Raw genomic sequence first — 114,187 nt, 5'->3', positions numbered from 1 at the left:
GCAATTGCGTGTACAAATGAAGGAGTTATAGTTTTTTTAAGAAAAAATTGTATGGCGCTGACATTAAAAATGAGGATATCTCTGGAATCATAAGGTTGGCCGTTCTATCCTTACACACAGATAATACTACTATTTATTTGTATTTTTTTGACATACTTCATATTGTGGCGCAAGGTGCGATTTTTTTTTTTTAAATCCTCAAAGTTGAAAAAACCCTTTTTAATGTTAATGATTCATTTTAATGCTTAAATGCTTTTAGGATTGCAGTGTAAATAAAATATTGTAAACTAGACAAAGCATACTCATATGTAAAGCATTTAAGCATTAAAATGAATCTTTAACATAATTTTATTTTTTTTTAACTTTTGGATTTTTCAAAAAAAAATCACAAGTTTCGCCACAATACGAAGTATGTCAAAAAAATACAAATAAATAGTAGTATATTTGTGTGTAAGGATATAATGGTCAACCTTATGATTACAGAGATAGCCTCATTTTTAATGTCAGTTCCATACAAATTTTTCTTAAAAAAATTATGACTCCTTCATTTGTACACGCAATTGCTTCATACAAAATTTTATAGCATATTAATGATCAGCAGAATCCATTTCTAGCCAAATAAAATACATTTGAAAATTCAAGTCTCTATGTATGAAAGGCAATTTTCAGCCCACTGTGCACAGCGTTTTGGCTTGCAGTGTAAATAAAATATTGTAAACTAGACAAAGCATACTCATATGTAAAGCATTTAAGCATTAAAATGAATCATCAACAAAAAAAAGATTTTTTTTCCACTTTAGGATTTTTAAAAAAAAGATCGCACCTTGCGCCACAATATGAAGTATGTCAAAAAAATACAAATAAATAGTAGTATTATCTGTGTGTAAGGATAGAACGGCCAACCTTATGATTCCAGAGATATCCTCATTTTTAATGTCAGCGCCATACAAATTTTTCTTAAAAAAATTATAACTCCTTCATTTGTACACGCAATTGCTTCGTACGACATTTTATAGCATAGTAATGATCAGCAGAATCCATTTCTAGCCAAAAAAAATACCCTTGAAAATTCAAGTCTCTATGTCTATGAAAGGCGATTTTCAGCCCACTGTGCGCCGGCCTTATACAGGTGCAATTGGAGCAGTCCATTCCGGGTGCCGAATTATCAAAGCGCAAAGGCGATGATAAAACCTAACACCTAACAGTCCTAACACATCGCGTTTGATATTATTTTTTAAAAAAACGGCGCTACACAAAAAACAAATCACCCGAATCTTATTAATTACAGTGATCACCTACCTAGGCATGTACTGGTTTTGATAAGGAGTGTTCATTTTATTCGCGCCAGGTGCCATTTGGCTCATGGCCGGCCCTGCCTAAAAGGGGTATTTTTATTGTGCTAACTTACAGCCGTAAAAAACTGTTTTCCTATTTCTTGGACGCTTTTTTTAACTGTCTTTATTAACGTTGTATTGGTTTATGCCCCTAATCCACTTTGGCCCTAATGCTCTTGGCCAATTCACGACTGTAAAGATGTCGTTTAGGCGGCAAATCGAAAATGGCATATTTATATCGTTATATAATCTAAAATATTTATCCTTCAAATCATGAAATATGTTTTTTGTTATTAAAACTAAAAAATGATATAGGACGGGTTGTTTCACAGAATTTGAACAATTCATCAAATTTAAAAGTTGATTTTCACGTTCTTTGTAGATTCTATCCATGTTCCGTAATTATTTAAGTTTTGAAAGCAACTGGCCAATAATGTTACAAAAATAGAACCTTCACAGAACTCGAAAATCAACTTTGAAATTTGATGAATTGTTCAAATTCTGTGAAACAACCCGTCCATAGAAAAAATGAAAATAGAATAAGCAAAAGGAGTCTTCTTATTCCTTCACATGTTCGGTGGTCTGCACCGCACCACATTCACACATCGCCGACTCTTTAAGGCCCCATCTGTGCATCATGTGGGCACAGCGGCTATGGGAGCACCTTAACCTATTGATGGCGGACCAAGTTTGAGAATCCAGGTTGTCTCTCGGTGGGGTCCTGTGTGAGATATTGCCACACAAGTTTCCACCTATCTTCTGGGGTGAGAGGTAATCGGAGGAGCCTCTCTCCTCCCTCCAAGAAGGGCTAGCAAAAGGAGTAATAATGTATTTTACATCCCTCCAAATCCATACTAAGTTAATGTTTTTACACATAGCAGTTTTTTTGATCCACATATATTTAATCTTCTACCAAAATAAATACAAATAAAATATCATACTATGTAAAAGGACTAAAATTATGGCTGAATGATTTAGATGTTAAAACTCTGTTCATATAAATTCGTTGTATTTTAGTATTTTATTTTGTTGAAAAAGTGTGTTTTTATTCTTATTTTATTAATAATTATTTATATTTTATAACCACACACAGATAGTGCCTTTGTGGGTTCCCTTAACTTACCTTTTAAAAATATTTTTATTCTGAAAATGTACACATGTAACTTAAGTGTAAAAAATATTAGGAAAAAATAAAGGACATTAAAAATAAAAAAATAAAACGTTGGCGCCATAGAACTAAGAACCTAAGGAATGACAATCTGTATGGTAAGTATGCAAAGCAGCTTTCAGGGCATACTTTGGGTCAAGGTCAGATCAATTTCCAATAAATGGTTCCCGGGGCGGCGGTACCCATAGCCGTCTCCTAATATGAATTTGTAATTCGTAAACGGTTTCGGATTCAACAGATTATAATATAAATACAATGTTTTAACGTGTTTTACAATATTTACATTCAAAGGGGCTATTTTATGAACAACATTATTTATATTTAGTTTCAATAGCAACTATTTATATGATTAGTCATCGAACTACGGTAGTGGATAGTCGTGCTCTGTGTTTGACGAATTGCCTACCTGCTGTCGCGGACTTCGTACAGATAAGAAATTATTGTTACATTTTTGTTTTCTATTATTTGTTTGTTATATTTAGGTTTTGATAAATTAGTGTGTACAGTCAATCAAATAGACTGTATTATTTTTTTTTTTTTGTTAATTAATTAATTATAAATATGGAGGAAGATGAAAATCGCCCTCCTGACCCCGAGTCCATATTTAATATTGGAGATGAGTATGAATCGGATGTTTCTATAATACTCCCTTCCAGAAAACGAAGACCATCGCTCTGTCTTAATGTACCACCCAAAATTAAACCTTCGCAATCCGATGAAACCTCAAACCCTAAGGAAAGTCGTAAGGATACCATATTATCAGAATCTAAAAATACTGATCTAAGTTATTCCCCATCTTCCTCGGCTCCATTCATTGTCAATGTCCAAAGTACTGAACAAGGAAAAATCATTCATCCTCTGGATTTCGGGAAATTCATTTTTAGTTCAAAAAACAGTAACCTTGGCATAGTTAACGGATCTATTAAGCCGGAAGGCCGCTATAAGTTATCCCTAGAATTTAAATCCGCAAACTTTGCAAATGAATTTGTCCAAAAAATAGATACGCTTTCACACCACAAATTTAAATCTTATATTCCAACTTACAACCTTACTAGAATGGGCCGAGTGAGAGGTATACCAACCGATCTCTCAGAATCTGAAATTGTTGATGCACTTAATGATTCTCAAGTGACCCCCAAGGTTTTAAAAGCACGTAGATTAAATTACAAAGATACATCTAATGGAACCACTACATGGAAACCCTCACAATCGGTTGTTATTACTTTTGAAGGCCAAACTTTGCCATCTCGGGTATTTATTTATTACAACGCACTCCCTGTGGAAGTATATAAATTCCCGACGATCCAGTGTTTTAACTGCTGCCGTTTCGGACACTCAAAACCCATATGTCGTTCCCCTCCACGTTGTTTTCATTGCGGAGAAGACCACCCCTTTGATCTTTGCCAAAAATCATCGAATGATCCACGTTGCATTAACTGCAAGGGAAATCATACAGCGGTTAGTGTGGCCTGTCCAGAATTGACCAGACAAAGGAATATTAAACAATCAATGGCTTCAGATAACATTTCATATTTCCAGGCATCAAAATTATTCCCACCTGCAATAAAATCGTTTGCAGAGGTAACATCTACCTCAATTCCTAGCAATCTATCTTACTCTAAATCTCCTCCATCATCTTCTCACAGGGAAACAATTTTTATACCACAAAAACCAAAACCAAAATTTATTGCTTCTATTGATAAAAATCAACATAATGATATTTTGTTTAACCCAAATGGGAATTATAAATCTCAGACACTCAATGGGAGTGCTTTAAATAGTTCCCAATCTTCCACTAATTTAGGGAAAGTGGTGAATGAAAATTCTGCTTTCATTCAGACTTTAATTACCCTCTTAATTTCTATTCTTTCAAACAACAATAATATACCGTCCAACGCTGCCGATTGCATTAAATCATTATTATCCTGTCTTCCTAATGTCTCAGAAACTGAACAGAATTCTTCAGTGGAATATCAGAAGTCTAATCTGTAATAAATTTGAACTTGTAAAATTACTCGATGAACATGAAATTTCAGTTGCCGCTATTTCTGAAACGTGGTTTAAACCCTCGTATCTATTTAAGATTTCTGGATATAATTGTCTTAGACATGATAGACTGGATGGTAAAGGTGGCGCTGCCTTAATCATCCATGACTCTATCCCTTTCAAACCAATCATGTTTCATACTCTCTCCAACAATTTTCAGATAGTAGCAGCTGTTGTATGTGATATTACAATACTATCAATATATGTCCCTCCCTCCACTATTTTTGATGAAAACGAATAGTCATCATTTATGTCTCAGATCCGTCCCCCGTATATGTTACTGGGCGACTTTAACGCTCATTCTACCTCTTGGGGTAGTGAATTAACGAATCGTTCTGGCCGTAATCTTTTAGATTTTATTGATTCCCATAATTTATGTATTTTAAACGACGGATCTCCAACCCGATTCACCCCCCCTCAACAAAGGAAAAGTGTTGTTGATTTATCTCTCTGTTCATCTTCGGTGATACGTAAATGTTCTTGGAACATACTTAAAGACCCCCTTTCCAGTGATCATTTCCCTATTATAATCCTCTTTCACTATCTAACCACCTCGCATTCCTTTACAATTAACAATAATTTTAAATTTAAAACGAAAGATGCGAACTGGAGATTTTTTTCTTCTGTATTAGACTCTCTTGTTCACTCTGTAAAATCTTCTCTTGGGAACATCAGAACACAATGTGAATTATTTCCTAGTATAGTTATAAAAGCAGCAGAAAAATCCATTCCAAAGCGTAAAGTTAACATTAAAACTAAACATTCGACTCCGTGGTGGGACGAAGAATGCACTCGTGCTGTTAACTCTAGAAAAGAAGCACTTTCCATTTACCGCAAATGCATGTCTTTTGAAAATTTCTTATCAGTGAAACGCGTCCAATCAGAAACTAAACGTATTTTGAAAAATAAAAAGCGGTCTGGATGGCGAAAATTTTGTGAAAACTTGTCTCCTGAAACTCCCCAGTCATCTGTTTGGACTAATTTAAAAAAATTCGGTTCGTCATATGCTCCGGAGCGTACCAAACATATTCCGGAGGAAATTATTATGGGTTTTGCTGATAAGATTGCCCCTCCTTCAGTTGCCAGATGTGAAGAAATGCCCTCTTTTATTTCATATCCATCTCACTCTAACTGGCTAGACTCTCCTTTCTTAGTTAGTGAACTAAAACGAGTAATCAAATCTCTTTCTGACTCTTCTCCGGGTCCTGATGGAATATTATATAGCTTCTTTAAAGTATTCTCCGACATGTCGGTTGAATATTTCTTATCCTTAATTAATAACATGTTTGAAACAGGATTTATTCCGGATGTCTGGAAAGTTCAAAAAATCCTCCCGGTTTTAAAACCAGGGAAAAATCCGTCCGAAGTTTCATCCTATCGTCCTATTGCTCTTTCGTCGTGTTTAATTAAAGTAGTGGAACATTTGATAAAGAACAGATTAGAATGGTTTGTTGAAAATCACAGTATTATCCCTCCTAATCAATACGGCTTTCGTAAAAAGAAATCTACTATGGATAATTTAAGTTTGTTAACAACAGATATCCGTATTTCTCAATCCCTTAACTCTTGTACATTGGCCACATTTCTAGATCTTTCTTCAGCTTACGACGATGTATTAATTGATGTTTTGAAGGAAAAATTAATTAAAATAAAAATCCCCATAAAATTAGTTCAATTTATTATCAACTTGCTAACAGACAGAACCATTATTATCCACTCTTCCTCAAACATATTGAAGCGCAAACTTTGGAAAGGGCTACCCCAGGGGTCTGTAATCAGTCCATTATTATTTAATATTTATATGAGTGATTTAGACATTGTAATCCCTTCGTCTATTAAGCGACTTTATTTTGCGGACGATTTTCTCATATATTTATTTCACAAAAATTTATCGCATGCTGCGAAGGAATTAAATTTGGCTTTACATAATATTAAAGTTTGGATGTTGACAAATGGAATGAATTTAGCTACCTCTAAAACCAAGGTAGTGGCTTTTACTCGCAAAAGAAAACTGCCTAACTTTACAGTCTCTTTTGATAATTTCCCCCTTCAAATCGTTAAGCAAATAAAATTTCTTGGCCTGCTTTTGGACCATAAGCTTTCCTGGCTCCCGCATATTCAGAACGTTTCTGCTAAGTGTGAAAAGGGGCTTAATATGATGCGAGCTGTTTCCAGAGTATGGTGGGGATCCCATCCTACTACTCTTAAACTAATGTATAATTCCCTCGTTCGAAGTCACTTGGATTATGGCACATTTCTTTTCGACCCACTTCCTAAATATCTGGATAAAAAACTTGAAAGAATCCAATCAAAAGGGCTTAGAATGATTATTGGGGCAATGAAATCTTCTCCAATTAATGCTCTTCAGATAGAATGTGTAGATCCTCCCTTGTTTTTGAGAAGACAATACCTCGCGGATAGATATATCTTCAAAGCGTTATCTTTATCGCGTCACCCATTGGAACAGAGTCTCGATCGTTTGTTAAGTAATTTAAATAGCAGAAGGAGGGTAATAGATAGAGATCGATTCCCTCTCTTATTAAAAAGTTTTCTATCATTTAAATATCTGTCTTCTTACCTTCAAAATCTACAAGATGATCCAATCCTTCCTATTTACAGTACCCCGTTTAATGCTATTAATTTTATCCCAAACGTAATAATTTCTGACTTCCGGACGAACATTTTATCATCAGCTAATAACTTTCAAAATGTTGAAGAACATTTTAAAAACTTTATATTTTCAAAGTTTCCTGGATTTTCCCTCATATACACAGATGGTTCCAAATCCGACCACAAAGAATGTGGCGCATCGGTATATATTCCTGAATTCAATGTTAATCTGTCTTATAAATTGCCTAAAGAAATTTCCATATTTACTGCAGAATGCTTCGCAATTGAACAAGCTTTAATTCAAATCCAACTCCTCAATATTCGTCGAGCCTTAGTGTGTACTGACTCTCTAAGTGCAGTATTAAAAATTTCCTCTAATATCGTTCGATGTCCAGAAGACTATGTTATTTGTAATATTAAAAAAATCCTCGATTCTTTAAACGAATCTATGTTTGAGACAATACTGGTTTGGGTGCCTGGCCATCTAGGAATTGAGGGTAACGAGAAAGCTGATTCTCTCGCTAAACTTGGAACTGTATCTGGTTCTATTCCTTTAGATTTTAAAATTCCTGTCTCTGACGTCTTCTCTATTCTTAAATCCAACATGTCTCGTTCCTGGGAAGAAAATTGGACAATCACGAAAACTCAAACTGGATCTTTCTATGCTGGAATACAAAATCATATTCCAAGTAAACCCTGGTTCCACGGCAAAAAAAAGTCCAAAAGATTTATTTCCTGTATCTCGAGAATGAGAATTGGCCACTGCTCTATTGCAACTCATTTGTTTAAAATTCGGGTGCTCGAAAGTTCATTATGCCAGTGTGGTGTGGAGGATGAGACTCTTGACCATGTCTTCTTCAATTGTAAAAACCATTCTTCTTTCAAAGGCATGTATCGATTGCTTATTAAAATCACCCACCAGTCTCCCCTTAGTATTCCATATTTGCTGTCTCTCAACAACTCTCGCGTATATTCTATTCTTTATAAGTTTATAGATTTGAATGACTTTAATATATGATATGTCCAGTCCCCTTATAGATAATTCACATCAGTTTAACCATATATCTTAACACAATCGGCACAAAGCACTCTCTTTAGGGTGAATTGCCTAATACAAAAAAAAAAAAAAAAACTATTTATATAGTACCTATACAGCGTTTTATTCACGTCTATAAATGGCGCTATTTTATAGGAAAAGATCGTTTAGGTGTATCCTCCAAAACTCAGTCAAAACCGACTGAGAACTTTTCTACTGCTCTATGGGATCAAATTGTTGTATGTACAATGTACATTGCATACTCCATACTGTAATGATAAAAATATTGAATAAGTAAAACACATATTAATTATTTATAAAAATATTTTATTCTTAATGGCAAGCATGTAATCGATTCACATTCAAAAGTTCGTTCGCAGCTTTGAGACAACAAATCAACAGTATTATATTTTGGATTTTGTTTTACATGACTTACGAACGATCTTATTTTATATTATAGAACATAGCATATTATTTGTATGACTCATCCATACTTATCAGATTCAAAACACTGTTAATATAACTTCGTTCAGCTTTACTTAATTAAAAAGCAATATATAGAAACCACAACTAAATTAAATATTCGTTTCTGAACACTGTTCAATATGCATTACGTACGGATATTAGACTCGTAGATAACCGTCATAATTTTATATTCAAATAAACTACATAACAAATTTAATTTATACAAAAACATCTCAATGCCACCAACTTAAACGTTAAACAACGAAACCTAAAACAATGAATTTTAAATTTCGCGTCTAATTTTAAAAAAAAGTTTATAAAAAGTGCTACATAATACTGCAAAATCTTGGTTCAAGCTGTCTTTTTAAATTTATTAATTTTAATTAACTACATTTTAAAGTAACAAAACTATACAATTAGTTTACTATGCAAGTTTTATTTTAAAAGTTTCATAATAATTCTTTCTACTCTAATGTTTTATCAATATTAAGAATGCTATAAATATTATTAGTATTTGCTAATTTGCATCGATTCATTAGTCTTGTTTAATGAGGTATCTTAATGTATATGTTGCACCTACTAAACAGTGGCGTGCAGTATTTTTTTCTGTCATCACGATTTTTCAGATTTTTTTGGGTTTATCATTTTTAAGGCGATGCCATACGTAGTAATGCAAAATCATGTGCTTTTGGTTTGAAAATTTGGCCGCCTAGAAATGTTTCAGATGCTTTAATTAAATACTGCGAGTAGAATACATCTTGACCTTTGAAATGATCGAGTGTTTTTTATTTAAGTCTTTTTATAAGCCCAGAAAAAAATAATGTATATTCCTATGAAAACTGCTTTAAAGATCAAAATCTCCTACTTACAAACCCATTTTCGGTTATAATTTTATTGTATAATGTGGCAAATTAAGTTATTTATAAAATGATCGAAAAAAAATCAAATATTTATACCTGAACATCCACAAAATAAAATAAAAGGCACTCTTTGGCCATCATTTTTTCTTGCATAAATCAAAACAGACGGATGGTGTTAAGCGGGAATTTAAACCTTATTTGGTTGTTATTGATAGCGGCTCAATTTAAAATATTACACGACGTAGTGCATCGCCTTAAATACAATCAAGTTGAGTTTTAGCACTGAAAAGCACTTGGCACTAAATATAATTTGCAGATTTAAGTTGTCGTCTAAAAAATTCTATTCTGGGATAAAAGTAATAAACACCCTGCACGATAGTATAAAAAATGGTTGAGCTTCAATTTAAAATAAATAAATAGATATACATTTGTTCATATAACTCCACAAAACCAGATTTGTTTCTGGATAAAATATTGCTCAGTTTTGCACCCAATCGATTGCGTTCGACCCCCCACAAACAGTAAACTATAACCCAGGGAAAGCATTCCAAATGTTTAGTTATGTCTAAATGTTCTAATTGCTTTTAGATCCTACTTTGGCAAGGCCTTGACTTTATTTAAGATTTATATGATTTTCCAGGTAGAAGATGGTATTTTTTAAGGCTAATAATTTAACTTTTGTTTCGAAAAAAAACGGACTATAATAGTTTATGCCCAAAAAGCTTTTTTAGTTAAAACCTACCAATTTATTTCAAAGAATAGCTAATATTGAAAAAAATATCAAAGCATCTCAGCAGTGTACATCAAGAGGGCCTGCGATTAGCAAAAAGAATAATTGCAATCGCTTATAGCTCTGTTATACCGATATCCATAGAATACATTGCATTCATTATTATATTCATATTTGTCATAAACGTTGATAGTAACGTAAAGATAGGTTACAATAATTTGAGCTCTCAGTGGAGGGATTAGATATAAATAGTATAATTACTGTGACGTGCAAAAATATTGACAGTACATATTTTTCAAATTAGTGAGCATTGTATGTTTTAAATTTAACATTAAGGGCCTAACTAGATGACTGGTCAACGGTCAGTGGTAGTCTATAGAGGGCGCTTCGATGGGCGGCACGTGGTGTCCGCACGTGGGGAAGTTGTGGGGCACGGGAGGGAGGTCCGCCTCCGTGCCCACGTGCAATATTAAGTTCATCCCTATCACTATATGGTACAGGAAATGGCAGTGGAATAACCAGAAACCTGAAAAACAAATTACTAAAATATTAGAACATATACATAGGAAATTATTAAGAAAATATAATAGTAACGGTGGTTTAATTTGTCTTTGAGTTGGGTGTTTTTCTTTTTCATATTTGTAATACCATTAAAGTTCATGTTGATTGCAGTATCTGCTGATCAGGGTTTCACATTTTGAAAGTCTTTAAGATAATTACAACAAGAAAAACAATTTCAATACAATTAAATATCGATTTTTTAGAGGGTAAATAGTTGATTCTTTTAAATTTAATTAAAATTAATATTAAAAAAAAAACAATTTTTAAATTAAAAATACGAAAGCAATTTGAACAAATTAATCACTTAAAATTTCGATATTTAACAAGAGTTGATTCAGTCTCTATGAAAGTAGGCAACAGCATATTTAGATTGAGATCAACTCACAAAACAGCTATAGCAATTTCAAGTATCGCTTTCGATTCGAAATGCTGCTATCCCACCAATTTGATAACGACTTTTTCACCTTTGAAACAAGGCGCAAGTATGTGAGTAAGTAGGTAAGCACGCGAGAGACAAATAAAAATTTAATGATTCGCAAAAGCGTTCGTTTTTCTTTTTCTTCCTTTGTCGTATGAATTATAAACGAATAAGCTATCTCTATTCTCACCTGGATTATCAGCTCTGAATCTGAAGACGACGTATCCATTGTTCGGCACGGCGATCGTGTCTTTGTGGGGCGGGAAGTTGAACTGCCGGTGCAGGAGACCGCGCCTGTCGAGATCGAGAGCGTGCTTCAGGTTGATCTTCTTGACGGTCTTGTCGGGCGATCTTCCCATGCCGATCACGGTGAAGGCTTGCCCGTGCAGGTGGAAGGGATGCGACAGGTTGACCTGTTGAACTGAAAAATAAATACGCAGTTAGTCGAAGAGCTATGCATATAACAATACAATTTTTATCAGCGGTTAAGGTAGAACCAAGAGAGACTGTCGAGGTACGACCTAATTGTTGCCTACAAGGTCTAATTGTTTGAAGAGCTGTCAATAACATGAATCGTAATATTGTGACAACTTCGAAATAGAGCTAATAACTAGGTAGGAAATAGAGCAACAATGGAAGATTGCCAACTAACAAAGAATTATAATAAGCTTCATAATAAGCCTGCTGGAGAAGCAGTAGCCTTAAAATTAGTTTGAAATCAAATTATAAATTAAAATTAAAAATAGTGGACAGGATAGACCTCTCTGGGAATTCTCGCATAGATTTTGCTCTGCAGGTGAAGTGATAATTAAATACAGTCATTATGCTTTTAAGCAGCTGGATTCATCCGAATTATATTGTTTGACAAAAGTGGGCACCACTATTCCTGTTTGGTCGATTTAAGACTAAAAGATTAAAAAAAAAATTTTGTCACAATAAAGTGACAGTACTTAAGAATTACAATGTGTTTAATTCAATATTATTCAAAATTCTACTCTCTTGAGAGCTTGTCATGACAGATAATTTCATGGTGCGAATGCAAGTGTTATTGTGCTGATTGCCGTCCGCTGCCGAATTTGGAGATTAAGGAATCGTTGCTATCTCAATGCAAGTGATATATTCGGTGAGTTCTCTGTTTTTTTTTTTTTTTTGGTGGCTGGAAGATAATTTGTCACGTTTCCTGCATTGAATTTTGTAATCAACCCATTTTTTCATAGGGAATTAATTATTCCCTGATGGTCTGTGTGGCTTACAAGCCAGATCATCACCACCTGCATGCGTGTTAACAATAATAAACTTAGATGGCTATACGGTGTGAAGCCGAACACAACATTTTAAGGTACAAATAATTAGAGGGAGACAGCAGGGACTTGCGTGTTCGTAAATACAATTTCGAAAGTTTTAGAAATATGTTTTGGCTATTCGCGGTGAGATCAGTTGCACAATGTTGGTCCAATAGTTTAGATCACGGTTGTAACAACAACCCTCACTATTAGCCTCATGGGTCGTGAAGCTTACGCTTCATATGAACTGTTCATGTAAACAATTCCGAGATCTCGTGAAGCGTTGGGTGAAAGCTTCATGAGTTGAATAATTTAATTTCGCTAAATGTATACCGACCTTCATCAACGAGTACAACTTCTACAATCGCATTGAGAGGGATGTCAATGGAATGCGTGCACATGCAGTTGGCCTCGCAGTCCGCCGGCCTGTTGTCTCCGTTGCAGAACTGATTGGGCGGAATGTCGTGCAGCTGCGATAGTGGTGGCGAGGGAGGAGCAGCGTACGATATCTCGTCGATCAGGCTGATTACGTGGTCGCCTCCGGGAGCCACTGGAAATGAAGAATATACGATAAGAATAAAAATTATACTGTTAGCAAAGTGAAATATGCAGTCCAAAGGGGTTTTTCGTACGTGATAATGATGTAAAATGAAGGGAATTGACAAATCATTTCTTATGCTCATCCCAGAATGAAAACGAAATGGGGTGGTTTTCGGGCATCCTAACATCCTTTTCTATTCCTTGAATAGTCTCAAGACATCACCTAGCAACGGTTTACAGGCTACGAATGTTGCAACAATAGACTTCTATACAATATTCCATTTCAGCTTCTGGCTTCCAAAAAACTGGGCGTCTTGCATAGGGCTGGCAGATTCTTCAATAGTAACCAGCTGATAGCCCTATAAAAATCTCAAGTACGCCCAGCAATTGAATTTGGGAGCCACCTCTGGGCTGGAGCCCCACAATACTTGATAAACCTACTTGATTCTGTGCAAAGGAAGGCGGTCCGCCTGATTGACAATTTATTGTTGACAGACCGATTACTATCTCTAATGAACAGACGCATTGTGGGCATGCTGAGTTTGTTCTACGGGTATTTTAATGGAGCCTGCTCTAATAAGTTAGCAATTGATCCCTGGTGCACCGGTGGACGTGCGTGAAACTTACACAAACGGAAAACCCGTTCACAGTTGATGTTGGCTTCATGAAAACGGGCTGCTTCTTCGACTCCTTTTGTGTAAGACGGCTCGTATGTGGAACGAGCTACCTACATCTGTTTTTCCCCCCTCATGTAATCCGGGCCTCTTCAAGACCCGCATTAATGAAGCCCTTCCTACAGCCCCCACCTTAACTCGCCTCACAACGCTGCCCGACAGGGTGGCGTTATAGCTCCCCTACCTTTAAACTGTGCATACAGGTCGTTCTTCACATTAAAAAAAAAACTTACGTGATTTGTTATTTTGAAAGGAATTTTGAATTAATGGAAATGGATCGGTTTCAACGACTTTGCCTGATTCGTGCTGTATGGCAGTCATAACACGTCATTCAATATCGGCAGGAGACACAGTCGTCACAACGCATGTCCTAAAGTTAATTTTCACTCAATTTGAATTAACTCGCCTGAACTAATACAAGATCTGCAATGGACCGCAGTGATCAAAGCAAGTTAGCGTCTTCAGGAGGCACTTCTTCAAAGCAATTGAAAAAGGCGATTATGACGACAGTTAAAAATTTCAAAAAAGGTTCACCCACCTAAGAATTTTTTGTAAGTGTTGGGCTCGAACAGTTCGGCGGGTTTGTAGAACAGGAAACGGAAGGGCAAGAATATCTTGACGTCCGGTCTCTCCTGAAGGATGCCAGCGTCGATATGTTTGGAATTTTTCAAATTGCTGACGCAGATCGCATCCACTCGTTTAGTGTTGCAAATGGCGTCCAACGGATTTAAAACCTACGGAAATATTATGAATTACTTCTAAGGCAAAGAGTTTTAAAAAAAATAAAAAATATTTTTTTTACATTCTTTGTCAAATTGTTTACAAAAGCTTTTATTTATAATTTATATATATTACTATGTATAGGTTTGTGTCGTGACTACTGGTTTTCATACGTGCAATCTTATTTAAAAATTGTACAAAATATTTATAAACAATACTTACTTTTATAGATACATTGTTGCCATTCCCACTCTACACATTCTCATCTAATATTTTTATACTTACATATTTTATTTCTACATATTTGCAAGATATACAAACGTTTGTGCATATATTATTTTGTTTTCATGGTGCGTGAGAATTTAAGTATACTTTTCATAGGTTACAGTAATTGTCAACTACTTTTTTTCTAATTAATTTGACAATTAACATGTTTATTTCACACGAACACATACAGGTTTACTAAATACATATTTTCAGTTACGCGTTAAGTTACAATTATTGCGATACAAAATATTATAGGGAAAAAAAAACCTGGATATAGAACTACGTTAATATTTTCTTACTATATGTACAATATTCTACTTTTATCTTGAGGTCTAGAAAATGTATGTAGCTTTTGAAAATAATTTTAAATAATGTGGTTTTAATCTGGGCCATCTGTTAAGGGTTGTGTTTTTGTGTTATAGTTCTACTAAGTAGATCAAGGAAAACATATTATATTGGGTAGCATAAGGAAATATTACAAGTTTATCATTTGATTATTTATTTATAAAAGTTTTTTTTATAATTGTTATCTTCATAAACAATATTATTCAAGAAAACTATTGTGAAGTTTATTTCGATGTGTCGGATGACTAGGCTTAATCCTCGGACAACACGAACAATGAAAATACTGTTTTACATTTCATAAACAAACTATTAGTAGACATTTGGCTGCAATTAAATTTCACGGAAAAATCTAATTATTACCGCGTGTTTGGTTTTATTACTAATTATGAAATGCAGGGTGCTTTTACGTATTCATAAAGGCATCTACAAATATGGCGAATGATATTATGCACTAATGTATACAGATGGATGAATTAGATGCCACGTACAAACACATTAATCTGGTATATACAAAGTATGGATTACGGATAAATTGTTATGAATTACTAGGTATTTAAACTTTCCTGAAAATTAAAAAAAGTTTAAAATATTCTGGACATAGTAGGGTATTCATTACAGAAGATAGGAATGAAAGTTAATCGAAAAGAAATCTAATTAATTATTATTTACATTATTACTCACCCAGAACTGGGTAGGTTGGTTCCGGGGAGAGTATTTCGTATGCACGCACAACACATAATATTTACAACTGACTTATGCATAAAACAATACATTTAAAGGTGTTCACATAAATAAAAAGGTGATTACAATGATTAGCATTAAATGGTAGGAGCACCTGAAATGTATCAATAAACCTTGCCTCCACGACATGCTCCAGGCAATTCCTCCAACTTCTGCCAACACTTCGCTCACCTGGAGTATATCACCTGGTAGGCAGCACAAAATTAAAAGAAAAATGGCAGTAAGGCGCTGGTCAATGTATCATTCCCGTAAACAAAACAAAATAAATAAGGACTTCGATAAATACAGGTGACATAAATAATTGAGTATTTTTTTACATATTTAAATCTATGTTAGGAATATTTTGCTCAAGTGGGTATTAAAAATTCAAAAAAAAATTATTGAAAAATATTTGTCTTATTAAAGTCTCGGAACAACGCAGAAATAAAATTAAAATTTTCGAAGTAAGGGCTTGTTGACCGTACCAAAATACTATGCATAATATAGGTATTATACTATTAAATATTAGAATAATATAAATAGTATGATTATCAAAATTCGCTTGAATTTAGAATATCTACGTTTGATTGATGGACTGATCAATACGAAAGAGATGGAAAGGGAGGATTTCATTAACTAAGAAAATACTTTAATTTGTTTTATATTGATTTTGTTCATGTTCCCTTGGAGCGAGTCTAAGAAAACTCTAATAATTAAAATTCATTTACAGATCTTTAAAAAAAGATCAGAAATGATATCTATGGTCTATAAATTATATCAACGGCTTAATAATTTTAATTTCAACCGAGACAATTAAAATTCACTGGGATAATTGGAATGCTGAATCTGTAGAACTGAATAGTTGCCCCTGCTACCGGAGTAAAATATGGCTGGACGGTAATCTCCCTTTAATCACCTTAAGCTGAAATACAATATTTAAAATTACCTAAAAACAAACCGACCCACAATGAATCTCATGGAACACTTAGTCTTTTCCTAAACACTGCAAGCAAACTTAGTTGATCGGAATGGGTGGCAGGTGATCTCCACAGGTCGGGAAGCCTGGAGGAGTAGGAGGGAGGTCAGCGTTCGTACCGACTTGAAGGATGAGGTTCATGCCGATGACAATGTGGAAGAGGAAGTGGCAGTGGAAGAGCCAGAAGCCGGGGTTGTCGGCCCTGAAACGCAGGATGACGTAGCCGTTGTTGGGCACGGCGATGGTGTCCTTGGCGGGAGGGTGGTCTCCCTGCTTCAGGTGACGGTGCAGCAGACCGCGCCTGTCGAGGTCCAGCGCGTGCTTCAAGTTGATCTTCTTCACGTTCTTGTCGGGAGAGCGGCCGATACCGATCACGTTGAACGCGTAGCCGTGGAGATGGAAGGGGTGAGACAGATTGGCGATTTGTACTAGAAAAGACAAGAAAACAGATTGGCTATTTGTACTGGAATCATAAAAGAAAACAGATTGGCTATTTATACTGGAATCGAACAAGAAAATAAATTGGCTATTTGTACTGGAATCATAAAAGAAAACAGATTGGCTATTTATACTGGAATCGAACAAGAAAATAAATTGGCTATTTGTACTGGAATCAAAAAAGAAAACAGATTGGCGATTTGAGCTGGAATAAAACGAGAAAACAGATTGACGATATGTACTGGAATCAAACAAGAAACAAACTTAGAATTTGAGTATTATGATTCAAAATTAGAATGACTGGTCTAATAAACGAATTGCTAATATGATGACTATAATTAAGATGTGGAAATAATTTCTTCTGGGGATTTTCGCTTGCCTAATGATCAATGACACAACACTTTAACTTTAAGCAGGTGCATAAAACATCGCGACGTTGAACTAATTAATTATGCTATTTGCTTAGACGAAATTCCGTAATATATTTTTACGTTAGCAGTTCTGAGAACAGTTGATCTAGCGTCAAAAAGGTGCTTCTAATTTACTCTTATTTAATTTAATTTAAGCAAATTATTTAATTGAAACGAAAATTTCCCCTAAAATCTTAAGATTTTGTCCGTAGGTATTTAAATACCTACCAACTTAATAATAAACCATATATTTTATGTAAAATTATTTTATTTCAAATAAGGAATTACAAAATTTGTCCAAATAAATATCACTATCTCAATGACAATTCTTTTTCAAACTATCTTCAGGCAGGCAAGTGCCATAATATTGGAAAAAAGGCTAATAATAATTTTTTGGGTTACATTTGAAAAAATAATCTTTACGGAACCATTAAAACGGTCACCATCTTTAAACGGTAACGGAACGTACAAACAATTTTAACGACGAATTGCAAAACGGACCAGTTAAACCAGGCCTTCGCTACGCCCAGTCAATCACAAAATCATCTAAAATTCATTTTATCTAAATTAGCAAGTTGCGACTTTGAACATATATCATAAAGCTAGGTATAAATAGCGAGGAAACCCATTTTAAATAATATTAGGACATTGGGTGGAAGAGAGAGGGGTGTGAAACGGCGCATGCGCGGGCAAATAATTTATGTGATTGGGCTTTGTTTTCATAAGGATGATTTGATAAATTTTCTGTTTACCTTCATCTACGAGCACGATCTCCACGATGGCATTGAGCGGGATGTCTACTTTGTGCGTGCACATGCAGTTGGGTCCGCAGTCGGCGGGCCTGTTGTCTCCGTTGCAGAACTGCTCGGGATTGATGTCGTCGTACTGGGTGAGTAATGGCGCGGGCGCGGGAAGGTATGAAATCTCGTCCACCAAACTGATCACGTGGTCTCCTTGAGGTGCAACTGGAATTCAAATCGAGAATGTTAGAACAAAATAAAATTAAACAACTAATTTTCTTTGTGGGTCGGCACGTACTTGCGTGAACTTTAACGTGATTTCTCGCGGGTAGTAACTAGTATTTATCATAAAATGATATTACGGTTGGAAAGAAATAACAGGTTATCATTTATAGTTATGTGCTTTTTTTGTTATTTTTAGAAAACTGTTCTTTAAAATCATATGAATTGAGTATCAAAAACTGGTAAAATAATCAATAATTAATATTTACAAACATCAGTTGATTAGTCTGCCATAAAGCAATTCGAATTTCCGCAGATAAAAATATGAATAATAAAACACCACAGATTGTAAAAGTATGGCAGGTCTAAAAGTTGACGCCCGGAGAACTGATGGACCACAAAGTTCAAATACTGGATGCAACCCATTTTGTCTCAATATTACTTCTATTTTTCTAATTCCCATGATTTGATTATTAATTTTTTTTAATGATTACATTTCGTATAATTCATATTTATTAGCATTATTTGCCAACACGGTTTGTCCCATTTGTCACTATAAATATTTTATGCGAGTGCTTACACAATAAATTATTTTTAAATATGTTTGTATTTGCAATCAAATAAATATTTGCAAGTAAATAAGAGATTGGATTTGATTCATATTAAAAGATTTTTCATTTCTTAATCAATTAATATAGCTGTAATTTAAAGTATTGGTGTAACAAATACACCCGGTTCGAGAACCAATTGATTGGTTCTGAATACTAACAGATTCCCTTTGAATATAAATCAAAAAGCTTCTTCCAAAATAGTTTAATGCAAACTTTAAGCATTAACGACAACATTTTGCAACCGACTGCTTACTGCTCTAAATAAAAATTAACATTTCTTCACGAAAAATTACGTGAAATTATTTTATTATGTAAAAATTACAACGTTGTTATAACAATAAACGTTTTGTTAAAAGGTCTCATTTGTTGATTTATTTGTCAAATGCTTACGAATATAAAATGGTCTTTTGGCAGTTATATAAATAAACCCCATTTTGTCTAAATAAGTAGCACAGTTTTATTGTGTCTGAATGAGAAATAACATAAAGTCGTGGGAAAAAGTATTTGAAGCATTTATATCTTGTGCACGCATTAGAGGAAATGAAAATCGTTGCGCTTTAAAAAAAAATATTTTAAATAAATCTTCAACTCGTGCGTAGAGAATTACATTTTGCACCACAAAGCATAAATTACATTATTTTATTGAATCTGCGTAAAATAGGAATTTGGAATTAACTTGAGATTTAGTGTTACAAGAATGTTTTATTAAATTTAATTTTATCTACAAATTCACCGAAGCGTATGCGAAAAAATCAGGAAAAAGATTGAACATAATAATATTTTAATTTCTGAAACGAGGTAGCTAGGTACCATAAATCATGATATAAATGTTTTTGCTACATATTTTTCTTAGCGTCAACATTTCATTGTTTTCAATTAAAGATATTGATAAAATATAGCACGATTGTATCACCACGGCCAGGAGCTCCTGTCCCAGTGCTACCGTACACCAGAGTGCACAGCATTTTAAGGAGATGGAACACTTGCTCTGAGGATGGGAAAGAGGATTGAAGTAAACGACTGTATAAATATTCCACTGACCTAAGAATCTGTTGTACGTGTTAGGCTGGAAGAGCATCTCCGGTCTGTAAACGAAGAACCTGAATGGCAAGAAGATCTTGACGTCGGGCCTCTCCTGCAGCACGGCGGGGTCGATGGTCCTGGCGTTCTTCAGTTGGCTTACGCAGATGGCATCGTCCCTTTCTACGTTACACCTGGCGTCCAATGGATTCATCACCTAGTTCATCACACAATTCTCTACTAAAATATACACACTACAATATACAATAATATACAAGCCGAAGAAACTCGGGTACAATGTCTGCTCTCTGTACTCTGCAGTCTGCACTCTGCGCATTGCGACTTACCATAAGTCAAGAAGTCACCGCGAGATGTGAACCAGTCATTAGTATTAACAGTCGTGTCAGTTGTGTGGTTAAACTATAAGTATTTATACAAAGTACATTTAAACAGGTACTAATATCTTACAGTTTGGTCATTTCATCATTAAAACATAATAATACAAGCTACAATAATAATAATTAAGTTAATCTGTAAAAATGATCAGTGAAATGGTACAAGAATAAGCATTGTTTGCTTTACATTGTCATTGTTCAGATAAAGATTGTAATTTACAATCGGTAACACAGTAAATTTTGTAATAAAGTCAAATAATTATATACACGGTGTGCGATATCTGATCTGATAATCGAGTGCAAAGCATTTCTAGTTAAGATGTGGTACAATGTCTAATTAAATTATAAATCTCTACTTGCGAATTTGTACAAGAAGTATTGTGAAATCAATATCATAATCGGCATAGTTTCATTTAGTCAGCAGGTGTATATGGCACAGTATTTGACAAATTTTATAACAGTAGCATGCGACGACTAAGTAACAACAGCAGTTAAATCTTATAGATATGCATCTAGTTATGATTCACGAATAAAATGTCTTCACGCGAGGCGAGCGTCTTTATATGGGCACACACTGTTTTATTATTGCGATAAAGATATTATGTGAAATAATTGTCGTTAAGACAGGTTTACTCGTTCAAAAGTAAGTGGGTAAGGACATTGCATTTCCTTTATGGTGGAATAAACAACATACCAATTATTTCATCATACGTGATCTCGCGAATTAAATGCGGTGACACAAAAAGCCAACAATTATTATTTAACGATCCATTTTATTTTGATCCAATCACAAGTGGTCGACTAGAAGCCAAAATATTCTAGATCGATATGTTTTTGTGTGATTTATTTTGTTGATTTTTTTTTACTCGAATCATAATTAGAAACACTATCGAGCAGAAACTTACCACTCCTTGTGGAAGACCGCTGTCGTAGGTTGGTGCGGGGGAAGAGGGCTGGTAAGGTCCTCTGGCGTATCTCAGGATAGCGAGCTGCTGTACCCTCTTGATACCACACTCTCCCAATCCTCTAAGCTGGATCCAGTAGGCTCCGGGTTGCTGGTTGGCCTCAATAACAAAGTCGTAACGTTCTCCTGCGATGGGAAAATTGATGGATTAATAAAAAGATATGATTATATCGTGGAAAATAGTTAATTAAACGCTGTATTTAAGGTAATTCAATATAATCAGACAAGAAATTGACCAGAAATTGACCGATTAGCTTCTCAAATCATTACAGGCGTGCCACATGCCGCAGCGTGCCGATCTAAAACAAGTGCCCACTTCTAATGTACCCACCCTTACCGACTTGCAAAACGCCATGGGAAATCAAAAGATTTTCCATTGTTTTGTAATGCCGTTCATCACGACTGTGTGGAGGCGAGTTTACATTACATTATCGAGTTAATCGATAATTGAATTATATAACTTAAATCATTATCCTTTGATGCTAATTCGAGTGGGCAGCAAAGTGATCGAAGGAAAGTGAATGTTCAATTATGGCTATCGTATTATTTAAATGTCATGAGTTGTTCGGACTAGGAGATATAGAGGGCGGTTATACATGGTGTCACGATTTGGCAGGAGTAACAGTTTCTTACTCCTACGCCACCTAATGACCGCGGCTTAAATAAGGACTAACGACTATATGGACCACTTTCTCAACAAATGGAAAAAAATATGCCAGTAATATTAAATTTTTCTCTTTCACACATAAACTGTGTTATCGGAACGTAACATAACATTTTCTCAGCAATAAATTTGAACCCACGACTGCATGTATTTTCCAGCTCTAAAGGATGGGAAGAATAAACTATAAATAATTATTATCTATTTACTTAGATAAACATATTTCCATCCCAATAAGCTATGTATGTAGAATGTTATATAAAATTTTCTCATCATTAAATGTGTACCCACGGTCCACATTATGTATTTTCCAACTGTAAAGAATTGAATGAATAAAATGTTTACTGTTGTTACTGAATACTTGATAGAACTGCAAAATGCACTCCGATCGTTGCCAGAATTGATGTGTTATTTGTGTTGGAAAAATGTATATAAATGTAGTGCACGACACAATAGCTGCAAACTGCATACAAAGCGTGCACTCGATGTTTGGGCAGGCCGGAGTGCATTGACAATGTATTTATTTAGAATTGCTAATAATTACCCGGTGACATAAGGGAACGGCATTGTCTGATATTGCAGTGGTTACAGGACATTACGTCTAGTCGTGTACCGTGTACCGTGTACGGCGAGTACCCGTACCAGTCATGTAGCTGCGTGGTTTTGCTGTTGACAACAGGCGCGTTCGCACGACTTATCCGCAAGGGCATAATTACCTTTTACTTGATGGATTTCAATGCAATAGATTTCGGATTCGCCGGCACCATAAAAAAGCTTTATCGTTATTTTATTCAAAGGTCAAATCAATGTTTTAATAAATATCTTTGACAGGCGTATGCTGCTTTTCACGAGCGCAAAGCAATCTATTACGTATCAAATTTCGAGTACACAGATACTCGTTGCTTGTGAGAGTACATACTACATACATGGAGAAAAATGAACACTGCTGATATATTAAAAATCTCTTCAAATCATTAGTAATCTGAAACGGCATTGCAGGCCGTTTCCTGATAAACTTTTAGTAAATTTCCCATATATCGGAACACGTGTTCATGCATAATACATTCCTCTTTTACTAATTATATTATGTATCACTGTAACTCTCGTATCTCTTGTCTCTCCTAGTATTATTTGCCACTTTACTATTTTTATAATTTTATTATAATTTTATATTATTATTTGTTTGGTTTTTAAATTGTACGTAACCTGTATTTAATTACATTTTTAACTGTATGTGTGTAATTTATAGATTTTTGTCTGTAACTTAACTGAGTTTTTGTAACTGGCTAGTTCTCACGTAAGTGAGAACATCTGTAAAACACAGTATAAATAAATAAATAAACTAAAAGTTTAACAGGAAACTTATCGATTCATTCGTTAAGGGCTTGAAATCCCGTTTAAGAAACATTTGTGTATATTATATTTGTCTCCGTGTTTTATTCTCATATTTCAATTATTAAAATTGTTAAAAATTTTTATTATTTGATTTATATGAATCATGTTGTCGGGATGTGATTTGAAGTTGGATCTAATATGACCATAAAAAATGCACCAAACTACAACATGCATCTATCTAATAAAATTATTCAGATTGACTGTTTTATTTGCATCTATGAGAGGCTGTTTCTTCCGCACTCGACAAGTGTTCACAAACATCAAAGGCTTCGTTAAAATGTATTTGCATATGGCATCGTCACCTCACGAAGCAAGTGCACGCCTATGATAGGTACACCCAATATCCTATCTAAGTGGCTGTGAAATAATTTAAAAAAAATTATTTCCTTCAATTAAATTTTTAGTTGTATTGTCAATATTTTTTCTACGGGAGAAAGAACGTCGTTCAATGATTGAGACTAATTGACTTATTTGGATAATGACTTTTTTATGGACGCGGAAACGTTGATTTCTTATTGTAAACTATGAGGGGCATTAAATAATTACTAACATTTAACAAACTTGCGAGAGATTTATTAAAAAAAGAAAGTTACACTATCAATTAAGTCGATCACTGCAATTCGAATTGCCGATAAAAACTGTAGTAAATTTTAAAGTTGTAATAACTGCTTAAAATTCGAAAATATGCACAAAAAATTGAAGGGTAAAATTGGATCGAACGGAAGCACGGTATCTAATATCGAAAACGTGATATCGGTATACACTCAGTATATTATATCATGTTAATGAAACGTATTTAAATGGAGGTATGTTGTTCTTGTTTAAGTCCAGCCGCTGCGGCACTCGGAATAATGGCCGTGAAAGTTAAGAACTCGTAACAATTAGTTGTCGGACATTCTTCACTGAAGTTGAATAAAAACACCTTCCTTTTAGAAACTAGCTTCTTAAAAGTGTTTTATCGGAGTTGTCAGTGGCTTGAGAAAACACATAGGTGGATTTTTCATGATGCAATATTTTCCATGAGCAATGGACTAAGTATTGACGGTTTAGAAAGCAGGATTAACGACTGGTCTCGCAAGTACAACAATTTATCTGTAGACAAATGATGATACGTATTAAATATTTTTCAACGTATCTACCTTGAAAGTCTATCATATGCCCACATGCGAGTGCCCATTATTTCATCTGATGGAGTAACTAGCTTCGTAATGTGTTAAGTATGTACTTATGATTGCAAGTCCACAGGTGTAATTTTGCATAATTTGCAGAACGTAGACATTAATCGAAAGATTTATAATAATAGGAAAGAAGGTTTTATATGACCCATTTATTATTGAAATCAAATGTAATGCATTTCACAACATCCTAATCTTTCCAATTTAGGATTACTACACACTTCATGGCTGTCCGAAAGGGTATCGCAGCGAACTGGACAGACAATAAGCAACAATAAAAACTACAATTCATAGATGATATTATTCGTTTTTAGGAAGTAATAAATAATAAATATTGCTGATTAGACAGGCGCTCATAAATCGACCGGGGAAAATTTCATTTGCGTCATGAGAAGGAATTATCTGTATGACAGGCTAAGACCGCAGAACGAGCATGAACGGTAAAAATATGTTTAAAGTGACCGTATTTATGTATGTGAGAAAAGTGGTTCATTGAGTAATAAATAACAATCTTACCTGAGAATGAAATAATGGTGTTGACTTGGACAGGCCTGACCGGTTCTCCATCGGTGGCAATAACTGTCACGCCGTGTCCTTCGAATGTGATTTGCGCGGGGCAGACGGTACAGAAGGAGTTGATCAATCTGAACCTGTATCTCCTGCCGGGGGTGATGGTGAAAATCTCTAGAGGGGTGTTGGTCATGAAGCCAGTGTTCGGGTCCCTGAACTGTCCCTTTCCGTTGAAGAGAACATTCTCGGGGTCCTGACCGGTGTTGACGGCGAGTCTGCCGGGGTATCTTTCAGCGGCGTCTTCGTGCATCCAATCGCTGAGGAGCATCACGTGGGTGGTCAGATCGAAGTCGTACAGATGGCTGTTGGGGTCCCTGGACGGAGGTTGACGAACAACAACGCTACCGAAGAGACCGTCCAGTTTCTGTAGACCAGTATGGGCGTGCCAGAAGTGAGTACCTGCGTTACCAGTCCATTGATATCTGCAAGAAAAAACGCATTTGGAATATTAATATCTAACTCTTTATCATTTAACATATTTCAATAATTACAATGGACAGCTAACATTATGCGAATAGCAAAGGATAGGTACTGAACAAGATATCGAAGATAGATGGAAGAATTGAAGAAAATCTCTTGTAAACATACCTGAAAGTGTTTCCTTGCTGAATTGGGCACTGTGTGACGTAGGGCACTCCGTCGTAGAACTGAGATCCCCTCTGCCAGATTCCGTGCCAATGGATGGTGACTTCCATACCCTCCATGTGGTTCTCGACATCTACGACGACCTTATCGTTCTCGCAGACCTGGATGCTGGGACCGGGCAGCATTCTGTTGGCGGTGAGGATTCCTCTCTCTACCCCATCGGCTAACACGCATTGGCAGTGACTCCACACGACGTTAGTAGCGTTAGGTGTGCATACTTGGCAAGCGCTGGAATTTTAAAAAATACCATAAATTTATTGCTATAAAATGAACGAAATTTGTTCCGTGACTAACAATATTTTAAATAAAATGGTCTCACCATAGAGTAATCTATTCAACCTGTAGGTATGTCTGTCAGCAACATACGTGGTTTATAAGAAAAAGAGAGTTTACAATGAATCAGCGGTAAATCTTTCTACAGTTTTGGATTAAGCAATCGAATACCTACCGGGTATTATGAATAATAACAATAAAATAAAATCTTTAAACTATTCCGATCAGATTGATGGGAATTCCCCATGTTGGTATTTCCAGGGTGCTGAAGATAAATCTTTCAACATCAATCAATTAATTTGCCCAGGTTGGGATAAAAGAGCTGTCAGGTTGACGCAATACGGGCAAAGATATGATATAATGATTGACATAGTATCCGTGGTATTTCCCATATATTGTCACTAGTTTAGGATAATTTTTTTTAATATTTACATACTGATATGGTGATTAGTGCCACTATAATAATTATACGTTCATTCTAAAAATGAGGAAAAATAATTCAATCCGCTGCAAACTCGAAGAAAATGAGAAACCTTCGATTTTGTAAATGTTGCTTATTTTATGAAAATGATTTCACTCGTGCAATATATACAACACAGAAGAGGGAAGCAAATCGATGTGAATCTTCTACTACGTATACAAACGCGAACCGAACTGCCGAGATGAACCTCAACTTATGGAAAAGGGATGAAGCAACCGCGAAGATGCTTAGTTCCTTTCCCGTTATTTGTGGCTCGGTTTGCGTTTCGGTTCGCAGATGTATACTACCATTAGAGTTTAGATGATAGCTGATATTTGGAAGTCGTTTGTGCATTTTCCTGTAAAGAAAATGTAGCTATTTATATATCAGGGAACAAGTCGCACTCCCCAAATTTCTCATTTATTCAGATACGAGAAAATGAAATGTGCCTTCCTTTTAAGTGCCTAGTTAAAAAAAATTGAATAATTATTTGATAGAATCAATTCAAAATTCTAGAAATTAACACAATCCTGGAGAGTTGAATCTGGAAGTAAATCGATGAGTTATTTTCATTTCCTGAAATAAGAAAACAAAATTTCTTTGTCATCTCCATTTTTGCTTTTCACTGTGGAAGTATTATTTATAAGGTAATGAACAATGTGTAATACTCACGCTCCCAAAACGGTGTAGTATTCAAGAGTAAAGTGATAATAGCACACTCTCGGTGGCTCGTTCTCCCTGCAAGCCCTAGCGCACTCATCGGGGGCCGACAGTAGCGGGTTCCTCCTGAGCTCAGCGGTGGCACTGCTCGTATAGTCCAAGTGCCTGAAAGGGGACTTGGAGTTGGTGTTGGGCGCGATGGGCGGCAGCGGGTTGTCTCGCACGCCGGCGCTCAGGCGTCCCGAGCCGCCGCCCCCGAAGCTGAAGGTGCCGGACGGGGCGGTGGACAGGGGAGCCTTGGCCCCCGGGTGGGTCTGCACCAGCCCGTGGGTTGCGGAGAAGAAGTCTGGGTCGGAGGGGCCAGCTGTTGCGCCGTTCCACCACGAGGCGGAAGTGGACTGGTCCGTTGGCAGTACTTCTGCGAAACGAGAAAACCTTGTTTAGTCATAATATTGACAACGTCATTGTGTCATCTTGCTTTGCATGTTACCATAATGGTTAGTGATTTACGATAACATATTGATAAGATTATTCATGAACATAAATTACACCCGCGATGTACCCTATTTGGTAAAATAACAAAAGACACACCGGTTTTAAATCTCGAAAATGAAAAGAGGTACCTACTGAGTTTTTTGATTGTTGATTATCAACCCAAATTTTTTTAAACTAATTTCGTACTTCTATGAAAGCAGAACTATAGAAAGTATGAACTATATTTATGGTTGTTACCACGTTAGGGGTGTTAGCGTTAGTTCTCCTCGTTATCATATCTAATGTAACGTTTGCAGAAAAAATGGAAAAATGATTCTAATCTTAAAAAGTATCTGCATCACTCTCTCACACACTAAATATACATTAATAATTGTTTTTAATGAGGTTTATCGTAAATCCATATAGCTTCATTCCAATATTATTTATTTACAATCTTATTTATGATGCCAACACAAACATACTTTCACGCCATGTGCCTTATAGGCAGGCAATGGAAATGGTCACACGTTTCGTATTCAGATAACTGGTTCATTCATTCGCTTTCCGTACCAAGTTTTTCCAACTCTTTCAACTCAGAAGTATTTACCTCATTTCTCGTGCCCACGTCACCATGCCATTGTCTTACAAAAAGATGCGTACATTCAAATACACACATATAAATGGATGTAATTTAAGTTGCCTCATTTAAAATAATTCAAATTATTATTATTAAAGTATTTTTTTCTTTATTTTAAACTAACCCCACACAGAAGGCCCTGAGGAAAATAATTTCCCTCAGGGCCAAAGTCATCTTTGGGGATGCTATGTGAGGGGGTCTTTTGAGTAAAATAAGAAGTGAACATGTGTCTTGAATAGATCCATGTTTCAGGAGGGAGGAAACACAGAGGCTGGCAAATCATTCCTGAACCAAGCTGTTGAACTCAAGGACGAGCCGTAGAAGCGACCCGTTCTCATGAGACAAATTCCTTTTAAATATTTAATTTTGTTTTATTTCGCATTTGTTTTTATTAAAACTATGTAAAAATCGATATTATATTTAATTTTTTTTTGTTTCTCTGAGTAACTAATCTCCAATGTATTGTTTACTATTATATAACTTTACAATTAAAAAAAGTCCTCCACAACACAGGTGAACTCCTAGCGTGGAGGACAATATACTATACTTTTGTGATACTAATTTATTTAAGAATAAAAAAATAAAATAAAATGCCAACCGTGTACATATGATGGGCGCGCGTTTGTCGTGTTTCCGACTGCTCACCAGTCCCGAAGGGATCGATGATGCTAGTTACTCGGAGCATCTTCCTTTGTAATACCGGAGGAACAAGGACAACATTCCTACCTGACGCCTGTGCTCTAAAGATTGCAATAAAGTATGAATCATAAGACTAGGAAATCACATTTGATTAACTATTAAGACTTCGTTCGTCTGATTTGGAAACACTGCATGGTCAAGCCTACTGGACCAAGTTCGGATTTGCAACGGTCATTTCGACTAATGACCTTAGAGGTGTTTGGTATATAAATACGAGTGTAGCCAATACCTTCCAAGGTAAATAAGTTTTTTTCTGAATACCTAATAATGTAGGTACGCATATTTATTTAGAAACTCTAACTCGACGTCCTTAACAGTTCATAATATATTTATCGCTAGCAATTAAAATAGGTAGATCGGTAAGTAGGCAGTTACTAAATTGGTTACGAAGGCCAACCACTGAAATCGAAATTCCTAATAATTAACTCCCATATTGACTAACTTCCCAAAAACCACAATAATTAACTCCCAAATTGACTAACTTCCCGAAAACCACAATAATTGACTCCCATATTGACTAACTTCCCGAAAACCACAATAATTATGAAAAGTATAAATTTAATCCTACAACGTCTGCAAATGTGTTAAATGAATCACACATTAGTTAGGTTACGTTATTTCATGGTTTTGTTTTTGCAGTCAAGTCTTAGGAAGTTTTATTATCAGAATTGGTTAGGTTAGGTAAGCCATTACCAGTAGGTCATTATTTATTATTTTTATATTCGGGATTTCAGCTTTCGGGAACTGGTTTTACGGAAAGTTGGCTTGGCAATCATTACTTAACCCGTTTTACATTGTTATTTTTTAAATGAGACAAGCATTGTTTAAACCCACTTTATGGTAATAATTAACATTAGTACATTACTTACTAGACGTTACTAGACGTCGCTTACTTGATGTAGCCTAGACATAGGCGACTCCATTTGTCACTGTGTATTGTTATCGATTCATTTATATTTTCAATAAATTAAGTTATTGTTATTTTAGAGAATGTCTCATTCGTCATGCATTAGGTTTTTTCTACAACAACACAAGTATTCAGAATTTGGAGAATGGTATTAACATCAACACCCAAACAAATAGTTACACATCCCACATATTCTATCATAGTTCAGATATTATAACCAAAATAATAACATGTTTGAACATTTTCGTTGTTTTAACACAGTTGAAGCGGCCATGTAACTTTCTCACGTTGTATCTGTCAATGGACACACTTATAAATTAGAAAAAGTCATGTTAACAACCACTTACAAGACTTTGTAGGTTTATTTTCTGTCAACTGTCAAAGTTTTAACACCATTTGCTTGAATTATGAGGACGCAGCTAGACAGGTATGTTTCGTAATGTAGCTTTTGTTGAAATTAATTGCGCTGCATTTTGAAGTAGGAAGAAGAACGAGTCCACCAACCAACAGTTTAGTTTAAACACATAATTATTAGCAAATTAAAAAAAACCTACGCAATAGTTTAAAGTGTGAGTTTAAATGTGTGCATTGAATTGAGACATGATATAACAGAACATTAAGGACGGGTTGTTTCGAAGAATTTGAACAATTCATCAAATTTCAACGTTCATTTTCAGGTTCTGTGAAAGTTCTATTCTAAATATATCTCCATAAAATTATCAATGGCTTTATTGATTGTTCTCCCCTTCTGTCTGAAATTAATTTTAGAGTCCCGAGCGTTAGAACTAGAGAAAAATCACTTTTTCATCTCCATAATGTTCTACTAATATCAGACAAAATGCGTTTATATTCAGAGCCTGTAGTATATTTAATAAGAATTTTAATGATATGGACATATTCACATGTAATTTAAGAACCTTTAAAATATATGTAATAACTAACATTAAATAATTTTAAATATTCTACTGGAAGTTATCATGTTGTTGCTTTGAATCCTTTCCAGTTACTTACCTTCCAATTTATACTCATGTGTTCAATTTAGTTGTATATTTTAGTTATATATTATACATTTATTATATTCTAATTATTGCTATTGTGTAGTGCTTTTATTGATTGCTGCTGTGTTGAAATTTTACAATACATTATGTTTTGAATTTTAGCTGGTTATTAGTATTACAGTTAACTTTAAATTTTTATTTATTTGTGTTCTTACATCTTCTATTATTTTTTATTTGTTATTTACAATATTGTATTTTTTGTAAATCTCTCAGGCCACGGGTACAGAACCCTTAGTTTTTTTTTTAAATATTTTTTATTATTATTATAATTTTAAGTGAAAATCTGTTATTGGATTTTATCTTTATTATTTAGTTTATTCTTATAAATGTAAATAATCTGTTGATTTTCGCAAATAAAAAAAATTCTATCAATAAGCAATGTCTTCAAGTCGCATGAGCATTATTTATGTGTGTTTTTTTTCTTTTCTTTAGCAAACAATATAATATATATGGGGACCTTGGGGTAGTAGTGAATGTTAAATTTAACTTTATCCAACATACTAATGAAGTTATCAACAAAGCCAACAAATTTCCGCAACATAAAGATTATATTCCCTTTGCACTGTATCCACACGTATCCGTCCCAACTTAGAACACTGCACACCGATCATCTCCTATCCTGTAATCCGCTTCCTCTCCCCTTCACCTAGATTTGTTTAAAGGCGAAGCTTAGTGCCAAATCACTATTTTGATTAATCTTTATACCGAATTGGTGTACATTATAAAAACCAAAAAATATGCTTTAGTTAAATTGATGGTTTTCCTATCGCTTCGCTTGAGTAGAATACACATAAATAAATAAATTACTCAGTAAAAAATATAAATGCAAAATACTACAAATAATATTTTTTCAATAGAAATGTATGAACGCATAAAGGAAAAAAACTTAAAAAAAACAGTTTTATTGCTAAGATTATTTGTGACAGTTTCACTTTATTAACTTTTTTGCTTTCTTATAAAATTATTTACAAAATAAGTAAAAACCAGTTTTTTGCTTGAAATCAAACGATTCTAGACTCCGTTTGTCAAGCGATTTTAATGCCAATTACTTATGATATAAGGTATACCAAGAGTATATATACATTTTTGGCTTTTAGCTTCCTCTTAAGACACACAAAACTCCATCTTTAAGCACCTCTGGCATAAGAAACTTTTTTGGCTTGACTTCAATTAACCTTACGTGTATATTTATCTTTGTATTCTATATATAAGCTGTGTGTTTTTTTTAAATAAAATATGAATAAACGAATAGATAAAAAAATATTCAGGTTACAAGAATAAACTGTTGATTAAATGGCTGGTAACTAAGACAAGCATTTATAACGCTGTTTTTGATATAAATGCAAAGCACTTTCTATTTCATCCACGGAATAGAAATTTATTGACAAGATTGCATGCAACCTCCGTTTCGATCGATGAGACGCAAAATTAAAAATATGAATGTTCACATTCAGCGTTATATAAAAAGAAACACGGAAGATAATCTAATTAGGCAGAATGTCGTGATGTAACAACAACAGCTAATACTTGAAAAATCACATTTTGTAAAGTATCTTCTTCATTAAAACTTAATTAAAACGGTAAATCATTATACGTCCAAGTCAGTTGATGTTTTGCTTTGTGAGTATTGCAAATGCGAGTATGGCTTGAAAGTGAACCAGATCTAGTAAAATCTGTTAACAAGGCAATACTTAAAAAGATTTCTTTTAAAGTGTGAGAAAAGAGAGTTGTTGGCAGAAAAATGCGAGATGAATAAGGATACAACATCTTTCTCCGTAATCACGGGGTAGGATACCTAGAAAGCCACCGAAAGTGGTTTAGTTGGATTATAATACATTACCATAATACCTATTGATCCAAGCATTAATTTTTTTTTTTTTTTATTTTTTTTTTTATTGAATATACAAACACATTAAAATAATTTATAAATGTAGATATTTCGATGCTGATTGCGAAAAAATTAGAATTTTTTAACGAAAACTGCCCAACTCAATTGAGAAATTATTTCTCGTGTTTGAGTTGGGGAGTGTAGAGAGTCATTATGGTTTATAGGTTGTAAAAATTCACTAGTTGATGAAGCTAAAAATTAACAAATAGTTATAAAACTAGATGATAAATTTGATAACACAATATAATTAAGAAAATAAGAAATTTAATTACAAACTAAAAAATATAACTTAAATAATATAATAGTTATTAAACTTAGAAAAGATAAGATATAAAAATATAAATGTACTTATTAGGTACGAAATAATAGAAGGTAGGTACAGTACTAGTTGTAAATTTTTCAAAGACCGAGCTGGCAATCTTGTATGAAATGGGTACTTAATAAAATGCAACAACAATAAACGCATATTAGGAAGCGCATAATATAACTTTAGAGGATATGTAAAAAAAATATATGTAGTTTTTTTTTTTTTTTTAAATATTATATCTTGTTTATATATATATTTTTTTTTTATTAATCATTTATCAATTTTCCTAAATTCACAACGTGAATTTAGGAAAATTTAATCAATAAAAATTACAAAAGAGTTCATATAAACAATTATTTGAAAAATGTATCCAATGAAATTAAAACTTGTGATTACCGTTGGGTTTATCTAAAAGTTTTTTGATTTGTGATTTGAAAGTTTTGTAATTTTTTTCAGTTTTAATTTTATCCGGAAGGGCATTAAACAATTTTATACCTTGATAAGTATAATGGTACTAGTATTACATTTAGGAATTTCTAAGTTACCACGTGATCTAGATCGGTTACTTATTTTTGTAGAAATTGTTGAATTGAAATGGTCTTTATGAATTTGTAACAGTGCATTCTTTTAAAAAATTTTGTTTAAGCTAAAAACCCTAAACGAGTCAAACAGCTGCGTGGTTGGAAATATCGATGGTTTTCTTAGGATGACTTTCAAAATTAACCTCTGAACCTTTTCTACAGGTGAAAGGTTAGTTTTGAAAGTCCCTCCCCAACCGATTATACCATATTGTAATATGGATTGAGCAAGAGAAAAATATATAATTTTAATCATACTGGATGATAGGATTGTTTTTAATCTAATAAATATATATATTAGATTTCTTACTCTAGTTATAGTATTTTTAATTTGCTCGCTCCATTTTAATTGACTGTCAACTATAACACCCAGATACTTAATGCTATTTTTTCCCGTTATGGGTGAACATTTCACATGATTATATTCTTTTTTATTTTCACACTCGGCAGAGTGGATTTTAATTCGAACATTATTTTCGACGTTTTTTTCTTTCAATGAGAATGGGATAAAATATGTTTTCTCAGTGTTTAGTGACAGGTAATTTTGGTCAAACCATATTTTTAGAGTGTTTATGTTGGAATTTGCTATTCTCGTTGTTTCCTCCCATGTTTTTCCCTTTGTTATCAGTACAGTGTCGTCTGCATACGATATGATATCTCCAACTATTGGGAGTGTGAAAATATTATTTACATAAATAGTAAAAAGGATTGGACCGATGACAGTTCCTTGCGGAATGCCAAAAGAGGTGGTTTCAGGTTCACTTAAGGTATTATTTATTTTAACATATTGGAGTCTCTCAATTAAATAACTTTGGAACCATGATAGCGCTATTCCATCTATTCCAATTTGCTTTGGTTTTTCTATTAGTTTGGAATGTGATATGCTATCGAATGCCTTGCGGAGGTCAATGAAGATACCGAGGCACTTTTCTCCATTATCTAACTTTTGCATGATTGTCGATGTTAGTTTAGCAATTGCATCTTGTGTGCTGAGATTGTCCCTAAAGCCAAATTGATCAGGACTCATTATCTTTTTGTCTTTTATGTAGTCGTTAAGTTGTTTCTTAACAATTTTTTCATAAATTTTTGCTATGTTTGATGTAAGAGCTATTGGACGATAGTTAGAAATATTTTCTTCATCACCCGATTTAAAAATTGGGGTAACGATAGTTTTCTTATAATTATTTGGGAATACACCTTTTTTTAAACTGGTATTAATTATATGAGCAATTGGTTTACTGATTTCCTTATGGACGGCTTTCAATGTTGTAACCGTTATATTGTCGTATCCAGGACTTGCTGATGATCTTAAACTTATTATAATATTTTCAACATCTTTGTCAGTTACTGAAACAAAGGTTTGGAAACCTTCCCCATAAAATGTGTTTTGTTCTGGTTGGTTAGTTTGTGTTTTGTCAAGGATAATATTACGAGCAAGGTTTGTTCCAACATTTGCAAAATAATTATTAAAAACATTACCACATAGTTTTGGGTTTTTTTTCGGTGTCAATGGTGATTCCCTGATGTGAGATTTCCTTAGGTACTTTTCGATTTGTGTTTTTGTTGGTTATTGTGCTGATGATCTTTCAGATTTTTTTGCTGTCTTGACCAGCGTCTTTTATTTTGTCACGAAAGTACTTTTCTTTTGTTAGTCTAATTAGGAGCGTAAGTTTATTTCGGTATTTCTTGTAAAAATTAACTTTTTTTTGGTCGTTTGGAAATTTTTTTGAGTCCTGATAATATTTTTCTTTTTTTCTGATTGATATGACTAATCATTTTTTAGTTCCTTTTTTAATTAAGTCATTCCATTACGCTTACGCCGCGCTAAAAGAAAAGCATAAGCACATTGCATATTTAGGTAGATAGGTGGTACCAGTTTAAGATTAATTAATAAATAGTATAAAACAAAGTCGCTGTTTGTGCGCTTAGTTCTTCTAAACTATGCAACAGATTTTGATAGGATCTTCATTATCATTTATGATGAATGTGAAACCGCACAAGAGTTCCAACTGCTCCCAACGGTCTGGAGCCAGTGAGACCATGGCATCCCCAATTGGTGTATGTTGTGAAGCTGAAGGTAGTGGGGAGAGGAAGGAGATGGGAGAGAAGAAGGCGGGGAGGTACCTGTCAATTCAGATCTAGTCACCCAACACGGTGGCTAAAGACATTTAAAGCAAAGTTTCAATTCTGAAGGATGGTCTTTCGCCAGTGCGATACTGAAGTATCTACCACTCAAGTAACTAAATAAACTTAATTGTTTCCGGGTGGATGTAAAAGGTATTGTTATATTTGACTTCATATTATTCTCTCAGTGGCAATAAGTAAATATATTACTATATTATACTCAATCAACCATAAATAGCCTTTGTTTTTAAATATCATCATCATATAAATTATTTGCTACGAGTGGCGTTCCGCAAGGGTCACATTTAGGACTGATCTTGTTTTTGTTATTTGTTAGTGATGTTTTATATATTTTCGATGATGTTCATGTCCTAATGTTTGCAGATGATCTAAAATTATTCAAGGCAATAAGATATTTTAATGATTGCCATATATTGTTAAATAACTTGTCCTAAAATTTTATATGATGTCAAGAAAATAACTTGCATCTCAACATAAATAAATGTCAAATTATGAGGTTTTATCGAAAAAGGAATACTATAATTTTTGATTATTCCATTAGTGATATATCGTTAGTCTGTCTCGAAAATCAATGACTCGGGTATATGGTTTGATATGATATGAAACTCAATTTTATAAAGCATATAGAAATCATATCCAAGCTTTGAAAATTTTGGGCTTTATTTTAAGATAATCTAATGATTTTCACAATATCTACCCTATCAAAACATTGTATACACTAATGAGGAGTCATATCGAGTATAATTCCACAGTTTGGTCCCCAAATTATGAAGTTCATTTACACCATTGAAAGAAACCAAAATAAATTCTTAAGATATGTAAATTTTAGAAAAGGTATTCCTAGATAATGTGAAGATTACGGGTATTCATTAAATTTAATAAAATGATCCGAACGAAGAATTGTTTGCGATTTAATGTGATTGATTAAAATTATTAATTCGTTATTGAATACCCTTGAGTAGCTACATTTAATTTCGTTCGATGTTCCTGGCGGGACAGTTATAAGACATTAACTACCATACTATTGTAGCAATTCTTCTACAACTTCGCAGTATTACGCGCCTATGAGACGAATCCAAAATTTAGGAAACATATACTCTGATGTTGTAGATATATTTAGCTCAACAATATTCCAATATAAGTTCGCTTTAATACATTTTATGACTTCAAATAGAACTGTTTCATTTGGTGAAACGTAAACCATTATAAACCAAACAGAGTTAAGACTCTAAATGTGCAAAATGTAGTCGATCGATATATTGTATCTAATGATCAAATGAATGTACTTAGCTATTAAATTTCTGCGTTATTTTAACTATATATGTGTGTGAAAGCCCTACGGGCGTTTAATAAATAATGTATAAATTAATCAGGTGAACTGATTAATTAACGACGAAAAAAGCTAACATGTTCACTTTAATTGCAAACTCGATCACGGCCCACCCGCAAAGCGGTCAAGTTAAGTGTTGGTAATCTCTCGGGAATTGTTAAAGTCAAGCTGTATTTACTGCAGTAGGCCGACGACTTACGTAACGGAAAGTTGGCGCTATGCGATCAGCAATAAAGCTTTCGACGGTTCACGCGAGTGACTTGCTCCGTTAGTCATATCGGCGATCTCACGTTCGGGCAACAAAAGAGCGGGCATGTGAGCACTCAGCAGAGAGGAATTTGCTATCTACGCGTGGCAGTCGTATCACGTCTAGTCTGGAGCCAGGAACACTCATTGCTAAATTGTAACGAGATCAATTATTACGATAAGTCTGACATTTTTATAATCACGCCTTTATTAAGAACAATCCAAGGCAGTTAAACATCTGTTTCGTTGGTCTGCGCATTACGTTTTGAGTTGGGTCTCTTTATTTGTAAGAAATTGGTTTTTTTGTTTTTATATATTGTTGCTGCCATTTAGGTTATTATAATATTTTTTGGTCGATTTGCTTTGCACATATGTTTTGACAGAGATTAACAAATAACAACTCAACAATAAGTTATTTGGTTGTATCACATATTATAGCCAACGAGGCCCATAATACCAATGAAATACTTTTCAACGTTGGTTCGTAGATAAAACTAGCAAATACATACAATTCATACATGTCAATAATCCAATTGGTATGATTCTCAGTTGGGAATCAATGGATATAGATAGATACATAAGAATATGCAAAGTCTAGGCAATCTTAAGATTCGTAGGGTTTACAAGTTCTGTTAAGTTAATGTTTATAACATACATGACAATGTATCGTACAATCAGACAGGAAACTCATGCCCATAAGGCTTTAGTTTTGACGGACCTGCGCGTTAAAGTGAAGGTATGAATATTTCCACGGTTTTCATACGACCACATACCGTCCTGACATATTATCAATGCCTTTGGCCGCTTCCTGCGGATGAAGAATTGTGAATTGCACATTTATGGCACTATACACATGTGCATGTTCCCAAAGCAACAGCCACGTTAGCGCAGCCGCAGACATCCGTTCCAAATTGATGCAATAACAGCGTTTCTCTGGTTTATACCTCGGGAAGAAGAAACTATTAAACATTACCCATAATCTTCGTGCAATGATGAACTGCAAAAAATAAAAGTATACATTCATCAATCTTATGCAGTGTAGTTTGTTTTGGTTCGGTCCACGACACCGGGTCTGTTCCATGCACGTAGAGTTTTTTTTTTTTTGGATTTTTAACTTATTTTCTTGAACGCACGAAAAGTTTTAAAAAGTAATTGGTGATTTTTTTCGTGTTCGATCTAAATAGAAAAGATTGAATAAGTAAAATTGTTTTCACACACATAGAGGTTTTCTATTTATATTTACGAGTATATAGTCTACATTTTACATAAATTACTGAAAATCGAAAGAATCGATTAAACAATATGGAGACTTTTATAATATATCGACATGGTTAAACGTATATTTCATATATCATGTTGGAAATGACGCTGCGAACTGAAAATAGATATGTTGATCTAGGTATTCAAGACGGAAATTGTGTGCTAATTTCACGATGCCAGCGCATACCGTTTGAGAATATTATTTATCACCCCACAACACATATTTTTAAAATCAATTCCAATTTGTCGAATCATCATTTTCATAATACAGCAAAATCGAATTGGTGCTAAATAGTAAGAATGTGACAATCAATTTTTATTAGTATGTACGAACTAGTAAAATAATTTTCAATGTTTTTGGTGCTAAAGTCGTAAAGCGATTAAAAACTAATGAACTACGTGGTATTCAATTACTGTAGTACTATTTATAGGCACAAAATTATGTGATGAAATCTGGATTGAATCACAATAAAGTGCGATTTCAAGTGATGTGAGACAGAAGACGAGATGTCTGAAACAAATTGAACCGCAAAGTGATTGAGAGTGCCGTAATTATTAATAATAGCCGTATTGTTTTACAAAACTCTCGTCCATCACTCAGCTGTCTGGGAAACGTACATGTTCATGGGTATTGATATTGTGTCTTAATTTCTGACTAATTTGCGTCAGATCAGGATTGCTGCTCTTTTATTGTTTCACGATTAATTGATCCAAACGTAAATCCAATTAGTACGCATTACAGGTCTTTGATTGTTTCGATCTTACTAATTGTGTTGTTAAAAGCTGTTTTCACAAAAAAATACTTACCTATAATTCCTACAACATAGGTACGTACCTCAACTCTGTAATTAATTCTACCTGAACTCCAGAGATTGCCTTTGTGTAATAATGAAAACCAGTATCCGGCGGCGACTTGAACATTCGACTGTGCTGGAGAGCTAACAAAGAAAACTACTGTAACATTGCACTGAAATGTTTGAAATGGAATAATGTTTGTATGACGTTTTTCAGAATTTTTCAGAAACTTTCTGAACCTCCGTGAAAAATGTTATCTTTGAAAAAATCTTGTTCTAATCCATTACCGTAGAGTATAAAGTAATAATTATTACTCAATTTAAATTTTAAAAAATACTCAGCCATTTATCTAACGCCTTCTTTGCCAATTCTATAAAAAAGATAATTTAATTGTTTTAAAATTATTTTATTTCTAAAATTGGATTTAAGTGAATATAATCAATGAAGGTGTCAATTTCCTTGGATGTAATAATAATAATGTGATTATTTATATAAAGCCGTTCTTACGAAAAATCACCTCAACGGCACTGTAAAGTGACATACTTATACAAGTATCTTTCCTCCATTCTATTCCTGAGATTTCTCTACACGAGGGAGTATGGCTACTACCCGTGGCTTTATCGTAGCGACTTTCTTTTGGGTATTCTCGGAATGAACCATCTACTGATTCTTGGATGGTTTGAAACTCGGTTATCACGGAAAGCATTCATTTCCATGTTCCCGATCGTTATCTCCGTTACAGACAGCAAAGACTGTTTCATCTTCCGGCATGCAGGACTAACTTGCCAATGGTCATGCCGGTGGGGAGAGCAATCTTGCGCTTGAACAGAAATAATTCGGAAATCGACATTTTTAGCATCAACGGAGCTTGCCTTTAAAAGGTAAGCTCCGTTATTACAATTATAATAAGTATTATGTAAGAAGTTTCCTTAAAAAGGAACGAAATTGTAATGTTTTAAAAATTAATAAATAATTGAATTTAATTATGCAAATATTTAATAGCGGGATTATCCCTCATTTAAAAAATCAACGTATCGCCAATCTCATTTGTAGTCAGTCAGATAAATCTTTTCCACACCTGAGCCGACCGAAGTCGACATATTGAGAACAAAAACAAGAATTACGCATAGACATTGTACAACACATTTCTTATTGTATCTTTCCGTATGATAGGTAAAGTATCTACTTATATAAAAATATATCAATATAATAAAGATAAACAAGCCAAGAAAAATGTAATGCAGGTGAGCAACATGACGTATTGCCGTAATTTTATTAGTATTTATTAGCCTCTCCCTGTATAAGGAAGTACACACGCTACACTGAGTTCTTGAATAAAATATTATCTTGAAATAAGTCGGTACCTACTTGAGTTGTACGAGACTAGGTTACTTTAAAAATACAAACAGTGCTTGTAATTACACAACGTAGTTTAATAATATTTTAACTCACTAATATATGATATTCAGATCACCTTTGGTTTGTTATAGAAGTTGTTATAAAGGCTTTATTTCTCTCTACCTCTTTCCTATTTTGTCTTTCTTACGTTACGTTCCCATCACTTCATTACAATCTTTAAAGGTTAGGATTCAATGATTCCACCGGCTCCAGGTAGTATGGACTCATAAAAATTATCATAAACCCTCAATTTCATTGGATAGACTAAGTTGAACAAATTTTATTTTGAAGTTCCCCGGCGAGATTGATGAGGTCCACAGGGTGACACCTGAGGCCCAAAGACTGGCTCGTAGACCAAGATGTCCCCCTCTGACTTCTCTATCATACGAAAGAAGAATTTGATAAGTGAGCAGAAATTATTTCTTAAACAGGTGTAAATTGGTACAAGCTGTTGATTTAGAATTTGATGTCTGACTCCTATCGAATATACCATGCTTATTCATCATCATATAAAATGTGCAGAATATGATGCGGTTGTGTATCCAGAAAAGAAGCAAAATATATAAAATATTTTCTCTTGTGTTTAAAATGTTTTAGTTGCTGAAATAAAAGGATATGTGAATCAGTTAGCAGCGTGCTACAAGTGAGATAAAGAAGATCTTAGGAAAGTGGGAGAGAGTTTCACAGTTCGTGGAAAAGAAACACCCAGAAAAAGTTGCAACAGGTCGTGCATCTGATCTTTTTAATGACACTTGCCCAACTCATTTCCGGAACATTCTGAGGGGGAGGAAGAAACAAACCTCCTTGGACATGTTTTTTTCTAAACGGCCTACAGGTGAAAGCGAGAAAAATGTAGCGAAAAAGGCAAAGACCAGTAAGGATATCTAATTTATTTATTTACATTCCCTTTTTTGTTTTTGTACAATAAATATTTGTCATTTATAAATACGTTTTTATTATTCAAAACCACGTAACAAAAATAACTGGGGTGACATTTTGGGGGTTGGAACGGATTTAATTTAATTTGGTAGTACCATTGTTTTGTATGGAGAAATCTGCATCGATATACGAGTAATTCAAGATACGAGCAAGGTTGCGGAACGAATTAAACTCATATGTCGAGGTACCACTGTATAATAAAATGGCAGAAATCGTCGTACCAGATTGATAAGGTGTACGTTGCGATTACGAGAATTAAAACCGAAAGCGATACCAGATTAATTTAGAAAGTATGTGAAATTATGTTTACGATTGTCGTTAACTCTCAATCATTTAAATCAGCCAAGAGTAAGTTATTATTATGATCGCTTTCTTCCGCACCATAAATTATGATTTAAACAAAGTTATTTTATCTCACAATAACAAGTACAATAAATCGGTTTTCTCTAAAATAAAGACTAATATTATCATTAAATATTATACCGTTGTCTCGTAATCATTGTAATCGTGTTTCAATTATTATACTAAGCCTGTTTAAAATACGACTCTAACACTTAGCATTATCATTCTGTCCGAGATGGTGGTCATTTTTTTATCTCAATTATTATTTGGAAGCAATTGATAGATACTAAAATAGTGTTGGCACTTCTGTTAAACCGTGGCGTAAATTTTATTACGAATATTTTCGCGGAGTTGCGCCATCTTGAAATCAGGACAAACAAATCATATCGCATTGTTTGGTTCCTTATGCCAGTCTGACGGAGCAGAACAATATACTATATTATTAATTTATTGTTGGAATTTGATGAAGTTTCTCAATTGCTACAAATTTATTGTTGGCTGTAGTTAAACTAATGACTGCGATGAGTTATTTATTATAAACTTGTTATTCTAGAAAAATTCTTTTCTTGCTCCAAAAATTACAGTTGCACCGTTCTTTATTATGAGTCCAATCAAAATCTTTAACTATCACATAACTATAAAACAGTTAAACAAGTGTTGATCTACATAATATTCTAATTGGAACAGAATCACTCCTTTCTAAATTACGAATTTACTGCCGTAAAATTCGTAGGTTTACATAAATAATATAAATGTATGACTTAATCTTTTATTGATACGAAACACGTGCTAATACATTGTAAAAATAAATTTTATGATATTAAATTAAACAGATGTCTTAACATTAATTTATAATTTATCGTCCGTGTTTGCTTATCTCAAAGAAAGTTTAAATTTAGTTAATTTATGATACCCCATTAGAGTTGATTGAGAATCTAATTGCATATTTAGATTATTTAAAAGTAATATATACATTTTGGGCACGGCCCCCAGGGCGAAAGTGAATTTAAAAGCCCCTGGGGCAGTCGGTCTAGTTCGAGCCTGCTTAAATTCTTAGCGTGAGCAACATTGACAGTCCGTTTTTTACACCGCCAAAGAAAGCGAAATCAAAAGCTTGTTACGGAAATTACAACGCACGATTTAATGCCAACATCACAATCTACAGCACACATTAGAACAACCATCTAAAACTCATCATTTATGTTCTTAAAGTGAATTAACCGGTCACTAGCCGGTGAATAGGTACCTGCCATAAATGATTCTGTCAAAATGAGCTTATTTTGGAATTATTTATCTGTTTACCACGTATCCAATCGCGGATGCTTGATACGTAATATGGAGATTAAGTTTTTAGGTATTTAAAAAAAATTCAAATAAATGTATGTGGTTTTAGTTTCATGGAGACAAATAAGGTACAATGTACCTACTTATTATGGAATAATATTTATTTTCAAATGTCCATTAAAAAAATATGATGCCAGGGATTCGAACTCTGACTGCTGATGTCGAGATAAATAGTTAGTAGGTAAGTCTATATAGTATAAATAAATAATTACATATCACGAGGAAGTTGCTTTCTTGTAATTTTGGTCTGTAAACAATGGTTTAGTCGTGTGGATACGATGCAGTCGAACAGACACCAGTTCTATTACCACGGCCGGTACCGATGTAGTTTTTTTGTGTGTGAATTAATCCACTCCTATTGGAAATATAATATATTACGATATTAGCTATGAGTTTCTAGGCTTCAATTAAATTATTTTTCAGTGGGATTACTACTTAGTATTTATACAACTGTGTAATGTTTACAACGTTATAATTTAAACACTTTCTAAGTAAGCCCATAATTAGATAAGAAGTGTTTAATTTTATTATGGATTTAATCAAAGATTTTTGCATTGGTTTATCAAACGGCAAATGAATCAAAGTAAATTTTTCTCAAGAAAGAATGTTTAACAAAAGCTCAACTAGAAAATTCGTTGTCACTGACTCGCAGATTGAACTAAATAAATCCAGTAAAAGTGATTTTACTTCATTAGTGTTATTCAAGTAGGTATTTGATCAGTAGGTGTTAACATTTTAAATATGTATTCTTTTTCATTATTGACTGTGCTTTAGCAATGAGTCCAGTTCAATTGAACGGTTACTCTTTTTTATCAGGAGATATTTTATGAAAATAGCGACATTAAAATTACAGTATTAATTGTTATTACGTAATCAGAGAGGTGAACGGCATCTGCCAGTCTGACATCTGGACTTAGACATATGTACCCACACCTACTAACTACCTAGCATCTTATTTTTCTCGTGGTACGAGGCGGCATTTCGATGCCAAGAGGCGTACGATCATTCATACGCTGGGAGCCGTAGCGGGGGAGCCGTAATGGAGAAGCAGTAGTGGGGGAGCCGTAGCGGGGGAGCTGTAGCGGTGGAGCAGTCTCGGGGGAGTCATATTGTGCGAGCACAGTATTCTCATTGCTCATAAGCTCTGTCACGGCTCCCGTTCAATTGAGCCGTCGTTCAATTGAGCCGTCGTTCAATTGAGTCGACTCTTTGAGCCATATGAAAATATTGAGCTGGTACCGTGGTTCCCGCTCTTGATAAAATGAGTCATGACCCATCGTTACTGTGCTTATGATTCTAGTTCTGCACAGTCGCAATACACTTAGCGTGCTGACGTGCAACTCCTCATATTTTCACTTTTATTATTAGCTGAGCGTGACGACTACCAATGACTGATACATTTTTTTTATTCAAATATTTAGGTTATGATAAAAATAAGAATAAAACATATGCCTGGAATTGAGGTGTTTTGCCGGAGGCTTTTTACAGCATAATTTAGCAAGATTTTGTTGAATGAATGATAAAAAGGTTACGAAACTAAAACTTCCAGCGTTTTTATTTTACTTGTCGGCTGTTTTTTTCGTGTTTCAGTGAATTACGTTTAAGTAATTCTAGTAAAAAGATTGTTTTGTCTGAGCTATAATTGAATTATTGATAGTGAAGCAAAAAATGTTTACTCTCAACTAATACAAAATCAATAACATCATTTTCGCGACAAAAAATATATAATCGATCTCAATGGGTTTGATTGAAAAGTTTCAACGGTGCTCGTACAATATAAGTATATTTTTATTGATTTACCAAGAGTATTTTGAATGGTTTACTAATTCAAGAAAATACCTCGTTACTGTTGCTTGCACAGTAGATAATAACACCAAGTTATGTAGAACGCTTAATTAAAACAGTAAATATTACGGTCGGTTGAGAGTCCGCTGGAAGTTAGCCAAGAACTGCAGTGGACATTTCCTGATTGCGACCGAAGCCAGTTATAGGATTGATTTTAATGTATGGAGTGCGTAGAGCTTGCAGTCAATTAATATATTATCTGATTATGTCAAATTGAAGCTGGTGTTATGGAAATAACGAATTAATTGATTCAATCGACACATTTCGAGTATCATCGAGTTAGCAAATTTTTTTTACCGTAATAATATTGGGTTTTCAAATAAAAGTTTCTGAAAATGTTTTGTATAACTCTCCCAAAGTTGAAAATCACAAACCAAACCTTAAAAGACCTTTAAATTAAGTAGTTTACCAGATTTAATCTTACCAAAAACGAAATAGTTTGGAAATTTAGCAAATAAGAGGATGAATGTGGAGATTTAAATTTAATTTGATTACCTTCTGTTTTACACTCTAATATTGGCTTCAGGTTGCAAGGTAGGTATATGAAAGTGGTATCGAGCAGGTTCAGTGATTTAAGGTCCCAAAATACCTTGTCGGTTACACCGGGACTCGAGTATCTTACATTGGCTGAGGTAGTACAAACGTATCGCTATAAAAATGATGTAACATCATTCTACTTCAAAATTTGAACTTTAAATTACGTAATATTCAACACATAAGCTTACATTTTATTTGAATAAAATGTAAACTTATTTAGCTCATTGATTTTCATATCTTGTCAAACGCGTGCCCAGTTTTACGAAATAACAAGTATTTCCATTGATTTGTGTTCGTATTTAAATGTGATCTTGGCCAGTACTGAAAAGCTTATTGCGACATGTAAATATAACTAACTTTGTATCATTGCTCACGTACGCGTATCTAATTACTGCACACCAATAAAAGTAGGTTCTGTAGAAATAAAACATCGGCACCTACTCAACTATTTCAGATCTAGATCAAGTAATGACATAGTAACTCTTACGGTCTGAAATGTGTTGTGATATACTACCATAAAATGTTCTAAATCACCACAAACGAGTTCAGAAGTTTTTTTTCTTCCATCTTTAATAATCAATTTCTAAAATAACCCCAAAAAGAGTCACCGTATCTTTTTCAGTAAAATATTATTTTTGGTCGGAAAATAAATGTTACAATTTTAATAATGGTAATAAAGTTGAATGTTTCATACACACCTAGATCAATCGCTCCCATTAATATTAAGTTAATTATTCTCAACTGGTCTATTAAATTTTACTGCGGATTATTGATTAAATATTGAACAGCAGGCTTACACAAAGTAAATTTATTAGAAAACGATTATTCTACGTTGAAATATATCACAGTTGTAATATTAATTAATTGATAATTGATCATTTTCACTATGCGATAAGGGATTGATATGGAAGCCCTGCTACTGTTTATATTAAAATCCCTGATGAGGCTTGGTTAGGTTAACAAGTTACCAGGAGAATGATTTATAATTTATTGTTTTCAATTTATTTCAGAGATCTGGACCATGTATATTCTTTCAAGACTTTAAAGAAACAAATGTGCAAAGCTGTGCTTTTAAAATTAAAATTAAAATTAAAGAACAAACAAATAAATAAATTTTGCCATGTATCACATTTAGCCATTCACATGTAATTTTGTAATTGTTAACATACCTACTAGTTTATCTCTCTTTTATTGCAATGAATTAACTCTACCACTTATCTATTTACCTACCTACCTTTCATATTGTGTTTAATTTAATTTTAATTTTTATAGTCTATCTTTTTCCATTTAAAAATGTTTCTGTATGTTATGTTATGTAAAAGCTTGTTATGTAAAAAACTTGTTATGTAAAAGCCCACCAGGGCGTTGAAATTAATAAATAAATAAAATTAAACGAAATGGAGAAAGATAGGGACACCTTGAGAATCATTGTCCAAACAATGGTAATGGGTGAAAACATGATGGTGAAGATGATAAAACTAGATATTTTTATTTACAGTAGAACATAAAATATGAAAAATGTTCGTTCCGTAAATCTGTATACAAGTAAGGTTGATCATGTTTAAATTGGGTGTACAATAATTCAACTCGACATAGCATTGTTTAAGTGACACGAATAAAGGTGACATTATTAATGGGAATGACATCGAGAGTTAAATGAGAGACGTCAATCATTTTAAAGGTTTACGTTACGTGGTTTTGCAATGTGCTTTATTTGGTTTGCCCCAAGGTCCTATACATGTTAAATTTGGAATTCCTTTTATATAATATTAATCCGCACTATAAATCAAGTTATTACAAAATAATTTTAACGAATAATTACGCACGCAATTAGGACGAAAATTAAACACTCCACCACGGCATTAAATTTATCGAGATCGGTTAAAGCTCGGCCTCAGTTTACATGTCACACATATTGCTGTCGTTCTTCCGGTTTTACGGTGCAAGTTTGTATATATATTTAAAATGATTCAGCTATTTGCTAGAAATAGAAGAAAGTTTGAAAAAAAGAAATATCCCGCTATTAATGATTTGTGAGCTTTCAGATACGAAAGTGGATTCGAAATTGAGTTCAACTTATTGGAATAAAATTGCAAGTTTAAGGTGCAAAAAAAACATTAACACATACAAGTTATCATTCTTATGTTTTTTCTGATTTTTTTATAATAAATTATATTTTACTGCTTGCATTCACCATCATGTTGATTAGCAAAAACTGTCGCACTAGATTACATCAAAGAATTAAGTAAATTGTAAGGAAATGAACTCTGATATGGATAAATATAAAAAAATCAGACATAGATAAAATTTGCAGCCTTAATTATATTATCTATTCATAGGTATAACTTTTATTTCCTACTTGTGATTTTGGAATTCACGATAATGATAATATTTATTGTAAAAAAATAGTTTCAAGGACCTGTGCAGAGACAAATTCTTAATTGTGGGTATTAATTACATCTACACAAGGCAAATTAGTTTGATACTAATTTTAATTAAAATAGTAATAAAAAATAAGTAGGAAGTTGGAATTTCATAAATAGAATGTGTTAAAGTAAGTACAATTCTTTTACCATGCTATCAGTTAACGTTATTAGAACTAATTAGATACATAAAACCACTACAAATAGTACAAAATCATATTATCAAGGTATATAACCGAATAAAATAGTAATAATAAAAAGAGGAAATTTTCGACTGATCAATTGTACAAGGAATCTCAACTATTCAATCTCCGTAAACTATTTTTACTTCAAAGCCTGAAATATGTCTTGATAAACCAAAACAAATTTCAAAAATATGAACCCAAAATCAGAAGAAATCATGTATTTTATACCCCACAAACCAATACCAAACTAATGCAAACTCACAGTAGCTTTATTGGACCTTGCACTTTTAATCTACTATAAAAAAAATTCAAGTAACAACTAAACTAGCGCAATACCAAATAGAATTAAAGTTGTGGCTGTACAATGCAAATGTTGAAGCATTATTCATTTAATTTTTACTTTTTCTCTTTTTCTCTCTTTATATTTATTATTATTTTATTTTGTGTTCTTTTATTTCATATATATTATCTTACAATCTTTATTTTTACTTTGATTTATTTTTAATATGCACCTCTTGCACAATCTTTTAGACTAACTTTTACATGCTTACTGTTATTTTTAGGTACAAACATATAATGTATACACTTATATTACCCACGCACAGGCTGCGCCTTAGTGGGTTCCCTTTCTTATTATTATAAAACTGTAATGTCAAATGTATAAATTGGGAAAAAATAAAGGAACTAAAAAAAACTAATACATATAATAATAACATAAAAACATAATGAAGAGCTTAAAAACATTGTGTTTTAATTACAATGTTTTTGTGAACCCATTAAAGTAATATTCAAATAAATTGTATGACAGTTTTGAAGACATTATTAATTTAATTGTCATCATGAATTATCATTCATTGTCAGTAAGCATTATGAATCAATTTCAATTATTCGTATTCTTTATTAATGAATATTTTTGACATCTGTGATAGATCAGATCTATCACTGTCATATTTCAATATCCGGAATTAAATTTCACATTCTATTCATAGATTAAAACCTCAATCCTTCTTACCGACTTATGTAATAGGCGATCTAAAAAGAATTCAATGTTTGATTGGCGTTGGATAAATACAAACAGGTAGTAAGAGTAATCAGACAAAGTTAACAGACATGCCATTGGAATTATACACGATTTTTGTAATTAAGTAAATTAATATTATGGATTGACAGAATGCGAAGTACGTCATTCTCAGTAGTTCTTTATTTAGAATATGTCTCAAGCAGCTAAAAATTAAGGTTAATTTTCGTACTCTGTTTTTGAGAATGGTTATATGTGGTATCCATTTTAGGCATATCACACATTGTAAATTTGTTTATTGAATAAATTGAATTTGTTTTAAAAAAATAAAAAAATATATCTGTTTGGTTACAGCAAACAAGGGTGTCAGTTATGATACCAAGAACACGTAGGTCCTGTTTGTTACATGATGAAGTTACGTGGGTTTGAATATTTAAATTAGTTTTTGCGGTTATTCTGCACAGTAGGCTATGATATTAACATGACCTAAGAAAAACATCAGAACCTAAGGAATATCAGAGGTTTATTTGTGGTGTAAATTTTAAATTGAACCTGTTGTTAGACAGATAAAACAAAAAAGCTTGTATATCATTTCAGAGAAGAGGAAAAGTAATATATAGGAGCTGAAGTCGACAAATCTCTAACTAGACTTACTTCCAAACGTTAAAAAACTTTATTTAGTAGATTAGAGGAGAGGAAAAGTAAGATATACTCGTAGGAGCTGAAATCGACAAATCTCCTAATAGACTTGGGGCCGTTCAAGTATTACGTAAGCAGATTTATTACAATTATTTACCCCCTCTTCCCCCTTGTCACCAAAAGTAAGCAAAGCTCTTACCCCCCCCCTCCCATGCTTACGTAAAAATTGGTACCTATATGCATTTTTCTGTTAATGCATTCTGTTTTTTAAGCGAGTACCTAAACGTATTAATTATTTGTGGGAATCCCCGAATATGTATTCGGTTTTCAAACATAGACAATGTGTGGGTTGCCAATGTGTAAAAAAAAATAACTACTGCTGAGCAGTGCTGACGTAATCACTATCTCGACCCCCCCACTCCCCATGTCATCAAAAATAAGCAAAGAAAAGACCCCCCTGCCCCCCTATAGTGCTTACATAATACTTGAACGGCTCCTTACTTCCAAATCCAAACGTTAAAAAACTTTATTTAATAGATTTGAGGAGAGGAAAAGTAAGATATAGGAGCTGAAATCGACAAATCTCTAAAAAGACTTACTTACAAACGTTAAAAACCTTTATTTAGTAGATTAGAGGAGAGGAAAAGTAAGATATACTCGTAGGAGCTGAAATCGACAAATCTCCTAATAGAATTACTTCCAAAAGTTAAAAAACTTTATTTAATAGATTAGAGGAGAGGAATAGTAAGATGTAGGAACTGAACTCGACAAATCTCTAAAACGACTTACTTACAAACGTTAAAAAACTTTTTTTAATAGATTAGAGGAGAGGAAAAGTAAGATATAGGAGCTGATATCGACAAATCTCCAAATAGACTCACTTACTTAATTTAAAAAAAACTTTATTTAATAGATTTCTCAAAGATTTCTTCTCAAAGCTTCATTAAAAACAAGTTGTGATAATAATGCATTTTAAGAAAAAAGTTGTTTTTTGCATTATTTTCTAATGAAATGAGTGTCTGATCAAAATATTCTGTTTTGTTAGGTTTCTATTTTGTTGTGTGTGATATTTTTGGGCGACATTTTTTTGTTAAAACTCAAAGTAAGTCTTCAAACTATATTTTACATAAACTAGTTGTGAAACTACGTTCTAACTTAAATGAGAGATATAATTATAGTTAATTTGATTCAAAATAACTTAAATGTGACACATGACTAAACTTGTCTTTTATAATGCTGCATTTCTCACATTCTTCTAATAATTCGCTTTAAATGCTAATTTTAATGGTTTTTCTTCCAATAGAATAATACGCAATTATTTACCTATTACTGTTAGTTACTGGGCTCCTGTGTATATAAACCAAATAACCATGTTACGTAGGCACCTAAATAATTGTTAATGCTTATTTAGACAACATATCATTTTAAATACAGCATTGGGAAACAGCCACGCCCGATTTTTTTACTATATTGCAATGCAATATTATCCGCACAACAATTACGATTTAAGGTTGAACTTTTTGAATTAAATGTGATATACATATTTTTTTAAATATTATATACGGCAGCCTGGGGAGTTGTTGGATAAGAGTTTAATCATTGCTGATATATCCGCATTCGAAAGTACTCGGACCATTTCTGCAATACATTTTTCACCGAGTTTTTTTTGGCACACCTGATTTAATTGATTGCCCAAGGTAATGTCCACTTTAAGTTTTTTTTTATGCCATACTGAAAAACATAAATTGCCTACCATGTGAGGTAAGAGTGGTTTACATTTGTCAAGGCAAATGGCAATAACGTATAATATGATTTTTTATTGTTGTTACGAATAGTTGTTAGAATGGCTAATTTGTCAATCGCTAGGAAGAATTTAAAAGTGTCCAGTTTTTTTTCAATGATTGGTAAAGTGTTTGTGGTTTAGTAATGTTTTTGCATAAATCATTGCCAAATATTTTGCCAGAAAAAATGACATTTAACTCGTAAATAAGGTCGGACATCGAATTCGAACACTTTACATGATAACCACACAGTGACACAGTAAGCACAGAGTAAGTACAGTAGGTAATTTGTCGCAGTGCGCACAAAGTGGGTTCATTTTTACGACAACGAAATAAAACAAAGAGGGAACAGTAGTCCTATTACAGAAATGCTTCTATGTTGAACCGCTTAAAATTAAACTTACATTTAATTGAAAACAAATACAGAGGCTGTCCGAAATAGAGACGCTTTGGATAGCAGGTACTACCAAGAGCGAATTTTTATTTTTTATTTTTAAATTTAAACACCCGTTAAACTGCCAAAGCAGTTTGTCAGCAGTCTAGTTTCTGAACCGATGTAAGCATCTCAAGCAGTTTTTCTTTTCTGAATGTTTTTCACAAGGGCGATACTGGGAGTATTTCTCACTCTGAAATGCAATTATAATGTCTAATACCTTCCATATTACGGCTTTGCCACACGTCATAATTGGGGATTAAAGAAAAATTGTTTGTTCTACGAAAAGTAATTAAAATTAAATTGATAAATTTTGTAAAATTTTTTTCACTGTGCTTTGTATTTCTGACTACCCCCTAAATATTTAATTTTAGACTACGGAATTATTTAATATCTATGTACAAATGGCTTCTATCTGGGTTAGTAATTTAGGAGTGAAACGACGCGTCGCCATTGATTATCATCATTACAAAATCGGCTGGTGATTTTAGATCACAAAAAAACAATACATAATTGTGGGATATTTGAGTCAGCATCATGGAAACCAGGCTACGTCATGCTTCTGTCAGTAACAGATCAAATAAACCAAATTGAATATCATTTGAACCTGGCATTGGGAATTAATCAAAAAGAATTCACACTAACATAAATCTATTACACAATTTGAATTCCGTGCTTAACAAAACACTTTCTGTAAGTGATTAAATATTGAAATGTGAAAATTTCAAATTGCATTAAATAAAGAGTCACTATTTATTGAAATCTTAAATGGTCCTGTTGTAAGATAATTCATCTTGAAGTACGTTTATGAACAAATTATTACAAAACTTTGTCTTTGAAAACAAGGTTAGATTGAAGAAACAAACAAATTATTGTTCATCAATCACTCCCCATCATAATGTCTATTCTGTGTCTTAAATGGCAAAAAATATGTAGCGATTCATATGAACATTTTAGTGTTTCCTTATTCTGTTTCGAAACGGAGTTATTCAATTTTGTAATTTTTAACAAGGTTTTAAGACATTTGTCATATGAAAGCTAAATTTATGTACATTTTCAAAACTTTTATAACTCCTTTAATTATCGTGTTAGCGATTATAAATTACAAATCATTTAACCGCAATGAAATTAAAGCATGGTTACATCCAGCTTTGTAAAAACAGATATGAAACCTATATGTTGTCTCAATGTTTTTGCAAAAGGTGAAGGAACTTTTTTATTATCCCCAGGAATGCAATATAATAGAATATCACCTTAAATTAATCTAAACCATAACTATGACCATGAACGAGTAAAAAATCATGTTTTATCAATAATTAGTTGCTACTAGTGGAGGTCATTTTAATAATTCAATCTTGTGAATGATATAAAAAAAGGTATTGCATTTATTTTAATGTCTCTCAATTGCGGAAATCGATGAGGATTGCAGTGGCAAAGTAACACTCCTTGAATTGACTGACACAATCAAGTAATGCACTGATTTGCATTTATCTCTGCTTGTGTTTCAGGCAGATATCAGTTCACCAATGGAGAGGGACAAATGTTGCGTGGGAAAAAGAATCAAAGGTTTTTATAAGACGAGGCCGTATGTATACTCGAGATTAGAAAAATAAAACCTCTCACACGATTTCGTAAGCTAATTGTGGAAACTCTTATTGTGTTCTTAATAATAAATCACAATATTGCAGGAAAATGTGCCACCGACTGCTGAACAATGTGGAATATATATAGGAGAAGGAACCATTATCATCTGCGCAAGGTTAATTGCAAAACTTCATCGCTTAGTATGGAGAGCAGACACTAATTTGTTGATGAGATAAGTACCATTAGGTATTTTAGGAATAAGTTGATTTGGAATGTTGTCTTAAAACTTTCTTGATATTATTGGAACTAGGCATGAAAACAACTTAACTTTTTCCCTGAGAAACATTTTCACATTTTAATGCATGTATTAGGTAGGTATGTTTAAAAACATTACCCAATAGTAAGTAAATAACATTTAAAAAAAATTCTTTATGGGTCTCATCATGCTGCAGAAATCTTTAGACTGATATTTTATGCTGTTTCAGTATGAGTAGCCAAATTTATAAAAAATGTGTTCAGATTGTATCGATAAATTATTATTATTAATTCCAAGAACTATATCGATTTCCTATTATTTGATATGAATGCAAATGGGTGGGTAGCTACACATTCTAAACAAATAATCCCAACCTACTTGTAATTAAATGTATATAATGAAACCTTGCAATTTGTTGATTCACTTAAATACGCCAGAACGGTACACCGTAGTACCACCAACGTGTACCTTTTGCATCGCTACCATTATGTCGGAATAACAGTTTTCTCGCGATTTTATCAGCGTAAAAACTATCATGATTCTGAACAGCTATCATTATATAAATCAATGAGCTATAAACCGCATACACCGACAGTGAATCAGACAATTGTTCTAAGTGGGTCGAAAGGGTTTAGGTACCTTTGAGTACCTTAAGAACCACATTACATGAATATTGTGAGTTATTTTCTGCTCTGAGTAGGCACAGTATAGTTCTTAATGCCCCTGTACACACGTGCATGAGTGGCAACGGATTAAAAACTAATAACTAGTCGAATTGCTTCGATTAACTGTAATTATTACGTTTAACTCAATCTAATTCTTTCATCAGATTGTGTCACGTATTGTTAAGAATAAATGGAGATAAATTAGATAAGTGCTTGGTACAATTACATTTATAATTCCATTCGCCTAACTGTTCAAACGCATGAGTTACTGCGAAATTTTTATTTAAAATGGTAAATTTGACATCAATGTACATACGTGTGCGCGTTCATTTCTTTCAAGCAGATCAAAATATTATTCCCCAATGTTCTACGATTGATGTAACATACCTGAAACAAAAAGAGAAAAACACAATTAAAATAAATTCATTAAAAGCCGATCATTTTCATTATAAATTTGTGATTCAACTTCATTAGTAATTAATTATTACATCTTTTTAAGCTGAAAATTACTTTCTCTTCTGATTTGTATTACACGTTATATGCTGGATTAAAATTATTATATTAGATTTCGAAATGTGAAGATATTGCGTCGATGCATATAAGATGCATAATATTACAAAATGCAGAAAAGTAAATTTAGAAACTAACGAAACAAAATCTCTAATGTTTTGTTAATAATTAAAGTAAGTACCCTATTTCTACACTAGTTTTACGGTAAGTAGTTAGTAGTTAACCGTCTGGTGTTTAAGCATTTGAAAATATTTTTGAAGTTTCAATTTAAAAAAAAATCATAATTTTTCTTAACCTTTATCATGCAAATTTTAATTTACGATTTGAGACCAAAATACTCAATTCTTTAAAATCAAAAGTATAGTAAATGTCCATTACGGATGTGAGCTATTTTATTTCTTTTTATTTAAAATTATAAAGTACAGACTGTCAAAGAATGTGTTGCTGTTTATGAACCTGTAATAAACATTTATAAGTAAACCATAGACAAAATGAAAGAAATAATTAAATAAAAATTCTGCCTCAATACAGGTTCGCCTAGTGGGGCAGGTTATGCACAACTTAAAATATAGTATATTATACCATTTCTATATAGCACTATTATATACATACTTACTTTTTCTTCTATTAGAAACTGCTCTATAAGTGTATCATAATTCTTTCAACAATGTTATTGTTACTAACTCACATATAGTTATATAACTTACTAATGATATATTATAGATTCTGTTTTTAGAGGCAAATTAAACCATTGTTTTAAAAATCGGCAACATGAAATAAAAAATAAAAAAATTGAATTTTTCTTTGATAGGCTTAAATTTAAATTAGAAAAGAAAAATTTACGTTGGAACACAAATTTGTCGTATATAAATTAAAATTCAAAATCAAGAAAACGCTTTTTTGGGAAATTATTTTTTTTATTTCATATTTCATATATTGTCACTGTAGGTCGGCAAGATTTTTTTAAATAGTTTCTATTAACCCATCAAAAAAAAATTGCAAGTTGCCTCAAAAAAAATTTAAATCAAGGCTTTCCTTTATTAATTTTTTATTTTAAAATTTAAATAAATAAAATTACTCATATTCGTACTAGATATTTCTACAAATTTTTATTAAAAAAAGAATTATTCAGTTCGGTTGCGTATTTTGGTCTCAAGTCATGAAAAAGGTTTTGTGTGAGAAACGTCTCTTAAGTAGGTACTTATTCACTATGGCAAAAGGGTGTTTTAAAACAAATTAACATTATTTATTCTATCATGAAAATTCAGGTATTTGTTAATTCTTTCACAGCCCTGTCCAGCGTTGCCTGCACAGCATAGTGGATATCTTGTTTGGATAAAAAGCGTGGATAAATCGTGCTAATCTTCGAGCTGACTTCGCAAAAGATCATCACAAGAAAAAAAACTCGCAGTTTATTTCACATCGTGCCAATTTCTTGATAAGAAATGGATCAGTAAAAGATAAAGCCGTCAAAAGTAGGTTAGGAGTTGACGTTGATATATAAATTCAATACAGGCGAGGATTTTTTTATGCAAAGCTTGGACTTATCGTTTTCTCTCAAAAGAGAAACAAATATTGTTTTCTAAAGTATCGGCTACTTAACCTGAGCCATTTAATATCCGCTTGGTTTTTAAATAAATCAGTTCGGGTATTTAAAAAATATCACGAACGATTCATTTTGAATCTTTTTTCAATCAGTTGATTATTAAAATATGACCCATTTTCAAGACGATGCCATACGTAGTAATGCAAAATCATGTGTTTTTGGTTTGAAAATTTGGTCGCCTAGAAATGTTTCAGATGCGTTTATTAAATACTGCGAGTAGAATACATTTTGGCCTTTGAAATGTACGAGTATTTTTTAGATAAGTCTTTTAATAAGCCCAGAAAAAAATAATGCATAAGGCCTATGAAAACTGCTTTAAAGTTCAAAATCTCCTACCTATGAACCCATTTTCGGTTATGATTTTATTGTATAGTATGGAAATTTAAGTTATTTATAAAATGATCGAAAAAAATAAAATATTTATGCCTGAACATCCACAAAATAAAATAAAAGGCACTTTTTTGCCATGTTTTTTTTTTGCATAAATCAAAACAGGCGGATGGTGTTAAGCGGGAATTTAAACCTTATCGCCATCTACGTAAGGGTTATTATTGATAGCGGCTCAATTTAAAATATTACACGACGTAGTGCATCGCCTTAAGTGCTGTTGTGATTATAATATAATAAGCAGATAGCATTAAATTTATTTGCCTAACGCAAAGGGTTAAAGTGCTTGTGTGATTAGAGAATAAACTAGGAAAATCGCAATATGGAGGAATTTAAATCTCGAAAGTGATGCATAGGGAATTCATTTTTAATTCTTTTTGTTAAAAAGTATCTACACAGAAATATTTTTTTTTTATATTGAACCCGTGACCTCTTGGTTCAGAACCGCTCTGTCATGGAGGTCACCACCATATTTACCAGATTGAATGCTTTAACGCATATAAATTATTTAGCAAATGACCATTCCACGTATGGTTTACCGTATGCGATGTCATGACCTTGATCTTCATCCGCTGACAGTGAAACCGAGAGATCAACCCGCGGATAGATCGCGACCGGTTCTACGATTAAATTATTACGTTTTTTGCAATCTATAAACATAAACATCTTTCTTTATATGGCTCCCTATAAGAAAAATATAGTTTACTAAGAATATTGATCATCAGTACTTTATGTCTCTGATTTTAATCAGGAATATCATGTTTACACTTTATATCTATAATGCAATAGCAGGTATCTATTTTTTGCCTGGTTAAGAAGTTTTAGATGAAGGAATTTTAATGAGATTTAATCCAGTTTGCACATTATTTTATTAAGTACAGGAAGAACACAATTTAAGGTTTTTTTAGTAATGTAATATATATGTACACATCTTCACGAAAACATCAAATGTGCATTTTGGAAATAAGAACAAACTGTGTAGTAGGCGACTGCAGAGACTTAAGTAGTAAATTAAGAAATAAAAATTCCAACGATATCTCGAAGCCGGTAAAATTTGTGGAGAGTCAGAATACTACCTATCACCAACCCCACCACGATACTTATCTACCTTATGCAAGAATTAGGTAAGTGAAATATAATGAATACACTTTGACCAGTTTTCTCTCTTCTCTATCCGGAGCTTATTATTTAATCTCTCACAGATTACAGTATGCAAATCGATTTTAACTTATTAGGTAAAGTGAAGAAAGTAATAATTAAGTAACTAACCCTAGTTCCCACCGTCACATGCCGCCTATGTAACTTTAGGAACGTGTTACAACAAGATATTCATTTGAAGTAAAGATAAATACGTACATCACACGCCGTTATTCAGCAAACCCTTTGAGCATTTACTTAGAAATACGAAACGTATGCTTCTACCTAATAAAAATCTCACACATAAAATTGCACGACAGCATCAGGTAAAATTTCACTTTCATTCTTATGCATTCACTAGTTTTAACTCGATTATACGCTCATGTTAGCTACTGGTTATATGGTTAATTACTAGTTAAGAAAAATCTGCCACATTAAGGGCCGAAGAGATTTACGATATCTCGATCACTGTATGGTGCATTGAGATGCAGTGTTTCAGATTCAGATTTACTCTGTACCTAATCTTATAACCATTCTTGTAGAGTAGAAATCGTTTTTGTATCAGAAATCACTAATTAAGTAATTTTTACTGAGATTTTTTGCGGTGTCAATTCGATTTATTAGGCATTTTTTAAATGAAACACGTTTTTTGACTACCTCGGCTTTTTTTTTCCTTTTGCCATTAATTTATTTCAGATCATAAACCAAACTCAAACCAGTTTGAAAATGCCACTTGCATAGGTATATGAAGCACGAAACAGACTTTTTATGCACCACGTTGATTTATGGAAGTTTTTTTTTTACTTTTCTAATCACAAAAGCGATGAGTGAAATTTAAGTGCACCTCCTTTTTATTAAAATCTCAAACAGCCAACGTTTATAGCCGTAATAAAATATAACAATGATGTGTTTCTTTTTTTTCATTTTGTTGACTCATCATTAATTACTTATCTTATTAACTACTTTCAAAGTCGATTGGTTGGTGTTAACCAATATATATATATATATTTTTTGGTTAACACCAACCAATCGACTTTGAAAGTAGTTAATAAGATAAGTAATTAATGATGAGTCAACAAAATGAAAAAAAAGAAACACATCATTGTTATATTTTATTACGGCTATAAACGTTGGCTGTTTGAGATTTTAATAAAAAGGAGGCCGTATGTTATTCGTTTATTTCTTCAAGAAATAAAGGTAAAAAGAAAGCAGAAAAGACGTGATTACAGAATGAAAAGGTTTTTGATTGAATACATTTCCTGAGCAATCCGTTAGGCCAGGTTTTGTACCGGGACAGCAGCTGTTGTTTAAAAATCCGTTATATTAACTTTCTTAATAATTCGCCGGTTTATCTCGGACCTTATAATAATGAACACCTCAACACGTATCTCGGTCATAAAGTCGATTTTGCGGTAAATGTGAGAAATTTAACATAAAATTAGTGGTTTTTCGGAGCCGAATACAACTCTTTTCTGTTAATTAATTGGCTATACACAGGATACAATCAAAATTAAGTGAGATTGCCTAAAAACATGATATTTGCGTTGATTATACATTAAATTTATCTTAATTGGTAAGTTGATACTTATAACGTGATTTTAACTGATGCTAAAATCCATGTTAATCAACTTGGCAAATCGAAAGAAAATGTGAAAGGAAACCCTTTATTTTAATATTAAACAGAAATAGGCGCATATAAATAAAATAAATAAATTATCATGTCATTGAACACCTTAATTTTAGTGGATAAAACTACGTTAGTAGGTGAATGGTAATTTTTGTGATGAATTTACAGAATTGTTATCATAATAGGCTAATCTAATTTTGGCATTTGATCTGATGTAATTAGAGACTAATGGAAAGATAAATGTGTATAATGCAGGTCACCTTGTTGTAGTTATCTGTGCAATAAACGTGTCAGTTTATATTTTGATCTTGTAGATATAATATTAGTGAATATACGAGAATACCTAAATCTGGCTCTTTAGTCAGCATTAGTTATACATTAAAGACTCATTCAAATTTACACGGTGTTTTGATTTAATTTAATTGAATAACGAGAGATACGTATCTCATTTCGACTTGTTTTTTATTGATGCTGAAGGCCATAAATAACGTTTCTGTTAATGTTATTTCCTATGTAAAACATATACATAAGCAATGTATTTATGTAAATTGAATGATACAACATTATTATAAAACACACATTTTTTTGCGAAAAATTGTATTTAGTTTTGGGGTCGCCTTTGCAAAATAATATGATTTTTCCTTTTGCACAAAATTGTGGGTTGCCATTCGGTTTTTAGGCAAAATCGTTTAATACAGTATTGTAATTCATTCCAATTTATGAACGTCTCTGTTTCTGGTAGATTTGTTTTTAATTATTGTCATTTTATTCTGTCAATAAGGAAGAAAATAAAAAAGGATTTTATAATTTTCATTTAATTTATTATAAATCATAAGGCTGATGAAATTTTACAGCGGTAAAACCAGTTTTGTTAGACTGGCATGGCTTCTTGACATGAATTTAAAATGATTAAAAAAAACAAATTTAAAACTCTGTGGAATGGCCGTGTTTTTTCCCCTTTAAATCTAGGTTTGAAAGAAAAAAACGTTGCAGGTGTATTACAGTAAATTACGTTCATAATTATTGTGTATGTGTGAAATGGGTTTCAATATGACATAATAGACACGAATTGAGAAACTTTAAAGGTAGCAAGTGGGTCGGTATAAGGTGAAATGCTCGGGTTGTTGCCTTTGACATACTTTGAGCACACGCTGATTTTTTGCCGTAGTCTGTGGTCATTATGCCTATGTTTAGATATTACCTGCCCGAATAAGCTTATATAATTATTCAACTGTTTTACGGTAGACAACCATAACAACTGTTTTTAGGTTAGGTAACTAATATTTAAAGATTTTTTGCAAATTACACTATTCTCTAATAGGAATGTAGGTTCATATCAATGATATGCAAATGGTCAGGTAATTAATTCTGACATGTACCAAGACATATCGCAAGGATATTAATCGTACCTAGTTTTGATTAATTTTACATCGACCAGTTACACAACATAAATAACCGTATTTTAGTGGTTTGTTTTCATCGACAAAAATTAACATACATTCTTAGAGCGGAAAATAATATTAACGATTTATTGTTACACATATACCGCAGGCACAAGTAAAACTTACATAATTGGTTTTGTAATGCTTTGTTACTACTCTTAACATGCGGCGATTTCTAGGAAACGTTTTATAAAATATTTTTATAAAGCGGAGCAAGCTAATAAAATCTTTGACACATAAAATAAAGCAGGTAATGTACTATTCAATGGTGACTACGCTTTAATCACTATTCATGCATTCATAACTCATTTCAATAGTTTACTTTCCATGTGTTCTAAAATTGTCAGGTTGTTTGTGTATTTAACTGCTAGAAATTATGATGCAGGCCATAAAAGTTGTACAAGACACTGTTAATCATTCACGCAGAGATTTTTAATTAAGAATACCAAAATAAACATAAAAAAGTAAACATATAAAAAATGCTGGAATTTGATTGTACAAAATATGACAGCATTTTCTATTCATATTTTATACGAAAAATGACACATTTTCGCTACTAAACGAGACACAGATTATTTCTCTTATTTGTAGAAATTGCATGTTGTAAGCAAAATGTCGTTTTTCAGTGTCTAGCAGTTGTAATTTTCCTAAAATGACCTAGATTTAGTTATACCAATGGCAAAACAGTCATCACATTGCATCAAATGATCGGAATTTAAGCTTTAAAGTAATATTTCTAAAACATTTTGAAAGACCCGTATCATTTATGAGTAAAGCAGATTTGAAAAGGAATGTTCAACGTTTTCCACTAGGCTGCTCTATGGATATAATTATGTAAAATTATTGTTCACGAAGTTATGGAAGAAGACATTTGAAGTATGAAATACATAACTTGTAAAAAAAATACTATTGTATATTACAATTACTGTACGATCTATTGTAGTTAATTTAATTGCAAATAATTCGCTTTGAAACCTGGAAAATGTTTAAATGTTTTACGGCTGTGAATTGGATGGATGGATTTAAAAACTGCTTGTTTGAAGTGTTATTGCAAAAAATACGTGATTTGGAACATATTATTATGAAAATAACAAATTGTCTAAACAGCTAATTAAAAATTATAAACCATAAATTAATAGTGCATAAAAAAACAGTTTTTGTAATAAGTGTTGAATGTTGAATTTAAATATATTTCTTAGGTAGTAAGTAGCCAGGTAGGAACTAGTCTAAATTTTGAATAATGATGCAAATATTTTGTGCAATAAATCATGAACGAAATGTTGTTATTACTTTTCACAGGAAAGAAAGCGAGAGAAAGAAGTTTTGAGAAAGCTTAGCTTGGTGCCCGTCTGTCGGTCAATGTTGAACCGAGTTAAAAGCAATACATTTTTTACTTTGCCGGTCTTACGGATCATGAGAAATAAAACGAAATTGTAATAATCGGCATGGCAACAAGATCACGGAACAAAACGAATGTGATATGAATAATATTCATAATGTATCTCTGAGATTTTGAACAAATAAAATGTAATATATTTATTAGGTTATATTCATAAGCCCTGGTATCAACAAAACTTTCATCATAAGATGCGTCAGTGGTATTTCTTCAAGAAGCGTAAAGCGTCAAAAGGCGGGTTTGGGTACCGCCGCCCCAGTAACTGTTTATTGGATAACCCACACCCATGTCATTGGTGTGGTTCGCTACGGTTGGTGACTTAGCAGGGGTGCCCGGGTTCATCGGGTGAGGTGTGCTTAAGATGCGCCCGCCCACCAGTTTTAAACGATGTTCCACTTAATTTATTTTTTTAAGGCTACCGCTTTGAATGTTCTCGCTTTTTATATCCATCTTTTGACTGACACAATTATTGATTAAACCATGGTTTATATTCACAACATTTAGGGGGTGGGGTGTGGTTCCAAGGGGATGGTATAAAATAATTAATATAATTATTAAGATTATTCGTATTTTCCGATCTTCGTTGCTATATGATGTTTCACAGCTGAATTTCCAATTATTTGTCTATTAACAGGAATGGTAAGGCAGGCATATTTTCCTATGATTTATAGATTAATTTACTATTTTTTAGGGAATACCTTACTTGAATGGTTTTCATCCAATTACAGTTGTCAGACAGGCGTCTATAAATATGCAATATAATCATTGTATACCATCCCTGTGAATCCCCACCCCGTCCCACAAATGTTGTGTACATAAATTAAGGTTTTTCGAATAATTGCACCGGTCTGAAGAAGTCACAAATAAGCTGAAACTAGAAACAGTAATTAGTGGAAATGAGTTTAAAATTGTTTCAATATATTATGATAATGGAATTCCACAAAGAATTTTAAGTGTCAAAATACACTAGTTTGATTTTTTTGTAGACATTCCCCGGATAAAAATTTTCATATTCGTTTATTAGTAAAATTGAGAGGAAGGAAAACTAATAAGGTATTATAGAAGAGTTATGATTATGACTTATTGGTAATAATTATGATATATCTAATAAATAACGATGACTTCAGACGCACAATGTGTTAGGTAGAAAATGAGAGAGTTATACTCAGGAAGAAGCGCAACTCATAATAATTACCTAGATATTATATTGTGTTACATTACATTATTGTGCATTTCTTTAGCCTGTAAATAAGAAAAATTATAGAATGTAATATTATATACTCGAATATATTGTTTCCTTTTTATAATGAAACAGTATGTCTGGTATACAGTTAGTGCTAATCGTGAAATCAAATGCAAGTGTAATGTAATGAAAACGACTTTTGACTCAAAGTAATTAGACTGAAAAAATGAATTATTTATGCAGTGAACAAAAAAATATAAATTAAGATCACTTTGTCTAAAAAACTTGCTCAAATTAATTTTAGATTCATGAATTTTCACAAATTCTACTTTTCCCGGGTTTCGCGGATTTAACTGTTCTGGGCGTTTTCCTCTTTTGAGGTTAGGAAATTAGGACACCGGCACCTCCGTGTGGTGTCAGAGAAAACACGTGTATACTTGCCCATGCGAAGAATACACGAAAATTTCACAAACATATTAAAGTTAATAAAGAGGCAACATTGTTCGCGTATTACTTTCTTTCGGTGGTAAAGTGAGAGAAAAACAACGAAAAATAGTCTTGAAGACAATACTTATCGTCTGTATTATTGACACAATTGCTCTGATTTCCTGTGCATGGGAAAAATAGTTTTTAATAATTTTCTTCTCATTCAATACTTAATTTTTACGATAAAAATAAGAAAGTGTACTTTTGATATAGCAAATGAGGGGCTGATAGTTTTTATGATATCCCACCAGAAATGAAGAATTGTGGAGATGATTCGGATCCTCGATTTTACCCATGTCACTAAATATATCCACTATTCGAAAAGAACATATGAAGTTAACTATGATAACGCTAATTTTACAGGATAATTAATGGGCAAGGAAGTTGTGGGTTCGATTTCAATCTAATATAAAAATGGTTCCATGATAACTCAACACAGTGACAATTCAACACACTTTTAAAAAGTGATACACAGTCATTAGAGACGATGAAATTTTTTTTTTTAACCTAAACGAAACCTAACCTAACCTACTTAATCCAGTTAATAAAGTTTTTGTTTCATCACTTTCCATGACTTTATATAACTTTTTAAAGATGTGATGAATTATCATTGTGATGATTCATCCGGTCACCAATAAAAATATATATCTTCAAGTAGGTTCTCAATCTGGGTATAGTTACTATTACCTTCTTAGACCAATGAAAAATAATATCAAAAATCTATCAAAAATATTGAAAATATATCAATAAAGTGACTTAAAACCAAGTATTTTCGTTACATTTACTTAAAAATAAGTTGTTGGATTTATACGATGAACTACTAATACTGATAATTCGTACAAAATGCTTGAAATTTTTTGTTGGGAAAATATTTAGATAAACATCAACACAAAATAAGAATTCTAACAAACGATTGGGGAATTCATAATTAATTACACACATTTGAAAATAAATACCGGATTTGAGCAATGTATGATAAAAGTGAGGGCAAAACGTAATACTGTTAGTTACTGTTAAAATAATTGACCGTAAAAGTAATATTATTGCTTTGATAGAGCAAGCACTAGATTTTATTTATTGTCAAAATATTATTTGAAAGGATACATTAGACACAAACGATCCTTGACATCGTAACGGGTAAGTATAATATTGACATAAAAGCCCTAAACCATTCACTTTATTCTCTTCAAATTAATACATAATCAGTGTTCTTTTTATCAATAAACCTAGATATTTTAATACAAATTTTATTTAAAAAAAAACTCAAGTTGGAAATGATGTACTACTAAATTATTCCGGAAATTAATTCATATTTTAACGCTTTTAAGGTTCAGTTCTAACTTGCTCTTTTTAACCTTACTCTAGTGTAACTTAATCTATGGGGTGTACAGCTATCCATGGCAATGTAATTATGAAATAACAAAGTAAATATATTATTTGTTTTATGAATTTGACAAGTTTTTTACTACCTATATCATTAGACACCCAGAGGCAATACAGTTAACGGGTAAAGTGCTCGTAACTCAGCGTTTATTGTTTTTACCTTTACGTTCAGATAAGAAAATATGTTACATTTTTGTCAATTTGTATTCATACTTCAACAGATTGGGAGTAACTAACTGATGTTTGAGTGTTCATTACCCGCATTCATGGGACAATATTTACTGAAAATGCACGTATGCCCTTGCTAGAGCCCCCGTATACCCGATTTCTATCGATTTATAACAAGTTTCTCGTTAACTCTTTAAGTTTTTAAGTTCCAAAAAACATATATGTTATTTTTGAAGATAATATCTATTCATTTGTTATGCCCAATTAATTATATAAAAAATAGATTTTATTCTGTTATTTAATATGTTATAGTTATGAAAAAATTCACAGTGTATCTTATATATATTATATCTTATATATCTTGAATGCAACTAAAGCATTTGTCAAGAGATTTTTGCTCTATTTCAAACTAGTCGTGTTTTATTCGTTTAATTATTATCATTCTTTATTATATGAGCGCCGTCCCTTTTGACATTCGTATTAACATATTTCTCTTTCAAACCACATTTGAACGCTTACTACAGGGCTTTAAATAATCTAGAGAGATTTCGACTGTTGGTAATGGTGTGCTTTATTATCTGGGTGTTGATTGTATCGGAGGTTGGCCCGTTTTTAAAAGCACAAAGGATAATATGGCTGAGAACTCGCATGCTGCTGTATTGGTGCAACAGTAAATTAAAATGTCGATATACCGGCCATAACTAGAAAGTTACAATTATTCCGAAAAGGCCGTATAAAATCAGCAAGTGCGGTAACTAGTTATGAAATGATTGAGTACAATTTTATTTTCGGTGTCTGATTATTTTGCGGTAAGCTTATTCAAATTGGTCATGCCAAATTTGCTTCGGGAGTGTATGATGAGCGAGCGCGTAATGTTACCACGTCAAATTGTATAACAAATGTGTAATATATATATTAGACATGTCCACGATGCGGCGCACGTTTGGGAAAATTAATAAACGTGTAAAAATAAGTTTTGTTTCATAATATGTAATTGGTACATTGTAATTTGATATCGTATTTCCAAAATGAAACCTTTTGACGTACTTTCAATTCGGATTGCATGGCACAAAGACTTGTCAGAGATCTTAACGAAAAAATCGAAATATCTAAAACTAGCTTGTTTTGCAAGAATTGACCATTTCCATTTACAACATTGTAAAAGATATTCGGCCTGGTGTGGGATGTAACCGTTACATATAAATAATGCAGGGAAATTATGAAATCGTAAGTGCTCCACCCCGTCGTGAAATCATTGGAAATTACTTCATACTGTGTATTTTTAAATATATTATAAGCCTATCAAAAAGACACGAAAAATACTGTGAACACGCACCAAAAATAATCTTATATAACTTTCAAAGATACAAGAGTGACTGGCTAATCGAGGCTAATCTCCCATGGGCTGCAAATGCGTGAAATATCTGCTGGTTTTTCAGTTCTAAAAGGGGCCTATTTCAACTTCTACGTAGATGGATACACATCAGTGATAAATAAATATTAATTCATCACCAATCGCAAAATTTCACCATTAATCACATTAAATTACACACAATATTGCGAATAGTTCTAAGAAAACAGTTGAAAACACATCGCAATAAACTTCCAGAAACTTTTAACTCTTCATTAAAACATTTAGTACTAACATCATTCTTAACGTCCGTGTTTGAATGCTGATACATTAATTAACTCTACGCCAAATGAAGAGAAGAGAACGATTTTCACAGATTCTAAATTTTTTATTGAGGGTAATTAATTTCAGTTGTCATTAATCAAACTATAACGAGAAAGTACGTCGTAAACATATAACTCTGTAAGACTCTATACAAGAGAGTTCGGTATGATAACGAATGACTGACTCGGTTAGCGGTAACTGCTGGTGCGGGACGTTTTCGTTTTCGATTTCATTATTGGAATGTTAAACGTTACGGAGAAAACGTTTACGGTGGAAAATTAAAATAATTACCGAACGAAAGTGAAGCTTACAGAAAATGCACGCCTGTATAATATTATTCATCGTGTGAAAGATTATAAAAAATGTGAAAAACGACAGAATTTTTATTGAATATGTAAAATGTAGATCGACAAGGGCATGGTACATGATAAGTACTTTGAATTTGGGGATTACTAATAAACGTGTTTTAAATTTTACTTAACTGATAAAAAATCATCAATGTAGGGTAATTGGTTGTGTATCATTTGTGTAAATTTTAAAACACGTTAGTATTGGGCTCATGTAAGCATACAAACATTTAAACAGGTAAATCGTAGACTGATTTTTGAGGGCATCGTCTCCAAAATCATAGTTTTAAAGAAACCATTTATGTAAATATATTTGTGGAAAGAGGTTTTCACATCAACATCTATCACGAAACTAACTGATTTAGGTAAGAGTAATTCTTGGCTAGGTATGAAATCATCACTAACTCGTTATTTAAATGTAATATTACGCAGTGATTACACTGCCCAAAGCCGTTGGAACTATTCACGTTACTCTAATTATGGAATTTGATGAAGTGCCAGGAGGTATGAGAAGGGAAGGTAGAACGAGGAAGGTGAAGACGTACGGTATGTAGATTTGGTCAGAAAAAGTCACAACAAACGATGGGAAACCAGAACGATTTAAAGTGTGTTAATATTTATTTTGCATTTCAACCGGAACCTCTTTGTTCAGAGTCAACGATCTTACCACTCTGTTACGGAGGCCATCGGATATAACCCTAATGTATTATGTTTTTTTAATGATTACTTTTGACTCTAGTAATCTCAACTTAAGCACAGGAAGTACTATAGGCCTACCTCTTTCATAGCAATTACTAAAGGTTTGCTTATTCCCATTTCTAATGGAGGCGTACCTTTCTTGCAGCAGCATCAATCAATCCATCTGCAGAGTACCTTAACCACGGCGATACAATCAAACTGAGTCAACAACGTTGCCAGGTGGTAAGGAAAATCACTGCTACATTTTTTTCAATCACTGAACCCTGAAGGCCGCCTCACATCCGCGTGGACTGTACCGAGCGTACCCCAAGAAGGCCAAATCACTAGTCGATGTACAAATAATAATACTCATGGACAAGGATTAAGAAATATGTACCATTAATTGTTTAATTCAAACAGAAGTAAGCTTAAGATGGGATACAAGGCTCCTCAATTATTACATCATGATCATTAAGAGCATAAAAACTAATCGGATTTTCTGTTGTGTTGTATGATATGTATTTCCTACTTTTGAATGATTTGAAATATGTAACTACATGCAATATAATTGCTTTGATTGAAAAAAACAAGATTTCATGAAAAAATAAGATTCCGTACTATATTGGAAATACTATATAATGCAATGATCTTTCTTTGTTTTCTGATAGCAATTTACAGTTACTGTAGTATTTGTAATTTAATAGAACTAAGCAATCATTTATTTTTGAAGCAGTTTTTACACCTACCAAATAGAAACCGCTTATTAAATATAATATTTTTACACAAACACAAGTGTCTCAATACGTAGTAATGCAAGGGTTGTAATATCTGATACAACAGAAGAAAACATTTTTTTTTAATTAAAAAAAAAAGATACACGAATTACATTACACAATATAATACAGTTATTAAGTATTTGATGTACCCCCATAAATAATCAGGGCTTGTGTGCATGGGGGGTGTTGTTATATTGGTTTAAATTTGATATGATTCAGTTCAAGTGTTTGGAATACTTTTTAAGGTGGCTTTTGAATTCTTTTATATTTGAATTCATGTTTCTAATTTTTTCTAGTAATGAGTTAAAAAATTTAACTCCGAGATATTCATGGTTGAACTGTCCTATTGTTTACATAGTTAGCGTACTTTTATTATTGATTAGGTAGCAACAGAGCTGTCCGTTGATTAATCGGAATTAATTTGTTATTTCACGATATGCGATATAAACAGTACGTGATACACAGACAATGTTATCCTTTCGATTAATAGAAATAACTACTACATTAACATAAATAGCGAGCCTATTATGGCTAATATTTTAATATGGCAAGTTCGTGTTTGGCTACTAAAAATCTAGGCGTCAGTCGACTAAAGCGTTGTTGTTTATTCTGAAAACAGAACGGCACGACTAAACCGTGGCACACAAGTTGAGATCTCTGAACCACCGCCCGTTGGAATGCCACCGACTTCAAGGACACCCATTTACTTTGCATTGGTCAAACGCTGATCTTAATTTCTATAAAATGCAGATTGCCTTGGTCCCTTATCCTACTCAAATAAACACAAGTGAGCACTGTTAAAACATGATGGAATCTCAACATTAATGTATTTTATCTAATTTAGTACGTTTACGATCTTTCCACCCGCGTCATGATTGCTAATTAAACTTTTACAATGCTTGAAATACTTTCGCTACAATACAACTGGTTATTATCAGTTGGAAATGCATTATAATCTGGACAAAATGATTAGTTCGATAGATTTGACAAGATAAAAAAGTTACTGCTAATTCTATCTGTAAAACAACAAAAAAATGTTCAGCTGCATCAGTAAGTACGACAATCTAATTTTTCCATCAATTAAATATGATTTTTTATCGGTTTTGAACTAAAGCAATTACGTGAAGGCGTTGAAATATCATAATATGATTATGAAATGATCTCGGCTACGATTCAATTATGAACAGTTCGAGATCATTCAAGCGGCTAGTTTTCTTTGCGAAATGGATACTTTTTATTACGTAACCGTGGAACGAGCTCAGCGGACGCTAGATTTAAAATTTTATTTTTAAAATATGTACACTTGACATTGCAGGCTAAAATGCATACTCGTTAGCCTGGATAAAGTGAGAGGCCCTTGATAAACCGATTAACGATTTGCTTTTTGTATGGCATACAATTTACGATAAATGTTTGTGATTTACAGAAAGATCCATTTAGCAACACTGGCAATTTGAATTCAATTTATTGATTGATTCACCTAATGAATGGTCTTTAGTTTAGTTTTAAAAGTTATATAAACATTAAATAAAAAGGACATGCAGTGTTTTAATCCGATATCCATATTTGTCGCAACGGGTTTTCACAATTACCTAAAACATTTAGCAGGAATAACTGATATTGATTTGATTATTTTTTATTAGAAGAGATGTGAATTTTTTTTCTTCAATACTGTGAGAATTGATCACTAGTAGACCATATCACGGAGGCCATTTGCTCATATTATTTGTAAAAATGATGCCAACAATTTATACACGTATGCTACGGTTGTGTTAATAGACGCATTCATGCGGTGAATGGCCACAATTTTTAATTTATTAAATAAATCCATCCTTGCCCTAAAAACTGCTGATATCTAAAAAAATATGGCAAATATTACAGCAGCGGAACTTTATCGAGGGTTAAGATTCCATTGACTATATATGGATGCGTTTTCGTACCGTAGTTGGAACCATTTACCCCGAGGAACTGAGCTAAAATGGAAAAAGTCAATTCTATAACATGCTGCAATTTTATGTTCATTATTATTTTTTGATTATATTGATATATACATTCTTTAGATGAAGAGATATTTATTATAAGACGAAGATTATAATTAAATTAATTATGAATAACTTTAGAATAATTTTACAATCTCCTACTAACACCACAGTATGAGAAAAGGTTGCTTGTGTCGTGATGGAGGACTTAGTCAGTCGAGGAATTGAACTCATGACGCCTGGGTGGGTCTCGGACGCGATGCCAACTCAGCCTATGACCGGTCTTTCTTTGATACAAATACTTTATTATTATGTAGACGCCACGCAGCTCGTGGGCACGCGCATCCTGAACACACCTCACCCGATGAACCCCCCCTGCCAAATCACTAAACGTAGCGAAGCACTTGAGGTGACCTATGGTAGAGGTGTTTGTTATCCAATAAATGATTATCGGGGCAGCAGTACCCAAACCCGCCTCCCAAATTGAAATTCAATTCAATAAGACATAAGGAATAAAAAAAAAAATAATAAATAATATATTGTTTAACTAAGTAAGTAAACATCCCACCGTTTCCCAGAAGGGGTGGGCAGAGAGGATATGCTACCACACAACTCTGTCTCAATACACACTCCTTGCACATTCATATTCATATATCTTCACATACATTCTCTTCAGTTGTTATTTGATTATTGACATAACAAAAGTATTTATTAAAATAATTTTTTTTAAATTGGCAGATTTAATTTCAAATAAATAAACTGGTAACCGGTGTCATATTTACTAACTTTACTCCAATATGACTTGTTGTTATCTCGTTCTTCGACATAATACTTGTTAATAATTTAATGAAGTGTAAAATACTGCGCGGAGACCAGAAACTGAAAGTTGTGTCTTGTGGTAAGATGAAAGTGCTTTATATACGGAACGGAGATAAATCAATTGTTTTACTGTAATAAAAGGGTTATATTTGCTCACTTCTCCTAAGGTCATATCGTGAATTATCACGGGAGCGCGATGGAATTTCTCAATAATTGTTGGGCATTGTCCGTACGGTGAACAATGATTTATATCTACCACCCAAGTTAGAGATGTGTTAATAGTTGGCCATTTGAAGGGAGCATGACTCGATTTATTTATTTATACATACTTTATACTACAGCACGGAGACTGGCTTGAGAAATAATATTGAATGGTAAGTTTTTACAACTGCGATTACAAACTTTGTACAAAGCAGTTCCTGGTATCCTTGTACGCTGTTCGAAGTGTCAAATGCAACACCATATATTATTTAATGACAATCAGATATGAATTAATAACACATACTACATACATTTTTTCATCTACTCGTAGGTACCTACGCAGATTTTTTTTTCTTGCGGATATTATTGTAAGTCTTAAGCCAAGTACTAATTATTTTACAATTAATAGATTAGCAGTAGAGTTACAGTACCGTAAGATAGTGTAAACCAAGGCTGCCCAACCCCAGGCCCGCGGGCCACAATGTGGCCCGCGAACGAATTATAAGTGGCCCGCGTGAACCATTTTCAAAAAACCCGCCAATCCGCCACTTTGAAAAAGTGTCGCGGGCCCGCGGTAAAACAAACAATGCAGTTTGCGCGCGGTCACCAGTGTTGCCAACGAAGGCGATCTATCGCTATTTAGGCTACTCAGAACGAGAATCAGCGACGAAAAAATCTAACCTGTTGAACTTACTTTTTAAACAAAAATACACCGGTTTTTGATATAATATTTTTTGCGTCCGAAATGGAATCTTGTAGCCACCCCCCCCTCCCCCTTAATTCGAAAAATTGTTGTGGGGAATCACATAAGATGTTTGGGTGCGCGGAATTTTTTCTCAGCGAAGTTCCGTAACAACCTCCCCCCCATGGATTTCAAATATTTTGTGGGGAGCACTCATTTAGAATTTTTTTGTGGGGAATTATGTTTTATAGAAATTCTCTAACAACCCCCCCCCCCATGGAAATAGGAACCGTCAGGTATTCAGTGGCCCGCCAGTGATTCAAAATCGTCAATTTGGCCCAACTGTTAAAAAGGTTGGGCAGCCTTGGTGTAAACTGTGCAGAGACAACTTACGAGTAGCTTTCTGGCGAGAATTTATCCTAAAAGATATACAACGCATTGAGCACCGACATAAAGTCAAATAATATTATATCCTTTTTTACTATCCGTGTTTGACATTGAATTTTTGAAAGGGCCGAGCATGAGAGAAGAAAACATAAAAAAAATTCTTATTACTAAATAACAATGTGATCATTGATCATAAACATGTAGTATTCTAGACGACTAACATGCGTTAAAATTGTTGTCTTACATAAAATAATTGGTATAATTCTACAAGATCTATTTTAATCTTATTATTTTGTAATATTTTAATTTTGATTTCTATTTTATTTAAAATATAATTTTGATTTCTATTTTATTTAAAATATCATTTTGATTTCTATTTTATTTAAAATATCATTTTGATCATTCAGTTTAATACTTATTTTTATTTCAGTTTTGGTTATTATTATTTGTTTTTACAGAATATCATTTCCTAGTTCCTACATTATAATTAAAATCATGAACGATTATCATAATGCGGGCATTTGGTTTTAAGAAAATCACAATTTTTTTTATTCATAAAAAATTAAATTAAATTGAGAATGTCGTCAAATAAGTGGAAAAATAGAAGGTTGGAATGAATCAAGTGATTCGGACCTGATCACAGAAAAGAGCCAAGGTAATTTTTGCAATGAATGAAAAATCGAATGACTAGTTGCTGTGTTGCTTGCTGAGGAAGCCATTAATGTTTTATTGTGATCCATTCCTTCATACCGTTGAATAAGTAGTAATAAACGAGACGACTTTATTCGGTCTGAAATAATATTAGTAGTTTATTCATAAATGAGTTTACGATCGTAAGACGTTTCCTCACTTTCTCGCACAAAACCATTAAAAATTGTTTTCATTTACTCTCGTAATGCGTTCGACTGCTTTCATTTACCGGCACGTTAGCGGGAAGAGAAAAAGACAATTGGCCGAACGAATAATATATGTCCGAAAATTGAATAACAGGTTATACTGAACTACTTATGAAAGTAAAAGTATCTATGCGAGATATTACTAAGTCAAAGAGTGCGGTCAATTCCAGGTGTTCTTAACCATTGTGCCCACCTGCCATTTAGTCCAATTTTACAGTGGAATGCGGACTTAATTCGTATGTAATTACGGACAAAATACTTACCGCTTTTAAGCAAAATTGTTTTTTTTATTAACTGAAATGAACACTTTGTCGTTAGGACGAAAAGCAGGCAACCTTTTACATTGATAAAGAAAGATATTTTCCAAAACTGAAACGGTTCAACTAAACAACATGAAAATGAGGTCCCTGAACATGAAGATGAGGAAATCAAAAAAAATAGTCAATAAACACGATGATGAGGAAATCATGATGTATAAACACAATTATACACATTCCACCTCGGAACAGGAATCACTAGTAAGGAGGACTGTGAAAAATATATTCCTATACCATTTATTTTAATAGTCGTTGATGAAAAAATAGCCGTGACTAGTTGCTTGGCAGATGTAAAACATCGAAATTGATTTTTATTGAAGGAAGTGAAAATGAAAAAAAAGACTAACAGCTGGCCGAATGAAGAGTTGGTTGGTGTAAGAAAGTCTTGCCACATTTGCCACGCATGAGACGGTTTTAACCTCCCAGGCTCTCCTATTCGGAGCAGAAAAGCATTAAATACCTTGGAGTAACCCTCGACAATAAGTTGACCTGGAAAAACACACGAGTGTCAGCCTTCTACCTCATGCTATGTAAGAAAAATAAAAAAAATATCAATCAAATGCAAACTCTTAATTTACAAATCGACAAAAAGGCCAAAACTAACATAAGCAAGTCCCATATGGGCCAGGCTTTAGAATTGCATTTAAAAAGACTTCAATCTTTTAAAAATGAAGCCATACAAATTGCCTTAGGAGCACACAAATGGATTAGGGTTTCGCAACTCCATGAACTCCAGGACTCTGACGTCCCACTCCTTAAATAACACATCTTAAGTATACCCACCCTTGAAAACGAGTACAAGTACGACGAAAATATAAAAAACCAATATAAAAAAACCGAAACAAATCCCACGTAAATACTAATTCTCCCTCTCTTGCAGCCATGTTCCTTTGCATATAAAATATTTTTTTTACAAAACCTATATTACATCTATTTTTCAACAACCTTTTAATTAAAATCATAATGAAAGAAAAAGGGGCCTTTTTGGCCCGGAACTCTGTATGCCTTTATTTAAAAAAGTAAAAAAGTACCCCCCTAGGCGCACCAAAAGATGTTTCGTGTAATCTATTTACAGAGAGCAACAACTGATTTTTACGATTTATTTGTAACTGTTAAAGTACATTATATGATCTGAATAAACAAAACCAAAGGAACACAGTTAAAATTTATAAATTCCTCTCACGATAACATACCTATTCAAAAGAGGGTTCGCTTCAATGTGCATAGGTCTTGTAAGCACAATACCCTGGTCATATTTATAAATATATCAACCCACGTAACAGATCCTGATTCCATAGGCTGCTGAGCCGGAACTTAGAGGTTGGTACTCAACAGAAGCCGAAACAATAAATCTATATTGAAGTCTCCCCAAGAAGAACGTGTTGCTAAGGTAGGCAATTAATAATGTTTCTTTATGCACTGATAACCCGTGAGACTATTAACCAACTCAATGCATATTATATCACAGAGGAAGATATTATTGTAGCATCGAGGTAATTCTAATAAGATATGAGCTTCGTGCGTACAGAAAATTCAATTTAGCTTCCGTGTTCATCATAACACCAGGAATATTATGTGACTCGCAAACATGTTAATTTTGCACATCTCTAGGAAATTGTACATACTTGAAGACATCTATTAAACATTGATGTTGATATTTGTTGTTGTGTCCACCTGTTAACTCTGAACCATTCGTCTGTTTATCATGAAACACGAATCTTGAAATGAACTGACATGCAAAGCAATTGAGCGGTTAGTTGTTGTTATAAAGCATTTATATTTTATAAAGCTCTACAGTGTGGGACGAACAACCGAACGTGGGATTCCATGACAAGCCTTGCATAATGTAGACTAAATGGCTAATATCCCAACTGCCGAAGGGCGTACTTGGCGTATTGGGCGTATTAATTTAATTGATTCTACACTAGTTTTTATGTTATAAAGTAATTTTCCGAACCCTTTTTTTAAAAATAATTTGGAAAGTGAAATTATCTACTTCCGGATATTTAAATCAACCTCGTTTTCACCTCGTTTAAGTTAATGAAGTAGCTATTTTTAATGTTTTAAGAACAAGTTATTTTTATGGTTTTGCTGCTCGTGTAAGGTCGTTCACCACTAAATACCAAATGAAATCCTTACAATGTACCTATCGCTAATAAACTACCAAGCTACTACTGCTACTACTCAGGTTCAACCAAGTTTTAAATTATTTCAATATTTAGTTGGGTCTACATGATGTCGAAATTTCACGAAGCCAGAGCTCACCGTTCACCCAATTTTAGTAGAACATACAAAACGATTGTCTGCCTAGTTGTATATATTTGGTAGAACATTAAAACATTTAACATTTAACAGTAAAAAATGCCTTTCAAACTAATTGGAAGGAAAAACAATGCTTTTTAACAAAAAAACAATGTTTCTATGATTTTAACTGTTAATTACAGTTTATTTTGTTTTTGTTTTTACTACTTTCCAATCCTTTGTTTTAACAACAAAGGCAGTATTATCCTTGAATAGGGCCATCGGCCAACAAAATCATATATTTGGTTGACCGGCTCGCGAAACGTGCCAAAATATTTTTCACGCTTCAGTGTCCATACCGCACCATGTGGGCATTTCAGGCCAATATGGGGACAGCTCCACATATAAAAAGATACCTGTAAATTTGCTTTATAGAGGATGTGAGCTATAACGGTACAATTCCGCCAAACTACATGCCTACTTCCGTAAACAAATTGTATTTCTTATGACCAGTGATTTTGATTACACTAGGCGAGAGCTTGGGTAGGAAGCAAATAAAAGCATATTAATCACAGACATATGAATATATAGACTAGAAATTAAAGGTGAGGGGTAAAATCAACTGTTGAAGAACGAAGGGGGTAAAGCTGACTGTGATTCGTCAATAAATCAATCTGACAGTAAATAGGCATCTCGCATTATAATATCACCATTTAGTTCTTAAAAGTAAAATCTGCTTTTGAATGAATAGACATTTTTACATGGGAGCGCAAATTACTCGCCACGTTATGAACAAATTTGCGAAGTCCAAATTCGGCAAAAAAAAATTCTTCTATTTTCAGAGTCGAATATTTTGTTTACGTATTTAGTTAAGACACTTTTATAAGTGTTCATAATTTACTTCCCAGTAACAACGATGCGCACACTTGAGAATCGCTACATTCGACCAGATGTATCTCGATGTGATAGTATATGTTTCTACAACTGATTCATATTATACGATGTGAATAAGCTTAAAATAATGCTTACATATGGAATGTAATACGACAATTGGGTTTATTCTCTTTTTCACATCTATTTTTACAAGTTTTCATAGCACAAGCCACTATTTTGCCGTGTTATTTCATAAAATGCCTCGACCATAGCTCGACGCTAGTTCGAACAAGAATGATGACGTCACATTCTCAAGATTCACGGGAAGCCATACGCGAGCCCAGCCGGCTCCAATGGAACCGGTATGGGGAGTGGGGAATAATACGCTTTTAATCACTTAGGGCAGGTCTACTAATATTCATATGTCAATGATATTAATTGTCAATATAAGTAGATTATTAGAATAGACAATTGCGCACTGCACTGAACCGATGATATCGATCATCAGTAGTCAATTGAAAGTGATCCTCATTTATGGTAATTTGAATTCACAACCTAACGCAACCCACAATTAAAAACTCTAATAGATTGATAGTATTTTGTTTTAGGCTTGGCTAAATTATGTTTGGTATTCGAAGCCTTTAGAAAAGGCCAATGTGTAAATATATTCATTTATAAAAACAAATGTATTTTAAAACCATAAAAAATAAGTAATCTTTATTGAACGCTTGGAAGTTTTTATTACAATGTCATTGTACCTGCATGGAAAATATACCTATTACTCTTTTTAAGAGGTGGTGGACTTCTGTACGTGACGCGTGGAAACACGATACGAATCATAATAACTTGGCCAATCTGGCGTATTTTATTTAAAGCTTATCACGGGTAAAACCAACATATATTTTAATACCAATAAAAACAATACGACTTTTAAGGCGCAATAAATTAATATACCATGAACGCAGGAATATATTAAGACAGTATTCAGTCGGTTTGAAAACTTGTAGTTCCTTTATTCACGCTTGTAATTTTGATTTAACTCGTTATTGGTTTATAATGTATTCGCTATGCAAAAGTTTGACAAAGTTATGGCAAATAAATATTGCGTATCAATTTTTAACCGATAAAAGGTAGACTTTTCAGAAATAAAATGCAAAATAAGTGCATTTGCGTAACTATTCAAGGTTGATGATAAAACAATTAGCAGAAACTAAAAGAAATGCACAAATTTGAGAACATTTTGAAACATTAAATGTTACTAGCAGTTAAAAACCCGCTCCGCGGGTTTTTTTCTGCTAGGCCCTTCGGGCGGCACTTGGTTGGGCTTCGCCCAGTTTAAGTGATACTAACAACAATTACATTTAATAGGTAGATATTAGGTCATTCACAGAGAGAGGGTGAGTATATATTGTTAAAACACGGAACAGGAAGGAGTTTAGGCATATAAGAATGACAGTTGTTCGGCTAAAACTTTACCTTTCCCGAATAATTGCCTAAATGGCTAAATGTAAATTAATATAGGTAATTATTCGGAATCGCTGGACACGGAAAAATACGAAATATTTTTAAATAATACCTTCTGATTTACCTTAATTACTATAAAAGGAATCGAACAGCATTTGGGAAATTTTTAATTTTAGCTTTTTAATTTTTAATTACGTAAAATGAAAATTCGCTTTCGCTGTATGGGATGACAGCCTGAATAATTTATGTTGATAACATTTTCTTTTGTCGGTATTCCTGAAATGAACGGCTAGAGACAATTGAAAAACGTAAATTAAAAAGTTATAATGTAATACAATATTCCGGCAAAATAGTGCCTACTTAAAAAACACAAATGATTTATTTCGCTATTATTATCATTATTATTTTATTTAACCTCACCTATAATAACCTAACCTAACCTACAATAATCCAGCCTAACCTATAAAAATCCAACCTAACCTATAATAACCCAACCTAACCTAACCCGTAATAACCTAACTAACGTTACCTAACCTAACATAACCTGACTAATCCTAACCTATAATAATCCAACTTAATCTAACCTAACCTATAAACTAACTTGAACTATACTAATCCAACCTAACCTAACCTAACCTAGCATAACCTAACCTAACCTATCCTAACCTATAATAACCTTTTTTTAAATATTTCCTTACTTGTAAAAGAAACCAAAATACCTTTATTTTATTTTTCGAGCTTGGCTAAAATAGTACCACCTACCTAGTATTTGCATAGAGTAAATTGTAAAAATTCTAGCCACTCATATCAGGAATACCAAAAAAAGAAAATATCATCAATAGAAATTATTCCGGCTGTCATCCAATACAACGAAAGCGAATTTTAATTTTACGTAATTAAAAATTAAAATGCTAAAATTAAAAAATTCCCAAATGCATTCAGATTCCTTTTATATTAATTAAGGTAAATCCGAAGAATTATGTCCAGCGATTCCGAATAATACCTTAATATAATATATATTATATACCTGGCAAAATGATTGTTTTATTAAACATATAAGTACATGTCAGATTAGAGATTTGTTGGCTAATTTTACAATCAACGAAGCGTTTCTATCTTCCGATTGTCTTTCATGTTATTTTATTGGGTTGGCAGTGCCTATACTTCCGCGTATTGTTAACTTCATGTCGGTGTTCTGTCAAATAGTGCGAAATTATTATTTACGTAAATAATATTAAATATCAATATTTTTCAAAATCGTACATGCAAAGACTTGTTGTTTATTGTCATTAAGTTGAATCAAATGTTTGTTTTATTTGTAAATGCGTATTAAAACTGTAGTTTCACGTAAATAATTACCGTTGTTTGAATAAATGAAATTGTACGTATTTATATATCGCTCTTATGCGCTCTGTCGGCCAATAGCAAAACTACTCCAGCGGCCGGTAAAGGAGGGATTGACATTTTTAAGGAACCCTGGAATGTCTGATTCTTGACAGACGTCAAATATATAAAACGTAATTGTGGATAATTTTTACTGTAATGTAATTAATCCAATGCATTGTGAACTTTCTAAAACATATTTTCTTCGATATTATCTAAAAATTATTTGAGCAGAAAAGATGCTTTTGAAGAAATCTGCGGATCCTATTTTAGTATTAAATCGGGTCATAATTTTGAAGTTAGCGGAATTTAACCGAAACAAACAATTTAAATTTGACCAATCAGAGGGCCTACATCGTCCAGACGCTAGGACAATAATACTATCAGATTCGCTTGCGAAGTTCAACCATCATTGATTCGGTAATATGAGCATGAGATGAGTACAGGTAAAATCAAACTAACACATCCTATTTATTTGTTTTATTTCTTTTAGGTGAACTATACTTAAACTAAATTTTTTTTTATTTTTTTATTTTTTATTATTTTAATATACATCATATGGGTTACATTAATACATACATATTTTGCAAAATATAATATTAAGGTTCATATATGGTCATGTATACCTTATCAGAAAAGAGGAGCTCTTGTGCCTGATAAGGGATTAAATTAATGATTAAATAAATGATTAAATTAATTTCAGAAGTAAACCCTATGTTGTAATTGAGATAATTTGCAATGTTATAATACCTAATAATAGTTTAACGGTGTAATAGAAGTGTACAATATTTTTTTATTTGCATATATTTACAAAAATTCTCAAGCAAAATTGCTCGTTTGTGCGTGAAATATTTACTTGTGAAATAATAAGTACCTAATCACTAATGAGACAATTTAAAACAATTGTCACGAAGATAAAAAATTACATTAAAAGCATTTTGCGATTTGTTTCAAATTTTAGAGAATTCTCTTTTATTCTGCTCTCTTTTGATAAAACAATCAGCTAAATATTCTATTAAGATTTGGTCGTTTAAAAAATTCAATTTAACTTTATAGAGAATTCGCCATAGTTACATGTTGAGGCAATGTAAAATAAAATAACGACCTGGGACCATGTCTTTAGTCCGTGTAAAGAGAGTCAAATCAAATCGTCATGTCGTGTTTAAATCATTCCTGAATCATAATAAATAGAAATCATTATCTGACCGACAGTGTACAGTCATTTCCAAGTTTCTACACCCTTTTTTCATACTTACTGCAAATTCAATTCAGACATTCGTAATTTAAATTCCAACGCACGCTATTTAAACTGTACGTAGGAAAATTGGATATCGTTGTTTAATTTTGCGGTCATGCAGAGAAAAAATATTTCCCAAGCGACAAAGCTCCAGATACTGAATCTACTCGGAATGATTTATTTCGCAATCTGACAATAGATACAGCAACTAACAACCAGCTGCCGAACGAGAATGCGTAAATGCGGCTTTTCTCATTCGGACACACGTGGAGATATTTAGGTTATTTATATTCTTTTATTGAACTATATCCAACAGGTTGTAGTTTTTTTTGTAATACTTGCTGTAAAGAATGACATGTTACGCACGATATCAAATCATTTATGTAATACCTGACACATGAATGTACGAAAGTACCCAAACGTACGCAAGATATACCTCGAGGTTTATTTATTGATACGTCTTACGACAGACGTAAAACCAGACATTCAAACCAGAACAGGAAAATCCATATTTGCGCTTTTACTTGTTTTTAAATCTACAGAATGCCATTTTAAAGTCAGTGGCCTAGACCTGGACTAGACCAATAAGTGACAGAGGCCGTTTGCAAGACTACCACTCTACATTAGTAAAAGTTTCGATCCTACTATTTAGGTAGTTTGATCTCTACGATGATTAACTTTAACCTTCTTATTTTAAGTCATCTGTAACTCTACAAGTTTAGTCAAGACCACCCACATCAAGATTAAAATGATTTATTAGCCTGGCATGTTTTTATACGTAAGTCCGTTGCTGAAAAAAACCTTACAAGCATACAACGAAGATAAAAAGAGATCAACAAAATATTTGCCGGATGCCATGCAAAATTAATTGAAAACGTTCTTTTGTACCTCAATATCGGTAAAAAGTAGAAGTGAAACCCATTTCTACAGGCTATTGTGGTAATGTTAAACGAACTCGTATTTGCAGACCCGTCAGATAAAGGCTGCAATTGACAACTGGGAACACAACTTCAAGTTTCCGTTCAACGGAGTTAATAGTAGGCACGAGAAGGTAGCCGATTAGCGTGGCTTGCCTTCAGCGAGAACCTTTCAGTCCGGAGTGTGGATATATTATCCGCTCGTACTACTTAAACATTTACAGATCGTAGGCGGCAAGCTTTGTACTGCAGTACGTTCATTCATAACTCATAACAGCAGGTAAAGGTACAAAGTATCTGATAAGTATACCTGATTACAAATGTTCACACAATCATCTGCCAGGCATGGCATTATCTTGTAAAACACGTGCAATAGCTGACCTTCTATACCCAATACTGTGAAATACAGATTGTCAGTTAATATTTTTGAAATGACGTATAATTAACGTTGGATGTTAGTCTAAGATTTTTCATTTATAATGAAAGTATTATATCTTCTTAAAAAAAGTCCTAAAATAAATCTGTTACCTAGCTTATTGATTGAAGTGGTGTACGTGAAATATTCACGTACACCAAACATTTATGCAACAGAGCCGAGATCAGATCAAGTATTATGGTATAAATTTTGGAAAAACCAGCTGATGACATCTTGAGAACCAATGCAGGCTTTCAAAATGGTCTAGCGTCAGTTGACGAATAGTTTGATTATACGCCCCCGATCCGCTCGGAGGGCAGCGATGCGCTAAGTACGGAAATCAACGAAATACCCGCCACAAGCCGCCTGCAAAACCTCCGTGGCTAAACACCGAAATGTGAAAGCGATCTATCATCTATCATTACAAACTATCGATACAATTCTGCCGGCTGTTGAGTGCTCGTCAACGATCCCCAATCCCCTTCCTTAAAGACTCCGCTGGAGCGGTTAATTATTTTCGGCTGCAATGCCTTGTACAGAATACAGACTCTCAGAATAAATTAACGATCGAGCGATTGGCACCTCCTCACAATCGATTTCTAACTGCGTGCAGTAAAAAGCACGAATTTCTATTCATCTACTTTTTTTGTGAGATTACTCAGTTTTGCCGGATTGCTCAGCGCGCGGAATATATACGAAAAGTTTTTGCTTCGTCGGATAGTAACAAGACACCCGGCTGTAACCGAAACAATACATCTTTTTTTACCGAAAAAAATAAATTATTGAAAATTAATATTTTGGTTCTTGAATTTTTTTCCGATTATGCACGTAATCCCTCCGTCATTACGATAATATCACCTACCAGGGCCCTACCTGAGCAAAACGGCGCCTTGCGCCAGTTAAATTTTAACGCCTTGTGAAAACCAGCATACCTAGGTATCTGGTAGGTGATCACTGTGTTGAGACTGTTAGGTGTTATATTGTGTCTTATCAACATCTTGGCGCCTTCATAATTCGGCTAAAATAATTTGACAACGGGACTAGAGGCACATAACGAATGATTTAACAAATTTCATATAAAACTATCAGTAAAGAACAAATATGTTATGAGGAAGTCGGAACACGTGTTCATCAAAATAATAATATTTTTCTCATCTCGTCCATTATATTCATTCGGAAAAGGGCATCTCCATGAACACGTGTTCAAATATATTCTGAATGACTAATATTTTATTAGAAAATGGTCATGCAGTCACATTTTTAATAGTATCTTGATAAAAAAGCTGTACTCATTTTTCTCAGTATATAAACTACATTTAAAATTATATTTTTATCTCATTAAAAATATACAACACAAAAAAAAACAATTATTCGTCCAGGTACATCCCCACGGGAATCTGGGAAAGTATGTGGCATTTCGAATCTGGTCATAAAATATAATAAGCCGTTTGAAGCAACATTTCAATTCGGAATGGTGGTCTTACAACGGGACGATAGTGAGATTAAATTCCACTATTGAACTGTGAAATAACACAAATTAATCAAATACAATTTACTCGTGCGGGATTTGAACCCGTGACATCCGGATTGCTATTCGGGAGGCTTACCCCTCGACCACGGTAACCTAGATAACATAATCAATGAAATTTTCAGATTTACGAAGAAATATTGAACGTTTTAGAAATGATGTTTCTTAATATTTTTTATTCCTACTATTTTATACACGTAAATTCTGAGCCTGCTTGTCTTGTGTGTCTTTTTAAATGTATATGCATGGTTATAATCAGAACACTATTACTCCATATAGTTAAAAAGTAAAAGACTTGTACAGCATTTAGTGGCGATTAGAAAAAAATCCAGACAATTTATTTGGAGGTTATTGATTTGCATTATTGCTTCTACTCATTCCTATAATTAATTTCAGTACAAGCTGAAAACTTTCAAGTTGCGTTGTGATTTTATGCTAAGTATACACACGCGAGCCGAATTGCCGAACTAAACTTATAGGAAAGGGACAAAGCCACCGCAAACGGGGCGAAACGCCGCTTGCAGTTGCTTCATTCCTTTCCCGTAAATTCGTGGCTCGGTTCGCGTTTACGTTCGCAAATGTATTACGCTTTCGTGCACACATGGCACCGTGTACCTGACCAATGTTTTGATCAATCTTGTGTTTTGAACAATTCAATAACGCGATGTCTGTATATTTGATTAATACGTGAACAGAAAGTGTGAAATTGGAGTGAGCATATTTTGGAAAACTTCGGTTTTTATTCATTTTGTATAATTAAATGTAATTTTTATACGCGTGTTTTAAATAATTCAAAGGCTTGTAAAACCTAAAAGATAAACAAAGACAACATACTAATTTCGGTTATCGGTGCGTGGGTAAGTAAGTCATGTGAAATATTCCTGCGTAATGCGTAAGGGTGCTTCTTTCAATTACCATAATTCGTGGTTCGGCTGGCACTTGTTTTATCCTATTTATCCGCAGCACAACATTACTCAAATTCATTGACATTTTAATATTCATAATTGTAACTAGGTACTGGTCATATCAGACAAGCGATAAAGTCGGTACCAATATAATTTATGAACTAAAAATTATTTAAATATATTTTTTAAAGATAAACTTTTGTTTCCAAAACAAGGTTTTTTAAGCAAAGGATAACAAATTATTAGCCTGAAACACCCATTTAAATTTAAAAAATCTTCTGAAAAAATGATTGCCGCCGACGGGAATAGAATCCGCAGCCTTCCGATTGCGGTTAGTGCATCCGACCGGCATTCGGAAGAATGCGGGTTCGATTCCCGTCAGCGGCATTTATTTTTCTCGGAAGATTTTTTCAATTTATATGAGTACTTCAGGCTAATAATTATTGTTTATAATAATTGAATAATTCTTTATTCGAAATTTTTCAAGTTTTTGTTTTGATCAAATTCTTGACAGATGATTAGATGAATTAACAGCGGGAAGATACGTTACTAAGACAACGCGGGTGGTTTCACTGAACTAGGTCCAGTGGACATAATTTAGCGGCCCGTTGTTATACATATTCTTTGAATCGCTATCCTTTTCAAAAGTGGTTCTGCATTTTTGGTCGATAAGTATAAATATAATTTTTATATTATCGTTCCATCCTGCCCTAGTTAATAATAAATATATTAGTATTCGTTTCATGTACTTATCTTGAAAATGATAATGATCTAAGTAACGAAGCATGTACTATCATTATGGGTACTTTAAAAAACACATAGATACTGCATAATGTGTTTACGATGTATTTACTAGAGCGAATAATAATAATAAATGCGGAAAGTTTGTACTAGAATATTATTATAAATTTTATTGTCTTCGTTGCTTGTCACTTGTTCAGTTTTAATTGGTATTTTTTTCTACAGAATCTCACAGATGCTGCTGTTTATTTTTAAACCGAAATTGAAAATCTGAGGAAACAAACAAATAGTGAAGTATTTGTCGTTCTGTGTTACTGATTCATGTTGAACGCGATCAACGTGGTATAAAACCCGACAGAGCATTTGCCAGTTGGGTATGGTGAATCAATTATTTTTTGGTGTCAAGTCATTTTGTAAGATTCTAACTTCTAAATTAAGTAATTGACAGTCGTAACACCCAGAACTGAGCAATTATGAGATTTCAAGCAGAAAAAGAAAACATATTTTAGGAAATACATTTCAGCGGTTGGTAGCCCCTTACTATCTCGTACATAATATCTCCTATCCCTTTAGATATACATTTCAGCGGTTGATAGCCTCTTATTATCCCATATATAATATCTCCTATCCCTTTAGATATACATTTCAGCGGTTGATAGCCTCTTAATATCCCATATATAATATCTCCTATCCCTTTAGATATACATTTCAGCGGTTAATAGCCTCTTAATATCCCATATATAATATCTCCTATCCCTTTAGATTTACATTTCAGCGGTTGATAGCCCCTTATTATCTCGTATATAATATCTCCTATCCCTTTAGATTTACATTTCAGCGGTTGATAGCCCCTTATTATCTCGTATATAATATCTCCTATCCCTTTAGATATACATTTCAGCTATCGATAGATTCGATAGCCCCTTATTATCTCTATATAATATATCCTATCCCTATAGATTTACTGTAAGTTCAAAGAAAATACAGATGTTTTATTTGAACGGTGACCGGTTAACTCATCGAATGACAAATATAAAATCAAGAAAAATGACGAAACAAAAACTACATAAGATAGGTCACGTAGGTTAGGTTTACGTATTAGTTTTTTTAATCGCTTTTAATGACTTCATATCACTTTTAAATATCTGTTGAATTGTCATAGTGTTGAATTATCATGTAACCTATTTGAACACCTTACGGAAAAAATATACTAAAACAACAAAGATTTGAAAGTTATCACCGGAGCAAAAGTTAAAACTACACTCCCGTACGTGGAATATGTCAATTAAATTAAATTTTTAAAGTGAATGCCGTACAATAGTGCCAACTACTATCTTATAACTGGAGCCAGTGATACTGTGGTATCCTCAATTGGAGCATGTTGTGAGGCTAGTTGGTAGGGAGGGGAAGGAGATTCGAAAAAACAAGGTGGAAAACTGCCTGGCTATTTTTTAAAGCTTTTTAAGCGGTGGATAATATTGCACTGCTAAAAGACCGCCGTTCAGAATCTAAACATTGCTTAAAATGGTTTAAACCGTATTTATTAACCAGAATTGAATAGTCAACCATGGTTTTAACCGGATTTATTGACCAGAATTGAATAGCCAACCATGGTTTTAACCGGATTTATTGACCAAAATTGAATTCTTGTTAAGATTCTGAATGGCGGTCTTTCACCAGGGCATTATTAACTATCGTTTAAAAAGCTTTAAATTTTCTTCAATGTCTTAGATTGTACTGAAATAGGAACTAGTACATTCGAGCTAAGTATATCAACTACAGTCGGAAAACTGTTATAATACTAATATTGTGACACAAGTGGATTGTAATATGATCCTTCGCTGTGAGTTAGAGTAAACAACACTATTGCAGACAATTATTTAGTTCACTGGGAACTAACGTGGAATGCCCGCAATTTGTTGGTAGAGCGCACATAATATCATAAAATTATTGAAATCGCTGCGATCGTTTTATCAGTGATTCATTACGTAGAGTAACTCACACGCATACTTATTTTCTAATACGAAAATAAGATTTTATTCTCAAGTGTGAGGGAATCTCTTAAATATGAATAAAATTATTTAGAAATTTGTTTTCTATGTAATAATGTAAGGTAATTAATGCGTATATACTGGGATAAGGCGTGCGTTTTTGGGTGTGCGTAATGCGTACTTATATGCAACGTTAATTAACATTACCAATTTGACATACGTCTGAAATATTTTACAGTTTTTTAACACAATTTCATTACATAATGTGCTCATTTGGCTTGTTGACCAGGTGCTAGAAAAACTAGAGAAAAACGAAGTAAAAAATGATCCAGTTTTATTAAAATATATATATATATATATATATCTTAATTTGGTAACAGTCTCCGGACGGCTTTGTACCGTTTACCCAGTCCAGTTACGGGTTATACCATTAAAAATAATATGTTTAACGTGACAAAAAATGGTGTCGCTACCTTTTATGAAAAGTCATAGAAAACTATAGGCTACTAAATTATGTTATGACGACTGTTAAATGACGAAAACAATATTATTCTAGCGAACAAAAGCTCGTTTGTTATATTTTAAAGGTTCAATACAATAAGGAATACATTATAGGAATTCAAAACGCTTTCCGTTCTTCGGTGCACGGCTTTCTTGCATTTTTTGTCGGCGTGGTATTTTTTCATTCAGTAAAAGTAGTAATTTGACAGTGTTGAACCGGTTTAGGGTCTTTGTGAGAGAAGCTGATGGGAAAGTAATATAATTATTTGCGATCGGTTAATAAAAAAACCGAGACAAATATATCTACATAGATCGGTCGCGATGGCAGAACGCGAAACTGACCGGCGATGCAACGGAGAAAGTTTTAGCAGACATTGCAAGTGTTATTATTCCGCTCAGAAAGTTATTTTTGCTATAAAAGACGATGCAGAAAAGTTCATTGGGTTGCGGAAAACTGTGACAGCTATTATTATTATCAATTAAAAAATCATCTCTTTTATTTTGCTTCTTTTACAAAAATTGGTGAATTATTATTGAATTCGCAGTCAAATAGGACAAAGAGGACACACAAAAGCTCTGTTTTGTATTATTTATTGGAACTTATTTCAATGTCTCTTTAATTATAAAATGTTTTCACGAGGTACAGATTGATTAGAAAATACTCATTTTATATCTTGATCGTTTTACATGTTATGTGTGAATCTTATAAAAAAAGAAAAAAAAAGTTCGTTGATAAAACAACTTTGTTAAGGATGACTTTTACTTTCGTAATAATATGTTTATATCGATCGATTGACTTAAATAATATTACACTAGTTTTATCAGCCACTTAAAATAAATTACAGTAAAAATTAAGTACACATTCGATATGAATCGTTGTTTTACTTTTCTATCACTTTGATGATAGTTTCTCAAAAGTTCAATAACTCAAGATGGAAATCACGTTGCAAAGTGAAAACAAGGTGAAGCGACATAGAAATTCCTGTCGTAAGAAATGTGCCATTATCATGACGGTACGTGTTCGAGAATTTTCATGACGGTAGATGTGCCCGTTCGAGAATTTTCATGACGTTAGGTGTGCCCGTTTGAGGATTTTTATGAAGGCAGGTGTGAACATTCAAGAATTTTCATAACACTAGGTTTATCTGCCCGAGAGTTTTCGTTGTTTCACTCAAAAGATTTTATATTTAATAGTTGTATTCACATAATATGCTTTCGGTTTGATTGATGTTGGAAAAAAATGTGTCTATGTAATCTCTTTATTAGGTAACGTTTAATTTATTTATTAACGTTTAACCAGCCTGTATGTTACGCTGCTGTAAACACTGCAACTGCATTCAATAGCCAAGGGCCATGGTCACGAGATCCAGCAAACTAACAACAGTGGAGATACGCGATTGCACGAACTGAGATGTGACAAGTGTGTTTTCTCCTCTTGGCTGGGCGGGCGGATGAGCCTCCGAGGTTCTCTCGCTTCGCTTTGCAGATGGGACAACCGAGCGAACTCAACAAGGCGTGAAAACAAGGATACACTGGCTTTATTAACGTCACTTAAGTCAGCTCAAATTGGAGTACTCATCTACCTGAGCATGATGTATTAAAATTAACTGACACTCTTCACGGCTCAATTTAATGCTAGGGAATATCATTAAACGTTGAGTGATTATCTTTGCTATGATATCAGTAAACAACTAGATTATTATCACCAATCTTGCAATGTACTGACGTTTTACAACTCAATAACACTAACCTTTTCTCATTTATATGGAACTTAAGCCATCTTATATTTACGAGTGAAAAACACTGACATAATGCTCACTTTAAAATATGACTTTTCAAGTGTTCTTTTAGTTTAAAACCCAATAAAACTGCTACTGTTAAAGTATATTCATCATTTTAGATGACCTTTAAAAAACGTTCACTAGATTAAAAACCCAAAATTGTGATGCCCATTAAAAGTAAACTTTGGAGAGTCATCTTTTGTTTTAACAAATTAAGAATCGCAGTGTTTTGCAAGGCGTTTGTACCACGTTAACCTTGCTATTGTTATTTGAACAATAGTTTTAACGAAGTTTAAGACCGTTTTTTCATAATAAAAACGTACTCATTGAGGTCGAAATGTTGCAATAAATTTTTTCCTGGATTCAGCTTTTTAAAGCAAGTTGAATGAATGTCGTATTTCTAGAATCATTCCAATAAGGACTCCTTTCAGTTAGTTGTAAGTTATCAACGACAAGCCGCTTTATTTGGTGTTTTACATATATGGATAATAGGCTCATTCGTGAATGAAATCTTTGAATAAGTTTCGGAGAAAGAAGGTTTTCAAATAAAATTAGCAAAAGATAATATCGTTTAACCCGATGCAGAATACGATAAAGAATCGCATCTATTAAATCACTCAAGCATTATGCACATACTGTTAACGCGGGAAGCTTGTTAAAACTTACCGTGTCATTAGTATAATTCCTACGCATCATAATAACATTATTTATTCAAATTCATTCAATTCACGTGAATAACCTTCCGATAATAATTGGCTCTCCGATTCAGCGTGGATCAATGTTTATCTACCCGGTTTGTTGACCCATTAAGCGATAACGGTATTCAAATATGTTAATATTTTATGTAAAGCTAATAATTTATTGTATTGTGTCAACGTGATGTTGTATAAATTAAAGCACGAATTCAAATGACATTCATAATACTATTTTTGTTAATGTTTGATACAATTTAAACACAATGGATGCTATTGTGATGAGATGGGAGGCTGTTTATTCCATTCACGTGTCCAGCCAGAATGCCATTACATAGTTAGAAAAGTGTAAATTTAACTTTTAATAATTACCTTCAAAACGTTTATTTATTAATACGTCAAGCAACGTCTTTGGGATGGGATGTTTGATCTAAGTTTCTAAATGTTTTGATAAAAAGAAAATTATTGGTACATTTGTTTAAAAAAATATCATATGAACATACCATAGGCAAATTGAGAGTTTTATTTTTTTCGACAGACTCTTTTCATTACTATTGAAAAATGGATTTAATCCAGATCCTGAGAAAAAAACACGTAAGTGAGAGCATAAAATACACCGCAATTTCTTTCACATTAATGCACTTTCTGACAGACTGACCCAGACCGGTTTAATGACGAAGATAATTCAGTGTTCAGGTTCTCAAGAAATTCAACGCAATAATTATTCAGATTAAATTTTAAAACAACTAAAAGAACTTTTGGCTAGCAAAAAAACTATCCTCATTAATTTTTTTTTTAAATATTTTGAAATTCAAGGTATCCGAGATTTAAGAAAAACTTCACCGTTACAATCGACTTAGCACAGAAGTCAAATCATTAGTTCGGGTTTTTACATATTTGTTTTTAACAGAACTAAATACTGGTCTAAATTAAGTCATAAAAACAGAAAAAAGCAGTACGAATTTGTCTTATCTAAACAGATCATTGAAATATTCCGAATAATATTCTTTAATGAAATCGGTGTCCATTTTCCAAACTAAAAACCCGAGACAATATAATTAAAATCAGAACTAAGATTTTTGTGTCATAACTGCTAGGCGAATGAATACGTTTATTTCAGGATGTTTAATTTAAAGATAGCGATCAACTGTTAGTATGGAGTTATATACCGTATGCAAATCACCTTGTTTATATATTATTATCGATCTCGTTTCTCCGCTGGCTGTGTCGTGAATATTATATCTTGCGTAATACAAATCCTATCCAAAGTTGTGAACCGGTGAATGTAGGGCGCTGGTTCGAACCAGATCAGTGAAAGTTAACCAGGTGACAACATGGTCCATCGAGCAGCCAAAAACTCTACCGTGTATCTCATCGGTTTTTCCTGCCATATAATATAAATATCTCAATCATAGTAATTATGAGTTCGTCACTATCGGACAATCGGTTCACTCACGATTTTCGAAATAGGGTTCTGACATCGAAATATTTAGGAACCCAGGTTTTAAAATGAACCTTTCTCTTTTTATGAGTAACTCTATGGAATTTCAATGGAAGGTCATGACAAATAAGCGGGCTACAGAAATTGTGGATATGATGATAACGTATATTTAGTTGAGCTCCTACATAGATTGAATTAATCATGGTGTTTTATAGGTAAGTATAATGTTCATTTACATCATACGCATTTTGTTAGGTTAAGTAGATAAAAAAGTTACAGGTAAAATTCCCTGTTAAATTTAATCATTTATTATTTTTCGTTTTTAATATTATAATATTTAGGTTCCAAAGACGCACCTAAAAGAAATGTTTTTACAGCTTTTGTCAGGAATACCCACTAAAATTGTGATTACGTAATGGTATATTCGTCAAGCTGAATGGTAAACATAATTTTCTTATGTTAATTTTTAACTGGACCTCAGCATGGGTTAGCCACATAGTGAGGCCTGTACTAAGAAATGTAAAATTTGTACAAAAAAAAATAAAAACTCAGTACCCAAAGCTAGAAAATGTAGAAACTTATGAATATTATTCTTATTCAGGCTTAAGCATATTACTTTTTTTGGGCTTGTAATTGATTAATTTTAATGCATGTATTATTTATTTACGTCCTTAGGGCTTTAAAAAAACCATTTGATTGGTGTTGATAAAATGAACATAATAATAATAAAAAAGTTTTATTCCCAGCTACATGCAAGGGACGTGCAATCTAATGTTACCCATATTGGCGTTACAGCAAAAAAAAAATTAAAAAATAAGAAGAAGAAAATAATCAACGTATTACAACAACAACAAAGAAAGGCGAAAAAGTAAAGGTACCTACAGTAAAAAGCAATAATCAAGATGATGAAAAACTGAAGTAAAGGGTAAAAATCAATATTAAAAGTAAGTTACCGAGTTTTAATATTACAATTAGTGTGCGCTGACGAGCATTATGAAAGGAGTTAATTAAAACTGGATTTCAATTGCAACAGTACTTCAGGTTTTCCAACAATCCCAACTAGAACTAGTTTACTTACTGGCAAATATAAGTACAAATGAAGAAAATCTATTTCTAAGATTTTCTTTTCAATAATATACCTTTTTAAATTAACCACTTTTACCTTCTGTTTTCAACATAAATTTTTTATCCATTTATGAGGCACGTTAAATTACTTTTTAAATCTCTTTAGTGTCAAATTTCAAACTGCATCAACAGGTTTCATATTATGTAAATTAAAACCAGCTGAAAGTTAAATCACTAAGAAAACTAAAACTTTTAAACGATTTCACCCAAGCTAGTTCCGGAATGATTATAATTTTTTAATCTCAATTAAGTTTTCTTGATGCCACAAACACGTAATCGAATTTTAAAGTCTGTGGAAGTGAGCTACACGCACGCTATTAGCATGAAATCGAAAGTGAAATAGGAAAACTAGATGTAAGAACTAGCATAAATTTTCCGCTTCAATTAGCGTTTGTTCTGCGGCCGGGAGATAATACTTCTATAGAAATTTGAACGCACGGCGTTAATTGGATTTTTTATTTTCACAAATACTTCCTGTCAAATCCGTTCAAGTGCGTGTGTGATTGGACGGATTTGAGACACATTCTTTAAAGTTTTATAGCAAAAGTTTGAAAGAGTAAAACGTGCGTTTTCAAACTTCATTTAAATTTGTATACATTTTATTTTATGACCCTTAAAAAATTAAGGAAAAAAAAAACTATTAAAAAAAATAGCTTCAATTTTTTTCAATTCCCGTATGTATGTTAATTTTGTATTATAATTACATTGATGATTGATGTATTTTTGACTTGTACGTTTTAATAGTAATATTTTATTTGTTACTGTTATGTTATGTTATGTTGTTATAAATTGTATTTGTTACTTTAATTGTTTTTTAATACTTTATAATATAATACGTGCTGTATAACATTATATTTTATCATTAATATTTTTTAATGTATTAATATCATCCATGTTTTAATTTATCACTATCATGTGTACTCTATATTATTTTGCATGATATCCTTATTTTTACATTTAATTTTTTAATATGTAGTTATGTATCATACATGTAACGTATTAAAATGGCAAACTAGGACGTGAATAAATAAATTAATAAATCACATTTTTTTATAAGCAAGAAATGGATACGGTTAATACGTACTTACTTTTCATGTATATAAACTGAAATACTTCTTAAAAATAGTTCTTCTTAGAAGTATTTTTCGATTAAAAGTGCGTATTAACCGTGTCCCTATTTTATGTACATTTTTATTAAAAATGTGCTGAAGAATGAATGTTTATTATCATACAACGAATGACTTGATTTCTGCTTAGTAATGTTAATTTAGTGAAACCGTTTGTGAAAATAAGCCATCCGTCAACGAGATGAATATTATACGGTAGTTTACGTGCGGGATAATGCTATAAATTAAGACACACGATACGTGACGATCACGGTGCGATAGTAAACCGAGCAGGTTTCGCGCTTTCGCATCGCTATCGTTGATGTCTCTTGCGGTGTGCAGTCACTTTTCTCAACAAACTGGTTAAGATTTTACTTTTCATGGCGTGATCATTAACTACAGGAGACTATCAGCTGCGAGAGAGTGGACTCCGAGATCTGACTATGGTAATTTTTCATCGATTTGACGTATATCACCATTTATCTTCTGTGCGGATATTTAGTTTTCTTGGTCAAAATGCCGTTACTTTTAAAACATAACAAAATATATGCGCTGAATCATAGTACAGTTCTTAATATATTGGTCTCGTAAATAGAGATTTTGGTTTGAATTCATATATATACAAATTTATTACTGTTATGAATAAAATAGCTCAAACGTTACTTAAAAAGGTGAAATAATACACTTTTATTTTATGTCAAAAATAAATGTCAAATATGTGTTTATGTCAAAAGCTCTAAAATACTTACCTACTTATCTTTTTACTAAAGCCAAAAAGTTACCGTTAGTCACAAAAAACAAACAAATATAATATTAAAAATCGTACTTATGAACTTCTATATTTCTTTTCCACTTTAATCAGGCCGTTTTCTGGTAAAATAAAAAAAAACTATCACTCAACTGCACACGCAATTTCAAAATCACAAAGATTAGCGGAGTTAGAACCACTGAACTTTCCACCAGTTTCCAGGCACTCACCTTTTTTCCTCTTAGGCAGTACCCTCACGGCGTCCGTCACTAGGACAAGGAGGGCGAGCGCCGCTATCGCGCGGCAAGTTCCCTTCATCGCAAATAATTCAGTCAAATACTAGCACTGCACACTGAATGTCAAAACACACCGGCACACAGACACTGAGCTGCTAACGACACCGTGTATCAAAGTTGAACCGTCCGACTAGCCTATATTTTCACTTATGCGCCGTACCGGCAATATCGCAGCTACTATATTAAACCTTTCGCTCTTCCAGCGCCGCTGTGATTGGTCCGAAGCCAGCTCCATTGAATCGCGCTACCAATCAGCGATCAGCGCGGGCAACGAAAGTCACCGCAGCGACCCTGGTGGTGGTTACGGTAACGTGCGAATGTTTTTCAAATTTCGCATACCTACGCATTTGTATTGGAAACTGCAGTTTGAAAAAAAGTCTACGCTTTGTAAAGTGAGAGGTATTTTTTTAAAATATAGATATACGTATTTTCTTTAATTAGTTTCTTTATGCGGTAGTATAAATGATAACAACTTTGTTTGATTGTAATATTATGCATTGGTGTGGCGCGATCAAAAGTTTTATTGTTATTTTGTGAAGCTTGAAAAACATATTCCAAGAATCGTGGTGAAAAAGTTCAGGGTTGAGTTTACATTGACAGACTAGACTTTTGGTCTAAAATCACTTTATTAAACTTGAAGACTGCTTCAAATAATGGTACATAAAGTATATACCAAGTGACGTGAGACACTTAATTTTCTATTATTCAAGAAAACTGACTTTGCATATTATTTTGATAGTTAAAATTGCTGTAATGGAAAATATTCTAATCTGAAACTTCATTAGTTTGGTGTATAATGCACTTACCGAACATTTAGACTCAATAGTTTTGGTGGTAAATGTTAAATTATCTCTACAAGTATAAACTGTATTAAAGGCAGTATGTAAACTATATAGTGGTCAAAATACTCTATTTCTGATTCTAATATTTTGGCTATGATTTTTTTTCTTCAGTAGTTGATAACATGTATTTGCTTAAGCTATCAAATAAATTGAATATTTCAACTTGAGAGATATAACGATAGTTGGGATATATTAAGAGGTAAGATCAGAGATGGTAACATTTTTTCTCACAAAACTACATTATTCCAATAATAATCTTAAATTTTCAATCTCAAAAAAAGAACAGCACCTACGCAGTAAGTGAACGATAAAATTAAATCTTAAAAATATTTATTCCAGTCTTTCGCGTGTATGTAAAATAATCCTTATTCTTGTCTTTTTTTATATATTGAAATTTAGATAGAAATTTTTACAATTTTCAACATGTTTACTTATTTTAAATTATAGAAACAAACAGCACATGATTTACAGAAATGAAACAATATACAGGAATAAGATACTTCATGTTGGGTACCTGTGATATGTTTCCTTGTAATGTCTGCTAAGTGGTATGTTTATTCCTTAATTACCAGGTGACGTGTGTAGTATATAGGTGTGTGTGTGTAATGTATGTGTGAGTGTTTGTATGAGGGTGTGTGTGTGTGTGTGTGTATGTTTGTGTGTGTGTGTGTGTGTATGAATGCGCATTGAACAGTTTATATTATTGACAAGATGCCACGTTTGAATTTGGGCAGTGAATCCGAAAAAATATCAATGTTAGAGTTAAGACAAATATCATTTAGAGTATGAAGAGCTCGGTTAATTGACCTTTGTAAATATCCTAATTATGTATTTTAAAAATAAATAAATATCGTACTTTTCTGTTTATTTATCGGAACATGGTTTTTGTGAACGCTTTTACTTTCAAAATCGACAGATTCTTGCAGTTGGTTATAAAACCAATATCTTTGGTTAAAACCCGATACCAATTCTAATCCAAACAACAAAATGAAATATTTTAAAGATAAATGCCTAAAAAAATAAAACAATTAAGGTGTTTCTTTAAGTAAAAGAATCCTAATGAGATTAATTGTGTCTTCAACAGATATGTGTGTCATATTTATTACAAAAATGGTTAATACGAATAAAAATTAAACCATAATAATGATAATGTTTATTTCAGCTGAACAGAGCGGTGTGTGCTATGCTCTGCCTGCCATAAAAGTTTAAATTTAAGTTAATACATAAAAAACCAATATGGAAATAAATAAATAAAAAATGAATAAATTGATGAACACATTAGGACTTTATGGTGGCTTGAGTGAAATTCTCAATGCAGCAAACCCATGCACCCTCCCTTCGGTGAACATCTGTGAGGCGCTGCATCGCCAGGGGAGGCCAAATAGGGCTCTGTATGCGTGGTTGTACTGAATAAATATAATAAACTGTTTTAACTCCACATGGAAATCCCCGAGGGAATCATCTCCCCCAGGACATATTCTATCTTTTGGGATACTGTGGGGAGGGATATGTTTTCAGTTTATCAAAGAATCTACATATATGTATCTACTATCCTGTTTTAAACAAGGGAATACTCGTAAACACCTGAAAATGTAGTAGGTTTATAAATTGCCTTATTTGCATTGAACTTGCGTAGGACAATTCAACTTAGATTCAGTTAATGGCCAAAGAAGATTAGAAGGAAACTACAGTTAATATGTAGGTGTCTAGGGACCTATGTGAGCACCGGCAAAATATTTTTTAACTAAAATCATTACGTTTTACTTAATACTTTAGTGTGTTAATTTTAAAACCATTGCAGACAATCACAAGTCACCCTAATAATGCACGTAAAAGCGAATTACTTAGAAGTGATAAAGTTTAAATCTGTTTTGTAAAGATTTATATATAATTGTGTTGGGTATCTTCGGTCATATTTTATATAAGTTCGCATTAAAATGTAATATGACTTATCATTTATCAAATATTTCAAAAATATCTTATTATGCCTTTTATGGTATAAAGAGAACTAATTGGCACCCTTTCAAAATATCTGTTGACATAATTTCAGGAAACCTTTCGTAATAACCGATAAACACTACTTATAGTGTTTATCAGTTATTACGAAAGGTTTCCTGAAATTATGTCAACAGATATTTACTACTTATAGTGTTTATCAGTTATTACGAAAGGTTTCCTGAAATTATGTCAACAGATATTTTGAAAGTGTGCCAATTAGTTCTCTTTATACCATAAAAGGCATAATAAGATATTTTTGAAATATTTGAAACATATTAGCTTTTTTATACCTCGAATTGGTTTGGAATCCGTATCGGGCCGAGATATGGAAACCATTCGGTGTTCAAGCCTCATTCGTTATTTTTACTTTCCAGAATTCATTTTTATTGCTGAAACGTGAAATTACAAAATGCCTTAATTGGCTATCTATCAATCAATCAGTACAGATTAAATGTAGATAAATTCTGAAATAATTTCCACAATTAGAAAATAAAATACTTGTATCAATTAAACTTGGAGAATTTATTGTGCTTAGTGAGCTACATAATATGTCTGTCTTTAAAATATCATTTTCTTCTTGTGAAAAGCGTTATAATGTTTGGCCATTACATCATTTTAACTAGACCCAATAACGTTATTAATGAATACTCATTAATTAAATAGTGTAACTTGCACTAGCTGAAAAATTTATTTTTCACTGAGAAATCTTACTAATATAAAATCGGGGTTATCCTCAGGAGATGGACATTTACTATCACGGATTTTTCTGTAGGCCTTTTTAAGATATCCAATTCCGTAGTACATTATTTTGATGTTTCTCATAAGGTTTACACAGCGTTAAAAATGTAGTGCACGAAAATATATTTTTACGACTTGATTATAAGACATCGACTTTTCTCTACTTTCTATGTATATATAATATATACTTCTTTTATATGTTGACCTTACGGAAGAAATTCTCTAAATGATGGTGAAAACTTTATCAAAACCCGGTGTGTAGTTTAGAAGAACTGAGCGTCTTTATTTTATAATATTTAGAGATTTGGTCAAATTATTCGTTTTCCCGTTAAAATGGACTGCAGGCCTATAGCGAATGAATTATAAGAGTTTCTAACAAAGTAACAGTCAAAAGCGAATGTTTTGGGCTAAGGCGAAACACGTGTTTATACTAATACCGATATTGTCGCATTCCATAATGGAATATATATGGAAAATAACACGTGTTCTTGACATGTTCTAAATAATAAAACAAATATTTTATCAGGAAGTTGGCATGCTGTCACTTTTTTAACAGGTACATTTATCTCCGTGTAGAGATTAAAATATTGGTGTATGCTGCCCATTCCAAGAGGCATTTTAATTTATCATGATCGCCAGCTAAGTGGGCCCCTAGGAAAAAGTGCTTATTGCTAAACTTATTTTCTCCTTATGTGGATAAAGTTAATTAAGATTAGCAAATAAGTATTTTAATAATTCGTAATTATTACACATTATGTCGTCGTTAGATACCAGAGGTCTCAAGACACACCACCTAATGAAAATATTATTACACAAGTGAAATATCTGAAATTTGAAAAATGTGTCTTTTCCTTTTCAGATAATTGAATATATTTACTACTGTAAAGAGTGTGCTGTATGTGTATCGTAAAGTACCACTATTAAAAGTAACTTTTCTGGTTAAGACTTTAGAAGTTAATTGCTAGTGCCTGTAAAACTGACTTTGTTAGATTCATGTGACAGATAAGCGTGGCAGTTCTATCTGTCTTGGAGATTTGTAAAAACATTGCACATTTTTTACATTAATATGAATAAAATGAAATCAGTAATATCAGAGAAATGTTAAATCTCACAATTCTATTCCTCTTAAGAGAGAAAAAAGTGTAAGGTTATCTGATACTGTGAACAAATAGAAGTGTGTTGTTTGCTCGAAGTAGGCACAAATTGTCAATCTATTTGAAAATTGGCCAAACGTTTTCAATAAAAGAAATTAATTAGCCTTTGGAAAACCGTTCTTGCACCAGTGACAATATTTTTTTCCCGCTGACAAACCGTTCATGCGCTGCTGGCATTGCAATTTTGCCCTAGGAGGAATTTTTGCGATTTAAGGCGATGCACTACGTCGTGTTATATTTTAAATTGAGCCGCTATCAATAACAACCATTACGTAGATGGCCATAAGGTTTAAATTCCCGCTTAACACCATCCGCCGGTTTTGATTTATGCAAGAAAAAAACATGACCAAAAAGTGCCTTTTATTTTATTTTGTGGATGTTCAGGCATAAATATTTAATTTTTTCCAATCATTTTATAAATAACTTAATCTGCCACATTGTATATACAATAAAATCATAACCGAAAATGAGATTGTAAGTAAGGTGATTTTGAACTTTAAAGCGGTTTTCATAGGCTTTTACATTATTTTTTCTGGGCTTATAAAAGGACTTATCTAAAAAATACTCGATTATTTCAAAAGCCAAGATGTATTCTACTCGCAGTATTTAATTAAAGCATCTGAAACATTTCTAGGCCACAAAAATTTTAAAACCAAAAATACATGATTTTGCATTACTACGTTTGGCATCGCCTTTAACCTGTATGTGAGAAAATGCATAAAATTTTAACGGAATCGCTTGTACTTGAAACACTTTAGAATTAATTTTTGATTTCATTCCAATTTCCCTCAAAAAGGGTCTGGTGTTTGTAATGATCTACCCTTTCTACTTCAAACCTTTTCTTCTCTTCTTTCTACGATAAATTTTCTTTAAGTCCCATAGGTAACTTTTCCATAAGGCTTTGGTTATGTATATATCCGGGGTAGGAAGGTCCTCCCTGCCGTCTTTCAATCCCTTGCCTCTCTCTTTATTACACACCCCTTCAAGTGTGTACATCCTAGTTTGTCTACGTGACGTACGACTTTGAACGTACTCATTTCACGTGACGGTTCAGTATAAAAAGGCTTCACCGAACGTTGTGTTGGTTTTTTGTTTCTCGGTTTAGAAACCTAGTTATCTATGTATGTGTGGTATCCCTTGGTTCTTTTGAGATAGAGTGAGTTGAATCCTTTACCGCTGTGTTTTAAAGCAATCTCATAAACCTTATTTTTCTGAGTCGCCTGCTCTTCAAACTAGCTACGTGATTCTACCTGTCATAGGGTAATGTGAATATAATAAAGTGTTGGATTTTATATATGTGATATACATACGATAAATTTATGGTGTTAGTTGTCGGCGCCATCCATGTATATATTTTGGGAGGGGAAGGAGAGGAAAGGAAATGAATTTTTTTCAAGTTAAGATTGGCTCCTCCTCTTTACCAAACAAAACCGATGGATGATAATTTGAGCAAGGCGATCGATATCTGCGTGTCTGGATATCACAACCGGCCGGGTCTCCCCTTGTTCCAAATCGGCAACCGTCACGCCAGAATAAAGAAAACCAGGTCTCATCACCAATTTCAGAATTGCCCCAATCTCATACACCTCCAGGAAAATCTACTTTACTGAGTGTAGAAGGGGAAAACCATGACATCCCTTGTCACGAATCTAGTCGCGAAAATGTGACACGTAAGGTCCTAAGTTACGTGCCACCTCTAGAAAACGTTGTAACTCCCTCGTCGTCGGGGATTTACATCCCTTTCTAGGTCAATAACATAGATAACACACGACGATCTTGTCGACATTTAGCCTGCTTTTTAGCGATAGGTTGTGTGCCTACCCATTCAGCCAATTATCATGTGAGATATATGTAAGGTCTACTTGAAATGCCAAATTTAGGATGAGGACTGTCTGTATTTTAATATTCGGTTCTAGTAATTATTTTATGAGGTTACTAGCATCCTCGTGTATTAGGTATGGGTAACTTCTACTGAAAACCTATCCTCTCAAGTAGGTATAAACGGATAATTGGTTTGATTTTTGCATTTAATTTAAAGAGGCTGCCTACCTCTCGAAAGGTACCTGTTGAGAAAAGTTGTTCGGATGGTAGTTTTATTTCGGAGATTACCATCTCCCTCTTTTTGACTCTAGATTTGTTTTTGTGCATCCCAATTCGTAACTTAGAAAGTCAAACAATATATGAAAAGTATTAAATTAGAAGGTTAAATAACAGAAGAAAAGTATTCATTCTGTTTTGTCTGGTTGCATCCGATCGCTTTCTATTTGGGCGGTCATACGCTAGCAAAACTTCTCCTTCGACTGACTGTACACTGCTGTAGCCTAAACGCCTCTCGGCCTCATAGTGTTCGCTGTTTCAATTGTACGCCAGTGTTGTGGTAGGTACCCTGTAGATAGGTATTTTTATACTGCAAATTTATATTGGTTGGCCTAATTTGTAATAGGTATTTTATGTTTCGTCGGCGATTCAATACCTACCGCAGGGACAACGTCATGATTTGATTCGTAATGTTTTAAAAGAATAACAGATCGGCAGGTAGGTAAATTTTCGATATGACCCTCGGTCCAAGGCGTTCCCCTAAAAACAAAAGTTATCGGCCTACATATGAAAGGTCGTTGACCCGTCTCTCGCTCACAGCTGATTGACAGTTCGCCTAGCACATCCCTTTTAATGATAAAATTATTTGGGTGGCAGGTGTCGTAAACTTAGTTCCTGTACCTCGGTTGTATCCGTACTTTTAAAAGGGTCCTCTGAAATTTAATAAATAATATTAAAAAAACTCACCCAGTTAGTCATCTCTCATTCTCAGCGTGAAGCTTACCTGGTTACACTATATAGCTAAATCACTTCAATTTTTGATCTCCCCCCTATCGGCTTCTTTCCTCATTTTAGCGAAATCCTTGCAATCTGTTCAATTTTGGTCCCCTCCCTACGCTTATAAAAGGGTAATTAAATAATTCTGTAAATACAATTGTACCTCCCTAATCTCTGTTGGGATTCGAACCCGAGTTTATGATTTGTTTAATTCTCTGGATTTCGGTCTCCGTGGATAGAATGCCATCTCGTCAAATCAATTCCTCCCTAGCCCGATTAAAAAAACTTCCTGCCTTTAAATACGTTCACTCCATTTTACAACGCAATCATTATTATTATTATTTTCATGTTTTTAAACAAGTAATTTAGTTTGAACTACATATTTACGAAATCACGTTTAATTTAACACATTTCATATTATAATCGCGATCGCCCAACCCTTAGCGCCCCTGGGGTGATTTTTCACAAAACGGCGCTCTACAAATTATCCAATTATTTTATTGTCATTATTATTAATTGTATTTTCACTGAGTCCAACCACTTTCACTTCACACAAACACCGGTTCAATAATATTTCACTTTAATTCAATATACAACAAAGCTTTCTAACACCATTTGAATTCACTAATTAACTGTAATTTCACACAACACTTCTGATTTGTATCCATTTTTCGGGGCTGTCAACGTACCCAAGTTCAAGACTCGACTGCCCGTATTTTATCCCTTTGTGTGGGAATGTGTTTACTTAAGGCCTATAATCTATCCCATGTTGCTAGTCTAGACAAAAAATTTTTAGAGCACGTTCGTTTATTATTTATCGTTTATTTATGTGGATATTCAAAAAATCACATGTTCCGAAGATTAATAATCAATATCATTGGCCTGTATGGGTCCTACACGGAGAAAAATGAATATTGCTAATATATTAAAAAATCTCAACACATTATTAGTAATCCGGTTAAAAACGAGATTGCTGGCTTCCGGGCTTCCTGATAAAATTTTAGTAAATTTCGAATACTTAGGTATATTTGCAATACTCCGTGTAGGCCTCGTTATGTCACGCGTCGTAATTTTATTTTTTAAATTTTTATTTTAAATAATACTAAATAAATAATAGATACCTAAAACCAAAATAAAGAATAAGCTGTCGAAAATATTTTATGGTTCTAAAGACATAGGCTTTCTAAGACTACGTACACTACCCGCAATACAGTGTTCTAAGAAACTTTTTATTTATACATATTCACATAGGTATATTAAAAAGTCACAGAAATTTTAAAAATTAAACTCTAGCTTTTTCACGCTCCGCAAAGTACTGGTTTCGATATGAAAGAATGATCTTGGAGTATTTTTGCTATTTGTTTTTGGGGTATTATGCCGTGTTGCGCTAACTCCATCTCTAACAAAAATGCTTTTGGCCGTGAAAATCTTAAATCATATCTTGGGGTATGTTTTTTTTTAAATTTTATTTTTTTATTATTTCTTTATTCATAACAATATATTTAAATACAGTTTTTTACATGCTTTTCGACTACCACACTAGCCACATGTCCGTATTATGGTAGTCGAAATTTGTATTTAATTATATAAATGAAATACATGATTCATTTGTTAATATATTATTTTGTGAAATGTAATGTATTTGTGAAATACGTAATACTTTAACTGAAAATAAGAAAGAGATGGAAATAACGACAAATTAATTAATTATTTTAAAATGAAATGTTAAGCAGATCAAATGAAAAGAAAATAATAATAAAACAAATGAAATTAATTTAATCATGTCAGGCATTCTTTAAAATAGTTCCTTCCCTTCATAAATAACCAAATCTGAATATATAATATTAGGTAGATTGAATCTTGTAAAAATAAAGATACAAATAAAAATAAGGTAGAATACAAATAAAAATAAAAGATAATGTTAGGAATAATAGAAATAAAAATGAGAATAATCGCATCAGCGTAATATAACTGTAGCTGTAGCTGTAGGCAGACTGATAGAACCTAAGCGCAAGCCAAATACTAAGTTTGGTGATCGCGCTTTTGGAGTATCTGGGCCGAAGGCTTGGAATAAACTCCCTCCGGAACTAAGATCCATAGAATAAAGTCCAACAGAATTCAAGTCTAAACTAAAAACTTACCCTTTTAAGCTGTCGTACCCTTTAATAAAATATACCATTCCTAAGAGACAGTCCAATTATATTCAATTTTTCAACTAAGTCCTAAATCCCGTATCTAAATTTCGCAAATAAACAACTAAATAATGTTAATTAAGTGTTAATCTCAAGTGACCTACCAGGTAAGTATGGAACTGTATATTTTCTCCATAAATAGTTAAGTAATAACATAGATCACTGTAGAAATGTATTATAAGTTTGTACAGCGCCCTTGAGGTGATTTTGCACAAAAACGGCGCTATACAAGTCATCCAATTATTTTAATTTTTACTTCGGATTTTATGTGCGGGTTAAATCTTCCCCATAGGAAAAACTAAACCCTTCCACTCACTTTTCCACAAATGATCATCTAGTCAATCAACACTATGCAAGTGCATCATATAAGCAAAATAAATACAAAACAATACAAGAACAACACGTCAACTCACCAGAGATCAAATGGGAAAATAATTCACCGACTCCAGATATTTTCATATCAGAGGGTTCGGCTCGGTAGAACTTCTAACATGGCCTATAAATCCTATTGATCCCTCAACATAAATATTAAAAAATATTTCGTTATCCTACATGTATTCAAAATGACCGACTTTTGCATCTTTATATATAAATTTTTTGATAGATCTATTACGCCTAAATTTTTAATGAGAGAGCTAGGTATAATGCCAGTAGCCGAAATAACGAATGGTAATATTTTTATAGTCAGAATGCCAAATTCTTTTAATTTCATTTCCTAAATCTGCGTATTTTCTTATTTTTTCATTAGCAGATTTTTTAATATTACAGGAATTTGGAATAGCGACATCAATGATATTAGCACAGACATATGAATATTAATAGACGAAAAGTTAAAGGCGAGGGGTTAAACCATGAGTTGCGGGACGCAGAGAAGAAAATAGTAAATAGGCATCTCGCATTATAATATCACCATTTAGTTCTTAAAAGTAAAATCTGCTTTTGAATGAATAGACATTTTTATATGGGAGCGCAAATTACTCGCCACGTTATGAACAAATTTGCGAAGTCCAAATTCGGCAAAATAAATTTATTCTATTTTCAGAGTCGAATATTTTGTTTACGTATTTAGTTAAGACACTTTTATAAATGTTCATAATTTGCTTCCCAGCAACCAACCATGAGCACACTTGAGAATCGCTACATTCGACCAATGTTGGAGGGTTGTCACAACCGCTCTGTTCCTATTAATAATAAAATAATGAAATCTTTAAGAAAATATACAATATTTCACTTTTAAGAAGATAATAGAAATGTAAAACAACTAAAAAAACAAATGAAATTATATACACACAGCTTTTACCAGCGATTCCTAAGAGTATTTGGAGTAAAAATTTGGACATCATTTTGCCGTCCGATGACACTTTTTCAATTAAAAACAAAAACATATTTTCTATCACACATCGCCACTCGATATAACCTAGCGCATTACGTGATATGCACTCCTTCTCGTTCCAGCAGTACCGTACATACGAAACAAGCGTGTACCTAACACGTGGTCCGTTGCGACGTGTGATAGTATAATCCAAAGATATTATATGATCGGTGGTGACGTGCGATAGAAAAATATAATATTTTAAATTTTAATAGATAAAAAAATTTCATCGGTGAGCAAAATGACACATACATTTTTCATTCCAAACATTCTCACTGTATCTACATTTTACTTCCAAACATACCAATTTTTCACAATTGATAACCAAACATTTATCCTATATTAAGTGTTGTTTATGAATTGTGTAAAATTCAAAACTCGTTTAGTAATAACGCCATTAAAGTGGAATAAATTTAAAAATTATTGGTTTATTATCCTTTATTAATACGAAGGAGTTCCAAATGATACTATTATGTATTTTATCAAAGCGCAAAAGGCGAAGGAACATCCCTGATTCTTGTGCACGGCTTTGTGTTTCGCGTCCATCGCGTGATAGTATATGTTTCTAAAACTGATCCATATTATACGATGTGAATAAGCTTAAAATAAATATAATTTAAGATTTTCACGGCCAAAAGTATTTTTGTTATTTGTTTTTGGGGTGTTATGCCGTGTTGCGCTAACTCCTTCTTTAGCCAACGTTTCGGACAGCATTGCAGTGTCCATCATCAGGGCAGATGTGTTATTTGAGGTTGTGTTAAAATGTGAGCTTAAGTATGAGGTTGCGATACCGTGTTGCCAGCTCCAACCCTCTGAGCTAACATTAATGTATCATTTTTTTATTATTTTTTATTATTTAAAATGGTTTTTCTTCGTTTAGCTCTGGTGTATATAACTTAGGATCATCTCTTAAAAACTCAAAAAGTAAGGTACTCAAATTACAAAATAGTGGCATTTATAAACTCCAGTGTGACGAATGCAACGCTGTTTATGTTGGACAAACGGGCCGGTCCTTTAACACTAGGTTCAAAGAACATATAAGATCTTTTAAAAATAATAATAAAATGCAATCTCAATTTGCCAAACATTTCCTAGATGAAAATCACTCACTGAATGATAATAATAAACCAACTCCGTTACACGTACAAAATAAAGGCCGTAAACTGAATCTTTTAGAACAGTTAGAAATTAACAAAAACTCTAATAATCCGAAAGCTATTCTAATTAATGAACAAACAAATATAATTCGTTCACCCCTACTAGATATCTTCAAACCTAGGGCAAATATGAGTACACTATGAAGTACTTAATTATGCTATTAAAATAACCCTATGAGTCATCGTTTGGGAATAACTAACATTAAGACATTCAGTCAAATTTAAACATTACACTAATTGGGGAAACTTTGCTGGGGTAATAACCATTAATAATTTCTAAAATTTTACTCAAAAATCAATTAAGAAATCAGTAATTGAAATTAAAATACCTACCTAGAAATAATATAAATGTATCGTCTGTAAGTGGGCTACCCACAGTTTGATAATACCTTCAGAGGGCGAAACAGCTGTCACGCGTAATAATAATTACACAGCAGAACTTGTTTAAAAATAAACTGTTTTTATAAACCCAATAACAATATTATTGAATAAATAAAAAATAAAAATTAAAATGGAGTTCTACAAATTAAGCTTAATAACAATAAATACTTAAGTATGAGGTTGTGATACCGTGTTGCCAGCTCCAACCCTCTGAGCTAACATTAATGTATCATTTTTTTTATTTTTTATTATTTAAAATGGTTTTTCTTCGTTTAGCTCTGGTGTATCCGTCAATTACCGGATACCAAGAACTATTGAGCTTAGCTCCATCGTCTCTATTAATGTTTACGGGATTTTTATGAATTTCAATGGCTTCCGTAATCAGCCGTGCTCTATAAGTTTTGGGTCTCCCCAGGATTTCAGGAACAAATCCAAAATAATGCCCGTGTCAATCAAATGCTCGGCAATTGCCGATTTGTCAGGGTGGCCAAGTTTACAAGCTCTGAAGTGTTCTGAAATCCTTTTGGAGATAGTCCGCTCTGTCTGGCCTATATAGACTTTGTCACATCCGGAACAGCTGAGTTTATACACCCCATCTGTTTCCAGAGGAAACTTAGTCTTTGCAGACCTCAGTAAGTCCTGTATCTTAGTTGTTGTTCCGAAGACAGTCTTGATATTTTCCTTTCTCAATAGCCTGGCAATTCTGTCTGTCACATTGTGCACATAAGGCAGGAAGGCACAGCCTTTCGACTCTTGTTCAATTCTGTCTTCGTTTGGTGCAGATTTGGCTCTTATGATTTGCCTAGTCTGACTTGCTGGGTAACCGTTACGCTCCAGTGCATCGGTCAGCTTCGTAAGTTCCGCTCCGATTTTATGTTCTTCACATATTCTGGTCGCTCGGGTCACCAATGTATGGATAAGTCCTCTTTTCTGCGCTGGGTGGTGGTGTGAATCAGCGTGTAAGTACCGATTCGTATGGGTTGGTTTCCTATATACAGTATGCCCTAGGCTACCATCGTGTTTACGCATCACCTCCACATCTAGAAAAGGCAGGATTTTATCTTCGTTTTCCAGTTCCATTGTGAATTTAATTTTGCTGTGGAGAGAATTAAGATGGTCCAGGAATTCGTTTAGTTTCTCCGTTCCATGAGGCCAAATAGCGAAGACATCGTCGACGTAGCGCCACCATACTTTAGGGACAGCCAAAGCTGTGTCGAGTACCACTTCTTCAAACTTCTCCATAAAAAAGTTGGCTAGTACTGGCGATAACGGACTGCCCATCGCAACTCCCTCCAATTGCTCTAAGATCTAATTGTCTGTTGGTACCTTTCCAACAGACCAAAATGTCGTCAACATAACGAACATAGTAAATGATGTGTTTGTTAAAGATTGAATTTAAAATTTGTTTTTCAATGTAATCCATAAATATTTCTGCAAGAAGTGGACTGAGGGGCGATCCCATTGGTAATCCGTCGTTTTGTTGATAGAATTTATCGTTAAACTCAAAGTAGTTAGTTTCCACACAAATTTTAAATAGATCAAATAATTCTTTTTTAGTAACTGGGTTTATATTAAACTTCTTTTTGTCACATTTGCTAACTCCATCAACCGTAAAATCTGCTTTACGGTTGAAAGAGAGTGTAATAATAAAATCAATTTTTTAGACCTAACAATCGGTAGAGAAAATAATAAACATACGTTTGAAATTTTCCGTAAGCCTACGTTTACAGATACGACCATTAATTATAAATCTTTACACCCATGGTCACATAAATTATCTGCCTACCACTCAATGGTACATAGGCTTAATAACATCCCACTCGACAAGAAAGCATACGAGAAGGAAAAAAATACAATCCTAACTATTGCTAAAAATAATGGCTTCAAGGGTAGAGACATTGAAAAAATAATTAATAATAACAAACACAAAAATAACCTTAAATTAATTTACCCAGCGACTAATAATAAGACGAATAATAAATTCGGGTGTTTAGAATTCATCGGACAGACATCTAATAAAATTGTCAAAGTCCTCAAAAAGTGTGGCTTAGATATTGCCTTCCGCACAAATAATAACTTAGGATCATCTCTTAAAAACTCAAAAAGTAAGGTACTCAAATTACAAAATAGTGGCATTTATAAACTCCAGTGTGACGAATGCAACGCTGTTTATGTTGGACAAACGGGCCGGTCCTTTAACACTAGGTTCAAAGAACATATAAGATCTTTTAAAAATAATAATAAAATGCAATCTCAATTTGCCAAACATTTCCTAGATGAAAATCACTCACTGAATGATAATAATAAACCAACTCCGTTACACGTACAAAATAAAGGCCGTTAACTGAATCTTTTAGAACAGTTAGAAATTAACAAAAACTCTAATAATCCGAAAGCTATTCTAATTAATGAACAAACAAATATAATTCGTTCACCCCTACTAGATATCTTCAAACCTAGGGCAAATATGAGTACACTATGAAGTACTTAATTATGCTATTAAAATAACCCTATGAGTCATCGTTTGGGAATAACTAACATTAAGACATTCAGTCAAATTTAAACATTACACTAATTGGGGAAACTTTGCTGGGGTAATAACCATTAATAATTTCTAAAATTTTACTCAAAAATCAATTAAGAAATCAGTAATTGTAATTAAAATACCTACTTAGAAATAATATAAATGTATCGTCTGTAAGTGGGCTACCCACAGTTTGATAATGCCTTCAGAGGGCGAAACAGCTGTCACGCGTAATAATAATTACACAGCAGAACTTGTTTAAAAATAAACTGTTTTTATAAACCCAATAACAATATTATTGAATAAATAAATTAAAAAAAAAAAAATAAAAAAAACTCATACTTAAGCTCACATTTTAACACAACCTCAAATAACACATCTGCCCTGATGATGGACACTGCAATGCTGTCCGAAACGTTGGCTAAAGAAGGAGTTAGCGCAACACGGCATAACACCCCAAAAACAAATAACAAAAAAAGCTTAAAATAAAGTAAAATAATGCTTATATATGGAATGTAATACGAAAATTGGGTTTATTCTCTTTTTCACATCTATTTTTACAAGTTTTCATAGCACAAGCCACCATTTTGCCGTGTTATTTCGTAAAATGAACCGATGATGCCTCGACCATAGTTCGCACAAGAATGATGACGTCACGTTTTCTAAATTCACGGGAGGCCATACGCGAGCACAGCCGGCTCCAATGGAACCGGTATGGGGAGTGGGGAATAATACGCTTTTAATCACTTAGGGCAGGTCTACTAATTTTCATATGTCTTTGGATATAAGTTATTTTTTAAATTTTGTCATGTAAAACTATATCGGGTCTATTATGACTAATCGTTCGGTCTGTTAGTATAGTTTTATCATAATATATTTTATAAAATTTGTTTTCTAAAAATGAATTTGGTTCGTATTCATAATATGGTACCTACTATATTACGGCAGTCAATCAAGTTATGTTTAGTTACCAAACTTTGGTGATTTATTTTTAAAACTTGATTGTGCCTAAATGTATACTCGGACGGTGCTAATATAGAACATCCCGATGTAATTTATTCTATGGTTTCCGGAAATGCTTCCTATAATTTTTAGTATTAATGACTCTATCCTGAATGGCAAGCATAAATCCTTCTATTTCTGCGATCAACTCTCCAATACCCAACCATTTGTTTGACGAAAATTTGTCAACATACGTTTGGTTGAGATAATTGAAGTGTTTTGCGTGTAAAATTTTATTTGACCAGGAATCTAATAATTCCTGGTTGGGATTTATAAAAATGTTGGCATTCTCATCGTATAAATTTAAAGGTGTAATATTTCTATTGCCTTGCAAATTATTTTGTGCATTTCTAAGCTATGAGCTTTCCTATGGAAAAAAGTTCTTAGCATTTCTACCTGATTATGTTTCAAAGAAGTTATTTTGATTATACCTCTACCTCCTAAATTTCTAGATAAATTAACTCGTTCTATGGCTGAATTTGGATGATGGCAATTAAACTTTGTTAGCGTAGTTCTAATTAATCTTTCTAAGTTATCTAAATCTGTATTAGACCATTTAATTATGCCAAATGAGTACGTTAATAGAGGTATTGCCCAATTATTTATTGCTTTTACTAAATTTTTAGCAGATAGATTGCATTTTAAAATTTTCCTGATCCTAGTTTGAAATTTAATCCTAATATCATTTTTAATACTACTATGGTCTAATCTATTTGATTGTGGGTATCCTAAATACTTATAAACCTCATCCCTTTTCATAAATTATAATATTTAATTATTAAATATCAATTATTATTTCTTATAATAATTTCTGAATAAGACAAATGTTTTTTTTAGGTAGTTTTTTCATTAAAATAATAATAATTACAAATTATTGTTGGTACCTACTGAAATACAGATATTCAAAGCAAAGCAAAGTATGGTCTAATCTATTTGATTGTGGGTATCCTAAATACTTATGAACCTCATCCCTTTTCATACTAGTAATTTGGAAATTTCTAAATATACTCTCGTCCCCATCTACAGTTTTGCCTTTCTCTATATGGATCGTTCTACATTTATCTAAACCAAAAGTTATTTTGATATCATCTGAAAAGTTTTTAACTACCTCGATCATTTTCTCTAAATTTTGTTCAGAATTCGAAAATAATTTTATATCATCCATATATAATAAATGTGAAATTGTACTACTCTCCCATGTATTACCCTTAACTTTTATTCCAAACTTGCTTTTAATTAACATTTAAGATAGAGGATTCTATGCTAAGCAAAACCAAAGAGGACTCAATGAGTCTCCTTGAAAAATTCCTCTTTTAATTGAGATGCCCGGTATTACTATTTTCTTACCTTTTAAATTGATAAGTAAAATGGTATTCCAAAAGGAAATAATATTTTTTTTATTATTATAATAAAGTTTTTGTTGAAAGTTAATTTAGAAATA

General features: G+C 33.0%; 2 protein-coding genes across 2 annotated transcripts; both read right to left on the bottom strand.

The window, feature by feature from the left end:
* Positions 1-10,517: 10,517 nt before the first annotated feature.
* On the bottom strand, positions 10,518-14,917 carry LOC149421701 (multicopper oxidase 3-like). The gene is made up of 5 exons (XM_089634313.1): positions 14,909-14,917; positions 14,264-14,459; positions 12,849-13,061; positions 11,419-11,649; positions 10,518-10,775 (listed from the first exon to the last, which is right to left on the bottom strand). The coding sequence occupies exons 1-5, from the start codon at positions 14,915-14,917 to the stop codon at positions 10,612-10,614; spliced, it is 813 nt and encodes a 270-aa protein (XP_089490439.1). The 3' UTR covers positions 10,518-10,611.
* A 277-nt stretch (positions 14,918-15,194) lies between these two features.
* On the bottom strand, positions 15,195-96,713 carry stw (laccase). The gene is made up of 8 exons (XM_089635022.1): positions 96,507-96,713; positions 27,405-27,810; positions 25,943-26,227; positions 25,301-25,776; positions 21,495-21,679; positions 20,216-20,411; positions 18,354-18,566; positions 15,195-17,181 (listed from the first exon to the last, which is right to left on the bottom strand). Exons 1-8 carry the CDS (start codon positions 96,592-96,594, stop codon positions 16,793-16,795), a joined length of 2,238 nt encoding a protein of 745 aa, XP_089491148.1. The 5' UTR covers positions 96,595-96,713; the 3' UTR covers positions 15,195-16,792.
* Positions 96,714-114,187: the final 17,474 nt, after the last annotated feature.

Source organism: Hesperophylax consimilis, chromosome 8, assembly GCF_061612785.1.
Source record: "Hesperophylax consimilis isolate HC1 chromosome 8, BYU_Hcon_1.0, whole genome shotgun sequence".
NCBI classification, from domain to species: Eukaryota; Metazoa; Arthropoda; class Insecta; order Trichoptera; family Limnephilidae; genus Hesperophylax; species Hesperophylax consimilis.
Note: the sequence above shows the minus strand (reverse complement) of the source record. Positions and strands in the feature narration are given on the sequence as shown.

Bases quoted from the DNA above. Each gene is read 5' to 3' on its own strand.
- LOC149421701 (XM_089634313.1), bottom strand. The intron at 13,062-14,263 runs GTGGGTGAACCT...CTTCATTTCCAG, and splicing joins CACTTACAAAAAATTCTTAG to TGGCTCCCGGAGGCGACCAC. The intron at 10,776-11,418 runs GTGAGAATAGAG...TTTGTTTTTCAG, and splicing joins ATTCAGAGCTGATAATCCAG to GTTTCTGGTTATTCCACTGC.
- stw (XM_089635022.1), bottom strand. From the start codon at position 96,594: ATGAAGGGAACTTGCCGCGCGATAGCGGCGCTCGCCCTCCTTGTCCTA. The intron at 27,811-96,506 runs GTGAGTGCCTGG...CTCGTTTCGCAG, and splicing joins ACTGCCTAAGAGGAAAAAAG to AAGTACTGCCAACGGACCAG. The intron at 21,680-25,300 runs GTAAGATTGTTA...TTCCCATCGCAG, and splicing joins CACCATTATTTCATTCTCAG to GAGAACGTTACGACTTTGTT.